Source organism: Medicago sativa, chromosome 1 (assembly GCF_051527215.1).
Source record: "Medicago sativa cultivar Bolivia chromosome 1, Bolivia_mono, whole genome shotgun sequence".
NCBI classification, from domain to species: domain Eukaryota; kingdom Viridiplantae; phylum Streptophyta; class Magnoliopsida; order Fabales; family Fabaceae; genus Medicago; species Medicago sativa.
The window spans coordinates 76,153,501-76,278,523 of NC_140749.1; the positions used below are offsets into that span (position 1 = coordinate 76,153,501).

The 125,023-nt window shown below is 34.0% G+C and overlaps 11 protein-coding genes, 1 long non-coding RNA gene, 4 other non-coding genes and 3 pseudogenes across 24 annotated transcripts; 14 read left to right on the forward strand and 5 right to left on the reverse strand.

The window, feature by feature from the left end:
- The first annotated feature begins 211 nt into the window (after positions 1-211).
- Positions 212-3,007, forward strand: LOC146957513 (beta-carotene isomerase D27). Its single transcript, XM_085736903.1, has 8 exons — positions 212-359; positions 432-521; positions 637-741; positions 1,622-1,721; positions 1,841-1,932; positions 2,027-2,107; positions 2,407-2,475; positions 2,566-3,007. The coding sequence occupies exons 1-8, from the start codon at positions 234-236 to the stop codon at positions 2,701-2,703; spliced, it is 801 nt and encodes a 266-aa protein (XP_085593029.1). The 5' UTR covers positions 212-233; the 3' UTR covers positions 2,704-3,007.
- A 1,746-nt stretch (positions 3,008-4,753) lies between these two features.
- Positions 4,754-9,830, forward strand: LOC146957514 (receptor-like serine/threonine-protein kinase ALE2). The gene is made up of 8 exons (XM_085736900.1): positions 4,754-4,963; positions 5,065-5,265; positions 5,888-6,259; positions 7,071-7,277; positions 7,774-8,145; positions 8,282-8,525; positions 8,611-8,758; positions 8,925-9,830. The coding sequence occupies exons 1-8, from the start codon at positions 4,960-4,962 to the stop codon at positions 9,300-9,302; spliced, it is 1,926 nt and encodes a 641-aa protein (XP_085593026.1). The 5' UTR covers positions 4,754-4,959; the 3' UTR covers positions 9,303-9,830.
- A 627-nt stretch (positions 9,831-10,457) lies between these two features.
- On the forward strand, positions 10,458-11,424 carry LOC146957515 (uncharacterized). The gene has a single exon (XM_085736909.1). It carries the CDS (start codon positions 10,519-10,521, stop codon positions 11,281-11,283), a length of 765 nt encoding a protein of 254 aa, XP_085593035.1. The 5' UTR covers positions 10,458-10,518; the 3' UTR covers positions 11,284-11,424.
- Positions 11,425-12,548: 1,124 nt separating this feature from the next.
- On the forward strand, positions 12,549-13,585 carry LOC146957516 (uncharacterized). Its single transcript, XM_085736913.1, has one exon. The coding sequence runs from the start codon at positions 12,669-12,671 to the stop codon at positions 13,413-13,415; it is 747 nt and encodes a 248-aa protein (XP_085593039.1). The 5' UTR covers positions 12,549-12,668; the 3' UTR covers positions 13,416-13,585.
- Positions 13,586-16,751: 3,166 nt separating this feature from the next.
- LOC146957517 (small nucleolar RNA Z43) lies at positions 16,752-16,849 on the forward strand. Its single transcript, XR_015025285.1, has one exon. It is a non-coding gene; the product is annotated as a small nucleolar RNA Z43 (small nucleolar RNA).
- A 221-nt stretch (positions 16,850-17,070) lies between these two features.
- LOC146957518 (small nucleolar RNA SNORD14) lies at positions 17,071-17,193 on the forward strand. Its single transcript, XR_015025068.1, has one exon. It is a non-coding gene; the product is annotated as a small nucleolar RNA SNORD14 (small nucleolar RNA).
- Positions 17,194-17,327: 134 nt separating this feature from the next.
- LOC146957519 (small nucleolar RNA SNORD14) lies at positions 17,328-17,450 on the forward strand. Its single transcript, XR_015025079.1, has one exon. It is a non-coding gene; the product is annotated as a small nucleolar RNA SNORD14 (small nucleolar RNA).
- Positions 17,451-17,679: 229 nt separating this feature from the next.
- LOC146957520 (small nucleolar RNA SNORD14) lies at positions 17,680-17,802 on the forward strand. Its single transcript, XR_015025089.1, has one exon. It is a non-coding gene; the product is annotated as a small nucleolar RNA SNORD14 (small nucleolar RNA).
- A 4,060-nt stretch (positions 17,803-21,862) lies between these two features.
- Positions 21,863-26,541, forward strand: CLPP5 (nuclear encoded CLP protease 5). The gene is made up of 9 exons (XM_085736918.1): positions 21,863-22,058; positions 22,713-22,832; positions 22,910-23,024; positions 23,116-23,208; positions 23,362-23,407; positions 23,539-23,611; positions 25,453-25,487; positions 25,608-25,696; positions 26,106-26,541. The coding sequence occupies exons 1-9, from the start codon at positions 21,931-21,933 to the stop codon at positions 26,328-26,330; spliced, it is 924 nt and encodes a 307-aa protein (XP_085593044.1). The 5' UTR covers positions 21,863-21,930; the 3' UTR covers positions 26,331-26,541.
- A 2,492-nt stretch (positions 26,542-29,033) lies between these two features.
- On the forward strand, positions 29,034-30,276 carry LOC146957522 (uncharacterized; annotated as a pseudogene).
- A 1,013-nt stretch (positions 30,277-31,289) lies between these two features.
- On the reverse strand, positions 31,290-33,876 carry LOC146957523 (GRAS family protein RAD1-like). Its single transcript, XM_085750655.1, has 2 exons — positions 32,895-33,876; positions 31,290-31,771 (listed from the first exon to the last, which is right to left on the reverse strand). Exons 1-2 carry the CDS (start codon positions 33,874-33,876, stop codon positions 31,290-31,292), a joined length of 1,464 nt encoding a protein of 487 aa, XP_085606781.1.
- A 2,449-nt stretch (positions 33,877-36,325) lies between these two features.
- On the forward strand, positions 36,326-46,297 carry SWN (SET domain-containing protein). 3 transcript variants are annotated; one of them, XM_085736926.1, is made up of 18 exons: positions 36,326-36,439; positions 36,637-36,685; positions 37,651-37,694; positions 37,992-38,263; positions 38,427-38,588; positions 38,920-39,004; positions 39,149-39,304; positions 39,388-39,435; positions 39,515-39,586; positions 39,966-40,459; positions 41,056-41,209; positions 42,090-42,310; positions 42,755-42,886; positions 44,544-44,631; positions 44,743-44,790; positions 44,866-44,994; positions 45,220-45,326; positions 45,727-46,297. In XM_085736926.1, the coding sequence occupies exons 1-18, from the start codon at positions 36,437-36,439 to the stop codon at positions 45,728-45,730; spliced, it is 2,268 nt and encodes a 755-aa protein (XP_085593052.1). In that variant the 5' UTR covers positions 36,326-36,436; the 3' UTR covers positions 45,731-46,297. The 3 variants fall into 3 exon arrangements, with proteins under 3 accessions (XP_085593052.1, XP_085593047.1, XP_085593049.1); XM_085736921.1 differs by having other exon boundaries at positions 45,220-45,297; XM_085736923.1 differs by lacking the exon at positions 45,220-45,326.
- A 2,287-nt stretch (positions 46,298-48,584) lies between these two features.
- LOC146957525 (uncharacterized) lies at positions 48,585-52,018 on the reverse strand. The gene is made up of 2 exons (XM_085736930.1): positions 51,517-52,018; positions 48,585-49,304 (listed from the first exon to the last, which is right to left on the reverse strand). Exons 1-2 carry the CDS (start codon positions 51,956-51,958, stop codon positions 48,763-48,765), a joined length of 984 nt encoding a protein of 327 aa, XP_085593056.1. The 5' UTR covers positions 51,959-52,018; the 3' UTR covers positions 48,585-48,762.
- A 6,824-nt stretch (positions 52,019-58,842) lies between these two features.
- LOC146957526 (cytochrome c oxidase subunit 5C-2) lies at positions 58,843-59,277 on the forward strand. Its single transcript, XM_085736936.1, has one exon. The coding sequence runs from the start codon at positions 58,895-58,897 to the stop codon at positions 59,087-59,089; it is 195 nt and encodes a 64-aa protein (XP_085593062.1). The 5' UTR covers positions 58,843-58,894; the 3' UTR covers positions 59,090-59,277.
- Positions 59,278-63,046: 3,769 nt separating this feature from the next.
- On the forward strand, positions 63,047-63,634 carry LOC146957527 (calvin cycle protein CP12-2, chloroplastic pseudogene; annotated as a pseudogene). Its single transcript, XR_015023226.1, has one exon. The product of XR_015023226.1 is annotated as a calvin cycle protein CP12-2, chloroplastic pseudogene (transcript).
- A 2,060-nt stretch (positions 63,635-65,694) lies between these two features.
- LOC146957528 (bZIP transcription factor 53 pseudogene) lies at positions 65,695-67,099 on the reverse strand (annotated as a pseudogene). Its single transcript, XR_015023227.1, has one exon. The product of XR_015023227.1 is annotated as a bZIP transcription factor 53 pseudogene (transcript).
- Positions 67,100-69,946: 2,847 nt separating this feature from the next.
- Positions 69,947-78,479, reverse strand: LOC146957529 (mediator of RNA polymerase II transcription subunit 14-like). Of its 3 annotated transcripts, XM_085736954.1 has the most exons (8): positions 78,135-78,479; positions 76,552-77,864; positions 75,824-75,921; positions 75,564-75,738; positions 74,536-75,433; positions 73,415-74,424; positions 71,764-72,812; positions 69,947-71,152 (listed from the first exon to the last, which is right to left on the reverse strand). In XM_085736954.1, the coding sequence occupies exons 2-8, from the start codon at positions 77,845-77,847 to the stop codon at positions 70,351-70,353; spliced, it is 5,328 nt and encodes a 1,775-aa protein (XP_085593080.1). In that variant the 5' UTR covers positions 77,848-77,864; positions 78,135-78,479; the 3' UTR covers positions 69,947-70,350. The 3 variants fall into 3 exon arrangements, with proteins under 3 accessions (XP_085593080.1, XP_085593071.1, XP_085593074.1); XM_085736945.1 differs by having other exon boundaries at positions 75,824-75,918; positions 76,552-78,479; XM_085736948.1 differs by having other exon boundaries at positions 76,552-78,475.
- A 1,958-nt stretch (positions 78,480-80,437) lies between these two features.
- LOC146957530 (Vps51/Vps67 family (components of vesicular transport) protein) lies at positions 80,438-89,816 on the forward strand. The gene is made up of 20 exons (XM_085736957.1): positions 80,438-80,806; positions 80,891-81,030; positions 81,229-81,283; positions 81,435-81,542; positions 81,781-81,879; positions 81,993-82,070; positions 83,885-83,962; positions 84,632-84,754; positions 85,537-85,637; positions 85,728-85,795; positions 86,700-86,773; positions 86,880-86,946; positions 87,247-87,356; positions 87,500-87,769; positions 87,884-88,000; positions 88,373-88,444; positions 88,531-88,581; positions 88,779-89,006; positions 89,112-89,288; positions 89,444-89,816. The coding sequence occupies exons 1-20, from the start codon at positions 80,624-80,626 to the stop codon at positions 89,564-89,566; spliced, it is 2,322 nt and encodes a 773-aa protein (XP_085593083.1). The 5' UTR covers positions 80,438-80,623; the 3' UTR covers positions 89,567-89,816.
- A 23,611-nt stretch (positions 89,817-113,427) lies between these two features.
- LOC146957531 (uncharacterized) lies at positions 113,428-117,151 on the reverse strand. 3 transcript variants are annotated; one of them, XR_015023221.1, is made up of 4 exons: positions 116,488-117,151; positions 115,466-116,356; positions 114,611-114,751; positions 113,428-113,698 (listed from the first exon to the last, which is right to left on the reverse strand). It is a non-coding gene; the product is annotated as an uncharacterized LOC146957531 (long non-coding RNA). The 3 variants fall into 3 exon arrangements; XR_015023220.1 differs by having other exon boundaries at positions 113,428-114,439; XR_015023219.1 differs by having other exon boundaries at positions 113,428-114,751.
- Between the last annotated feature and the right edge of the window lie 7,872 nt (positions 117,152-125,023).

The window sequence follows — 125,023 nt, forward strand, 5'->3', positions numbered from 1 at the left end:
TATTTTTAAAATTAAAAACGTAGTAATCATATGCATTAATTTATCATTCTCTAAAAAACTACTCTTTTAATTTTTTTGAAAGATTTTTCCATTTTCCCTCATATTTTTCACCCCTCAAAGTCTTCCCTTCCTCTCCCCTCCAAACTCGCAAACAAAGCCTTAGCAAACACGGAGAGTTGAAGTGAAGTGTGGTTAGTTAGTTAGTTTAGTTAAGTTGTTACAGTTAGGAAGAAATGAAGGCGCTAAGTATTGTTGTTGGCGGTGTTCCAATTCCAACGCTTTGTTCTAATGGAATTCGTAAACGTCAGTTCTGCGTTTCAGCTTCTTCTTCTTCTTCATCTTCATCAGGACCCAAAACGGTTTGCATCTTCTGCTATTGTTTTTCGTGTGCGATTATGAAATATTGTGTGTTTTGATTGAATTTGAATTAGGTGGGAGTTGCAGCAGCTTCAAAGAGTGAATACAAGCCTGGGGTTATTGATGATTTGTTCCTCAATTTGTTTCGCACCAAATTGGTTCAGGTAACCTAACAGCCCCTTCCAGTTAACTTATTTATAGCTTTTAGAAAGAAAGAAAAGAGGGATATATGAATATGATTAATGTGGTGGGTGGCTGAGTATGAAAATACTATAACAGGAAGTGGGATGGGACTCGAAGAAACCTGGATATGACGGACTAATTGAAGTTGCTAACCGTCTAATGATGAAAGGCACTACAAACTCCGATACCATAGAAGCTACGGTAATTTTCTCTTTCAGAATCTCGATAACTTGTAATAATAGTATTTCGCTTCAGAAGTGTTCCTTACAAACCAAAACCATGGTTTCAAAAGGTTTATATTCAACTGAGTTAATGCAATGCATGTTTGAATTGCATTATTTGAGCTTATAGAAAGACTTAAATTTTGTGTGACTGTTTAGGAGAAGTTATGAAGACAGATTATCAAACTGTTTATAAGGTGTTTTCAGCTTATTTTCATAAGTTCTCCAGATAGCTTATGAAAACAGCTTATATTTTATACGAAGACAATTTAATGTTATTTATCTTTTGCTATAGAAATAGCTTATGTACAAGCGCTTATCATAATAAGCACTTGTGAGCGGTGTATGTGTATCCAAACAGGGCCTTAGCAAGAGAAAGTAAAGCTTTTGGTTCAAGTTAATAAAAAAAAAAATCCTAAGATGATAAAAATGGAAACTTATTTTGTGTAGACTTTTATTTGAAAAACTGATGAGATAAGAATTTGATGTTTTTGGGGATGGATGGCAAAGATCTCCACCATTTTGGTTTTGAGAGTTTGGTATAGATCAGGTATGTTTGGGTTGGTGGCTAGAGTGGAATGGAATAAGCTAGTTATCTTTGCGAAAAAATGGACTTTACTTCATTCAATTCTATTCCGTTTTATTCCAATCCACTTCATTCAACTCTATACCACAATTCCAGACATACCGTAATACAATGTTACTTATTCTGGTCATACATGTATGTGTTTCAACTTTTCACATCACTGCAACATAAGTCATCACATTTGTGATATAGTAATTCACCTTATATGATTCTTCTAAACTTTGAATGGTCATTTGTCCAGAGCAAGTTTGTTAGCACTTATGTCTTGTTACAGGTACGAATTTTGAGGTCTTTGTTTCCTCCATTCCTTTTGGAGCTCTATAAAATGCTCATAGCTCCTATAGGTGGAGGCAAAGTTGCCGCTATAATGGTTGGTGAGTCTGATAATATTACATCTCATTTTACAATTCTTCAAGATGATGTTCCCCTGAACGTAACAAGCTAGTGAGAAACTTTTTTGAGATATCCTTAAACATTTATTTAAGTTTTGAAGCAAGGGTTACTGCACTTACTTGTCAATGGCTCATGGGACCCTGCAAAGTCAATTCTGTAGACCTATCAGATGGAACCTCATGGAATAGTGGGGTGATCACTTATACCTTTCGCTGTGTGTTTATGACTGAATAACAATATCATCTTGTATTATTGAAAGTGGTGTATGTACTATAAAATGTTGTAGGTGCATGTCGAAAGATGCAAGTATCTGGAGGAAAGCAAGTGTGTTGGTATCTGCATCAACACCTGTAAGTTTCCAACACAGGTTAGTGATTCTTCTAACTCTTATCATTTTCTCTTCATATCTGTGTCTTAAGCCGCCAGTTCTCATGGGAAGGGATATCTAGAGTTTGACCGAGGGTAACAAAATTATGGCCAGTGATTGTTTCAGTCAGGATTTGAACTCGGATTCAACCAAACGATTTGTCTTTAACTGAAATGCATTAAACATTTGAGTCCGATCCCTTGGTTTTTTCATGTTAGTATAAGAGTTAAATATATTCTGCCAGCTTTGAAGTTGTTGCATTTTATGGATGGTTCGATCTGACTCTATTTTAAATTTAGACCTTCTTCAAGGATCATATGGGAGTTCCATTACTCATGGAGCCCAACTTTGCTGATTATAGCTGTCAGGTAATAAATATTACGTATTCTCTTATGGAGTTCAAATTTATATGATGAGGTCGCTAATGTCACTATTTTCTTGACCTTTTAAATTTGCAGTTCAAATTCGGAGTTCTTCCCCCACTTCCTGAAGATGACACCGTCCTGAAGGAGCCTTGCTTGGAAGCATGTCCAAATGCTTCCCTACGAAGATTGGCTTCCAGAAACACAGGTGTGACTGCCTGCCCAAAGACATGAACATATTTTTCTTGGGCATAGAGCTTTGAGTACATTGATGAACACTTTCCACAGCCTTTTGCACATTCTAGCTCCAACTTGTCTTTGAAGATGGAACTGAAGGCTTGGGTAATGGGTCTTCCACAACGATAATTCATCTTTGATTCTCATGTTTGAAATTATTATTTAATACAGCCCATCTCTGTAAATATATTGTTAATTCGTTGGACTTTATTGTATATTATGAATGTATTCCCCGAATGAATTCATTGAAAACATTTTTAGCGATTTTTGAGTTAAGATATCGAAGGAGTTCTATGTTGAATGTCGCGTTGGATCCTAGCTACTAACATTTTACCATCCATTAGCAATTTAAGCATCAACCTTTGTCTATCCAAAACAAAAACTTGTCAATGTTGTTGTTATTATTTTCTGTCCGATTCTACTTGTAAAAGCGGTATTTGTTTCCTTTGCATGCCCATTAATTCAGATAAGCTGCTTTGATTTGTGTTGAGTAATCTCTCCCCTTCTGTGCGACGCCTGTTTATCACCGAAGGAGAAATGCATGTTAATCCTGCAGCTGAAAAGAAAATTCCAAAAGTTGGGAAAACATTCTATAGTTGTTTCCAAAGGATAGAAGGACGATGAAATAACATTGAAAAATTAAATTTCTCTTTTCTAAGAGAATGGCTTTTGAGAATTGAAAAACTAGAGGAATAAATATAATACTATAAATTTGCAAAATATATAATTTGGTGGTGATATTCATTCATTCTCGCACAAAAAAATACAATGCTATTCATTCAAAATGAATAACTGCTTTTCTTTTTATAATGACAAAGGAAAAAAGAAGAAAAAACTTACAAACAAAGCTCGACTTCGGGAATCAAGCCTCAACATTGTCTCCAACTCCGATTGGAAAGTCTGTCAAAAGGTCAAACCTGACCTTGAAGAGCGCCTGAGCTTGACCAAGAAATTAGTGCAACAATTGCCCTCTCTAAACATATGTTGAAAAGAAATGTTAGGAATAAACTCCTTTAAATAATAAAAAAAAGGTTTTGCTAACGAATTCTCTAAGGACCTTGATTAAAAAATCTTTCATTAGAAACTTTGTCTTGGAAATACAAGTGTAACATCCCAGACTGCTTTTCGGATTGCCGACTGACCCCACAAACCAACACGAGTCTTTTCAACGTGTTTAGTCCTCACTCGTACGCTTACCGAAAAACTTCCTGGTAGGTCACCCATCCAAAGACTACTCCAAGTCAAACACACTTAACTGTGGAGTTCTTATAGAATGGGCCAAACAATTCTTATAAGCCTTCCTTCAATCATGCAATCTCATACCTGCACGGCCTCAGGATCTCTCTCGTTTTGTTGTTATTCGGTTCATCTAGAAGTTGTCGGGAGCCGCTCATTGTCGTGCCTTGTGCACTGGTGACCACTCCCCGCCCTCGTCAGCCTTGGGTGTTACATGCCCACCAGCTTTCGCTTGGTTCGTCCCTGAACGACACCGTATTGGGAGAGGTCTACTCTGATACCATTTGTAACATCCCAGACTGCTTTTAGGATTGTCGACTGACCACACAAACCAACACGAGTCTTTTCAGCGTGTTTTGTCCTCACTCGCACGCTTACAGGGAAACTTCCCGGTAGGTCACCCATCCAAAGACTACTCCAAGTCAAGCACGCTTAACTGTGGAGTTCTTATAGAATGGGCTACCAAAAACAAGATGCATCTTCCACCAAAACTAATGTTACGGGAAGTATCACAACTTTCACCAATATTCAACTTAACACGTTTATAACAACTTCCATCAATATTCAACATAACACATTTATCTTGAGATGAGTCCATTTTACAATATGACGATTAATTTGATGCTAAAAGAAGTGAAATATCAAAAAAAAAATTAGGTCGTTATATTACATCTATAAAATGAAGGACATTTTGGGTTTTCCACTAAGAAGTCTTATTCAAATGTGACCACAATGGTCAAAATTTTCAAACATGATGACACTTTCACACTCTAGCAATGACACAAGACCAAACCACTAAATCCTTTTCCCCAAGACAAAACCCAGAAAAAGAAAGAATAAACACACAAGATACACACAGGGAAACTTGTAAACAGTACCAAACTCTCCCAACAATTCAACTTCCTCATGCAAGCACACACTTCACTTCCCCAATTCAAAATCCCCCCTTTTCCTTTTTGAATCCAATCCAAATTCCCTTAGATCCATCTCATCCCAAAAATCCCCCCTTTTTCTTCTATGGGTAATTATACATTTCATTACAATAACCCATCTCAATTTAATGCCTCGTTATATTATATGATATATATTTATGCTGATTCAGTATTTTCACAATTGATGCAGGTGAGTTTGAAATGGGTCAAGGTCAATGCATATTGGTGAAAAGAGTGTTTGTGTTATTATTTAGTACAGTGTTTATAGTTGAATGTGGTGCATATGATACAACACTAGAAGCTTCTCATTTATCTATTTCTCCTATGCATTCTGTTGCTGGTTCAATTCCTGCTGCTATGGCTCATCCACCATTGTCCCCTTATCTTTCCAGTAAGTCATTACACTCTTTTGCAATAAAAGTAAATCATGGGTCTGTTTACTTTCTATAAATATTTCAATTTTCATTCTCAAAAATATTAATTTGTTTTAGGGTTAAATACATATCTGCCGTGTCAGCTTCCGTTAATGGGAGTTAATTAGTGGAGATTAATTTTTGAAGGCGGAAAAGTTTATAGGGATCATTATTCAATGAAAAATTTTAGAGGGACTAAGAATGAAAATTGGTATATTTAGAAGGATCAAAAAGATATTTTATTATTTAACTGTTTATTTTAAATTGCTAACAGTAAGATGTTGGACTCCGTTGTGAGTTGTGACATAGAAAAGATGGAAGACTTCTTAGGAAGACTGCATTTTTGGAAATAATGGAAACTTTTGAAAATGCTTACCATTTTCTTTTACTATTTTTCGATTTTGTTAAAGAAAATGGTGAGAAAAATACTAAATCTTGTTTTTTGTAATCTTTTTTAGGTTTAAGTGAAAATGAAAAATCAAGAATGCTAGCAAAGGGATTTTTTTTCCTTCCCGATTTCTAATGCTGCTTTCCATTAATTAGAATATGTTGTAAATTTGTATTGCTATATGACTTGGTATGATTTTTTTATTCGACCAGATTGTTGTGAAAAAGACATGGTGTCGAAACGAGGTAGTGAAGGCTGCCATTGTGTTTATCCTGTAAAGTTAGACCTTCTTCTTTTGAATGTCTCGGAAAACCCCGACTGGAATCTTTTTCTTGATGAATTGGCCGCACAATTGGGGATGCGTGCTACACAAATTGAGCTGATAAACTTTTATGTACACAGCTTATTGACTTTGAATATATCAATGTATATCACTCCGCGAAAAGAGATCAGTTTCTCTGCCAAGGAAGCATCTAAAATAAACTCCTCCCTTTTATTTCATAAGGTTCGACTAGACAGTAGATTCGTGGGCGATTACAGGGTTCTCAATTTGACCTGGTTTAAACCTCCAACTCCTTCTAAAGGTAAATGGGTCTGAACTTCTGAAATATGTCACCACAGATTGTGATCTTTTGGTGTTCATAATATTTGAAAAGTACTTACAATGAGATCATTATTGTACAGAAAATATATAGTGAATTTTTTTCTAACTTGGTATTGAAACCTTTGTTATGTATGTAATCTTTCTGTTTTAACAACTTAGACTGCATTATTTTCATGTATATGGATTACTTGTCCATTTGTTTTGTTTCATTGTTGCTTCACTTCTAAGTGGTAAGGAAAGAAGGAAAAATATATGTTGAAGATATGGGGTCTAATCCATTATTTACTCACCATGGCTTCTTGGCTTATTCTGATTTTTCCTGCTAGCCCAAATCTTGTAATTCTGATGCTCGTGAAAATCTTATGCTGCATTGTTCTTTGTCAAATTTAAATCTGGATTTTTGACTGTACATAGCTAAATATTTATGTCATAGCAATGCTTAGAAGATTTTAGCCATCATGGATTTGCACCTTGTATACATTCACCATTACAAACATGTTACTGCCTCTCAGTCTTCCTTGTTCCCGGATTTTATATAACTCATTTAGTGAGTTATGTTTAATTTTATAGCAACACTATGAATACGGTTAGGTTTTTTGCTCATTCAAAGCTTTAGACAATTTAAGCAACTACATCTATTTTGCATAGTACCAGAGACTTTTCTGTGACTACTGATAGAAGTTGAATAGCAATCATGTGCCTCCTTCTGGGGGTGGATCCCTGGATAGTGGGTCTAAGAATAAATATCTATGCATTTATGTATTATAATGTATCTTTGCATTCTACCGCAGCTCCTACTTTTGCTACATCAAATGTGAAAACTCCTGAGAGACAAGTACCTACAGCTACATCATCGAGTACTTCAGACAAGGGAAGGCATTCAAATTTGCTTGTTATCCTTGGAATTGTTACTGGGATACTCATCATGTCCATTATCTGTGTACTTATACTTTGTTTATGCACGCTGAGGCCAAAAACAAAAAGACCTACAGAAACTGGCAAGTATTCTAGTTGTGACTGTTATTGTATTTAATTTTCATTTTTGCATTTCCATAATAGCATTCTCATGGTGAAAACTGCTATAAGTTATACACTTGGTCACCTTTCTTGATTTGGATATCATAAAGGCAGTAAGTGTAACAGTTAAATCGAGGCAAATTGGGTTCCTTTCAAAGAAAAACTACTTCATGACACAAGCAGTTTATAGGATTGAAAGTTTTCTGGACTGAAGCAAATTCATTGCTTTTATTTAGCACAAGTATTTTCAAAGAAGTTTGTAGACTAGAGAAATTTGTATTAGATTTGAATTTGAACTTGTATGATGTTTTGTGATTGATCAAGAAACTTGATTAAGCGTACAATTTTATCTATTGAATTGGGACTGGAAAATTGATGCACACTTGCACACAATATTATTTCCATTATCGTCTGTAAAACTGTATGGTATTCTATACTTCGATGCCTGCTACTGACATTTTGCTTTATTTCCTGCAGAAAAGCCAAGGATAGAACATGTAGTTTCATCTGTTGCATCACATCCCCACCCAACCAGTACACGATTTATTTCTTATGAAGATCTTAGAGAAGCAACAAATAATTTTGAACCAGCAAGTGTACTTGGAGAAGGAGGTTTTGGTAGAGTTTTTAAAGGTGTTTTGAATGATGGAACTGCTGTTGCGATTAAGAGGCTTAATAATGGAGGGCAGCAGGGTGACAAAGAGCTTTTGGTTGAGGTTGAGATGCTTAGCCGGCTGCATCACCGTAACCTTGTAAAACTAGTTGGGTACTATAGCAATCGTGACTCATCACAAAACCTACTTTGCTATGAGCTTGTCCCAAATGGAAGTTTGGAGGCCTGGCTTCATGGTATTGTAATTTCTCGAATAATGGGTTCAGTTTTTTAATCTTGAATGACCTGCTTTGTGTCTCTATTGTTACATTGATAGTTATTTTCAGAAATAATTTCATTATGCTCAATTGAAATTGGCCTTGATTTCCCTAGGTCCCTTGGGAATAAATTGCTCTCTGGATTGGGACACCAGGATGAAGATTGCACTTGATGCCGCAAGAGGACTTGCTTACCTGCATGAAGATTCACAGCCATGTGTCATACACAGAGATTTCAAGGCATCTAATATATTGCTTGAGAACAACTTTCATGCTAAAGTTGCTGATTTTGGTCTAGCTAAACTAGCACCTGAGGGCAGAGTTAATTATCTGTCTACTCGAGTTATGGGCACATTTGGGTTAGTTTCATTCTTTTCTTTCTTTCACTTTTATTTCCATTTGATTTATAGTGAAGGTTTAAGATGAAATGAAACTATTATGTAGGTATGTAGCACCTGAGTATGCTATGACTGGACACCTACTCGTTAAAAGCGATGTTTATAGCTATGGGGTTGTCTTGTTAGAATTGTTGACCGGAAGGAAACCTGTGGAAATGTCACAGCCAACTGGACAAGAGAATCTTGTAACTTGGGTTAGATTCATAACTCAACATTTCCTCATTATTCTCATTCAGTTCAAACTCTAAAGCATTTCCACCTGGTTTCTGTTGGAAATGATTGGAATATGAAACTAAATCCGTCCTTTGTAGTCTACACTTGATAGGTCATAGAAAATAATTTACCGAACTATACTTTCAGGCAAGGCCAATTCTTAGAGTTAAGGAGCAGTTAGAAGAACTTGCTGATCCAAGGCTTGGGGGAAGGTATCCAAAGGAAGATTTTTTCCGTGTTTGCACTATTGCTGCAGCCTGTGTTGCACCTGAAGCAAGTCAACGACCTACAATGGGGGAAGTGGTACAGTCACTTAAAATGGTTCAGCGCATCACAGAAAATCATGATCCTGCATTACCGTCATCCAATACAAGGCCCAACCTGAGACAGTCCTCTGCCATTTATGACTCTGATGGGACATCTTCGATGTTTTCTTCTGGTCCTTACTCTGGTCTAAGTGCGTTTGACTATGACAACACTTCTAGGACAGCTGTTTTCTCTGAAGATCTTCATGAAGGACGATGAATGTAGTTTGAAATGCAAGCTAACCACGAACCGGCAAACAATCCAAATGTTCTTACATCTTAATTTAGAGATCTGTTATTTCTCATGGCTGAAGGTGGATGGAACCATACCCCATGAGCAATGAAAGTTTATATGTGTTGTTGCTGGTTCGCTAGGAAGGGGATTCTTCTGTTGTCGTTTTCGCCATCCTCCATGGTAAACCACAGTCCTGTTCTCCCCTAAGTGACAGTAGTTCCAAGCGGATCAAATTTTATACTTCCTCATTTTATCCATATTATCATAACCAGATGTATGCCCTTGAGATTGTGAATTTGACCTGAAAGTCATGTTGGCTCCTCTTTAGGTGGTATATTATTCAGGCTCAGTAGGAAATATGTGGTCTATATTAAGGCCTAAAAATATCATACTTTAAAGAACTGTAAAATTTATTATTGATTTAAATTATTAAAAATAATTTCTATGAATACAATAATGATTTTTTTTTTTTTGAAGAATATGAATACAATAATGATGTTGATTGGTTTCAAATTTTTATCTGAATATATAATATTTTATTTTTATTTTTGTATTATTAATCGCTTATATCTTCCAATTTTTTGTTCTATATATGTTGATAAATTATCATTCTCCTTATCTCCTGATTTTGTATTACTAAATTACACAGTCTATCATGCAATGAGAGGAATGTTAATTAGAATTACAAGACTTGAATCGTAAATTTATATCTAAAAAATTTAGAAAAATTAAATAAAGGTGAATTAGTTTGTTGTATTAAATTTCAATTATAGGTCATTTAGTCTGCCAAGCCAGCCTGTCTCTTTCTATTTATGCATGTAACCTTCTATCGATCATTAACTATTTTATATTTTTTTTCAAATTTCTGTGTGTCTTTATCTCTTCAAATGAAATAAATGAAGGAAATTATAAATGGAGAAGATACTAACTGTATGTGTAATATATATTTGTATGGACGACAATTACCGTCAAGAGTACCAGCCTTTTTTTTTGTTTGTTTTGACAGAAAGAATACCAACCTTTTAGGTTGCTATTATTATGCAGAATCTAATGAGAGCCTATAATCAAAAACTGAAAAGGTGCCAAAATTTGTGTGGAAATTCTCTTTCCACCTACAACAATAAAACCCAACCCTTACGACCTCAGTTTCACCGTCTCCCGTTGTCTCTGCTCTTTGAATATTTTTTGAAGAGAAGAGACAATGGATTCCAGGTTCAATAAAAGCCTCCTTGTCATCCTATCCTTCTCTTCTCTTCTTCTATCTTCCAATGCCGTCCCATCAAGTCACATTTCCACAAGTGTCCCAGCCCCAGCCCCTTCAATCCAATATGTTGATTACATTCTCCCGAAAAGAAAACCGAACCCTGCTATTGGTCTGTTTGAGAATTCCGTCCCTCTTAAAAAACAGAACTCTGCTACTGTTTCTCCAGATGATTCCGTTTTTGAATTTGAAGATCCAAACTTGCTAGGATCCATTGCAGCAGACATTGCCAAGAATGCCGATCCTGAGATCGTAAAATTATGTGTCGACGGAGAAAGTCCAGCTCTTTGTGCTGCAACCATTTCGTCACTCTTGAAAGGTCCTTTTGATCCCCTCAAGGCACTTGAGATTGAGGTTGATTTCACCCTCAAACAAGCCAAGAGTGTAGCTGCTATCATTACCGAGTTGCTTAAAGACCCTAGCACTGACAAAAAAGCCATCAAAGCTCTTGAGATATGCCAAACACAATACAATTCAATGCTGGATGCAATCAATGAGACAGTTGAGTTACTTGGACAACACAATGTTGTTGACTCTTTTTTCAAGTTCAGTTCTGTGATATCATACAGAACTACATGTGAGGATGCTTTTGTCAAATCTCCTGGAGTTGTAATACCATTTTCTCAGGATTCACGTACTCTATTTGAATTGGGTGGTAATTGTTTGGGCATCATGAACACTTTAGTTAATAACCATAAGTTTTAAATTAATTGGTTCATGAAATGGGAGATCATGATATGGGAGGGAGGGAGAAGAAGGTGGTGACTGGTGAGGTTGTATCATTAGTAACACTATGATTTGTACCCTTTTCATATTGTTATGCAATGATACTGTTATCATAATATACATTGATGACTAGCAAACATACATGCTTTTACTATGATTAAGTTCATTAGAGACAAGTTTAACGTGGAATTGGCACGTTTGTCCTAAGACTAGATCAATATAATCAATCATTTTATCAATTGCGTGCGTTTGGATACACACCTTGAAGGAATGTTGCTTCTCCTAACCACTTCAATACAATTGCTAGGCTTAGGCTATATATAAATAGCCTAATTCTTTACCAATAAACAATAAGGAGGCTTACTACCTTTCAAAAAAAATTTAAGGAGGCTTACTAGAAAAAATTAATTTTAGATCTTTCATCATATAAATATATATTTTAGAGAGAATTTTCATATTCTCTCTGAATTCTATTTCTCTTTCACTCATTTAAGAAGATGGTTTTATGTCATTTTTTGATCTAGAATCAATCATATACAATTTTTGGTCATAAAAATCCGTATAGTTTATTATTTTCAGCTTCCTCGTTTTATCCATATTATTAACTTGATATATATGCCCTTGGGACTGAATTTGGCCTGAAAGTCATTTTGGCTCCTCTTTAGGTGGTATATAATTCAGGCTCAGTAGGAAATATGTACATTTAGGCCTAAAAATATCATGCTTTAAAGAATTATAAAATTTATTTGTTATTGATTTAAATTATTAAAAATAATTTCTATCAATATAATAATGGTGATGACTGGTTTCTAATTTTTATCTAAATATACGATTTTTTTTTCTTCTTCTTATTGGTCTCTATATCTTCCAATTTTCCGTTCTATATATGTTGATAAATTATTAGTCTCCTTATCTCCTAATTTTGCATTACTAAATTACACAGGCAAATAATGCAATGAGAGTTGAATGTTAGAATTATTTGATTTTAAAACTTCAATTATAATCCAAAAAATTCAGGGAAAAAGTAAATAAAGGTGAATTAGTCTTATTGTATTAAATTTCAATTATATGTCTCTCTCTATTTATGAATGTAACCTTGTGTAAGGTTTTATGTATGTGTACGGACGACAATTACCGACAAGAATGGCAACCTTTTAGGTTACTATTATTATGCAAAATCAATCTACAACAATAACTAATGAGAGCCTGTAATCAAAAACTGAAAAGGTGCCAAAATTTGTGTGGAAATTCTCTTTCCACCTGCAACAATAAAACTCAACCCTTATAAACAAGAGTCATGTTACAACCTAAGTTTTACGGTCTCCATTTGTCTCTGCTCTTTGAATATTTTCCGAAGAGAAGAGATGATGGATTCTAGGTTCAATAAAAGCCTCTTTATCATCCTATCCTTCTCTTCTCTTCTTATATCTTCCAATGCCGTCCCATCAACTCGCGTTGATGATTCCATTTCCACACGTGTCCCAACCCCAACCCCTTCAAGCGAAGTTATTGATTACATTGTCCCAGAGCAACCAGACTCTGGTCTCAATATGCCAGAGAATTCCGCTTCTCCAGATGATTCCGTTTTTCGATTAGAGGATCCAAACTTGCTAGGAACTGTTTCAGAAGACATTGCCAAGAATGCCGATCCTGAGATCGTAAAATTATGTGTCGATGGAGAAAGTCCATCTCTTTGTGCTGCAACTATTTCATCACTCTTGAAAGGTCCTTTTGACCCCCTCAAGGCACTTGAGATTGAGGTTGATCTCACCCTCCAACAAGCCAAGAATATAGCAGCTATCATTACAGAGTTGGTTAAAGACCCTAGTACCGACAAAAAAGCCATCAAGGCTCTTGAAATATGCCAAACACAATACAAATCAATGCTGGATGCAATCAATGAGACAGTTGAGTTACTTGGACAACACAATGTCGTGGATTCTTTTTACAAGTTCAGTTCTGTGATATCATACAAAACTACATGTGAGGATGCTTTTGTCAAATCTCCTGGAGTTCAAATGCCATTTTCTCAGGAATCAAATGCTCTATTTGATTTGGGTGGTAATTGTTTGGGCATCATGAACACTTTAGTTAATAACCACAAGATTTAAATAAATTAGTTCATGAAATGGGAGATCATGGCATGGGAGGGAGAAGGAAGGAGGTGGTGACTGGTGAGGCTATATACACTATGTTATGTGCTTTTCATATTGTTATGCAATGATGATATTATCATAATATATATTGATGACTAATATACATGCCTATACTATGATTGCAAGTTCAAGGATCTTAATTAGGGTAGAGTATGTATGTTTTGCAAAAATGGATAACGCATTCCAATTAAAATTTGGAAACAATTTAGATAAATAACATAATTTAAACATGTGGTTAATTATGTTGAGTAAAGAGTTTAATGAATATTATATGAATAACTAGCGTTTGAACCGGCACTCTGTGTCCATTTGTTTGCTTTTTTTTTTTTATTGCATTAATACAAGAACATATTATACTTATATTTTTCAATTTTCAATGAGACATACAATCTAACAAATATAGTATTAATTTTTATCTTTTTGAATGACACCTAAAATTTAACATTTTTGTATGCAAATGTGTTTAAAGGTATAGTTGAAAGTGAAAAAGTGAGCCCATAACCATGTATTTTCTTTATTTATATATAGTATAGATGACAATAGTCATTAAAAAATCATACAGAAGTGAAAAATTCATTAAATATTTACTCGATACAATTAACCACAATATTTAATTTGATTATAAGGTAGTAGTCATTTTGATCCCTAAACGTGTAACGAGTAGTCACAATAGTCCCTCATTGTATTGAAATTTCAAAATAGTTTATGATTGTGCACTTCATTAGTCAACAATTCCTGATATCAAAATAGTCTCTCAATGTTGACATTAACTTATGAGGATTGATATGACAGTAAGTATATTGAGGGATTAATATGACAATATTAACGAAACATTTCGATGTTAAAGACTATTTTGATTAACGAAATGCACAATAAGACTATTTTGAAATTTTGATACACTGTGTAATTGTTATGGCTATTTGTTACACATTCACAAACCAAATTCACTATACCCTTTGATTATTAATTAATATTAATAGGAAAAGGGAAATGTTAACCAGTGCCCCCGAGGCACTGGTTAAGGAGTTAAATATAGTAGTATCTTGCATTGAAAGTTGTGTTGTCATTGCATTAAAAGCTTAAAAAATGTTCTTTTTGACTTAAAATTTTCACGTTTGGCTTCCTTAAACAGTGCCCCGGGGGCACTGGTTAACATGATCCATAGGAAAATGCTAACAAATGCACTAATAACACTTTTTAAAAGTTTAAAATAATAAGATTGTATGAAAATATGTGCATTCAATGCATTGAAAATTGCAATGTTTAACTTTTTAAATAAATATAAAAGTTTAAAATAATAAGATTGTATGAAAATATGTGCATTCAATGCATTGAAAATTGCAATGTTTAACTTTTTAAATAAATAATTTCTTTATTTGGGATTTGGGATGAATTTGAAATGGAACATTTTAGTCTTTTAAAGAAGACTTAATAGTAGTTTTAGCCCCTTAACTTTCTCAAAGTTGCGATTTTGGGCCCCTAAGAAAAAAAAACTACAAAACCGCCTCTTAAATTTTGCACATGTGGTAGTTTTGGCCCCAAGGCCAATTTTGACTAGGTCTACGCTGACGCGACACCCTAAGTGAGGTACCACGTGTTATTTATTTTTATTTTTTTATATTTAAAATTGGCCTTGGAGGGCCAAAACTACTACAGTTGCAAAACTTAGGGGGCGGTTTTGTAGTTTTTTTTTAGGGGGCCAAATTCACAACTTCGTGGAAGTTAGGAGGCGAAAACTGCTACTAAGCCTTTAAAGAAAGAAAATTGCTTTTCTAACAATGAAAACTTCCTATTGACACAAGTAAAATACTAAAATGCCCCCAGCGGCAGTTAACAACCGTTGGATCATGCGCCGACAGTTAACTGCCGCTGGCTCCTCCAGAGGTAGTTAACTGCTGCTGGCTTTGCTACTTTTTATTATGATTTTACGCGTTTCGGTCAAAAAATCAAAATAAATCGAAACTTATTCAGAATTCCATGAAGCTTTACAGAAACCTCTATAAAAATACATATAGATGGTGTGAAAAGTTTCGTAACATTCCGAATAAGTGTCGATTTCTTTTATTTTTTTGACCAAAACGCGCAAAATCGCAATTGAAAAAATAAAAAAAAATCGACACTTATTCGGAAATTTACGAAACTTTGCACATCATCTATGTATTTTTATAGTGGTGTCTATAAAGTTTCGTAGCATTTCGACTAAGTCTCGATTTATTTTGATTTTTCGACCGAACCATGCAAAATCGCAATTTTTTTTCCAAGTGCGAGTCCGAAAAAGTGTCCTAGAGGTTGAACTTTTTCACACTTTTTTGCACTCATGTTTAGAACAAAAAAATAACATCTCCCACAAAAAAATATGAATTTTTCGACAAGGGACGCATTAAATATGAATTTTTAACGCGCCTAAAATTTAAGACACGAAAACATCAACCTAAAAATTGAATTTTGAGCTGTTTTTTTGCAGACACCTCTATAAAAATACATAAAGAGGATCTGCAAATTTTCTTAGTATTTCGACTAATCCTCAATTTATTTTGAATTTTTTACTGAAACGTGTAAAATTGCAATATTTTTCCAACTGCGCGTCCGGAAAAGTTATATAGAGGTTGAATTTTTTCATTATTTTTTGTACACATATTAAGAACGTAAAAAAAACATTTCCTGCAAAAAATTAGATTTTTCGACAACGGATGGATTAAATATGAATTTTTAATGCGCAATAACTCAAGAAACCAAAACATCAAAACGTCGACCTAGAAATTGAATTTTGATCTGGTTTTTTGCAGACAGCTATAAAAAAATATATATAGAGGGTCTGTAAAGTTTCGTAGAATTCTGAATAAGTTTCGATTTATTTTGATTTTTCGACCGAAACACGTAAAATCACAATAAAAAGCAGCAAAGCCAGCGGCAGTCCTCTGGAGGAGCTAGCGGCAGTTAACTGCCGGCGCATAACCCGATGGTAGTTAACTACTGCTGGGGGCAATTTGGTCATTTACTTGTGTCAATAGGAAGTCAAAAAAGCAATTTTCTTGAAGAAAAGCCCAACAAATCTCTCTCTTTAAAAACCTAACCCTCACATTCACAATCGTAGAATTGTTAGCCGCAAATTGGATCCTCTTAACCTAGTTAATTCCCGAATCGCTTTCTATTGTTTTTCAATCGCAATTTAAAGTTTGGTTTTTTATTCTCCATTGTTTATGTTTATTTTTAGTTTCTGGGTTGTTGTTTAATCTCTATGTTCCTTTTGTTCTAAACTTGCTTTGATTTTTTATACCTGAAACACAAATTGGACTGTGAAGATTCCTGTGATAGGTCTCGTTCGTCGTAATTGGTCTTTTTCGACCTTGCCGACCATCCTGTTATATCACCACCCATATTCTGAGTCCTTTTTTCACAATCAACAATTACTTATTTTTATTTGATAAGTATAAATTTTTGTTGATTTTCCATTCTTATTTTTGAACTTTTTATAACTTGCTTGCCAGTGTTGATTGAAAATCTTATTAATCAAGGAGAAAAATGTATTTATTTACTTATTTTACTTATGACGTAGTGCATGATTTTTATGCCAATTTTTGGATCATTTTCATGATGGTCATATGAATATTGTCTATGATGATATCTTGAAGGCTTGTTTCTCAAAACATTCGCAGTGGCCGCCTAAGAGCTTTCGCCTTCGCCAGGCTTGAGAGCTAGTGCTGTTTTTATCCTTCCTTGGATGTCTGAGACAATGTCTATTTGAATATCTTATGTTCGTTTTACACTGATTTGTCTTGTCTCTCTTGATTAGAGAAATTGTTTATTAGTTAGAACAGTTGTGTTTTTCTTTTCGTCAATTGATGTTTTGTTTATTTGATTAAAAATGACCAATGATGATAAATCTAAGGCTTGTTTCTCAAAACATTCGCAGTGGCTGCCTAAGAACTTTCGCCTTTCGCCGGGCTTGAGAGTTAATGCTGCTATTTCCTTCCTTGGATGTCTGAGGTCAAATTATTCTCTTGTAATTTTGTTGATGTGCCTTATGTGTTTTCTATTGAATGAGTCAATGAGTTAATCTAATTGTTGTTTTGATTGATATAGAAGATTTGATGTCATTGATTTGATTCCCTTTTGATTGCATAAACAATTTGTGATTCACAGTTATGATTAACTTTGATGACATGTGTTTTAAGTCTATAACTCAATGTAAAACAACCTCTCATGTTCGATTTCAATTAACCAATGATGAAAAATCTAAGGCTTGTTTCTCAAAACATTCGCAGTGGCCGCCTAATAGCTTTCGCCTTCGCCAGGCTTGAGAGCTAATGCAGTTTCATTTCTTCCTTGGATGTCTGAGGTTAATTTCTATTTGATTTTGGGTTGATTTGCAAGTCTGGTGATGTGTTCTAATTATCTAATTAGCATGTATTGCTACGAAAGTGATGGATTATATTTTCTTTTTGGTGAATTGGATCCAAATATGATCTTTGATAGAACACTATGGCGTTATTTGATCCATGTAGCCGACCCCACTTAATGGGATAAGGCTTGGTTGTTGTTGTTGTTGTTGTAATAGATGCATTGCATGTTTTATTCTTGATTTATTCTTGCAGTTTCAGGGAGGAGACATCCATCAATATTGGAAGTTGAAGAATATTTGATTTCCTTGGCTTGCAGCAATGGCTTGTGACACCATTTTCTCAACAACTAACTTGCATGCTTGTAACTAATTTGACGGTCAAACAGATTTTTATTCTAATTTAAACTTAATCAAGATGAACAAGAGAAAATGAAAATCCAATACGTGCATGTCCTTGGAACAGCCCCAAATGAACGAGGGCGAGAAGAGAAGAGATAATCACAATCTTTTCCAACAGCTTCATAAGTCATGACATTAAGCCATTAAGGAGAAGATGATTTGGAATATGAAATGAAGACATGTAAACGTTTGTTTCGTTTTGTATCTTTATGAAGACATCTTATATAGGCGGAACACTCATAAGAAAACTCATAAAAACACCATACAGACACCATTTATAAGAGGGATACCACTAACACCAATAAAAAACTAACACGTCAAAACCAAATTCAACACCCAAATCATAGCTAACTCTCCAACCTTCCTCGTGAATGACCACAAAAACAAAAGCCAATCACATGCTCACCAAGCCCCTCCAAAAGCAATCCAACCGATCAAAACCCCCGGAAACAGAACCTCATATTCTCATAACCACAACACCACTCGAACCCCATTCCTTTGGAGAAGACAACATAACAGACCCAAAAACTTGAGATTATAACCACATTTGTTTGTCGTCTATTAAACTCCACCCAAGAGTTTCTATAATGAGAAGCAAATAAGTTTCTTGAGGTTGAGATAATATTGCTAAGCTTTGTAGCAACTACATACCTTATTGTGGAAGACATTTGTTGTCGTTTTCGAACATAACACAACGTTATCAAACTGCAAATCACTTGGCATTTCCAAAACATGAAATAATCTTAGTGTTTCACCGACATCCACATGATATAAAGGAGTAAAGCATGGAGTTCTTGTCAATACAAAAGCCCCATCTTCGTAACGGAAACCCATGTCGATGCATGTTCTATTCAATTGACCTGAGAAAGAGGAATAATGTTACATTTGAGACGTCCACACTGAGGGCGTTGCCATCAATAAGAAGTTAGGGAAGAGGTTGGAGCACCATCATGAGTGTTTGCATCTGTTAATGTAGATGACTTTTCCACGGAAGTCGTCGTGGTCGTTCCAATACGAAGAATGGTAGCGCGAGGCTGATTTTGACGAGTAGAGTTAGTGGTTGTGTTTGCAAATGTCCACTCCTCCAACAAATGATAAGTTATATCAACTACTTGAGGAACTGTCTCTGTAACATCATTCCATGCTTTTGAGGTTGTGATGCTTCCATAGTCTCCAAAACAAACTACCTGGCAGCCAACTCCGGTGTGAAACGTTGTAACAACAAAAAGATCACTTTTGTTGTCGAACTAGTGTAAGTGACAACATGCTCAATGTCGTTCCACAGGCCAGCAATCCAAACTTGCATTGCAAATGGGAAAGTAAAAAACATGTGGTCCAAATCCTCGTGAGAAGAAACACAACTAACACACTCTGTAGGGTATTAAACACCTTTATCCTGTAAACAAATTCGCGTAGGCCACCAACCTTAACACATTTGTCAGACTATACGAGCTCGCGTGGACTAGCCCCATAGTAGTCGTAAGGCAGCTCCAATTCTGAAGAAGCCGTGAGCAATCATTGTCACAATTATGAACAATAGCATGATGCAAGCTTTATGTGAAGAATTCAAAATTGAGCATCACAACTCTTCTCCTTATAGACCTCAGATGAATGGTGCAGTTGAGGCCGCTAACAAGAACATCAAGAAGATTGTTCAGAAGATGGTCACTACTTACAAAGACTGGCATGAAATGCTACCTTTTGCCTTGCATGGTTACCGTACTACGGTGCGCAGTTCAACCGGGGCAACTCCTTTCTCTCTTGTGTATGGCATGGAAACAGTTCTCCCTCTGGAAGTGGAGATTCCATCTCTTCGAGTGATCATGGAAGCAAAATTAACTGAGGCTGAATGGTGTCAAAGTCGGTATGACCAGTTGAATTTGATTGAAAAGAAACGTATGGATGCTATGACTCATGGACAGTTGTATCAAGTACGAATGAAGAATGCTTTTGACAAGAAAGTCCGACCTCGAGAATTCAAGGAAGGCGAACTTGTATTGAAAAGAAGAATAAGTCAGCAACCCGACCCAAGGGGCAAGTGGACACCTAACTATGAAGGTCCTTATGTTGTCAAGAAGGCTTTCTAAACTTGCCTAATACTTCCGTTTGATTCGATAACTCAGTTTTGAGCGTTAATTCTGATATTTGCTAATAAAATGAACTATGAGTTTATAAAGATATTATAAAAAGAAAAAAAAAACTCTCCCTATAAAATTTCCACTACCAAAATTATCCAAAAAGTGTATAATTGATACACGAGACCCAATTTAAACACTAATCTAATTTTTCACACTCAAACATATTAGTAAATAAAATCTATGATTATTTTTATTTATTAACTTTTTTCATATCATCAATACTCAGTGTCGAAAAATATTATAATATACTATGATTAATCATACTTCAATTTTTTCTGTTTTTTTTTTTAAATGTATCACTAAAAAACCCGTTGGATTGTACAATTGTAACACGGGACCCATTTTAGTAACTACAACAATTGATCAGTTTTAATTAGTATTTTTTTAATATCTCTATTTAAACACCGCGACTGCCTAAGTTTCTCATCTTTCTAATATTTTTCACACTCAAACGTATTAGTAAATAAAATCTATGATTATTTTTATTTATTAGCTTTTTTCATATCATCAATACTAAAACAAACAAAAAAATTATAATATACTATGATTAATCATACTTCAATTTTTTCCGTTGTTTTTAAATGTATCAATAAAAAACCCGTTGGAGTGTACAATTGTAACACGAGACCCATTTTAGTAACTATAACGAGTTATCAGTTTTAATTAGTATTTTTAATCTTTCAAAAAAATAGTATTTTTTTAATATCTCTATTTAAACACCGCGACTGCCTAAGTTTATTAATATATTAATAAAGTATATGTGGGTGTATGAACTATATATTAATAAAAATATATATGAGTATATGTTTGTTTTAAGGGAATATATTAGTATATTCTTATTTATGAAATCTAATATATTGATAAAATATATATGAGTGTATGAACTATATATTAACAAAAATATATCTCACTGTATTTTTTTTTATGGGAATATGTTAGTGTATTTTTTTTATGGGAATATGTTAGTATATGTTTATTTATGAAATATATTTTACGATAACAATATTATATAATACATTAATTATGATTTTTCACGGGATGCATATTAGTATTTTTCACACTAAAACATATTAGTAAATAAAATCTATGATTATTTTTATTTATTATCTTTTTTAATATCGTCAATACTAAAATTTAATATATATTTGTTCATATTAAAATTTAATTATTTTGTCATTTTTTATTTCTACCGGTCAATATATACATTATTATGCTTTAAATACTTTATATATTTTTACTATAGACAAAAAAAAAAATCATTATGCCAAGCGCAACCGATACGTGACACGCGGCGGAGCCGCGGCCATACAGCGCGGCGAAGCCGTGCTACCCGTGCTGTAGCACGGGTATCTCGACTAGTTTGTGTGTGAAAATGAAACAAGTATTTCAATTTTGTTCATTTTGAAGGATTATTATATCGAAAAAGACCTCAAAGATATTCCTAAAATGAAATTTGTTGTTTTGTAATAGTTTCCTTTGAACAAGTTTCGTATTAACACTCCACTCACTCTCCTACAAACAATATTGTAGATTTGGGATTATTACAGATAACTTCTTCTTCTTCTTCTTCTTCTTCTTCCAACAAACAACAATGTCTCATTCTTCTCTTCTCACCCCCTCTTCCTCTCTTACACTCAACTCTCCTCTTCTTTCCCCCACCACCGGTTCTTCTTCTCACTCTCACAATCTTTCTCTTCCTTCGAACTCTTTGCTCTCCGGGTATGTATATTTTTCTTTCCTTGTCTTTTCTTCAATTTCAATTTTTTATAACAACCCTTGAACTTATTCCTAACCTTTTCTTTTAACTCAATTTTAATTCCTGGTAAAGTTCTTATTTTTATTTCATATCTATAATTTCGAGATTTTTTTTTCCTTCCAATTTGTGGGTATTGAGTTTTTGTTGTTTGTTTACTTGTTTCTTTGTTTTGGGTTATCAGGTTCATACAAAATTGCCCCTTTTTAAATTTTGCTAGTAGGGTTTGGGTGAAATTGAATTTTTTTGAAATTCATTCTTGTGTTGTATTGTATCAAACTGAAAAATGATGCAAATATTATGATAAATTTGAACTGGCTTATTCTTGAGACAAATGAATAATCTGGGTTGGTGTAAAAGTCTTTCAATTTTTATTAGTTTAAGCTCAAATTAACCAAGTGATTAATTAGCTCTAGTTAGGACAAATCTTTTATGAGAATTTGAGTTCAAATCGTGGTTAAAACAATTATTTGCCAGACTTTACTTACTTTCTGGTTGAACTCCAAATTACCGAGGTTTCCTCCCTCGGGGCCTGAAGGACCCCCTTCCCGTAGAATATTCTATGCTATTTTTTATATTTTACTTCTACTAAGGGAATAAAACCATGCTGTGATTTGCAGGAAATTGAGGAAATCTGTAGAATTTAGAAAGATTACCCGAAAATCTGCCGTGAAAGCTGTGTATGGTGATCAATTTTGGGGACCCGAGAGGAGTTCACGTCAGGGTATTTGGTCCATAAGGTAGATTTTTGCTTGTTAATTTGTTTAATCTGTTAACTTTAGTCTTATTTATTGACTTGATATATGTGTTCTTCTAGGGAGGATTTGGGAGTTCCGTCTTCGCCTTATTTTCCTACCTATGCACAAGGACAAGGGCCTCCCCCAATGGTGCAGGAGCGTTTCCAGAGTGTTATAAGTCAACTTTTCCAATATGTAAGGATTTTTTACTCTTGGCGTTGCTTAATGTTGAGTGTTTAGTTTATGTTTAGTCCTTCGATTATTGATAATCTATTTTGTTATTTAGAGAATAATCCGTTGTGGTGGAGCAGTTGACGATGATATGGCAAATATCATAGTTTCTCAGCTCCTTTATCTTGATGCTGTTGATCCAAACAAGGTTTGTCCGTCGTTTTTTAGTTGATCAAAGCTCGTGGTTATGTATACCTTTATCTATATAAAGTGATCCTTTGCATTTCTAGAGATGTCATCAAACACATGCATTTTGATATGGCTATGATTTTGAGTTTATCTTATCTACTATGTTGAACAGGATATTGTCATGTATGTAAATTCTCCCGGAGGATCAGTTACAGCTGGTAATAATTTTCTTATGCAACTATCTTGCACTTGTTTGTATATTTATTTTAATTACATGTAGTCTAAACATAGGCTAAGAAAATATCATTTCATTCAAAAAGTAATACACTTTCTTTGTTTTTGTTCTTAGGTATGGCAATATTTGATACAATGAGGCATATCAGACCTGATGTGTCCACTGTCTGTGTTGGATTGGCGGCTAGGTAATATTTCATTCTTCTTGTGGGTAATAATACATAATTGCTGATAAGTTACCACTCACTATCAGTAAAAGGGTAAAAGTCTATCCTAAATTTCATGTACACACAAAAAACTTATTCACTTTTTTGTTTTGCTGAGTTCTAGGAGAATTTAAGAAGATGAATTAAAACCCTCACTTGCACACTGCCTATTAAGCCTATCTTTTTTTAGATAATTATTTCTTATCTATTTGTGTTTATTTATTTAGTGTGATTGATCGCCCTCATACACACCCCTTTTGTCATTTTCTATGTTTCCTGTCGCTAGTATTCTATGAAACCCCGACATAGATAGGGGGATACAGGACATTGACACAGACACATCGATATGAACAAAATTTAAAATATAGGATACCAGGATTTGTTGAGACTTGAGATCATGAGAGGAGTAAGTCTCAACCAATCACGTGTGGTTATATGATTATATATCTTTTGGCATGATTATGTCATGCACATGCTGAATACATACCACGTGTGAGGGCAAGGGGGAAAGAAAAATATTCCAAATGAAGTGTTATTGCTAGAGACATTTAACATTTTTTTATAAGTGTTCTTATTTTCAAGTGTTAAACCATAATTGTCAGCTAAGGGTCCGTTTCATATGTAAGGTCCACCATTTGCATTAGTCACTCAGAGTGCACTATATTTAGGCTATCTGGAGTTTTGGACTAAATGGCTGTCTCATATTTTCTTTACTTATTTACAAAAATTATATATTTACCCTTAACCAAGAACTTTTGAACAAAAAGCTTAAGAGCTTCTTAGGCTACACCTTTGTTAAATATGCTGAACACAAGCGCTATGAGAGGTCCGCCATTCGCAGCTAGAAACCCAGAGTGCACTCTATTTCCAATATATGTCATACGTGTTTATGTTCTGGATTTGTGGTCTACCGTTAACCTAGTTCTTCTCAGTGGTTAAGACTTAAGACAGTCTATTTTAAGTGATACCATTAATATAAAACCTTAATTACTCTGTTGGTTTCCTTTTAATTTAGTGCTTGAAAATTCCAGTTCTCCTATTTTTTGCTTGATTTTAGTCCTCTTATTTTTAAAACAAATGTGGTTCATTAAACCAAGTGTTGTCCAACTAGTTAATTCAGCTTCTCAGTCTACGCTGATCTAATAGTTTACGGAAGTTGTGCTAACATGGCATCCGATGCATGGAGCTGTGTACCCTCTTGGTTAAGTATTTTCATCGACATCAATTGAGTTTAGTTGCATAACCAAAACATCTCTGAGCTTTGGGTTATGTACCTTCTCAATTGAGAGCTGAGTTCGACATTTCTCCGGAGCAGGGAGATGGTACTATTTAAGTTCCTTTACCTTTCTGACCAAGTATGGAGTTAGACAATTCAAGTTCATTCCCTCTTTAAATGGTGGTTGGAAGGATGAGTAGCCTCCCGACCAATCATAGCTTATTGTCTGAGTATAGCAAAACCCCCCAATGCAGATAATTTTCCATCATGTCCAACTTAACTCTTAACACATCCATCAGATATTGGACCTCAAATTAACAGATTGACTAAGCTTGTTCAATTTTAAGAATAAGCGGACTGAGACTGAGAACAAAAAACTAGAGAGACCAAAATAGCACTTCAGCTATATTTGAGGGATCAAAGTTGCAATTAAATGTAAGTTTGATACATATTTGTATCTTGACACGTCACTGGAAATGTCCAATATTTGAGTAATTTCACACTGAAAACTAATTGATAGGTGATTGTATGCTTGTAACTTTTTATTTTTTAATTTGTTGAAGAAATTTTAATTCCTGTACTTACATATTGATCTGTTCATGAGCAGTATGGGAGCTTTTCTGCTTAGTGCCGGAACCAAAGGTAATGACTCCTTTAACTTGCAATGACTGTATCCATTTTTCTTCTTTTTTAGGTCCACTTTTGCAAAAGGGAAAAATGACTATGTCTAACTTTATATTCCCGACTCTGTCATTTTTGAAGGAAAACGTTTCAGCTTGCCAAACTCAAGGATAATGATTCATCAACCGCTTGGTGGTTTTCAAGGAGGGCAAACTGACATAGATATTCAGGTATATATAGGCCCTGTTTTCTTCCCCCCCTCATTTGATGGCACAAACCTCTTGTTTCTTTTGATAAAATCATATATCTTTTTCATAGAAAATTAAAGGCTATCACAGGTAGCACTTGAAGTCCAATGAGTTATCCCTAAACCATGATAATATTAAACTCCCCACAATATTGTTCCATACTCTTACATTCCTATTTTTCCTTTCCTATACCTGTTCTATTTTTATTCCATTCCATGTCATACTTTTGGCTTTAGTTGGTTTTTGGATTGGATTTGATTAGTTGATTTTGAACACCTATACAATAAGGGATATCATCCATGTGCCAAGGAAGACATGATTGGTTAGGTTGTACAATTAATTTTTTGCATAAGCATCATAAATTCACAATTATGATTCATAATCCTCTCAGGCAAATGAAATGCTGCATCACAAGGCAAACCTGAATGGGTATCTGTCCTATCAAACTGGGCAAAGTTTAGAGAAAATTAACCAGGATACAGACCGTGATTTTTTCATGAGTGCAAAAGAAGCCAAAGAATATGGACTCATCGATGGTGTCATCATGAATCCTCTCAAAGCTCTTCAGCCTTTGGCAGCTGCAGAAGAGGGTAAAGATCGGGCTATTATTTCCTAATTTCGTAGGTATGAAAAACAAGGATGTTGTTTTTGGTTGGTTGCTTAGTATAGCTGAATTTTTCACAGATGTTGTTGATATCTGTATAACGATGTACCGAGAAATGAGGCCAAAATGATACTTAGTGATGTTGTATTGCCTCAGAGTTTATCCTGTTAAAATTCAAAAAAGCTTCCTTAACGTGGATCCTGGATTTGCGTTTTTCCTTCAAGCATTGTATTCAATACTGTGATAACTGATGATATGGTCTCATATGTTACCTCCCTTAGACATGTGATTCACTTCATATTCGACTGATGCCATACCAAATTGTGATAGACCAAAAATATAAAGGAATGACTGGGTGGTTCAGCAGAAATAAAAGAAATGTCATTTCTTAGTTTTGATAGTTGGGGTTGAAGATTCTTTCATACATTTCTTTTGTAATTTTTAATAAAAAAATTTCTGGTATTTATATATATAAAGCGATAGACATTAAATCATAAAAAATTATATTATGTTTTACATAAAAGTATATATTCAATTCATAAATTTTAGTAAAAAAATTACTTTTTTTATAGAATTTAATTTGTACCTTTTTTTTTTTGAAAGGAGAATTGATTTTGTACCTATAGTAAAATAATTTTACACATTTAAATCTTACCACTTAGATGTATGTGTATGTATTTGAGAAAATAATATAATCACATATCTATATGGTGATATCTGATTAGATGTCTATGTACAATTTACATTGGTTAGTACATCAGAAATTTTTTAGGTAACAAGTATATTTTGGATATCTACTTAAAAAAAAAAAAAAAAAGTATATTTTGGATATCAATTTTTTTTAGTTTGAACACAATTTGATCAATTTCAAATTACAAGAACTTACTACATTTGCTTTTTTCTCACTACCAAAGTCATTCCAAGTCTAAATTAATCATTGGTAGTTAATATTTAAGTATCACCTACTTCAGACAGTCACTCATCATCGTCAACTATCATCCGTTACAATTGCATCCATGAAAAAAATTAGGTAAGAGGAAGATTATTTGGATGCTTGATTATAAATCCACTTCTGAGTTAGTTTATTTAGCACCATGGGGATGTTAACATTGACAAGCATAGCTTAACATTTTTCTTTTGATTTTATATAGGTTACTTTCACTTGATGTAACCTTATTTAAGACGTGTCAAACATTAAATATAGGCACATCTCTCATTAGAAATACATATCTTGTTTGTCATATTATAGGTCCTGTTTCGTCAAACTCTATCTCTGTTGGTGATTTTTTTTTCTTTGTCAAGTAGTTCAATGAATTTAAATTCATATTTTAAGGCGGTTAAGTGAGAATCTGTTGTTCGAACTCTAACTCTTGCATACTACAATGTTGCTATCAATTGAGCTATGCTCCTGAAGACTTGGTGAAACCTCTTTTTGCCTCCAATTTATTTTGTACCGAACGGCCTGAAATATAAGTGTAGATCCTTCCTTCTTCTAACTAAACATCTAAATGAAAATCTTCCTAATCCAATTAGATTTAGGCATTAAGCTACTTCAACCGCAACTATATCTATTTATTTTATTTTTTTTATAATAACAGCTATATCTAATTTAAGCCAAAGGAAAAGGCTAGAATTTGATAATTCGTAATTATGTTAGGTAGCTTACGGCGTAAAGTACAATTCATACGACGACGTTCATATTTTTCATATACATAACAAAAGCCAAGATAACGATACCAAACATACTAGCAACAAAGGCAATATTAACAATTTGTTTTATAGCAGTATATTAAAAAGGATACATTTTGTCATGGAAAATGTACATTTTCAGCTCCGGTTGTATATGAAAAGTAAGATTATAAGCTATCACCATACAAATTACTCTTAGAAAAATACTCTATACAAATCACTGTATTAGTAAAAGTACTCTATTATAACTATATAGTTATACCAGTTAAAATCAATAACTATTTAGCGACAAAAAACATGCGCAATATGCCAAAATGATTATTATATGGCAATACAAACTGCGAGATCCGTTCAACTCAACTTTTGGGTAAGAGAAAGAAACATCTAAATTATTTGGATGAATAAGTAATCTCTCAATTCGTTAGTTGTTAAATTAATATTTATTTCTTCCTCCAAGTTTAAAACCAGAATCTAAAACTCTTCTTCATGATATTTAATTGTTTATGAGACTGAAAAAATTGTTTACAATACTTAAGATTAATTGATAGCTATCTAAATCACAAACGCTAACAGAAATTTTTACATATCATTCATCAAAGAGACCTGCGTACTAATAACATAAAGAACTCGTGCCTTTTATATACGATGCGTTATCTAATTTGTGATTAAAGAACACAACTCAGTTTCTAATGCAGACAAAATAAATTCAATGGTGTTTCGTCAACGAAGAGGGAGTCAGGGAACAGCCAAAGAGGTTTCCTCAAAATTTCAAACTGTTTCCACTCTCATCAATTAAATTTGTACCCAATTAAACACCCTCATTATTCAAACCATGCCAATATTCTTTTTTGGTACCAAACCAATGTGACAATGATAAAACTAACACAAATTGGTGGAGATTGAGCTAAATTAAATATTATTATAGATATAAAGAATCAACACCATGTCCTATAAAATGTCAACTAAGTAAACAATGGACGTGGTAACCACTTCTTAAATTTCATTTCATAAAAAATAGTTGTCAAGTCAAGTCACATACATAAAGAGACACCTTTACTTAATCTTGAACTTCCCTTAGCTTGTAAATAAAGAAGAACAACGTGTTTCTTCAATTCAACATTAATTGGTTTCATTCTACACAAAATGGATTGGCAGAAAAAATCCAAAGATTTCTTCTTCAACTATATTGCTATCTACACCCCTGCAAGGATCTTCCACCTCCTCACCATCACTATCCTCACCCTTCTCCTCCCTCTATCTTTTCTTCTCTTAGCTAGTCTCTCTGGTGCCAAATTCTACCTTCAAATCCATTCACAACAACCCTTACCTTATCTTTTCTCTTTTGCTATTCACACCTCCCCATGTATTCTCTATGTTCTTGTTTCCATTGTAAGTGTAGCTACTTTGATCAATGGTTTGATGGGAAAAATCAACCTTATGAATGATTCATCCAATTCTATTCTTCTCCAAACTCGTCTTTACATGTCATGGAAATGGATTCTTCTTTTCACTTTTCAAATATGTGTTGGTTTAGGAATTGAAGCAAGCATTGCAGCTGGAGTTTTCGACTCCGACAACGATGTTTTTGACGATGGTTCTAGTAGTTTTGGTGTTGAGAGAAGCTTCATAAGCAGAATGATATTTCTGTTGGGACTACATGAAACAACACAAATTTGGTCAAGAGTTGTTGTGAGACCAGTGGTGGATGACACTATATTTGGTGTTGGAAAAAGAGAGAGATTATGGATTGAGAAAGTGGTTGTGGCAGGTAGTTTAGGAACATTGTGGTGGTGGAAGTTGAGAATTTAGGTGTTATGGCTGAAACAAAGAAAGATGAAATGATGGAGGTGGGAATAGAAGAATTTGTTGGATGGTGGTTATATTATCTAATTGTCACAATTGGTATGGTGAGGATTGTTAAAGGTCTTATGTGGGTGTTCATGATTTCTCTATGTAGAAGAAGGGTAACACAGATTAATGAGGTGGAATTGGAACTGAGTCAGAATGATGACAAGGTGTAAATTTGACCAGTTTTGGTTTTGGAGAAGAAAAAAAAGAACTTTTTTTTTCTTTACTTGTTTCTTACTCTATCTGTTTTTTTGTCATTTTATTCTATGGTTAGGGATATTGCAATATTGTATACATTGGCAAAATTGTGATAAACCCGTGGCCAATATTGTATTGATAATGTATTATTGATCAACTTGTTGATAATCACTTCTTTAATAATGCTTATTGATCTTCTTTTTGATTTCAAGGAAAGACAAAATGGGATTGTTGATACTTTTGCTTTTTTTTTTTTTTTTTAATAATGTTACTAATATCAATAAAGAGGTTGCATTGCATGGTTTGTTTTTCTAATTGCAACACAATTACAACTGAAAATATAATATCCGTTTCATTTAACCACAATTTAAAATTTTGAGTATAAATGACTAGTTTGATTAGAATCTAAACTAACAGAATGATATTTATTTAGTGTTTAATGAATCTCGATTCCATGATTTTTTTTAAGAGTATGAATTGAAACTGGTATTTTGGAGTTTACAACACTCACAAATTGTGCATATGCACCTGCCGTACACTTTGTGGTATCTTTAACTAAAAGAAATTGAAGAGAAAGTCTTCTATGATCGCAACCTCAAATAAAAAGATTTTGACACTCACATAAAATAAAAAAAATTAAAAGAGAATAAAATTAAATGATATTAATTGATGTGACTAAATTATTTATGTTTTAATTTTTACATTTTATGTGAGTGTGCCTAAATATTTTTTATTTAGGGTTATGACCATAATAGAGTTTCTCGAAAGTGAGTATAAAGAAAATAATCTTAAAAGAAAATAATTTGCGAGTTCAATCCCAGAGAGGAAAAGAAAGTGAGTACAAAGGAGAAAACTAAAAGTTCAATCCTAACTTTGATGAGATGGATTGGGCGTTTAATTAATTTAATCAATAAAAACATGTAAGTATAAATTAATCAAGAGTTATCAACATGGTATGACACAAGTGATAGATATTTGAGTCCTTTAATTATTTGGGGGAGGGATTCGATCCATGCGTATGGATTTGGCAGAATGAATATGTCATTCTAAGTTTCGACACTTTAGAGTTTCAACAAAATCATAATGTCATAGTAATTTCGCATTCTAGCCGTCAACTTAAACCTGCATTTTCCCTAATATTCATGAAACATGGATCAAACAGCCCATTTTGGGGAATTTTAAAGGAATATATACATTGCAATTGAGTGTTTATCATTTCTTTTACATATATTTATCTCAAAGAAACTTCCAAGCTGAGACTGAATGAATTGGAGTCCCCTTCCATCCAATTATTAAACACTTACCATTTTTGTCTATAGTACAAAACTTCCCACAGTCAAACTTTTTAGTAACTAAATTAGCTTGATAAATTGAAGACTCACTGAATCCAGTTTCTACCATTCTATACCTTGCAAAGAACCTTCTCCAAACATCAATCTTCACATTCCTAACCTTCCTTTCTTCATCTTCCAAACCAACAATGTTTCTTATCCCTTCAGATAATATTGCTTCCATTATCACTCTACACTCATAATCCTCTTTTATACAAGTATCAACACAGTCAAAAAATGCTGAGTAAAAGAACAATGCTTCAACAAACCTATTCGCAAACAAGGGTGAATTATGGTTTGCTTCAAGTTCAAGTACTATCATAATAAACGGTTTCATTTTTCTTATCACCTTCATCAAATTCTCCAAGCCATCAGAATTTGATACCAAGGTTCTAAATAACGGTCGCGGTCGCGATCGCGGTCGCGTTAAGGTTGTCGCGATTTCGGCCGTAACGGACGCTGCGATACAAATAACGGTCTTCGCGGTGTGAATTAATCAAAACGTTTCACAAAACGTATTAAAACTATTTATATTATCATATAATGTATAATAACTTAGATGAACCATATTAAAAATACTCTAATCTACCTCCTCTATCATTTTATTTTTCTTTTAATCGTCAACAACATATACAAATCAAAGTTCAAAGTTCTAGCATCAAAGTCCCAATTTTTTTACTTTAATCAAAATGTTTTTTTTTATATCAAACTATTATAGACAAAAAAATAAATAATATTCCTATATTATACTACTAAAATTTAAACATCACTCAAGTTTAAGAGATAATTTAATATTTAAAATTATAAAAATAAGTATATAAAAGATACTTAATAATAATTATATAAATTATTAGATTCTTATTAGCTCTTTAAAAATTAAAAAACTATGCATAAACTTTTTTTCTTTTTTGGTATGAAGCATAAGTAAGACACGGAACTCATGAAATGCAACACACATAACAATAGCCCAAGCCCATATAATTAAAACTTATTATACCGGGTCAAATATACCCAAGTCCAAATCTTTCATATTTCATATTCATAATACATAACCCTAATCCCATATTGTTGTGCGGCTGCCTCTCTCTCATTCACTATGCCTGCACTGCTGTGTCTTCCATTCTAACTTTTGTCAGCAAAAGATCAAAGAATAAACAAGAAATAACAATGTTTCTTCTTTCAATTTTTGTATCTCTGCTATATTATGTATCTCTGCTATATTAGAAGGAAGAACATGAAATCTAGTATCTTTCTTCCTTCGACGCACGCCGATTTCTTTCCTTCTCTGTTCAAATTTCTGAATTTTTCAAGTCTGTATAACGGAGTTTCGCGGCCGTAACGGCGTTTCGCGCCCGTAACGGCGTTCCGTAACGGCCGTAACGGCGATTTTCATGTGATTTTTGTTCTGAACGTGAAAAGGACCAAAAACGGTCACGGTGGCTGCCGATACCGATTTGTAACGGCCGCAATCCCGGTACAGGTCCGTTTTTTGAAACCTTGTTTGATACCATAGTCCTAAGTGAACATGGAGAATAAATAGCAACAGCTTCATCATATTCAATTTCAAATTGATCTAACTTAATCTCCATAGCATCTTCAACAAAAACTATGTTATATAAAAAGGGTATGTTCAAGGATTCAGCAAAACTCATTAAACTTTTGCCAATTTCTTCTAACTTAGCCTTGTTAGAAAATCCAATAGCTGTGATCTTCAGAATTTCAACCGGCTTTTCCTTGCGGTCTACTAATGCTTGCATGAAACATGTACTCATCACTCCACATCCAATATTAAGATGAATCAAATGGATTTTTGTTTGTGATGCAACATGTTCCACTATAGCTTGTACACCAGCAAATTGCATTACTTGATTGAAAGGAATTTTTTGATGACATTTAACTACTATGTTAGTATCTAATTCCATTTTATCAATCAATTCCGTCTCCTTGTTTCTCTCATTTGATCTATCCAGTTTCATCTTTCCTCGTCCGGTTTCTCTGTTGATTCTCTCTTGAAGTGCTTGAGAGAAATGGAAAAGAAGTCTCTGAACTGTGCTTCCAATATTTCCACTTTCATTCATGAGATGAAAATGTGAAAGTAACATGTTTGCACGTTCAAATTGTTGACAACCTACTCTCTCAGCTGCTGCTAGAACAAACTGAGCTAGTTCAACTTGTTTATTTTCTTCGTCCGACAACAAGCTTCCAAGAACAGTTCCATAAGGAATGTAAAGATTATTATCATGCCACAGTGATGAGTTTTGGATATACTTCGTTCCTGCAAGTGTTATTATATCTTCAGTTGACAACTTTTGTGGACTTACACAAGTTTCAACATTGCTTTTGCTTTTTTGCTTATTGAACTTGCTTCCATAATTTTTCAATAGCTCAAGTGATGCTAAAGAAGATGGTGGTGGCATTTGCACCTGCTTAAGCCGTGGAATTGATATCATGGCTTGATTTTCTTGCTCTAGATCTTGTAGTAACTTCTCCATTGTTGTTATTGCTAAGAAACTGTGTTCTACGAGGAAGATTATATAGTCAAATTCTCTTGTATAACCGTCTTGGAATATATTGATATTGAAAGGTGTGAGAGAAAAAGAATGGTTCAGCATGTTTACGGTAAGGAATCTAACATTGGAGGAATCATGGGATGATATATAATTCGATGTTTTTCATAAAATGGAGCCGTAATTTCATAATTGGTTTGTCGTTGTTGAAACAAATGCGAGAGTCGAAACAAACCATGATGTCGTACATCGAATATTTTATCATATATAGGTGTTCTTAAGAAGTTCTGTCCAACGTGGCTAATTATGGCGTTGAATGAAAATGTTGGATGGAATGTTACGGATAAGACATTGGAACTCCAATTGTTCTAGATGACTAGGCGGGTGTGTGTGTGTGTGTTTTTTTAGTTTTACAAATCGTATATTTCATATTTTTGACAAAAAATCGTATATTTTATTTGTTTGCTTTCATATTTGAATTTGTATAAGCAATTATATAAGTGGTCGAATTCGCCAATAGGATGAAGTGGGTGTATTTTTCGCATCACAATCAATTGACGTTGGAATCAGCTGATGTAGAATCCACTAACAACTTATGCAAAACCGGATGATAGCTGAATCAGTTGTCGATTGACATAAGAGAATGGCTACCAAGTTTAGATAGGAATTGGATGTTGTTATTAAGTTTTATTATAGGGTCGTGATAATGTTTAATGAGTTTAAGAGGCAGCAACATTGATTTGACTAAGTCAAAAGGTTATATTACAATTTTCCTATATGTGGCATGATAAAGTAAATGGTTATGCGAAGAGAAAAGAAGATAAAATGACCTCAAAGTTGATTTGAATGACAATGCATGGTTAAACATTCACTCCCTTAAAGATAGGAAGGTGTAGAACATAGATAAATGAGAACCGAGCAATCAACCATACAAGTACAATTATGCCTTCAACTCGATCAGGCATATGAGCAAGATATTAGCTAACTAAGTCCAGAACGTGCATGAAGACTTACTGTCTTAATAATAAGGCGATGAAAGATGTGGATATCTGATATGGAAGTTTATAATTTAGTCGACAAGGTGGTTTTGGGCTGTAACTTAGCCTACAAGATAGTAACTTACACCCCTAAAATTTGCGAACAACCAAAAAATACTTTGATTTTGATTTTGAATGACATCGGATAACTTGTAAGGACAATTTTTTAATGGCAATAGATGATTTAATTAAGGTAGTGTATTGCTAGTGAGTGACATTGATTCAAGAACTAATTTGCGTAAGTGGTAAATTTAACGAGTAGTTTGACATAATATTAGATACCAGTTAGCATAAGGACCAAGCTGTTTGACAAAATTCTATGTTGAGGATGAATTTTGCATATTCGCAAATTTTAGAGGTGTAAAGGCTCGACTCTTACAAGTTGTGGGTGTGAATGGATAATTTACTAAACCATAAATTTGACTTAAAAATGCTTGTGATTAAAGTTGTGGACCTTTTTAGGAGACTAATAAAGTCCTCAAGTTGTGATTACAAGTTGTGGGGGTGAATGGATAATTTACTAAACCATAAATTTGACTTAAAAAAAAAAAAAACTTTGATACCACACTTTTATTAATCTAAAATTTAAGAAATTAGACATCTATCTATATCACCTTTTTAAGGAACCTATATGAGATTTAACACTCACACCTTAAAAGAAAAAAATACCGACACGTTAACGATTATGGTGGAAGTTGTATTGGGCGAGTTATCAACGTACCAAGCTAACTTGGTTGCTAAATGGTGGTAAATTTTGTACTATTGAGAAATAAAGTTTCCACTCATTGTGAGTGGGTAATTGAGCCACTATCATTTTTTTCACAAATAAAATACGCCGAAGATATTTTAATTTAACTTTTTGTTCTAAAAGATATGGATGATTGATCCAATTCTAATTAACTTCTAACACATCGCCCCATCAAAATATGGTTTCATAGATGTCTATCATTCTAATCCAAGCTTGAAAACAAACCATTGAAAAAGAGTGGAAATAATGTTATCAAACAAGCTTACAAGTGAGATCAAAATTTAAAAAAGTTAGAAGAAAAAAAATAAAAAATAAAAAATAGCATAGTTTGCAGTTAATTAATTTAAATAAAATTATGCAAAGTATAATAAATAAAAAGCAGGGCAACTATGATTGGCAGTTAGCACGAGACAAGTCCTTTCAGTAGTAGTACTAGTACAACAGCATTGGAAAAAATGAGGAAGCAAAAGCAATGAGCCAAGAAAGAAGGAATAATACTGTAAAAAAAAAAAGTTGAGATGACCCCACTAGAAAAAGGTCCATAATCCAAAGTGGAAAGATGCGTCCACACCCAACCCAATTTCTAAAACCGTGCGTCCACAGTTACGTTACGTTATTACTTACTACCTTGCTACACACACTTGAATTCACTTCACACCGACTCTACTCTACTCTACTCTACTATTTCTCTCTCAACTCGCTCTGAATCGTTGATCAACTCGCTCGGCTCAGCATACAAGAACAACAACAGGGAGCATCCATGGTTTCCGATTCACTCTATTCAACTCTAACTTGTTTCAATTCCTTCCAATCCCTGTCATAAACAGTCTTTCATTCTTTTATTACTTAATTCAACTATATGATTAACCATAATTTCACAAAACCTTATACTCTACTCAATTAACCTCAATTTTATATATGATCGTTTAACTGTGATATTTTGTTTTGTAATATTGGCAGGAAGAGCCGCCAAATGATGATGTGGGAACCTTGTCCAACAAGATAAATCAGTTGCAAATAGGGGTGTTCAAATAATTCAGTTAACTGCACCAAACTATGAACCAAACTGCATCCAACCCTGTTTTGGACTGAACCATTTCAAACAGTTTTGAACTGAACCACTTTTTCAAACCAGTTCCAGTGCAGTTTAAATCCGGTTCAGAACCGGTTTGAATTTAAGAACTTTTTTAAAAAAATAAAATAAAATTATCTGCAAAATGTTTAACATCCCGAGAACAAAATTAACACCACTGGTCTTCCAATCTGATATATTGCATAAATGTGAGGCAAGTTGGAATTTTATTATACTCCCTTTAACAATTAAATACTAGTAAACAACATCAATGATAAGATTATTAAAAAATTTATGAAGGTAATCCGTTTTAGAAAGAGCAGAAAGAGAAAGAGGAAGAGAACAGTTTCAGTGTTGTGTAGTTTGATTCAACAAAAACGACCTCGTTTCACGATGGATGTTCTGAACCTTTTCTTCATATAAAAACGAAACGAATCTGATTCGTTTTTTGTTACAATGGCGTCGTGGCTCAAAGTTGCTGAAGGTAACGTAATAGATCTCGCTCCTCTTTCATTCGTTTTTTGATTCACCTAATTCTAATTCATCGTTTTTTCTTCGATTCGGTTAATTTTTATTGCTTGAAGTGTTTTGGATTAGTAGTTGTTAATTTTGATTGCAATGCTTGAGCTTGATTCATTAAAAAAACAATGACTAAAATCCGGTTTGAAAACCAGTTCAAGAATAATCTGGTTCAAAAACCGGTTTAAAACTGTAAATCGGTTCGAAACTGGTTCGAAATAAATAAACTGGTTCAAAACTGTAAACCGGTTCATAACCGGTTTTAAACCGAACTGGAACTGGTTTGAAAAATAAACCAGTTTTTTTTAAAGTGGTTTTAAAAACTGAATTGTATCCATTAATGTGGTTCAGTTCCAATGCAGTTTAGAACCATGAACACCCCTAGTTGCAAAAGCAAATCCAGGCCGAGAGAATTCAATCCATTAAGGTAAGTTTGTCATTTCATTCTTCGAATTTCTGTAGTTTGTTTGCTGGCAGGATGTTCTTTGTTTTTTCATGGCTAATTCTGGAAACTGGCGTTAGCATAGTTGTTCTGATCTGTTTGGTTGGTTATATGGGTGTCACTTTCGGCAATGTCTTTTATTTAGCCGTGTTTATCGGTTGAACTTTATGTTATGACTGTTAAAGTAAACGTTAGTGTCAATTGAAAATTCAAGGTTGTGATTGCTTCTTTTTGCACACCATGCTGGATCACTTGCAATTAATCCTAATTATTTTTCTCTAGGAAAAACTTCAGAGGAACCAGAAGAAGCTGCAATGTCATACTTCAGGAATAATGTCAGCAGTATCAACCAGGGACTCTTCACAGACGGAGGAAAATACGACACGTTCAATTCTTTCCTCAAGAATGGACCGTCCTTTATGTAAATTCTATGGTTTTACCCAGGGTCCAGGAGACAGAAACCAGGGCAATCAAGACATGTCATCTGCTACAAGCATCAAGATTCCACGTATGGAAAGATTACCACCATATACATCTTGGATATTTTTGGACAGGTATTTTAACTTACAAATATTTAATTTCCTATGTTGAGTTACCCACTGCTTTATCCATTTTATAAGAGAAAATGGGATTTAAAACTTATTGATTTATTGATCAATGAGTATGCAAGTTCAATAATGTATTTTCTTCTATTTTAAAATCTTTCACACGCATCAGGAATCAGAGAATGGCTGACGATCAATCAGTTGTTGGAAGAAGACGGATCTATTATGATCAACGTGGAAGTGAGGCATTGATATGCAGTGACAGTGAGGAAGAATTAACAGAACCTGACGGTGAAAAACATGAATTTTGTGATGCTGAAGACCGTATTTTGTGGTAAGTTAGTATGAAGATGTAGAAATGCTACATTTGCGAAGAAAGATTCAACGAAACAAGACCAATCGATCTGTGTTTCAATTCTTGTGGTTAGCTTACTAGCTATATGAATCATTGATTAACATGTTTAGTTAATGAGTCATATAGATGCTCTGTTGGAGCAAACACGGCTTTTCTTGCCACGCCTTTGAGAAATAAGACTTGTATCATGAGCCATGACCACACAACTTTTAATACCAGATTTTAACTTATAAACCATGAATCCCAACTTCATTCAAACGTTCAGCATTTCTTCTTTCTAGAATTAATGTCTTGACTATTGAATTTCTAGTATGGCATTTGAGGAACACGGGTTAAATGAGGAGGTTTTGAATGTTGTTAGCAAGTATGTTGGGGGCACCAGTTTAGAAATCCAGGTAATCCAGAATAACTTGTGGGAATGACTATATGCTTGACTATTGTTAATCTTAAATAACAAAAACAATATATTGCACCATGGAGATTTCTTTATCAGAAACCATTTTCATTTCTTCGAGAAATTGCTTTCATAAAAAACACAGGAGAGGTACAAAAGTATCAGAGAAAGTAATATTGGTAGGTTGGACCAGCATCCTAAAAGCTCAGGAGAACATGACTTTCCTATGAGCATGTATCTAGAGAAAAACCTGAGTGATGCATTAGATTCCCTTGATAACCTTTTCTGTCGTCGGTGCCTGGTATGTACAAAATCATCATCTTTTTAACATTGTCATCATTGTCTTAGTGAATGCGTCTATACCTTTCTGCTTTCCTGCGGCAGATTTTTGACTGTCGACTGCATGGCTGTTCTCAACCTTTGATATATCCCGTAAGGAACAATGCCCTATGTTATTTTCAACTTAATCTATGTTACTTCATCAATAAATTTAATTTGATGTTTATTTCAGAGTGAAAAGAAGACAGTTTGGTCTGAGCCTGTAGGTGATAGAAAACCATGTGGTGATCAGTGCTACCTTCAGGTATTCTTCTTTGTTTGAGATTTGAAGTATTTTTTATATTTGAGGTGGGCGAGAATTTTTGGGAGATGAAAATGGGTTTATTCAAATTATATATTTTTTTTTACTCTTCTGCTATTTTGTTTAATGTTTTCATTGACGTTGGAACCAATATACAATATAAATGGTGGCTTTTCTATCTTCTGTTTATTAAAGTTGGAATTAATTCTACACAAATTTTTTGTATGAAGCATGTAGCTTTAACAAAACTTGTTTCCACTTTTCTGCGTGCATACTATCTTTTGCACCCAGTTACAAGTTCACTTTTTCAATGCTTCCTTCTTATATATTTGATAGGAAAGTGTGTAGAGTAAAGACTGACTACTATTTCATTTTCAAGCAGTTAAAGGTTGTTAAAAGTTTTTCAAAAGATTCAACTCCCGGGTCTTTTCGGGATAAGAAAACTACAATTGTAGAGGAGACAGATGGGATATTGTCACCATCCAGTGCAGAAGAACCTGGCAGTCAGAGTACTACACTTCCGACAAGAATTGATTGTCATGGATATATCAATTTAAATGACCCTGACTCAGAAAACTTGAGTAAACGGAAAGTCACAAATCAGTCCGACACGGCACAATGTGACTCAAGATCGCTTCCTGATTCTCAGGATTCTTGTAAAAAGCTGAAGAGAATCTCAGATGTAGTTACTGTAATTACTGATAATAGCAAGAGCTTACATTTGGATGGACCAAAAGCTGTCACAAATGAGACAGAACTTAAAAATTCGTTGAATTCAATGGAAGAACGAGTTGATGGAATTCTTGGTTTCTCAGATTGGAAACCTCTAGAGAAAGAGTTATACTTGAAGGGAGTGGAAATGTTTGGCAGAAACAGGTATGTATCTTTCTGTGTTCTCCTCACAGGATTATGTTGAGAAATGCTAGGGTGGCATCAAATTTAGTTTGAACTGTGTGTGGCGACACTTTCTTGTTTACAGTATATGTTTTATGTGTCCCATGTATCTTTCTGTGTTCACCTCACAGGATTATGTTGAGAAATGCTAGGGTGGCATCAAATTTAGTTTGAACTGTGTGTGGCGACACTTTCTTGTTTACAGTATATGTTTTATGTTTCCCATTTTGTAAATCATAAGGCAGATTGTTTTTTTTTAATTAAAGTTTTTATTACTTTTTATTTTGCTTTGTATTGGAACTAGTCCTTTATTTCTCCATAAATCCTACAATTCCATCCTCTTTTTTAGCTTCAATTTCAATTAGTCTTCTTGAATGCATGAATAATTATGGGGAAAAAAGGCAAATATGTAAACTTTGAAAACTCTTTGTAGTAAACTATCTGGAATGTGACCAATGGTTCATAAGCGAATGAAACAAAAGCATATTTCATTTTCTTGTCATAAATATTGTACTCCACGTAGAGGTCTTAATTTGCTTAAGTTTGTGCTTATGTCATGTGCAACTCATGCTCTGCAGTTGCCTCATAGCTAGGAACTTACTTTCTGGTTCGAAGACTTGCATGGAAATATCTAGTTATATGCATGATGGAGGCATGTCAATTCCCCACAGGTCTATTATTTCAGCTGGTTCAATCATGGACGACAAAGGAAAATTTGACACAGAGTGCACGGTAAGATTACAAGCTTCCCTGTTCCCATCTTTTACCCTGCATTCTCATGTCTTGTTGTCTTGAGTGTTTTTCTGTTATTTTCTTTTGGGGGTTTGGGGTGAGACTTGCTGAAGACAGAAAATAAAATTTTCCATATTTTATTATGTACGAAAAGGCCTCACTCGGTGGTATAACACATAGGGAAATTGTATGTCAATCGTCTGGTTAGGTATCAAACTTTAAAAAAGATATATTGTTATTATGCTTGGGATGGGAACAATTTTATTTAATGGAAAACTGGAAAGAGATACAGAGAAACGAGCATAATGCTCCAAGCTATGGAGGATCTCTCTTACTTCTTAGCTTAGAGAAAAGCAGAAAACAACTTGTTAACCCCATGTAAATCACTCCATCCCTTTTACATCAGATTCATCTTTTATCTTCTCAAACTAACTAACTATTACATCCCACACTTTAGTTTCTGCACTTTCCAATCAAGGCCTTCAAGAATGCACTCATAAGGCCTTGGGTTTGGGCTTTGGCTAATGCAGAGGCATTTGGGTTCTCAATCCCGTAATCTTATCTCTGATTTTAGATTTTCCGTCATTTTATATTTAGTTGCATAATAAAAAGGGTGTTGTTTGGGTTTTACATGCATAGTGACTGAGTTGTATATTTGAGCCAATGTTTCTTTTTTCTTTTTCCTTACCTCTGGTTTTTTGTAGCATTGGGAAGATTCCCTAATCCTCCTGTTTTGTACAATGAGTTCTTCAGTTTTGTTTTAACTATAGAACATTATTATATCATGGAATGTTTTTCCTCTCAACTTCTAGTAACTTATATGAGTACCCTACTCTTTACTTGCCACAAAAGTCGTTTTGAATGTGAATGTTTGGCCTAGGACCAAGACATGCCATCTAGACCGAGGTTGCTGAGAAAAAGAGGCAAAACAAGGAAGTTTAAATATTCTTGGAAGTCTGCTGGTCACCCAACAATATGGAAAAGAATTGCTGATGGCAAAAACCAATCTTGCATGCAGTATACTCCATGTGGGTGTCAATCAATGTGTGGAAAGGATTGTTCTTGTCTTAATGGTGGAACATGCTGTGAAAAATATTGTGGGTACGCAGCTTTTCATTTAATCGTGTATCTTTTGTAGCAATGTAATGAAGGCGAAAATTGCATATTTCTTAATTCTCAATGGCCGTGTGTTGGTCGTTTGAATAATATTGTTAGAAAATTAAGGTATTGACTGAATGCTTCTTTTCATGTTCGCAGAATTTCTATAAAATGCTTTTCCAACTTGATTTGTGAACTATTATCTTGACTTAGGTTTCTATAAAACAGGTTTAAAACCTGTTTAGATAAGATTTTGAACTCGTTAAACTATAAACGATCATTTATTTCAAACTGTCAAAATAATGCCATTGATTCAATACTTCTTTTCATGTTTGCGAAGTTTCTAAAAATGCTTTTCCAACGTGATTTGTGAACTATTATCCTAACTTAAGTAATGTAAGTGTTAATGAATTATGATTTAAATATAACAATTTCTCCTACCTTCAGTTGTTCGAAGAGCTGCAAGAACCGGTTCAGAGGTTGCCATTGTGCCAAGAGTCAATGTAGAAGTCGACAATGCCCATGTTTTGCTGCTGGGCGTGAATGTGATCCAGATGTCTGCCGAAACTGTTGGGTTAGGTAATGTACCAAATTTTTTTACTTCAAACCTGATGTTATGCCTCTTCGGGTTTTGAATTACATGTCATGATTCTATTACATCACCTGATTTAGGAATTCATTATTCATTAGTAATATTTTTACCCCAATAATTGGAGAGCATCTACTGCTTGTTTAGATATATCATGCCAAACCTGTGGTTTTTCTTATCTTGCTGACCTCATTGAAGATTGCTGCTCACATTGCCCATTAGCCTATCTTTTTCTTTTAAGATTATTTTTCATATTTTTTTATTATTGCAATAATTTATTTCCATATTTAATTAAAATTTGGAGTCTTCTATTCACTATTAGTACAAATAATGATCAACATTTAATCTTTTTTGTATCATCAAATCATAAATATCAATATATCAAATTATATTCATAATTAAACCCACTTGGGTTGGTCTGAAGATGTTGGCTTGGGACCTTGGAGTGTGCTCCTCTCAAGGTCTCTGGTTCGATTCTCCCCAGTGTCAATTTCGGTGGGCTAGTTCGGCTTCTTCAAAAAAAAAAAAAAAAATTATATTCGTAATTCAGAGTCTTAGCATTTACCTTCCCTCTTTATCTAAAACCCTGTAACTTCAATATGTTATCAATCTATCAGAGCGATATCCTCTTCCCTGACCTGTCTTGTAACTATTTTTGTATAGAATTCCACAAAGTATGAAACTCTATTCAGAGTAGGAGCTTAAATCATATTATTAACCATACTCAAATTCCAACCATTTTTCTCTTTCCTACATTATGTCTATCATCTTTTTGGCGTGTCTTGAAGCGCTCTTCCTCCTCCATATCATCATTTCGACATGTTTTGAAGCTCTCCTCTGCCATCTTATCCTTCCGGCGTGTTTAGATCTTCTCCTCCACCTTGTAGTCTTTCTGGTTTGTTCAGAATCTCCACAGTTGTGTGATCTTTTTTGGCTTGGTTTCTTTCAATGACTGTTTTGATCTTAATTTCGGTTTTGCATAGGTTTTGTCTCGGTTGTGGCATGACACCAGTTTTCTTTTAGATATGGTTTGACATTGGTTTTATTCTGGTTGCAGTCTGACTTCAATTTTGTCTCTATTGCAGTTTAGCAAGACTTTTTCCTCCAATTGCAGTATGGCCCTAGCTTTTGTCCCAACTGCAATTTGTCTTGATTCATGTTCCATACGTGATCCGACTCTAGCTACTTTTAATATCAAATTACATTGCTAGTTTTATTTTCCCTTTCAAATAGCATATTTATAACAAGCTTAGTAAGCTTTTATATTGACGAGTGTTAGAATATATAAAAATATTTTATATTATCTTTGATAATATCTTTCATTTTTCGAAAGTATCTTGATATATTCTTAGGATTAGTTTATTTCCCTAATCGATTAGGATATGTAGTCTTGTATCAGCATAGATAAAGATTAGTGTTTACTCCTTTTGTATCAAATCATAACTATTGAAATATCAAATTATATTCATAGTTTAAAGTCTATTTTTTTCTCTTCCTTCCTTAACCATGAAACAATAATCTCCACTTCACCTTTATCTTGTAGTTGACACCACTTTTGTCTAACTTTTACGATTTACTTGGACTTTGGATTCCACTATCCTTCTTAAATCATTGCAATTGCCTATAAACATCACACTCTTTGTACAGCTGTGGGGATGGTACACTGGGAGAGCCACATCGGCGTGGAGAAGGTCAATGCGGCAATATGAGACTTCTTTTAAGGCAACAACAGAGGGTTAGTAGTTCTGAGTTGATTTAAAATTATCTGTACGCCATTGCCGTAAATCAAAGTGATGAGTACCTAATGCATGTGATTTGTCTCTCATTGTTTTTATTTTTATGTCAGATTATCTTGGGGAAGTCTGATGTTTCTGGATGGGGAGCCTTCTTAAAGGTTATGATTAATGGATTTCTTTGTTTTCTAATAATGTTAGCTTGTTCTGCTAACTAACTGATGATTACATTTCAGAATCCTGTTAACAAAAATGATTACCTAGGAGAGTACACGGGTGAACTGATCTCACACAGAGAAGCTGATAAGCGTGGGAAAATATATGATCGTGCGAATTCATCTTTCCTTTTCGATTTGAATGAGCAGGTATGTGTCTCACGTGATCTGCATTCACTTAACTTGAGTTGCTCTTGATTCGTCATTGACTTGAGTCCCTTGTATTTTATATGAGTGTGATCATACACTGTTTCGCTGTATTTCCGTTGGGTTTTGTCAATCTATATCCTCACATTTCTTTCTTGGCAACCTATAACATTTGGATTTCAAACTGATTATTTTAGAATTTAAATCTGCTTTCTGTTTCTTCACCAGTATGTTCTTGATGCTTATCGTAAAGGAGACAAGTTGAAATTTGCAAACCACTCATCAAACCCCAACTGCTATGCAAAGGTGAATCCAGAAAATCAGATTGTTGGGAGGTTTAAAACTTGTACCCCATGTACTTTGTGAAAACATTTTCTATTTTCATTTCCTAAAATATGTGTTAGTTTACCTTGTTAACAAGGAGAAAATAGACTTTTAAAGTGAGTGATTGCGACAGAGGGAAGATAAAATGTTAGCTAAAGATGAAGCATTTAAGGAAATGATGAAAATAGCTATTTTGACGTTTTCCTTGTTTATGGAAATGCAAAATAATTTTTCGCTTTAGGAGTCTCTTTTCCCATTGTTAACAAGTAAAGCTAACACAAATTTAAAAAAAATATATAAAAAAAAGAAAATGTTTTCGCAAAGTAAACAGGTCCTTACATTTTGGACTTTGTAGCTTGAACATGATCTTTGAATTATCACAATGATTGCCCTCTTGCACTGCTGCTATAGGTAATGTTGGTTGCTGGAGATCATCGAGTTGGCATATTCGCCAAGGAACACATTGATGCCGGTGAGGAGCTCTTCTATGATTATTGCTATGGTCCAGATCAAGCACCTCCATGGGCTCGTAAACCTGAGGGTTCCAAGAGAGACGAATCAGCAATTCCACAAGGTAGAGCAAAGAAACACCAATCCCATTGATGAGCCATGGCCAATGTCCAGCTTGTACAAACTTGAGGCTTCTACCAGTATATTCTCAACAGAGACAAACTCGTGACATCTCATGGGAAAAACTTGAGCAACTGCCACTGAAAAGGAAACTGATAATTGATTTGTAGATGCTAATATGCCTTAAATTATGGGTAGGGTACAGTGAGATAATAAAATGGGCAAGAGATGAAGCACATCAATGTTGAGAGCAATAAGCTAGAAATTAGCCTAGCAGTTGGTATCCTGAGTATAAAAATTTCCTTTTGGATGCCCAGCACATTATTCTACAAACATGTTTGCTTATTTGGCATAATTTTTCATAAGATAAATATTCCTAATAGAGAAATAGATATATCTTTCTTTGAGGGAATTCCACTCTCACCCTCCTACATGAGTCAATTTTGCTCATTGCTGATAGATAGAGTAGTGATATGAATTGGATCAAGGACTTCCTACTAAGGAGTGTGCAAATTTTGAAACTAGAGTACTAGACTGGGGGATTAATTCCGAATTACCAATTATACCAAAACTTGTGCGAACAGCTACAATACAAAAGAAAATCAGCACTGATTTCCCAATTTGTCATTGGAACTTTGAACTCTCTTTTTGTGAGAATAAGAGGGATATGTCTTGTGTCATTAAAATTTAAAATACGTCACACCATTTGTTTTAGTTTAGGAATTTGAACAAGAAACCAAAACTTCGATTTTAAAAGGGAAGACCAATTCTACGAACAAGTAAAAATAGGGACAAAAAATGTAATTAAACCTTGTACATATTATTTAAATTGAGTTCCATGTTCCTAGTTTGGGTAGTGTAGATAATTAGGAATAGGGCAAATTATACCAACTTACCCTGAGGTTTTATCAAATAACACAAACACCCCCTTTAGTTTTCAAAAAACACTAACCTCCCCTCACTCTCACACTGTTATGCTCTGTTAAATAAATTAAAAAACGCTAAAATTTTAGGTTCACTTTCTATATCTACTTTCAAATTGTTAATTGAAAGACATCTCTAATCTAGACGTTGATAATGAAGAGGTAACAGGCGAAGGGAATGCCTTCAATATACATGCGGTTGCAGCTGAGGACTGTCTTAGGGGACAGAAATTGTGAGTTGTTTGGATTCAAAAGCTGACAAGGTATAAGGTTGAAGGACATAACACGTTAATAGATAAAGAGGATAATTTAGGGGTTTTGATGTTGGAAATTGGAAAATGGAAGAAAAGGAGATATCCACTTCCACTATTCTTTCTTTAATAAGTTATGGAGGAGATCTAGTAAGTCCACAGTATGAAACACCACTCCAAACATAATATAAATTGCAAATTCAAGGTAAAAATGTATCCTGAAATTGCCAATGAATACTCACAGGTGTTTTTACTCATTTTTAATCACATCACCGCTCCAAACATAACAATATAAATTGCAAATTCAAGGTAAAAATGTATCCTGAAATTGCCAATGAATACTCACAGGTGTTTTTACTCATTTTTAATCACATGAATGTGTCTTTATTTGTAATGAGGCTTTGAAATATTACCTATATAAACGAGGATGTAGAAAATTGAAAGACATGGCAGACTGCCTATAATTAATTGGGGAAGAAGATGTTTCAGTAGAGTAAAAAAGAGTAGTGATACTAGCAGAGCTACTTGGAAATTGAGCAGTTAGACATGAAACAAACGGCGTTAAGAGATAGGGGGTATTGGTTGGTTTGATTGAAAAACAAGGGAGGTTAATGTTCACTTAAAAACTAGAGGGGAGGTATGTGTTATTCATGGAAACCTCAAGGGTGGTAAATGCAATTTGCTCATCATTTATATGAATTAATTATTTACATGTCATTAATTAAAATTCAAAAATAAATAATATTTTAACTTTAAACTGAGTTCTTTGTAAAATCTTTTTTTAGGGAGTTCCTTATAAAATTTTGATTATCATATTGTATGTCACGTCCATTAAAATATGACACATCGTTATTTTTTTAGTTCAAACAAAATTTGAGGGACGGGTTAAAATTGGGAGATTTTTAAATAAAAAACTAACATCCAATTGCAATATTAAGTACAGTAATAAATAAAAAGAATTTTAAAAAATGTGCACTTAGCTAAAGTAACAAATAAAAAACTAACATCCAATTGCAATATTAACTATCAAAATTATTAAGAGAAGGTATCATTATATTGAGTGTGTTCTTTTATGATAAAATTTAATGATTTAATTCATATGCATCATCAATGTAAAGATTGAATATCGTTAATCAATTGTAATCTTTAGATCATTTTAACATTTGACCTTTTTTAGCAAATAAACGTTTGACTTATATCATAACAACGTTTAAAGTAGTACACGTTATTGGTTGTGATGTTTTACAATGTACATGAAAATTAAAGTCGATCTAATTTGATATTGTGATTTGATTATTTCAATTATTAATTTGTTGTCTTTTTTGTTGTCCAAATGAAACCCTACGATCAGATTGATTGAGCAAAAAGGAGAACAAGAGAGTAATGAAAAAGATAAATATGGGAGAGACTATTAATGTAGTAATATGTGAAGAGTGTGGAAAAGACTTATAATCAAAGGGAATGGGAGGTAGTAGATTATTTCACGATGAAAGAAAACATGCTATCCTACCATTGACATTGAGCATTATACCGACAGAGAAAAACAAGGACTGCAGCATTTATGAACTGACAGTTACACCAAATTTCTACCAGAGTTTATCTTTCTAGATAGTATCAATAAATGCTACGAAACCAAACATAAAAAACCAAAGGAACACCAAATTTTAACCAAATCTGTTTAGGTTTATGGAAAGTGCTACGAATTAAAACACTGCCTCAACAATAGCATGCTTCTTTTTAGGGTATCCAATTCCAACCATATGGTTTAGGTACACTTTCCCATCCTTCACAGTAGCTGATGTAGCCAAACGATGTTTAGGCCCTGAGAATTTTGCAACAACTGAAGCTGTATTCCATCCATCTAAACTCTCCACTAATCTCCCTGAAGGATTTCCAGCAACCACAACCTTATTAGGAGACAATAACTCTAATCCATCTCCAAAATAAAGTGGCCCTCCAATAACCTTAATTATCTTCACTTCCTCTCCCTGTGTTAAATCAATCTTGAACAAATTACCACTAAAAGTGTGAATTACTATTAAGAATCCATCTGGGTGGTAAACAATTCCATTAAGGCCAACCAATGTTTTGTGCCATTCTTTTGGAGTGAATAGTGGGTTTCTAATGATTGATATAAGATTCCCATCAACCCCAACTTTCCATATTTTACTTGCTTTTACATCAGTAACATATGCATTGCCTTCTGCATCAACTGCAACATCGTCTGCAAAGGCTTTCTCATCACCTGCATTGAATGGGGAACCAATATTAAATAATTGAGTCAAAAATTGGATAGAGTTGTTGCAACTTTCAATTCACCAGCTAGCACATTTCAATATAGTAGCAAATTTAATAATCCCAACAATATCACCATAAATTAGAAATTAATATTGTCTTTCCTTTGTCTTTAACCTTCTAGAGTTCAACCAATAGGTAGTACCTCTGGTCCTATATATAAAGTTTGGTCAACAGAAGAAGTTTGGTCAACAGAAGAAGCACTCCCTCTGATCACATTTATAAGCAACTTTTCCTTTTAGATTCATTAAATATCGGTGATCACATTTATAAACAACTTTTCCTTTTAGATTCATTAAATAACGGTTGTATCTGAATTGTATTATAATTCAGATACATCAGTTATTTAATGAATTTGAAAAAACAGAAGTTGTTTATAAATATGATCGGAGGAAGTAGATTTATTTAGTCTAAATTAAGCTAAATATATCAACTTCTATTGACTCAACTTTTTCATATATATAAAACAACGGAATAGTAAATAAAGTCTAAATAAGGATTGTTTTAGTCATAATTCAACTCAAATCTTCGAAACCATATTTTTTTAACTGTTCCAATTGTTTTCACATTTTACTATACAATTGATTAATTGTCTTTTCCACTACAATGGTGCTTGAAACGAAAAAGTTATCGAGTATTGAAATGTGAAAACTGAGCAATTAAGGTTGATTGTCAAAATTTGGTGAGCAACTCAACATCTAGATATGAGGTAGAACGTGTCTACCTACAGAGCTTTCATGAATCGAAAGGAAACATAATCCATCGATAAAAACAAAGAGAACAATAAACGTGCAGGTCATGCATGGTGTGCATATTATATGGGTCATGTTAACTTGTGCCTTAAGAGCACAAGTTAACATTTCCCATCTTATATTGAATTATTAAAAATTGTGAATAAAAGACACAGCAAACGTCTATCCTTTGTCGATGCCGTTCTTCATATCGCTGGCCTTTACTACGCTCCAAACATAACAAAGCAACCATATGCATGTACAATATTAAATTTCAAATAACTAAGAATAGATTAAGTAGCCAGTATCCCATGGTGCAAGTGATTGGTGCATAGAGTGTGTCAACGTTGTGTTGTATTGTATATCTTGGACATTGAGCTCGATTCCAACAGATAAAAAAATACTTGGTACTCATTTACTTTTTTTTTTTTGGAAAGTAATTTTGTATTTTTCTAGTTAACTCTTGTTATGTTGTAGGATAGGAGTTTAACATCTTTTATCGGACTCAACCATGTAGCTTGGTCCATGTTAGTCTTCACGTTTTCAACATTACTTAGATTATATATTAAATACTTACATGATAAAATAGTATATTAGTTCTATACTAGATCTACAAATGAAATTGTTACCAAAAAAAAAAAGATCTACAAATGAAATTAAAACGTTGAATAGTTAATTTATTTTTTATCTCCATGTAAAACAATAATCACCTCAGGAAACTTACACACACTTTAAAGTTCCAAGTTTGAATACAGATGAATGTTCAATCTAACAATATTAGCATCAATAATGTTATTTATCCTGAATTTAATTTCACCGATATATCACGACACGTATTTGATCAATTGAGCTATTTACTCTTAAGAGATTTGAATTAGTTATTTATTTTGGTAAGAAGTTGAATATATTATTTTTATATTTCCTAACATAAAATTATTAATATACTCTCCCTATCTTAAATTATAAGTCTTTTTTTTGGGTTGAACTCCAAACCTTACATATATTATGCATTGTCATTGTTCTTATCAACTGAGCTAAGTTTACGGGAAAAATTATAAGCCATTTGACAATTCTAAACATATTAATAAATATAATTAATTTCTCTTTAAAAAAATTAATAAATGTTGTTGATTTTATACGAGAAAGAGAAAATAATGAAATGAAAATAAGAGAGGGTAAGAGTTAAACTAGTACAAATACATAAGATGACATTGAATGATTGGATGATATAGCTAGATACCAATACCAACTAAACTCTCCTTTACATCAAGTTTTTTATATAAATTGGGACGGAAGAGTAATTAACAAATATATTTCCCTAAAAACATGAATATATTCGGATGTTTTTTAAACTAGAGAAAAATATCTAATCGAATCAAATAACATAAAAAAATGAAAAAGAACATGAACATGAAGAACAAAAATACTTACTAGGACCAGAAAGTTGAGTAAGAAAGAGGCGCTTCCACGTAGAAAGATCATAAGCAACAAGCGCACTATAACGATTTCCTCTAACATCAGCGTTTACAACCAGAATCCGATTCCTACTCCGGTCAATCGTCATCCCCAACGACGCATTTCCGGCCAACTCCGTTTCTTTCAGAACAGTCACTTCTTCCAATACTGTTCCCTCTGGTGATTCTTTTTCCGGTACGGAAATTTGACCGATTCCACCTTCGAAAAAAGAGTTTATGAAACGGTGGTTATCTGAATCCCACTTTGCACATTCTCTGAAAAAGCCTTTGCTGTGATAGTGATAGACGTGAGTTGAGGGTTGAGTTCGTTCAAGAGAGATGATTATGCCGATGGGTATGGCTGTGAAGAGGAAGAGAATGGCGAGGAATTTTGGAGAACACAGACATGAACAAGCCATGAGAGAGAGAGAGAGAGAGAGAGAGAGAGAGAGTGTTTTGGGTTTGTGAAAAAGGAAGAGAAAATTGGAAATGGGTTTTAGATCCTCTTATTAGGTGGCAATGGGTATGGAGTAAATGGACCCCACTACCCATACATGTTTGAAAGTCGTGATACCCTTGTGAGCATGTTCCTCGTGTGACATTTAGATCTATTTTCAACAAAAAAACACATTTAATTTAAATAAAATTATTTTATACATATATGTCATTTAATAAATATGAAAATACATTAATTATCGTATTCATTGATCGATATGTAAAATAATTTTTTTTACAGAAGATAAAATTAAGAAGAAGAAAAAATTTGTACACAACATTAGTCTTTCAATGTATCAAAATTTTAAAACAGTCTATAATTGTACACAACGGTAGTTAAAACGGTATCTTACATTAAAATGTTTCGTTAATAATTGTCATATTAGTCCATCACTGTACTTACTTATTATCATATCAATCTCTATAAATATTACATATTGTCATAATAGTCTCTTGTATGAAAATAATTAATGTCAACATTTAATAACTACTTTAACGTCGAAGACCGTTTTGACTAACGAAGTGCACAAGCAGTGACTATTTTAAAATTTTGATATATTGTAGAATTACTGTGACTAGTCGTTATACAATTAGAGACTAGAATAACTATACATGTTTAAATTTTAAGATTATGTGTGTGATTTAGCGAATAAAACTATTCAATTGTTTTTAATATAAAAAAATTATAATAGAATAAACCTGCCTTATTACATTTATTTTAGTTTTTTATGACAAAAATTTTAAGATTATGTATGTACATGCAAAACTTGGAAAAATATTAGAGTAGTGCTAGCAACACTCTCTTTTCAACACTCTCCCAAACACTCACTTCATTATTGGTTTAAATCAAGGTAAGTCTCAGACATTGGAAATGGGTTCCACTTAAAGTGGTGGGACATACACTAGCTTCATCCAATAAGAGAGTGAGTGTTAGATAGAATGTTGAAAAGAAAGTGTCCCTAGCATTATTCAAAATATTAATACAAAATTTCGGGTTGAATTGTTTATTTGATTTCCATAATAATGTTTGGAATAATATTAAATAAATTTATATTTTATTTTGGATTCAATTAATGACTACTATTTAAATTTCATAAAACGTTATTTATACTTCTTAATCGTATAGAAATATACTTCTTCTTTTTATAAAATATAGAAATATACATATAAATGGTTTGATCCAATGCATGTCTACGTTATCTTGCATATATTATGCATTGTCTTTAACAACTGAGTTAAGCTCACAGAGACAATTCGCAAGGTAGTTATTATTACTAAAAATGTTCTGAAATATAATTGTCCGGAAGGGGAGTTTACTTGTGTATGTTTGGGTGGAGGAATTTGAAGAATTGTGTCTAAATTTTTATATTTATTTATTTAAGATTTTTTAAAAAATAAGTATAAAATAACAGTTTATTTGCTTTAAAAAAACATTTATAGTTTATTTAACCTACTAAATACAAACAAATCATCTTTTCTCCTTGTCCCCGTAATTATTAATTCAAGCGTACATTAAAGGTTAAATATATTTTTAGTTACTAAAAAATATGTATCGTATAAATTTAGTTTAAGCAATTTTTGTCTATGTTTGATTTTCCACTTATTTCTTGTTTTCAAATATGACCCGTTTTTGTTTCTACTCAATGAGCTATGGGTGTAAATGGATCGGGTAAATTTAATGAACTTAAAAAAAAAATTAACTTAACTGAAGTGTATGTGTTTATTTCTCGCAAAAATCAATATGTGAAGCACCCATTCCCGCAAAAATGAAACACTAACCCGTAACTCCCAGAACACTATATACGAAAAGAGACCGAGAGAAGGGGGACTTGGCAAACCAACAAAAAAAATGTATGAAAGTTGTCCATAGAAGGTTGCGCAACTAGCGATGATGGTGATCTACATCAAAAGCTGATAAAATTGGTCTTGCAAAATCTATACAAATCTACTTTATGAATGTCTTCCTTCTTCCCTTGGATGATATTGAAAATTTCATGCAATCCCTTTTTGGGGCGACAAATCTAATAATAATAGTAAAGGCATTAGATGGATGTCTTGGGATCGCATGGAGGAATGGGTTTTTGCAATTTGAATGTCATCCGTGAGTTGGTAACCATATAGTCCATAATGTCAATTATTAATAGACCTTACGGCATTTATCCAAAGTTGACGGTAGTTAAACTAACTTTTATCCAAAGGTGGTGGTGCATCCAAAGGTTAAACTTTGGTGTGGTGTGGTGTGGATAGGGGCTAGAAATTGTGTCCTGGTTCGAGCTCGCTTGAGTAGCAAATGTGTTGCGGTCGGTACCCAGTATTTGTGGCGTGAGGAGCAATCAGAGACTATTTATCAAATATTTGGTTACTAGCTCATGTGTGATGCAATTCGAGCTTGTGACGGTTTTAAGGAGGTCATATTCTGTCTTTTTGAGATTTTTTTTCATCATCAGAGAATAATAAAGAGTATTTGGAAGTGCAAAAGTGCAACAACATGGGAAATCAAACGGATAGACCAGCTGATATTGTTCATTGCAGCAGAATGTTGTTGGAGCAGTTGCTAAAAGCTTGTGATACATGTTTGCAATACGTTCTATGGAAGAGTGTGAGGGATGTGCCTTGGAAAAACCCACCTCATTCTAGAGTTGTTGATCGAACGGAGCATGGCAACATTCTTATTAAGTGTAGATTTATTTTAACTTCTCGTTTTAACAATCTTATGTGAAGTTTTCACCTTTATTATGATGATATTCCAGCATGTATTATCTTTTAATTTTCAATGAGATGGATTAGTCATTTATCGTGTGTCTGTCAAATGGACCCTTTATTTTATTTTTTTACCATTAAAATAGACCTACTTGATACACCACATTCAATTCCATTGTGTAAGAAATAAATAAAGGAATGAAACTCGAGTACACTACCGCGAGGAACACGTTACACGCAGTAGGAGGGGAACCAACCAAAGTACTAACAAATTTTCATTTCCTGAGTCTATTAACTCCATTGTTTATTAGTATTACACAGCACAAAGGAAATAATATATATACACCGTTCTCTGTACGACATTGCAATTACAGATAACTTAAAAATAAGCACAGTCACTTGCAAAACGTAGGACATTTATATCTTTAAAACAATGAAGCAAAAGAAATGACAATCTCCTGATTCTTCTTAGCATAAAATAAAATGACAACAATTATGTTTGGAGCTAACCAAGTGCTCCACATAAATAAAAACTAGTTTCCAAAACAAAACTAAAAACTCAGTTTAAAAAGTTTAGTGACATCATATACATCCTGATATTTAGCTTTTTAATCAAACTTTATTTTTAAAAAAAATTATATTTAATTAAACATTTTTCCAACCATAATTTATTTAGTTGAAGAGAGAATTTAAAAATTGTTATGCAATTATTGATACAAGTGACAAGACGAACATTAAGGTGTCCAGTTTTTCCGCTTTTATTGATAAAAGTAATAAAAAGTTGCAAGATTGAGACGCTTAAAGTAATTTAAAGAAGGGTTATATGTGTTTTTGTTCCATATAAATATTTGGTTAAACATATTTTTGTTCCCTACAAATATATCAATTTTTTCTTTTAGTCCCTATTTCAATCACCACTTTTGGTCCTTATTTTTAAGTCAAATCATGTATAGACTTTGTATTTTTTAATGAAATTGTTTAGAATATTGTAAAAATCTTCCCCAAAAAAATTAGAATTTTTTAACAAAACATGAATTTTTAAGCGCAAAAATATAAAAATTCATATTTAATTCGTGTTTTATTAAAAAAAAATCTAATTTTTTTGGAGAAATTCTTATAATATTATCATGTTCCTGCAAAATTTTATTCAAAAATATAAATTGTCCATGAGATTACTTAAAATGAGGGACCAAAAGTTAAGATTGAAAACTTTTGGGGGACTTAAAATCGAAGAAAAATTTTAAGGGAGTAAAACGAAAAGTTTACACATTTATAGAGATCAAAGATATATTTAACCCTAAATATATCATTTTTTGTTTTAGCCTTCTTAAGTTTTTCTTTGACTTTTGTGCCCTAAGCCTTTGTGTTGGGAGTTTGTAAGGAACGACTTTTGGGGGTGGGAAAAATAGGGAGAAAAGAAAAAATATTTCACATTTTTTTAAAAATATTTTTTTAGAATGATAAATTAATGTTTATGATTAATATATTTTTAATTTTAAAAATATTATAACAACATAGATTAAATTTGAAGAATTCATATAAACACCCCCAAAATCCTCCTTCAATACAATTTTTTTAGTTTCCTCAAATGAGGAAGATTATTATGAAAAAAATGAACCCTCAAAGTCATTCCCTTTCATCGTTTTTTATTTCTTCTACTTGCTCCTTACTTTTTTATTAAACCCTCTCCTTCAATCCCCGTCAAACTCGCAAACAAAGCCTTAAGATTATTATAACATAGATTAAATTTGAAGAACTCATATAAACCTCCATAACCCCCAAAACCTCATCCAATACAATTTTTGAGTTCCCCAAATGAGAAGGATGTTGTATTATGAAAAAAATATGAATTCCTCAAAGCCCTCTCCTCGAGTTGTCATCTATTTTTTTCCACTTGTTCCTTCCTTTTTTTTTTTCTTTTTCCAAAACCCTTCTTCCCTTCCAAACTTGCAGACAAAGCCCAGACGTTTTCCATCACCATTTGTTGTTTATACTTTTAAGTCTAGTACTTTATAGAATTCTCTCTTGCAAAAATTTAATTTTTTTTAACAATGGATGAATTAAATATGAATTTTTTACGTTTTTGGAGCTTAAAAATTCATACTTAAACCATGTTTTTGTTAAAAAAAAATCTATTTTTTTAGAGATTTCCATTGGGTACGTTTGTTATAGCTTTTTTCAAAATAAATTTTGGTAGTGTAATGTGATTTTGTTATAATTTTTTTAACAAAGAAATTTTCAAGGAAAGCTTCAAATGAAAAATTCGTTTGAATAGTTTATCTTAAAATGTCATTCTAAGTATTTCATCATTTGGTTATAATTTTTTTTATACTAAAATTTTGAAAAAATCTCTAAAAAAAAGCTATTTCAAATAGCTTTTCATAAAAATCATTTTTGAAAGATGTCATTTTGAAAAAAAATATGTGATTTTTACTATGTAAAATCTCGAACAATGAATATTTAAGTTAGTGAATGTCAAAATCTTTTTTTTAACTTATATCAAATAAGTTTGAAATAACTTTTACTATTTTTGAGTAGATTTAAAAAAAATCCATTTTTAAAAATACAAAGGAAAATCCATTTTGTTAGAATCTAAAACAAACGGGCCCAATATTATAATCATTCCTTCAAAAATATGAATGGTATATATGACCTGACTCAAAAGTATGGATCTAAGATATTGAGAAAATACTTTTAGAGTACTAAAAGTCGAAGAAACATTTTAGAGATATTAAAATAAAAAATTGAAATATTTATAAAGACCAAAAGTATATTTAACTCTTTCGAGTATTAGACATAACTTTGTTAAAGAAAAAAGTATTAAACATAACTTTGGGCAACCTTCAAAAATAAATATGAGAGAAAGAGGGTGTATTAATAATATATGTAGTGCGAATAGAAGAAGTTTAGAGCAAACCTATCTTAGTTGGGGCTCACGAGAATCTTCGGCCTGTATTTTGCATACTAGCTGGATTGCTGCTTCCGAAATCCTTTCGACAGCTTCGTCTTCGCGTGTGCCTCTCTCTCTCTCTCTCTCTCTCTCTCTCTCTGGTGAGTTCTCTTCTCTCTCCTTTTCCATCTTACGATCTTCAAACCCTAGCTTCCTAATACCATTTTTATTGTTCATTATCTTGATTTCTTTGATTTAATTGCAATTTTGTGAAGAAAAAAAAAATATTAATTAGGGTCAGATTCGAATTGAATTTTTCTTTTTGAATAGTGAAATTTAATTTTTAATTACAAAACATTGAATACTTGACCCATTCATGATTTATATCTAGCTTCAAATGTCTTGTCAGATCAAGTTATAGACAAGTATCATGGTCGAATCTGGTGATAAAGTAGTCTTAGAAATGTTTTACTCTCACGTGTTTATAGGGAAACAATTTATGTGTTAGTTTTCTGTGGGTTGTGTGTGCTAAGTGCGTCTTATGATTACATTGAATTATGTCATTTTCTAAGATTATTATGTCTGAGTCTGTGCTTGATAGCTTAAGGTTATGCGCAGTTCTTAAGAAAATGATTCAGTGAACCAATTTCTGTTATAAAATAAGCTCATTCTCTGAAGTATCCTTATTAGTAGTAGTTAGTTAGTAGGCTAGATACAATATATAAGTGTATATGAGTGGAAAAATTTAATCAATGCTTCATTGGCATTTTAAAATGACAAATAACATGACACAAACAAATATTCCAATCATGACATTTAATATGAGATGAAAGAGTATACAGACATTATACTGCATGCTTTTCAGAATGCGCAGAGGTATCTTTATTGCTCAGTTTCATTTCTATGGATGAGTAGTTGTTTTAAAATTGTTTGTCTACATTGAGAATGCAACCTGTAGCATGTTTTATTTGTTTGGTGGGCTAACAAGATCTGCTAAGGGTTTGCTGAACTGATTGGTAAATGAATTCACAGCGGCAATGACTCCCTTGTGTTTTCTACCTTTTTTTATTTAAGAAAATGTTTGAAAAAATGGAATGTCACTTCTCCTGTCTTTCCCTTTGCTTTATGTTTCCTTCATTCTCTTGTGTCCAACGGACGCACTGTCAGATCAGATTCGTTATTTAGATTGTTCAGTCTATCTTGAACTCTATTCAATTTTTCTATATTTGTTTGTAACTTGCAGTAATTACAACCTTCAAGACAGAAGAAAATGTCTGGTCCTAGGATTGCTCACGCTACCTTGAAGGGTCCAAGTGTCGTCAAGGAGATAATAATTGGAATCACACTTGGTTTAGCTGCTGGTGGTGTCTGGAAGATGCATCATTGGAATGAACAGAGAAAAACCAGGACCTTTTACGATTTACTAGAAAAGGGTGAGATTAGTGTTGTTGTAGATGAAGAGTAAAAATGATGTTTTGCTATGTGCCTATGCTTTCCTTCTATAGGCTCTTTTGTTTGTTTCTATATTCCAATTGGCTCGTGTAAATGAGCCGAGCTACTTACACATTGAAAATAATAAGTTCTTCTCTGATTTTGGACTATGTTGTCTTGTAGAAATTTCATGAAGCAATGTTATATTACTTGTTTGTGTTATTTCAGTATTATTGATATTGGTAGCTTGTTTTTTACAATTAGATCAACTCCTCTTGAAGGCCACAGGCTGTCACGATGTGACATCATAAATGAGTCGTCTTTGTGTGTCCGAATAATGGGGATTATATATATATATATATATATATATATATATATATATCTTTGTATTAGTATGGATGAGTGTGTATTATTAGGTTGGGCTTGTTGTAGTATTAAAATTAATATGCGTATTAGGTCAGCATGCTATATCACCACTTGGCTAGTATTAAGAGTTTTGTTGCTGAAATATAATCTTTGGTAACCTTTACATCTAATCCATAAATTTCAAACTACACAACTTTGCAAGTGCAGAGTTTAGTGCTAGGAGGAAAAAATACTGGTGAACACTGCCTGGAATATTTGAACAGGCATATGTTCGCTCGGGATGGTGGCATTGGTCCCCGGGATTAATCGGTCCTTTGGTTGTATACCTCACCTAGGATGTATCAAATGTGGTGGTCTATCCTCCTGATATTTGAATTTTAGCTGTAAATTTCTCTGTATATTTATGTTGTCAAGCTTTTCTTTTCTTTTAAAATAGAAAAAGCAATTGGCTGATGGGGATGGAAAATATATAGCAGAAGAAGGTTACCTAAATTTTTATGATATTCGTCCAGCTACTTCTGAGACAATATTCCAATGCTTTGTTTTGGTGTTGAGGAATAAGAGATATAAATGATATTCGTCCAGCTACTTCTGAGACAATATTCCAATGCTTTGTTTTGGTGTTGAGGAATAAGAGATATAATATAGTTATTCCTACCCCTTCACCAAACGGTTAGGTTTATAGGTGGGAGTTTAACCACCTTTTTTCACTCAAGTCTCAACTCCCAAACAAAACCTTTGAATATTTCTTTCCTGTCTTTGAAAATTCTCTAAGGCTTTTTTTGGTAGTTAGGAGGGGTGGGAAATATAGAAAAATGGAGAAATCTTCCACATTTTTTGTAGTGTATTTTTTTAAAGAATAATATTACTAATGATCTCTGTAAGCATACCTCGTGTGGGGTGTATTGCATTATATATGTAGGGGTCAGATTGGGAATCTTGTATACACCATTTATTCAACCTTAAGGGGGTGGATAATCTAGCCTTTAGGATACTTGACCAAAAAAAAGGTTGTTGCTTATGATTAATATATTTTTAATGTTAAGAATATTATAATAATAACATAGGCTTAATTGATCCCTTAGTCCCTTAACTTAATTCTTTTTTTCAAAATGGTCCCATAACTCTAAAACGTCTCAATTTGGTCCCTTATCTTTATTTCCGTCAATCAAGTTAGTCCTTTCCGTTAGTTTTTTTGCTAAAACCGTTAAGTCTTGCCACATGTCACTTAGGATTGGTGATCAAGGGTTGGATTTGAAAAGCACACAAAATTTACAATGGACTCGCAACATATGATCATTTATAATCTTTCCCTATTTGTCTTGAATTTTCTAAAATTAAAAATCACCAACAATCTTCATCTTCTTCCTTCTTCATCCCCATAACACATAATCTCTTGCTAGAAATTCATCAAATCACCAGAAGTTCATCAACCCAAATATAATCAATAATTATAACAAACCCAGTATTTGAATTCTTTTAAGTCTCGAGAAATCCCTAAAATAAGTAGTCTTAAAAAAATCAAACCTTTGATATGAAAACCAAAAGATTTGGGATCTGAAAGAAATCAAATGACAACAATACCAATAACAAACTCATAATTCCTGTAACAATCGCATAATCAAATGACAGCACAAGAAACAAATCTTCCACTTTGATTATAAGCAACAAATTGTTGATAGAGCCCAAACTACTAATTCCACACATAAAACCCTTTAGTAGAGGCATTGATCATAAAAAACTGATAACTTTTTAGGACTAAACATTGGTGTTTTCGTTCCAAACAGACCAAGGTTAGGGAGAAGGGAAATTGAAATTAATGGTATGGTAACCATACAGAAATCAAATTAATGGCAAACATTCTGGTGTTTTCGTTCCAAACAAACTGGTGTTTTCGTTTCAATTGATAATTTTGAGAGAAGAGATCTGGTTAGAGAGAGAGTGAGGGAGAAATGTTTTATTGAATTATACAATTTTACTTTAATTTTGTTATGTTTATGTGCTGCTGAATTTTTATTTTGGGTATGAAGTAGAGATATGAAGAGGGAAGAAGATGAAGATTGTTGGTGATTTTTAATTTTAGGAAATTCAAGACAAACAGGGAAAGATTATAAATGATCATATGTTGTGAGTCTATTGTAAATTTTGTGTGCTTTTTAAATCCAACCCTTGATCACCAATCCTAAGTGACACGTGACAAGACTTAACGGTTTTAGCAAAAAAACTAACGGAAAGGACTAACTTTATTTACGGAAATAAAGATAAGGGACCAAATTGAGACGTTTTAGAGTTATGTGACCATTTTGAAAAAAAGAATTAAGTTAAGGGACTAAGGGATCAATTAAGCCTAATAACATATGTTGAATATGAGGAATTCATATAAACCCTCCAAAATCTTCATCCAATACAATTTTTAGTTCCCCAATTTAAGAAGATTTTGTATTTCGAAGAAAAATGAACCTCCAAATCTTTTCCTCTTGAAGTCCTTTATTTCTTCCACTTAGATCCTTGCTTATTTCCTAAGCCCCTCCCCTCCAAAATCGCTCACAAAGCTTCGAGCGCTCCTTCACTCATTTTCCTTGTGACCTCTCTCACTTAAGTTTGATTTACTGTTTTGGGAATGGAATATTTTTGCAACCTCTATAGCAGGAAAGGTCAGGGTAATCATTGGACGCCTTATGTCTGCTAACCCTGCAATTTGCTTATTTATCCACCAATTTATAACCTAGACATTATTATGGGTGGTATTTTCTTGCTAGGAATACAATGAAGTACAAAAATTGTTTCCCATTAGTTTAAGTTTTTTTAAAAAGTTGCTGTCAATTTTGGACATGACTTTATTCTCTACATTTGTGTATTTAACGAGGTTACATGGGATTGAGTTGAGGCTTTCAATCCGTTGTTCTTAGTTTGAATGTGTTGAAAGTTTGTGAAAGGATTGTTCTTAGTTTGGTTATTTGATGACCCTTTTTGGTTCTGTTGGTGAACTATCAATTACCTTTTTAGAATAAGGTTTTGTAATTGCCTAGAATCACATAAGCTACTTTCTACCACCAAAGTCTAATAACAACCGTGAAGTCATCATGAATGTTTTTTCATGTGGATTAGTTATCAAGGGATGCATCTCTCGGGCCAATAACTTTTGCTTTGTTGCCCAATGTTTACACATTGAAGTTAACGAAATAGATACGCAACAATTTGAGATGATATATTTTGTTTGTATTGTTTTGTCAAAAAAAAAAATATTTCGTTTGTATTGTATTATTCTATGGCAAATATCAGAACATCTGGTTGGCTAAAATAAGAGACCGTATTGATAGACGGCTGATATTTTCACTTCCAAACAAACATTTTTCTTCAAGACTACCAAAATATCAAGATTTATTATGACTAATATCCAAAATATTCAAGAATATTTGCATGATTAAATTCAAGTGATCGCTAGAAAGGTTTCCAACAAAAATGAAATTTCTCTTGAAATAATTAATTAGAAAGTAATAAAAATAATATCTTAAGATGGGTCCAACGTGGAAGATAACAAGAGGTTGTGAAAAGATAAGAAGTATGCGTCCAGAAATATTCACTTACATTGGTTATATATCCCGCCATTACATTCCCTAACCCCATTAAATTAAACCTCATCTTTATCACAACAACAAAAAGAACCAATAGCTGCAGTTATGGCAGCAACAATGGCTGGTGTGAGTCTTTCAAGCCCTAGAGTTATTTTCAAGGGACCAGAGTCTCTTCAAAAGTCTCAGGCCATCAGGTCTGGACCGGTGTTCATGCTCAACCAAAGATGGACCGGTGCAGTCAGTTCCGGTAGGATGGTAAGCATTCGACCGGTGCAAGCATCACCGGACATAACCGGGAAGGTGGAAGAGAGCATAAAGAGTGCAGAAGAGGCGTGTGCAGGAGACGCCGCTAGCGGTGAATGTGTGGCGGCGTGGGATGAGGTTGAGGAACTGAGTGCGGCGGCAAGCCATGCAAGGGATAAGAAAAAGACGTCGGACCCTCTCGAGGAATACTGCAAGGACAATCCGGAGGCTAATGAGTGTCGTACCTATGAAGACTGATAATACTATATGATCAAGTCTCCCTTTTGATATCATTTCTGTTGTGTATTAATTAATTTTCATTTAAGCATGATTAAAATAATCGATATATACCATCTTTACAAGTAAAAAAAAAACTAGTCATTATTCTAGCTTCATCCTATTACTTTTGTTTATAAATAGCTGTTTTTATCTATATAAAATTTCTAGATATGGCTATCCGTTTGTTTGCAAAATTAACTTGCAAGTACAACTATATTCAAATGGTTTTATGGGGTGGTTAGATACACGTTACTAGCGGCGAAGCTAGCTATGTTTCCACGAGGGGGCCAAATCTAAATAAATGAAATAAAATATAATTTTACTGTTATTGGCAATTTTTATTGTTAACTAAACTTTCTTTGGATTTGTTTAAGAGATCATAAGTGTCAAAATAATAGGAAATATATCTATTAAATAAGTGAATATATTTTGGTTTTCCTATTTTTACTGATTTTGACAAATAAACTTTTTTGTGGTAGTTAAATATATATTATTGGGTCCCTCAAAAAAATATATATTATTGGGGTAGCTGATATCAAAATATACTAACTTAGTCAAAGAAAAAAATATTTGTTGGGGTAGCCAAAACTACCCCTTGGCAACAAATAGCTTCGCCCCTGCAGGTTAGTTAAATATGTTGTGTCCAAAATATAAACAAACTAGTACATGTATTTATTTTAAATTTAGACAAAATATATGCACATTTCTACTTATATTTAATATCAGAGTCCTAGAGATAGTATTTAATAAGCAATTACGTCCCTGTTAAAAATAAATATGTGTCCCGTGAGCATAGCTCAGTTGGTAGGACAATGCATTATTATATGCAGGAGCCGGGGTTCGAACCCCGTACACCCTACTTATTCACCTTATAAGGTAATTCTAACCACTAGACTATCTAACAAAAAAAATAATAAATATGTTATTTGTGCAATTCTTCATGCATACGTGGATAAAAATTGTCTCTTAGAAGCCACAGGTATACTTTTATAACAAATTTACAAGTGGATTAAAAAAACAAAATTGAAGGAACAAGTGGATTAAAATTGTCTTTTGTTAAAAATGTTGTCTAAGCAGACATGTATATTTTGAACTAATGTGGATAGGTAGGTTGAAAAAGAAATTTCTTTTGTGAATAGTCAATCACCTTCTTAAAATTATAAGTCGACTTGAATATCTTCTTAGAATTTGTGAAATAGCAATTAAAAAAATCTGTAGAAATTTCTTTTATGCAATATTTATGATATTTGTTTTATGAATAACTTTAAAAAATTTACCTACCATTTCATTAAAAAAAATAGTTATTTTTTCATGTTGATGAGTCTGCTAAATACGATTTAGATTTCCTGTTGTAATTACGTGACACGGTTACAATTTTCACTTGTTTGATTAAAATCAACATATGATATTGTTTTACGGTATAAACTGAGTTTGATATCTAAACTGTCGAATCTCATATCAACGATCATGAACTATTACAACGTACAAACTCTACAGCAAAGAATCTAGATCCATAACAATTTAGAGGAAAAAGATTAGTAGATAAGCAAAAATTCATTGGCATCTAGAGAGAGAAATAAAACTAAACTCATTAAAATCATTAAACTAGACTCATTAAAAGTAACCAAATTAAAAGTAACTCAACCGAATTCAAAACAATAATTTAAATCCCTAAAATCTCAAATCTCTAATCTCAAATCCCTACTAAAACTCATTAAACTAAACTTTTAATAGAAACTAGTATCCAAAAAAAAAATCATTAAAATCACGTGGGATCCAAATATTCCTTGGTAATATTCCTTGGTATATTCCTGTTCCACCACAACCTACGCTTCAACCTTGTACACAATAAATTCCTTAAAAAAAAAAAAAAAACCTTGTACACAATAAATCACGATGTCCATTACATCGACCAATACAAAAATCGCTTATAAATTTACCAAAAAAAGTATTTGTTTACATAAGAAGATCAAAATCTCACAAGAATCATTTTAATGTCGGATTGGTTGGGCTACAAACCCACGTCGAGCAAAATCTCGTTAAGTTGTTTGTTCCAAATGTGATTTTATAAACTGTCATATAAGTTATTTGTCCAAATTTTGATGATCAAACTCATTATACAAACTTACTTAGAACAACCACAATCCGAATTAGATATTTGTTCATACAAGCCGTATTCACACTAATGAAAACAATGTCTTTAACATTCACACTAATAATAACTTTTTTATATAAATAAAAAAGTGCATTACATAACAATCTTCACTAAACTAAACCAACACAAGAACAAAGTCTCTTATTTATTCAATGACATGAAATAAAACACACATAACTAAATTAACAAAAACAAACAACAGAAACATAATTAAACTACTTAATAAACAAGATTTGAGATCAACGGAGCATCATTTCATGTGATGCCATAGAATAATTTGGATAAGGTATGAACCAAGGTTTGAGAAGAGGATCATCAATCAAAGGCACATCATCGACAGAGAAACTATTAGCCTCTTCAGCAGCAGCAGCATCTATAACAGAATTCAAAAACCGAAACTGAGCCTCCAATTCTTTTGTCTGCGCTCTGATAACATCATTAGCAGCTTCCATCTTCACATACGCTTCCTCCGTCGCCTTAATACTCCGCGCGAGACGGTCATTCTCTATTTTCAATCTACCGGCTTCTCCGGTCAGATCTTCAACCTGTTGTTGCTTCCTCAGTCTGGATCGTCTCGCGGATTCACGGTTTGACAGCATTCTCTTGCGTTTTCGTTCGTCGATTTGTAGATCCATACCGTCTGAACCTCCTGAACCTGAACCTGAACCTGAACTTACAGGACGTTGAATCGAAGCCATTGATTTTCGGATTTCGGATTTGAATTCGTAGATTTGTCAAAATTGGTGAAAATAGGATTATGTTTATGCAGATCTAGTTGTTTGTTAAAAAAAAAAAATTCAGAAAAAAATGAAAAGAGATTAAAGAGATTAACGAGATTACAGAGATGAAATGAAATTCATGAGAAAACGTAGAACCAGTAAAGAAAGGCGACGGAGAAAGAATGACGAAGACGGATACGACGGAGAAGGTTTGCCAACGTCATAGAAATAGCGTAAACATTGAAGTTTTTTGCAATCAAATCAGAAAAAAGCTTAGATCGAAAAACAGAGAGACGGAGTTTTGAGAGAAAATAGAAGAGATTGAAGAAAAGTTGAGAAAAGAGGTTAGAATTAGGATTCAAGGATTAGGGTTTGGTGAAAAGTTTAGGCGAAGAAGGTTTTGACGGGATAAGAGAGGTAGGTTTTATAGAGAAAAAAGATTGAGGGGTGGGTATGGAAAACGTGCCATGGTGTAACTGGATTAGGAATATTTTATGTTATTTTAATATTCTAAACTTTTTTACGTACTTTATCTCTTTTTTCAACAAACATGCTTATCTTGATAAATCTATAACCACGTTATTGATTGGTTAATATTTTAATTGAAAAATTAAAAAAAGGCTTTTGAAAGTTGAAAAATCAATTTTCGAAGGCTTGATTTGTGATTCATAGCGCGTCACAGCTGGCGGCAGAGTGACGACTAGTGAAAGACAGCTTTTTCCTTAGCAACTTTTCCTTTTAGTATTTTACTTTTTTCCCTCTTTTGCAGAGTGTTTGAAAGTGGTATAATTTTATTTAGTGTTAAATAAGTTTTGATATTAAATTTCTTTGATTTTTTTTTTTCAGTTATGTTTAATACATTATACAGTTTATTTTTGCATAGTTTTAGAATTTTTAATTTTTTTAAAATTGATTAATTTTTATACATTCTTAAAAATTTAATTCCCTCAAAAAAAATTAAAAAACTTATAAGGATCAAAAACATATTTAACCATATTTTTTTTAAAAAAATTCTACAAGAGTGTCAGTTAAATAATTAAAAAAGTGGCAGTAAAGTTAGCTCAATTGTTTATACCCAATTGATATATAAAACCTTTTAAGAAAAAAAAAAAAAAAGGTTGGTTCAATTGTCAATATTGATATTGTAAAGTTGTACCCTTTCATTAGGTTTCAAACTTAAAATCTTGTGAGTTTTCTAAGAAGTGTGTATCACTTCTCCCACAGACAAATAAAATTAAATTAAAGAAATCATTTTGCATAGTAAATGAAACTCCCTCCGTTCCTTTTTAAGTGTCACTTTTGGAGAAATTTTTTGTTCCTATTTAACTTTCACTTTCAAAGTTCAATGCAACAATAAATGTTGTTTTACCAACATTACCCTTAGTTATTTATTGTGGAGAGAGAAATATATGAAATAAGATATTAAATGACTAAGGCTATTATAGTAAAAGTATAGATTATTGTATAAGAAAAAGTAACATTTATTGAGTGTTTTGGTTTGTGTAAAATGTTAAAAAGTGACACTTAAAAAGGAACGGAGGTAGTAATGTTTAACTGTGTGCTTTTATTGAAAAGAAGCAAAATGAAAAGAGGAAGATAAGGAGGTTTGAATTTTATAGGAATTCACATTTTTTTTCCCCAATGTAGATAATGTTTGTGTAGTCAAGGGGGAACAATGATGTGAACACTTACAATGTGAACACTTCTCTATTGGACAAAAGAGAGCATATTGAGAAACTTCATAGAACTTGCATTCTTCTTCGCAAAGTTCAGGTATTAAAGCAATTGGTCACATCTTTGTTCACTGTATATTTATGTTTCCACTTTCCACAAATCAAATGTGATGCAACTTGGACTTTTGCTGAATGAAGCGAACAATGAAATAACTTAATCAATGTTCGTCTGTTCCTCATGTTGAATAATTTGTTTATATCTTTATCATGCACGTTAGTTGTAAGTTTTTACAAGTGTTTATTGATGTGACCAACACTTTTCCTGTCGAAGAGTAGTTTATATATGATCTTCCTGATCGACTGATGCAGTCAGGTTTTACACCGGAGCAATGCCGATTTTTAAGGTTGCTTTTTCCTTATATGGTTTCTAATTCAATCCTTTGATTATTACTTTTACACGCAACATATCAATCTAGGTCTCAGATGAAATATCTTGGTTATATCCTCTCTCTATCAGGCATATGGAGATTCATCATTCAAGGATTGTAAGCAAGCATCTAAAGAAGCAATATCTAATGTATGTAATAAAAAACTTGCAGGGATTGAGTTAGACCTAATCCCAGATTTTAAGAGAAGCATGAAAAAATTTACTCCTTACTAGGATTTTGTTTATAGAAGTTGGATAGTTATGTTCCTCTCCTCGAACATATGTGTATTCCCCCATAAATCTGCTATCACAAACATATTATGTTTTTTCCTTATCTTTGTAGCTTCCTTTTCCTATTCTCTTTAAACTGCCAAACATTTGTGTACTCCTGGGATTTCTTGAAATGTCTTGGAAGGTTAGTCCTTCAGTTACCTTGAAATATCTTTAGTTCCAATTATTTCAATTAAGAACTTAAGATGTTGACGTGGGTAAGGGATACATATTTTTTCACTTATTTTTTAATTGTTAACACTTTTCTCACATACTTCATGAGCACACACTATTTCTCTGGTCGGTATTCATTGTCTAAGTCACATTTTTTCCTAAGGAAACCTTATCTGCCATGTTGAATCAAATGTATTGTTGTTTCATGCATTTTTCTTTACTTTTTCCTTTCTCAACTAAACCTGTTAAATCTATTCCCCTTTGAATGATAACTAATAAGATTGTGATAATAGCTCATAAGGTGTAATCACTCCTTTCTTATCTCATCACAGGGATGGTACTGTGCCCGTCTGATTTATTCAAAAGTACCTGATGAAGAAACTTAATCTTGCTAGCGAAGCTGAGGTGAGCTCATTCTAATAACTGAACAATTTCTATACTCCCCTATCTCATTTTCCTTCCTTTAGAACCAACAAAACTGAAGCAGATTGAGTCTGAGCTTAAAAATAAAGCAGATTCCACAGATGAGGAGCCATCTGAGAAATCTAATGCTGCGAGCGAAGAGGAGAGACGCAAGATACTGAGGTGTCTAGTTCTAAGGAGAGTGTATGACATTTGTAATTGATGTGATATGATAAGTAGGTATCAAATTTTCACCATTACAATATATATTAAAAAAAAAAAAAATTCTCTAACCAATATCTATTAATTTATCAGTTATTCTCTTTAACATGAGAATGCATCTTACGTGAAAGTGTACAATTTTTTTAAGGAGAACTTGAACTGTTTTTTTTCTTCCCCTCATTGTTGCTTTGTTGAATTTTTTGGTGGAGGAGAGGGAAAATGATGATTAGTTACTACAATGGCTACGAATGAATAATTGCTGGAAAGTAAAGTGAAGGCAATAATATCTGTAGCGAAAATAAACAGAAAGATACAAATTTTTGTTGAATGAAATTAATGGTTTGCTGTTCCTTCGAATGAGAGTAAGGTTCAAGTGCAAGTTGGGGTATAGAAGTCGAGCATAACAAATTTCTTTAACTAATCTCTTCATTTGAGATGTCATGTTTACAAGATCCACCAACATTATAACAGCAACAAAAAAATCCACCAACCAGAAGTTAAAACTTACATGCTACACTCTCAGCAAAACATTGTACAACCTATGTCGAATCTTATGATCCGAGAACCATCAAATGCTCATTTTAAATTTGTCAGTAATCTAAAATTGGTGCCCTCAAATCTAAGCTCAAATTTCAAATGCCAATCTTACAAGTTCTATCAAAATCATTTGTAATCACCAGTGCTTCTACTCCATTATTACAGCATGGTTTCCATACCATACTAAACTATGTATATTGACAGCACTAACCCAACATATCTACATATATAATCACTGCAAAAATTACCAAAATCATGTTGCTCCAGAGCTGGCCGTGGCCCCACTACCATCTCTAAGCCCTTGAATGCACATATGCAAATTTCTTTGCACACTATCTGCAACTAGTTTCAACCTACCTTGACTTACATCGGCTGCTGAGCTCGCACTAACCTCCACTGTCCGTGCCACCCTCTGTTTGCATTTCTCCCAATCATCAACACGCGACCAACATGCCCTATCGCCATGGCTACCACTCATGCCAAGAAAGGATACATTAAGACTTTCACCAAATGAATATCTCAAGCTTACTGAAACACAGTAAGGCAACCAGGCAGCACCACCAGCAGCATTGACATGCGGGATGTGAGCAGAATCAAGAATGACAGTAAGTGCAAAATCAACATAATTATGCAGACGATCATAATGGATGTTGCTTCTAAATGCAGACGAGCTCTTTGAGTTCTCGTCCGCGTTCAACCCAGCATGATTTTCAAGACATAATTCAATTCGTGGTTTTTGAGCTGAAACAACATCTCCAACTTGTGCCTGAGATAATCCCTTCTTCCAAGCAATTAGTTTCAAGAATTCTCTCAAAACCGGTATAGGTAAGGTGAGCATGGTTATGAACGAAGCAACACGTGAAGCATCGTAGGGCTCAGATGCCACTCGACGGCTGAAGTAGTCACATATTTCACTTATTTCAGATGAACTTAGTTCCTCTGGGGCAGGATTGGAGTTTTGTTGCTGCTGTTGTTGTTGGTGGTGAAAGCGTTTTACACTTAACACCTGCAGAAGAAGCTGAACTCTGTGGACACTAACAGAAAATACATATCCCCTGCAGATAGATGAAAAGACAGCATTCCTATTTAGAGTCTGATAACTGGAATACGAGGGACACTGAATCAACTTAAAAAGACAAACACTCCAACAGCTGGTAGGCAAGAGGGATGCTGAATCAACTGAAAACTGGACATGTTGTAATCAAAACTAAGGAACAAGATTGAACTTGTAATAATAAAGGATCAAAATTATTATTTTTAGCCAACTAGAACTAACAAGTCATATAAAGTATCAATATGTATCATGTTCAAACTACAGTTAAAAAAAAAATGATCAAAAGGCATTTTATTTTATATCCGTACCCAAAATTCAAATACTGTTACAAGAATTTAACAGCCAAGTGAATAAGGCAATGAATCATGTAATCACATAAGAAACAATTTGAAAAGATATCAGATGGAAAAGATTGGCAGACAACCCAGTATCAATAATAAGATTGATGATTTTATTTCACTCATCTTCCCTTCTTTTAGTAGGAAAGGGAAAAGAGAAAATATAAGTCCCTCTATCAAAAAATATAAAAGAGATGTTTAAAGAAGTTTATGTGTGTGTGTGAGTGAGGGGGGAAGGGGATAATCACATTGAGAGAGGTACAAAAAGACTTACCCAACAAAAAAACGCAATGCAGGCTGCTCAGGGTCCATGTTCAAAAGGGCACCTTCATTGTCCTTCAAGATGGATCCTAGGATTTCTTTCAAAAGATCTGGTAATTGGGCGAATAGCCATAGCACTCCAAGATACTTGAGAATGCCTCTCAAAACCTTTTTGAGGGCAACAAGAGGAACCCAACCACCTCCATAACCTCCATCGTCACCGAGGCCGATAATGGCAGTGTTCAACCCGCCTTTGACATGAGACGGGACAACTGTTCCAGGTGGCCTTCGAAGAGGTACTGCTGATGTCGTCAAAGCTAAGGTTGAAGAGCCTGCTAAAGCGTTTCCCATACCGTTTAAACTAGCTACTTGGTTTCCTGTCCTAGACACTGCGGCAGAGTTTATTCTGTTACCGTTTGCAGCCATCGACTGGGTCCCTGAATTTGGACTGTTTGAACTTGTCAGCCCACCTGCCTGTTGTCCAGTAAAACTGGGATCTAATCCATTCAATTCCTGGGCCACATGTTCCATGATAAAAGGCCGAAACTGAGGGCATGGTAATGACCCTCCAGAAGGACGACCCTCTTTAGGAGGTGTGGCAGGTTGCAACCACACCTGATCTCCTGCAAAGCAACGTATGTCAACTGCAAACTGTTTCCGGTACATAATTCGTATCCAGTAAGGACCACGGAGCACAACAGAGATGTCAAAGGGCAATAGTGAACTTGGAACAATGCCTGGGCCACCACGGCCAGCAGCAGCTAACATTGAAAGAGTTTGGTTAGCGATACCACTAGCATTAGACACGGTAGTATTTGCTCCAAGACCAGAAGCAGGGTGACCAACATTAGCAGTTGAACTTGAACTGCCAAGAAGAAGTCCTTGCGATGATATAAAACCGGCCTGTTTGGGGAAAGAAGATAAAGCGGCTGCGACACCTGGAACAGGACCAGCTCTTGCTAGCCTGGTCGCCGCTGCGAGAGCATGCAATGGTCCTGCAGTCAGCCGAATGCAATCCAGAAGCAATGAAACTTCAGCTCCATTTATGAAGTCTTCTAGAAACTGTACAGAATACAAGCAATGTAGTAAATATATAGGCCTGGGATTTTTTTGGGATTGGTCAGTAATCACATTGGACAATATTTCATAAATCTATTATATACAAAAGACAACTTTCCATAAAGTTACTGCTTTCTTATTACTATATTAGTTATTACCACTGAAATATCACAAATCAAATTGCATCAAGCTGATATCAGCCAACATAACCATAAAAAACTGATGCACAGCACATTCTAGTTTATACTACATAAACAGGTCAACAGTTTCCATGGTAGTTTACTTAAAGGTAGTATACATACATATGCAGAGTAAGCATGAAATGGGCGAAGCACAGTCAAAGGAGAACAATACCTTGCAGGATTGTGGATATTGAATCTGATGAAAGGGGGGAAACACAAGAAAAATAGCGTAGGGTGGGTTGGGATGGAGGGAACAATAATGACGGGTTATTGTAGCATTCATAAATTCTTATAATTTCACATAATCTGAAGCATGACAGAAGAATATGAGTATCTATTACTGGCCCAAGGAATGCAGATTTTTGGGGGAAACTGGGGAGAACAACAATCAAATAGCAATCAGTTGAAGCAAAATTAACAAACCTTGGTACGAGGCCAAAGTTGATCAGGAGATACATGCATTGTGCAACCCTCTTTACCGAATTCCCACTCAACAACAAAACGAGCAAGGACACCTGAACTAAAGCTAAACCACAAGCTCATCAGTCCAACTGCCTCAATTCTAAATGCGCTTCTCATCTGTAGTTTGTCTGCAGTATCTGAAGCGGTCTTGACACCAGATATTTTGACATCGGAATTTGTATGGAACTCTTCTGACTTCTCATCTGCCCTTATACCAAGCAATTTCCGGATACCAATGGAAAATGTTCTTGCATTGGCAAGTCTTTGGATATCAGCCACTAATTTCTTTATGCTATCTTCCTCAACAGATTGATAACTCAAAACAACACCAACTGGATCATAACGTATATGTGAATCTATATCAGATGTATAAGCAATTCGAACACCAGAACCCCATGGTGTGTTACTGCTCCCTTTCTGAAGCTCCCATAAATCCCTGAAATGCTGATCATCGATTTTAACATCCCAATACATACAACCAGGTCTGCCAAGCCGCAGAAATATATGTTGCCATGAATCACCTCTGGCAAAAGGAAGTCGAAACCAAATGTTAAAGGATTCCCTTCGTAAATACACTTCTTCAACATATGATATCTCTAATGCATCCATCTGGCTGGTTAGCCTAGCATGCTTAATGCATAGTGAACAATGCCTGACCACATGAAGAAGAGCCGCTACATAAATGCTAGAAGGAGCATTTCCCTTATTTGCTTCTGCAATTAAACTTCTATAACTGCACTCTTCAGCTCTAGGAATCATTTCTGGGGTTATACTGCCTTGTGGCAAAGCCAATTGAGAGCCACATGGATCTGAAATCTTTCTTCTTTTGCAGATTCCTTGATTTTTGACAAAACCTTGAAGAGATGGAATCAAATTCAACATATCTGATGCCGTTCGCTTACGAGATTTTTTATCATGTTCGGAGATAACATCTTCTCTAGTGCTAAAATTAACTGTGTCCGGTCCCTGGGCTGCAAACAGTCAATTTGCTAGTCGTATATGGTTTAAAGAAAGGTAGAAGAATGTAACAGCATGGATATACTCAACACAATATAGATCAAGACACAAAGAAAGTATCTTACATACGGGAGTTGTAGCACATGAACTAGATCCAGCAGTCCTGAACGATTCAACCAGCGGTCCATTAGGTCTGGAACTAGGTGAGGACATTTGAGAGCTAATCGGCCGGGGAGGAGATAATAGAGATGAACGACTTCCAGATAAAGCATCATTAGCAGTATCTTCATCCATTGCAGTAGAGGAACTAATGTCAACTGAATGCGGAGATTTAACAGAAGCCAAATCCTGTTCAGACTTTGAGGCAGGTAGCTTTTTCCCAACAGCGCTCCTTCCTTGTCCAGTGAGAAGTGAGCCAACAGAACTGGATTGAACTGGACCCTTCACACCGCCTGATGAGAACAAGGAACCATTATATTGGATATTTCCAGCCTTTGGGAGAGAACCATAATGAGAAGGAAGTGATGTATTCAACGGTGAAGAAATATTTTGAACAGGGAATGGTGGCACAGAAGACCCTTTCTCAAGTCCAAAAACATCATCAACTAGTGATGAAAAACCTGATGCATTATGGCCTCTAGCAATGTGTATGGAATTCTGAAGGCGGATATCAGAATAAACCCCAAGCCCAGACATTTGATTTGGACAGGCAGCATTGGGCAAAATGGAATGTAACTTTTCCCAGTCCACCAGGCTTAAATTCATTTCATCTTCAAGCACCTGCATCTGTGCTATATCAATTTTCTTGAACCGCACCACCTGATTAAGGTCACCAAATATATTGTCTTTTCCAGATGGATCTGGTTCAGTCTCTAACAACTTAAACAAGGGTTGAAAATTTTTATCAAGTTGCATAAGAAGGAAGTAAGAACTTCCACAGTCTGGAAATCCCATCATCAGCATAGTTGAACCATTAAAAAAGGTTTTGGGTGTTTTGACTGTGTTCAATCCATGCTCATAAACCTGCAAGGGTGGCCCATAATCCATAAGTCTCAGGGAAGCCGGTGATCTTAATAAAAGTAAGCTCAAAGACAGTCCAAACTGATTTAGAGATTTTTCTTTGAAAAATAAATGGAGTAACAGGAAAATATACCTCAAGGCCCAAAACCCTTCCAATAGATGCAAATAAGTGCAACATACTTTTGCTTCTCAAGCTTAGGAAGACCTCAGCTGCAGTCATAGATCCCTGATTTAAAGCTTCTTCGCATTCTAACAAGGCAGAAGAAACAACTATATTTTGTGATGATTGAAGAAGGAATCGGCCATTCCTGAATTTAAAACAAGGAAATTGGAAAATGCCTAGATTAAAATGCAAGAGATTAGGGAAAGAAACAAGTGAGTGAAATAAAGTACCTGATACTAATTCCAAGAGTAAAAAAAGAAGAGCCATAAGCATGCACACGCAGTACCTCGTGCCCCTCAGAATCCTTATTGCATCTCTTATCATTCTTCTACAGACAGAACATATCTTTATTTTAATAAAACCCATCAAGATTAAATAAAGAAGGTATGCACAAGATTACCCATGGAAAATCCATAAGGTGCGATGAGTGAAAACATAAAATAGCAACAGCAGTTATAGCATGGCATAAATTAATGGTCAAGTGGTGAACAATATTGCACTGAAAAACACATACATATCAACAAAGTAAACCCCAAACCATTGGCTGATAATGCAGAAATAAGATTAGTATAATTTTAGCCAGAACTTGTAAAACCTGCTTTCTTTAAGCCACACAGAAAGCAAGGAAAAAATGTTTTTTGAGCTGAGAACTTCCACAGATAAAAAAAAATATACCAGATTCACAATTTACAAAACTACAAATATTTCCTTCATGAGCAATTATGAAGCAAAGTAATTGCAGTGCTAGTATGCAATAATGCTAAACAAGAAAGAAAATAACAATAATACGAACGTTCAGAATTAGAACTCTCGTAGAGTTCTATGAAACGGAAAGAATGTGAAGTTAAATCCGAAAAACTGTGACAACAAACAAGGACATTAAATAAACCTCAAAAGAGTCATATAACAGAAAGCCTAATGCAAAATTACCACTTTGAAATTTCTTCATAAATCTAACCTGCTTATGTTCAATATCAGGTTCACCCATACGAGACTGGAGCACAACGTCATCTGCTGTTCTAAAGACCTGAACATTTTTTAACAGTTCTGCTTTAATTTCCAGCAACCGGGTATATCTATTGCAACAAATAGCTCTTAACAGCAGCCTCTCAACATCAATACAATTCTGGTCTAAGAGAAACTCTGCCTCCTTGCCGGTTAACGGATCTATGACAAAGATACTGTGGGTGCATTTTATCTGAAGGTCTGATCCAGGTTCAATTTTTATAAATGGGCAAGCACCTGAATCAGCCACACCAGCATTTTTATCAAAATCTAACCAATATATAATTTTCAACCCCGGAGTTCGTAGACCAGATGAATCAGATTCCCCATCAGGGTTCTGCACAGAGCTTGAACTTGCCCCGTGACCAGTTGCACCATCAGATATGAGCTCAAACCGAATTGCATCTTTCCATCTTCCTTGTCGAAGGAATTGTGCTTGCCTTATTACTGTGTCCATGACAAGTGCAACACACAGCTCATGAAGAACCGAGTACAATATTGAAAACGGGTTTTCAGCTGCTGCCATTCTTCTCTCTAGATCATCTCCAAGCACATGTCGCCGCAGTTCTTCCAATTTCACAGGCTTATTTTTTTCACCAACAAGCAGCTCCAAATGCAATATTCTCCACAAGGACATGTGTCCTCGGTACCCAAGTGTCAATAAAACCTGAAACTCTCCATCGACCCTAACCATTGCAGTACCATCAGAAACCCTTATATCAGAAATTTCTTTGGGAAGAGAAACTTCAAGCAATTTGGACCGAACAAGCATGTCCAACTTCTTCAAAGCAGGTTTTTGCTTATCTTGAGTCAAAGCATACTGAGAACCAACATCTTCTATACACTTTGGCAAACACTCATAACTCCCCGTGAGAAGAATTTCAATGGCGGATGGAATATCATAAACCGGAGCACGAGCTTGCTGAAGGCCCTCGTGCATGAAAAACAATGAATCCGCAGCCTGAGTAAAACACACGTCGTGATTGGAAACTGTGGAAGACAATTGCTGACAATGTTGTATTAAAGGAAGCTGTTGACACCATTTGGATAGGACATTGAGACGGATCATACGTTGTTTAGTCTTGGTGAGAAATTTGAGCATGCTAATCTTCTTATCGGTATCGGTTAATTCAGTGGAGCTGCTGCATTTATGAACAAGGTCTTTAAGCGAATTGTATGAATCCTGAGCAGCACGAGTAACGAGGGTGGATAACTCCACTGTCTGTTGGCCTAACTCCGACGTAGCCATTGATTTGGATTGTTGATCTGTTAATTTGAGCATGCTAAACTTTTAGATAGATTTTTCCATCATTTTAACAAACACCTTGTAAGTGCACCTATGAAACAAGAATGTAAAACATAGCCTGTTTTTGCAGTGGTGAAACTGAGACTAGTTAAAACAAGCATTAAGATGCAAAAGAGCAAATAATAATAAGGGAATGTTAATCTCATGTATCAACGTGTTCAATGTAAGAAAAGCAATTTCAACATTGAAGTGTGATTAACAGAGTGAGAATTAGAAAATAACAAACTCACGAAATGAACGAACTCAGAATCAGCGAACAAACATTTTAACGATAGTGAAGTTGCGGTTGAGAGAATCGAAATTGTGAGAGAACGAGAGAATCAATGGGTATGAGAATGAAATTTGTGCCGGTTTTGACAATGACAACAAATAGCGGGATTCGTGGAGTTTTTTTTTTTTACTAAATTCAGATTAACTCGATGGTTTGTTTATTTGAAAAAAATAAAAGACTCGCGTCTTCTGTAATACTCTCTCTCTCTCTCTCTCTCTCTCTCTCCCTCCCATAACAAGAAAAATAGTTTTGAGAGGGTTGCTATGTTGAATTGGAGCGATGGAAATTGAAAATAACATTAATTAGAGTTGTAATTAAAAAAAAATATTAATATTGAATTGAAAAATGAAATAAATCAATTATGTTGGTTTTTTTTTTTTTTTTTGCAAATAGCATTTTGGAATATAGAGAGTACTCATTTATCATGACATAACAAATTAAATTTGTATTTAATGCACGGAGGATTTTACCTTTTAAAATGTCACTCGTGTCGTTTTGAGACCAAACACATGGCTAAATACACGACCTTTCTTTAGGGTGTGTTTGTTTCAAGTTTATCAAATTTATTCCTAGGAATAACATTCCTTGGAATATAAAGATGGGAATTTTATTCCTAGGTATTTAGAAAAAATATGTTTGGTTAACTAAATAATATTCCTAGGAACCATAAAAATAGGGACTATAATAGGTAACTATTTATGAATTTATTCCCATCTCCATGGGAACTTTATTCCCACCCTTTTCCTTGGGGAAATTTTTCTATTCCCAGGAACATTTTATACCCGGGAATAAAATTTAGTAAACTTGTAACAAACATAGGCATATATATTCCTATCATTTTATTCCCGGGAATCAATAAATATAACTTGAAACAAACACACCCTTAGGTATGATAAAGAAATTGCAATTTTGTTAGTTGTTAAACATGTTTTATACTACCTCCGTCCCTAATTATAGGGCCCTTTTGAAAAAATAACGGGAATTAAGATAGTGGATATTTGTATTAAATATGTTTGTAATTACTATTGTTTTTACAATTTTATCCTTTAAGAGAGAGGGTTGGTTTATGTTTTCAACATGTTATTTATTGCTGATTGAAGAAAAAGATGTATAGTAAATAGGGGCATGTATGTAAAAAAATAATTAATGTAGTTGGAAATAGCAAAGGGGTCTTATAAAAAGGGACAAAAAAAATTCTCAAAAGGGTCTTATAATTAGGGATGGAGGTAGTACTCATTATTATATGTTGATGTTGATACAGACTTTGATATCACAACACTTTGAGGGAGTCAAGGCAAAAATTATCGAAATGCTTACAGGTGGATTAACACTCGCGTGCTATGTAGTTTGCTCAAAGGAATAGTTTAGCTGTCACAAATCCTTATATAGCGCGCCTAGAACGCGTCATAAAAATTGACTGTTTCTTACACCCTTACGAGACGCACCATTCATAGGCTCTCCCCTGATGACCCTACAAAAAGTGTCTCAACATTACATATAGTTTCTTGATCGTGTGTTATCAGTCCAAGACTTGTGCCAGGTTGTCGTGATTGGAGGATGAGTTACTTGATACATGAGGTGGTATTTTATCATTTCACATACATACGCTCTGCCTCCACTGAAGGTAAAGACTTCGAGGTCACCTAGGCACGAGCCACTTGATGATATTGTTGTTGATCAAGGGGACGTGTAACAGTTGGACATGACCACACAATGAAGCTGCATTCGAGATTATGTCAGAGGGATAATGGATTGTAGCCATGTGAAGCAAGGAAGTCAAACTTGGCTAGGTTTTAAGCATACATGGATGAGGTCTGAAGGATTGGTTCATTTCCGAAAGTAGGGGGTGTTGGTGGCAGGGTTGGAGTAGTGTTGTTTATGTATTGTAACATTTTGATAATTTGTGTTTTCAATTTATGTTTGGACTTTGTGTTGTAACCTTTGGATATTGGTGCTACTTTTTTTAATTTATGTTTAATTTGTAGTGTTCCATATGCTTCCAATAAACTTTTGTTTGTAATTTGTTTTGATGCATGTTAAACTCAATTTGGATTCGTAGAAAAAAAAAGGCATTAACCAATAAACACCCTCTACTTCTTCAAAAAAATAATAAGCACACTCTATTCTTGTGCCGATACAATTTAGATTATATGTTTCGAATATGTATTATACGAGTCTGAATTGTAATTGGTCTTTAAAACTAGTCAATCGGGGAGTTGACAATTTCAGGTATATAATTAGGGTGGAAAAAGAAATTAATTCATTCTAACTAAAAACACCGGGCAAACTTCAAAAACGAGCCCATTTTCACATCACAAGAAAAGAAAAAAAAAAAAAAAACATCGTCTTCCCCAAATCTCAAAAACCAGTTTAGCTTTTCAATTCACCATTTCACAGATCATAGCAAGAGAAATCAAATTCGCTTAACACATCTCAACAGAGTTCAAAATGGGTACATCAGATGAAGTACAATTAGACGATAAAGCAAAGAGAATGCGCGATCTGCTTTCCAGTTTCTACTCTCCAGACCCTTCCAATTCCTCCAACTCCGCGATCACTTCCCCTAAATACGCTTCTCTCGATGACATTAACTCCTCCGAATTCGATCCCGATCAATACATGAACATTCTGGTAACACTAGTTTCATTGCATTTCATTGAATTTTTGTTAAATTGATTTGAATTGATTGGTTGATTAATATTGATTATCATGAAGGTTTATAAATCGAATTTGGAAGGTTTACTTCAACGACATGTTGAAATGGCAGCTGAAATTAAGAATCTTGATACTGATTTGCAAATGCTTGTTTATGAGAATTACAATAAGTTCATCAGCGCTACGGATACTATAAAGAGGTATGTAGACACCGACATTTCTGATCGAAGGTGTGTCCGGTGTGTGTCTGACACTGACACATGCGATTACATTTCAAATAATTATCTGCGTGTTAGTGTTATGTTCGGTGTCTGTCAGTCCTTCATAGCTATTTTTCTCTTGCTTTATTTAGAGTGTGTTTTGTGAAAGAACCGTTGTATTTGGGTTTTGTTGAACAGGATGAAAAGTAACATTTCAGGGATGGAGACTAATATGGAACAGCTTCTCGACAAGGTAACTGTAGCATTAGATTTATGGAATTCAATTTCATTCTGACTTTGTGTGTGTGTTTGCGAACGCGCGCTTTTTTATTGAAAATAAGTGAAATGAAAAAAGGAAGATAAGGGTTGAATTTGATAGGATTCACATTTTTCTTGCAACGTAGATAATGTCTGTTCAGTCAAGGAGTGACAACGTGAACACTTCTCTATTTGACAAAAGGGAGCATATTGAGAAACTGCATAGGACTTGTAATCTTCTTCGCAAAGTTCAGGTATCAAAGCAATTGTCCATGTCATTGTTCATTGTATGTTTGTGTTTCCACATATTAAATGCGATGCAAGTTGGATTTTTGCTGAATGGACCTAACAATGAAAAACTTATTCTTTTAGTGTGGCCCCTGTGTTGAATAATCTTTCTACATTTTTATAATGCATGATAGTTTTACCTTTTAACAAGTGTTTCTGTGATATGATATGACTGACACACTTTTTACCCTTGTCGAAGAGTAGTTTATATATGATCTTCCTGATAGACTTGGCAAGTGCATCAAGTCAGAGGCGTATGCAGACGCAGTCAGGTTTTACACCGGAGCAATGCCGATTTTTAAGGTTGCTTTTTCCTTATATGGTTTCTAATTCAATCCTTTGATTATTACTTTTACACGCAACATATCAATCTAGGTCTCAGATGAAATATCTTGGTTATATCCTCTTTCTATCAGGCATATGGAGATTCATCATTCAAGGACTGTAAGCAAGCATCTGAAGAAGCGATAGCTAATGTAATAAAAAACTTGCAGGTATACTTCTATCATCTTATCATGCTCTTTAGAAATGGGTTTATCAGTCAACATTTCAAGCCAGGGGAAATATGGATTATTTAGCTTCCAAGTTATTATTTGGCTCTATTCTATCTCATTTGCATGTAGAATAGCCATATCAGCTCATAACATGGTATGAGACCCTTGGCGGATAGCCATATGCTATCTTATTTAGTTATCAAATTCATAGTAAAACTTATAAAACCTTATAAACCAGTTTTCCCAACATGGGCAAAACTTATAAACAATTATGAAGCTCATTGACTCTGATGTGGACATTGTAAAACACTAGCATAAAATATAGGGCACTAAGACATACACACAGAATGAAATATATATATATATATATATATATATATATATATATATATATATATATATATATATATATATATAGAGAGAGAGAGAGAGAGAGAGAGAGCATATCTAGTGAGAAAGCCTATACGTGAGTGAGAGGGTCAATTATCAGCCCTTGGATTAAAATTAATGGTTGAGATTAAAACACTAAATTAACATAATCGTGTAACTTATTTGCACACGACCCCTCACAACTGTTCAAGTCTATAGTCACTCATGCCTTTTCATCTTTCCACCAGTAACTATCACCATGGAAAATACCAACAAGCACCAGCTACTACCATGCCACCGTCTTTCATAATATCTATAATTTTAGTAGAAATAGTTGACAATTACATGTTCATCTACATAAGGGAATTATTTTTTTTGAATGGCACATAAGTGAATATTTTTTGTCTTTTGATTGCAACTTTGCATTGATGTTACAGGTACAAGGAAAGATTGATTTTTTTTTTTTTAATTCTTTTTGACTAATTTACTTACCTCCTGTAATCGAAACCTGCAAAACATGTAAAAAATTCCCAATTCATGTAATTCAATTCAATCCAACACATTGAGAGAAGGGGGAAAACAAACGAAAATCAATTTCAATCCAATACACAAACATAATGTTTTTTACAGCAAACCCGTTGGTCTTTGATTTGAGATTTTAATGCTCAAGGAAGAGTAGAAGTAGCATCGACAACCATGATTGTAGAAGATAAGGAGCTGCAGTTCACAAAGGGTGAAGGGAGAAAACGGTGTGTAAGAGGAAAACAGGGGAGATTAAGTGTCATGTGACTCACTTAACTCACTTAGTAAGATGATTTAATCTCAACCATGAATTTATTCCAAGGGCTGATAATCGACCCTCTCACTCTCGCATAAGAATAGGCTTTCTCAGTAGATACACTCCCTATATATATACGACCCATACAAAAAGAATACTAAGACTAAGAAGGTTCATTCAATAATGTAACCAACCCTTATAGAAATAATCCCAAAATAAGATGAACCGTGTCTCTTAAAACTACTAGGGATCATTTTATGACTTTACATTTCAATGAATAAAGGTTGTGTTTCATTTATTTTAATTGATCTCAATTTGTTAATATTTTTACATTTAATATAAGTTGATTTTTTTTTAAAAAACTTTATTTCTTTAATGATAGAAGTGTCCTACCGAGAGGAGGTGTCGGCTCAATCCCTTGGTCTGTCTGCAAGCTATGTCTGAGCTAAAAAAAATAGTTTTTTAATTGGGCATTATTAAGGGGTGTCATACACTTGTTCAATGCATGTTCAAGGGGTGTTTGGGATGTCACCCAACACTGCAGTTTGGAGAGGTGTCCTTGCTTTATAGGATGACAGTCAACTTAAAATCAATGTTATGCTAAAATCAAATAGTTAGTTTATTATCATTGGTATTGTGATCTGACTTTTTTCTTCTCTCTAACCAGGGGAAGCTATTCTCAGATTCTGAATCAATACAAGTGAGAGCAGAGGCTGCTGTGCTCCTTAAGCAGTTGGATTTTCCGGTTTGTACTGTTTTTTATTTATTTATGGAATTTCATTTTGTACTAGCTAGTAAATATTTCTGAATGTTTAATTTTAAAAAGCCAGCCTTATGATGTGAAATACTTCTTTTTATTGCTCTGTATGGTTAGTTTTGGGTCCTTCGTGTGCCCTCCTTTTAATAGAGAGAAGAGAATGAACATTGTTTCTTTTGGGCTTTGTTTGCGAGTTTGGAGGGGAAGGGAGGGGAAGGCTTGGGAAAAAAGGAATGAGCAAGTGGAAGAAATAGAGGAAAATGGGAGGGGAGGGTTTTGGGGGGTTAACATTTCTTCATAATACTAAACCCTCCTCATTTGGGGGAACTTAAAAATTGTATTGGAGGAGGGTTTTGGGGGGTTTTGGAGGGTTTATATGAATTCTTCAAATTTAATCTATGTTGTTATATTATTTTAAAAATTAAAAATATAGTAATAATATGCATTAATTTATCAATCTCTAAAAACCTACCCTTTTAAAAAATTTGAAAGATTTCTCCATTTTCCCTCATATTTTCCACCCCTCAAAGCCTTTCCTTCCCCTCCCCTCCAAACTCGCAAACAAAGCCTTGGTGTTATTGATTTAGTTCATATGATAGTAAGTTTTCTGTTTTTATTTTCTTTTTTCCTGAGAGGAAGTTTTCTATTTGTTGGCAGGTGAACAATTTGAAGACAAAATTACTTGAGAAATTAGAACAATCCATTACAGACATTCAGCTGAGCCCCGAGGAAATAAACAATGGTTCAGGAGACCTTTCTCCTTCAGCATCTTCTCACAAGGTAACTAGTAGCGCAGCAGTATGTCTTGTTTAATGTCCTCCTCCCTTGTCCCTTTAAGATGTTGACAGCAAACAGCATTAAAATATGTATTTTCATACATCATTTTTGTTATCATTTCTGTTGAAATTTGGGGCCTAACTCGTCCTTACAAAACTGGCTTGTAAGGTGAGGAGTGCCTCCTCTTTATAAACTCTTCTCAAGAGTGCTATCTATCCGATGTGGGACTAAATCCACCCCCTCAAAGCCAACACAATGAAGGTGTTGGAGGCTGCAATTAAGGCTAACCAAAGGTCGCAATTTAGGCGACTAGGGGCGGACCGCAATTAAGGCGGAATTTCCAACAATTTCAATCAAGATGGTGATGATTCTGTGAAGTAATGTACGGCTCTGATCTGAACAATTCTGGATGCCTATCTTAGGTTGGGTCATCCTTATAGAAGATAGATCATTCCACTCTATGAGAAGATGATTTGTGGTTCTTAAACTGTTGAGGTTCATATGATGAACTTGAAAATTGCTGACTTGGCTAATAACAGGAAATTTAAAAGATAGTGTCACTGAGTACAGTAGTTATGTGATTGTGTCTAATTATCTGCAACAAAATGGATGATATGGGAATATTTATAATTATAGGATGACTATTCTGAATTCTGATTCTATCCAAAATTCCTTTCTTTTTACACATAACTTAATTCACCTTCACTAGTACAGATTTTTTATTTGATATCTAATATTACGAGACTGATACATCAAAATTGTTTCTCTTCCATTTCCTATTATAGGCAGCAACTCATGAATTTATGGAGGCTGTCCGTGCTCTTCTAGTGATATTTCCGGATTCAGAAAAGCAGTTGATCAAATTTGCTCAAGATTTGGTTACCAAGTTAGTATTTTTATCTACCATAGGAAGCCATTTTATCTATTGCTGGTAAAAAAGTATATGTATCATGCTTACTTTTTCAATGTTTGCCAGGAATTTTGCAACTGCGGAGGAGTACGTGAAGACACGGATTCACCCAGAAGATTTACTCGGTGTTCTTCGTAAGGAGTAAATCTTTGCTACTTTCCCAATTTCTGGACATATGCTTGATTTCTTATGCTTGTTTGCTTTTTAGTTTAATTTAGTTCCACATTAAGTAGATGTGGCACAGTGATCTTTGAATCCTATGTCTGTTATATAATATGCAAGTTTTGTTTATATGAAAAATAATCTTACTTTTTGTCCAATTTAACTTTGGCAGATCTTTTTTTTTAAGAAAAAGCCTAAGACTTTAGTTAATATTTTTTTGTTTTAATATCACGCAATCTAAATCAATTTCTTATAGGCCTGGATGTGTTGAAAGTGGCCTATACTTTCCATGAATGCACCACCCTGTTCTCCTGATTATATGCATCCATTTGGTTTTTGCTTGTCTTTCTGGATGTCTTTATTGCAATGTGGTGTTTGTTTAATATGTGTCTTTGATGATTTATTAGAACTATAAAAAAATATCATCATTATCCCCATTTATTGCTGTTATATACGCACCATTTATGCTAAACTGGGATTTTTCTTTAAATATTTAATGCATTGAAATAATTACTCAACTATTAATGAATGTGTTTCTTGAAATATTTCAAAATTTTAATCAGTACACTTCCTTTTAAACATCTTGGCAACAATTTATCAAACTCGTTTTTCAATGATAAAATACAAAATTATCATCTGAAAATGTGATGCCTGGACAAAAGATAATTTAATTTGCCCTGTCTGATACAGTTGAAATATTTTAACTTCTTTTAGTGATTTTTTCTTTGATAGATTTATTCATGGGTAAGTTTTCAATATTTTGTTGCCAAGCCATTTTTTCCTTGAACTTATAACTCTTGTTGTGTATTATTTCGTTGTTAAAATCAAATTTCCTTCTGTGGCTTTGACTATGATATATTTGAATGATATTTACAGGAGTTGTCTGGGATGATGTACTCCTGATAGATGAAGTCTTACCAGAAGCAGCTCTCTCTAACCATTCTCTTGAGGTTATTCATTGATGCCATTGGCTCAAATTTGATTCTGACCTTAGCTGTAGTTTTCAAATTCCTCCTATTGTTAGAAAATATATTTTCATCCTCTGAATATTTGTAGGCTGCAAATGTTGTTGTCAAGTTGTATGTTAGAAGTGCATTTTCTCATCTTCTGCAAGACATTTCAGGTTTGTTCTATGATTAAGAAAGCTGCCAGTATTTGCTTTTAGCTTTAAGTTTGAAATATTTACTGTACCACGCCATAGGAGAATTACAAAATGTTGAAACTGGAAAACTGGGTTTGTTGATTTATACCAAGCTGACAACTTGTTTTCGAAAATGACCGAAATCACAAAATGCTATTGATTATGTTGTCACTAATTCTCGTTTGACGTTTAACACGTAATCACATGATTTCTCTTGGAAAAATCTGGTGGAAAGTAGTATTTCTAAATTATAACGATGCTGAGTTAGCTTCTGTTTGATAGATTCTTTCTTACAAGTCCTGAAAAAGGATGGAGCAGAGCAGTACTCCCTAGAAGCTGTTCTTGATTCCAGTACAAAAGCAGTTCTGCAAGGAGGCATGAACGTCTTGCTGGTAAGCACTCTGTAAGCTCAGACTAGTCTAATTGATTTATGCGTAATCATGTAAGCATGTGCATGCATGTAATGCTATTGTTTAAACTTTTTGTTATTTCTCTTTAATTGTGTTTCATTTACATTTTATCTCTCTCCCTTCAGGGCTTCCGCAAAATTTTAGATGATGACTCTGGGATCTTAGTTAGACAAAGAGAGTTATTTGTTGATTTGGTTCAAGAAGGATTTCAAACTTTTTTTAAGCAACTTGAAGATCAGTTCCTCCTATTTTCAGGAAGAAATAATTCCTCAGCTATTCAAGTACATGGTTTGGCAGAAGGAGTTATCGATGAAAAAGCTTTTCCTGGCCTTGTCCTAGTGCTGGCACAATTGTCGGCTTTTATTGAACAAACTGTCGTCCCAAAAATCACTGAGGCAAGGATCCACTTGTAGACTTGGATTTGATTTCTGAAAGTGGATAAATTTGTGTGGTTATTTTTCCTTCCATATCCTCACTGCATTCCTCATAAGTTTCCTTGTAATCTTCAGGAAATAGCTGCTTCCTTTTCTGGTGGTAGTGTTAGAGGCTATGAATCTAGACCTGCATTTGTTCCGGGAGAAATCTGTAGAAAATTCCGGTCAGCTGGTGAAAAATTCCTGCACCTGGTATGCTTTCAAGTTCATATTTTCCTTTCAATGGAATTGCAGTTCATGTTATAACTCTCTGTATATAGTACTAGATGTGCTTGCTAGTAACCGAAGTTCATAGTCAATAGAAATGGAAATAAAGGTTTAATTCATTATTAAATGGGTAGTGAAAGGATGGTAGGGAAGAACAATTTAGCTGAAATGTTCACAAGTGTAATTTCTCTTAAGGTACTCGTCTAGCTTGATTTCCAAAGGAACTAGCAAGCTTCACTTCTCTGTTTTTTGTTTTGCAGTGCTCTTCCTTGAATGCTTTGGTTTTGGTTTTGGATGATATTTAATCTCATTTGACTGTTTACACATCATTTACATACACTGTTTTATTCTTTTCAGTACATAAATATGAGAACCCAGAGGATTTCACTTATCCTGAAGAAGAGGTTTACAACACCGAATTGGGTTAAGGTCAGCCTGTTATATGCTCTTCTTAAAAACAGATTGGTGATTATCTTTGAAAGAGCAGTCTAAAGATTATTATTTATTTTATACAGCATAAGGAGCCGAGAGAAGTGCACATGTTTGTTGATTTTTTTCTTCAAGAGGTTGGTATATCTGTGTTTTCGTATCAACCGCTCTGTTTTCTTTCATTAATTATCAGTCTTGCTAATGTTACATATTTGAAATTGAAATACAATGCACGGACATGAAGTCTTGAATATCTTTACTTGAAGATCATAGTATGATATTTAATTGCTGTAAACTGGAGGATAATTTTGACATATCTTATTTTCTGTTCCAGCTTGAAGTTATACATAATGAAGTGAAGCAGATTTTGCCTCAAGGTATACGTAAGCACCGCAGGACTGATAGTAACGGAAGCAGTGTTTCATCAAGAAGCAATCCCTTGCGGGAGGAGAAGTTGGGTAGGTCAAATACTCAAAGGGCAAGGAGCCAGCTTCTGGAAACACATCTAGCAAAACTGTTTAAGCAAAAAGTTGAAATTTTCACAAAAATAGAATATACACAGGTATTGAGTGGCATCATATTGGTGATTTGAATTTGAACATATTCGTGATTTAAATATAAACAATTGGTTGCAAGCCATCATATCATTTTTGCCGACAAACTGCAGGAGTCTGTTGTTACTACAATAGTGAAATTCTGCCTGAAAAGTGTACAAGAATTTGTCCGTCTCCAAACTTTTAATCGAAGTGGATTCCAACAAATTCAACTGGATATCCAGTTCCTAAGGACCCCTATAAGGGAAATAGTTGAAGATGAAGCTGCGGTTGACTTCTTGCTTGATGAGGTTGGGAGAAACAGTGTTTCTGTGGTTTTAATTTTTCAAATTGATGTTATAGTTTTACTGATTTTTTTGTTGCAACCTCATCCCTCCCTAGCTTCTCCTTGTCTTCTCTATGCATCTCCTAATGGCTATTTGATTTTTATATTCTTTGGGCACAGGTGATTGTCGCTACTGCAGAGCGGTGTCTTGATCCAATTCCATTGGAGCCTCCTATACTGGACAAACTTGTACAAGCAAAGTTGGCTAAAACCAAGGAACAAAACACAACAATCTCTTCATAAAATTTTTTGGGTTCATGTGACCTTCCCGACCTGCTGATATAAATACACGTTTAATGTTAAGAACATAAAAAAAGAGCTAAGGATGCCTTTGTTGTATTCGTCATCTTTCGTAGAATTAGTGATGGTTTGGCAATTGATTGTTAACTTGGTTACTTTTCTGTTCAATTTGTAAATCCTTGTAACTTGTAACATATATCACATTGCATATTATTATTTTTTTAGACAGTATGGAAACTAGATAGTTTCATCCGATCTTGTGTCGAGACTTAAGTTCATTGACTAGCAGAAAATCTGCCTTTTGTCCAATGTTAAGAAATTTAGAGTTCGGAGAATCGGAAACAAGAGTCTTAAGGCTTTAGATGAGAAAAAGGTTCACATAGAAACATTTTGATAGATAAGAAATGGGTACATACTAGTTCTTATTTATAGTCTTCTATGACATTAACTAAAGTGGTGAACTAACCATAACCACCTAACTATAGTGGTCAACTCTTTTCAACAAAGAAAAAAACTATAGTGTTAACTAATTATAACCACCTAACTAACACCTAACAAATTTTAAATTACACCGGCGTAATGTTACACCGTTCAATATAATTTTGTTAGATACATATTTTTTTTTAATTTGACCGTTAAATTGTAAGTTAATAGCATACAAATCTAAAATCATTCGAGGTTCGTCAAGGTCAATGATGTTCAATAAAAACACATAGACTATTATTTTCATTTTTTTGTGAAACGACCAAAATGGAATATTCAAAATCCAACGACAAATCCTACCCAACACAAAGAGTGCAAAGATAGAACTCAAGATTCTATAAACAATTACATAACCACACCAAAAACAATAGAGGAACCACACAAAAAAAATAGTTATGTAACAAAACACAAGCACATATCAAATGATTTTAGATTTGTATAAATTTTTACATAGGTGATTTATATGATATAAACTTACAATCTAACAGTCAAATTTTAAATAAAAAAAATGTATAGAACTGAACAATATAGTGCGGTGTGACATTTATAAAATCATATTTCAAATTCTGTTAGATACCGTTATCATTCCATAAACTTTTTTTTTACATCATAAAACTTTAAGAAAAAAAACTACCTTAAATTCTGTAGATTAAATAAATACAATTGGACAATTTTCTCTTACATTCATATATAAATTAGTAATTGAATAATCATTTATTGTCATTATACTATATCATTTATTTTTTATCAATAATGTACCAATTGCATAAGTTAAGCTCAAATATAATGATATGTATCAATTGAATGTAAACAATCTAGTATGATGATGTTTAAAACATTAATTAGGATAATCAAATGAAGATGCCGCGTCTCGCGTGTACGATAAACATTTATGCAAATTAAAGGTGATAATAGGTTATGTCGAACTTGGCTTTACATAATTTAAGCTTGATCTGACCAAATTTTTAGGGTCTAAGTATGTCTTGTGGCTTGTCATAATATTATTTTTTAGGTATGAGCTTGTCATTTGGATTGACATGTTTACCTAAATAGACTTCTAAAAAAGCCTAAGTCTTCCTATTTAAAATAAAACAGAAAATCAGGTCTAGTATGGATCCACTTAGTGATAGGATCCACCACTTATTTTTTTTGCCTATCTCTCTCCAAATTGCAACAAATGGAAAAAGTTATAAATGGAGAGGATCTTGACCCGCTGTAAACATAGCTATGGAAAGTGATAAAGAATGGAGGTGAGAGAACCCTTATTTATAGTTGCAAATTTCTTGGCCAATAAGTTCATGAACATTAATTAGGTGCATTTATGATCAATTAGTTAATTGTTGTGACTCTTTGTAAATGTAATCACTTATAAGATAAAAAAAACTAAGTAAAAAAATGCTAAAAACCTGTCAAATAAAATCATAAAAATAGCACAAAAAAATTCTAAAAATCAAATAAAACTAATGCAAATTTTTTTGGATTTTTCTGAGAATATGAAAAATTAAAAAAAATTAAAAATGGGTGTAAACGATGGAATTTTGGATATTGAGGGGCGGAGTCCCGTAAGAAGTCCCTTCTACGGGAGTCATGGTCCTTGAATTTTTTCTGATTTTCTGGGGAAGTTTCGGAACAATCCGATCAAGTAGCCCGAAAACCCGATTTTTGACTAAGAACAGGTAACAATGACCCAAAAACAGAAGGATGAGAGTTAGAAAGATTAATATTGTCCCTAAAATGACTATCCATGTTACAAACATGTTTAGAATTTGTGCTGATACAGTTCGGATTATATAATCCGAACTGTTTTACCTTGAAAAAGGGTGTTTAGGGGGTTTTCGGATTATGTAATCCGGAAACATCATGTAACGCGTCCTATTTTTTGAAGTTTCTGGATTACAAAATCCGGAAAAATCCGTAACTCCATTTTTCACCCTATAACAAAGGAAAACACTATTACAGATTATGAAATCCGGAAACCTCGAGGGCATTTTCGGAAGAAAAAAAAACGCAGGGCGCGCGAGAATCCTATAAGGTGGGAAAAATAATACTCATATTACACCATGTTGTTACTCTGATAGTAAAGGTTTTGCTTATGTCCCCTTCAAATATTTTATTTTCTTCCGGCTATTTATTTTACAAATACTGATATCTAATACACAAAATTTATCTATAAATAATAATTACTAATAAAAAATAGAATTTGAACATTGAATTTTAAAATTAGAGTCAACTTAATATTTAATATAATATATCAATTAAAATGATAACATTAACTAGAGTCAAAGTCTGATTATTTTTATTTGTTTAAAAACATTACTAGAACTTTAGTCAAAACTAAATATTATTGATGAAATTTAACATACAAAAATTCATATTTTAATTATTAATAAGAAATAGGTAAAATTGTAGTAGTAGTCATTTATAACACTAGATATAGCTGACCCGTGCGCCGCACAGGTCATATTGTAACTAATTATGTGCAATATGATATATCATAGTAAAAGATTGTTCTAAACTAAGTCACGTGATGGACATTGATCCTACTTGGGTTGACTGGTGGCGTTGACTTTGTATCTTAAATACTCCTCGTCATAGGTCTCGTGTTTGATACTCTCCGGTGACAATTTAGGTAAGTTAGTTTAACTTCTTAATAACATTGATCCATATGAATATTAATATGGTGCGTCATTCTTTTCAAAAATCATACATAAACATAAGTTTTTATAAATTACGAAATACTTCGTTGAAGACAACATTTGACGATATATTGTAAGTTCTGTTTCGGCATCTTTGATGCCTTTTGTTATTAATTGCTTTTTTTAGAGAGAAAAAGAAAACTTCACCATAACATTCGTATATATGTTGATTCTTCTTCTACCATTGCTCGTATTTAAGAAGCCTACTTCTTTCTAACAGTTTGCATCTTTCCGATAAGAGCATTTGATAAAGGTTTAGGCATGCTCAGTAGCTTGACTGAAAGCCATATGGCAGTATGCATGCAAACATATTGGCATTTCCTAAGTTTTTGCAAATTAATATCGAAGCACACATACTGAAGCACAATCAATATACTATAATAGGTGTGCACCTGCTAAGCATGCAAAATTTCTTCATATAAATCATACCTACTTAATCTTCTTGAAATCAATAGGCGTGTAAGTTTTTTTTTTTTTTTAGTGTTAGTCCCTAAGCCATATTGTTAGTTCGTAAGTCTTTGCAATTAAGTTTCCTGCAAGCTAAATATTACTCCTACAACATGCTGTACTACAGATGAAGGCATGCATGTTGATAGACGGCTAATGAGAATTCCAAAGTGACTGCACGCTATTATTATAATAATAGGCGTGCAAATCAGAATCACAATGTTAGCTTAGTTATTGAAGATTGAATCTTATACTATTTCTTTGTTTTTTTAGTTATTATACCGGACTTCCAGCTATTATAAGAAGGCTCGAAAGGGATTGAGAATGATTTGGCAAGCGGCTATTTGGGTGATTTGGAGAGCAAGGAATGAGCGCATCTTCAATGCGGTGGAGACTCAGTGGGAAGAGGTGGTGGATGAGATTAAGGTATTGTCTTGGAGGTGGTTGTTGGGGAGATTTAAGGTCCCGGCTTGTTTGTTTTATGAGTGGGAGTGGAGCCCTCGAGATTGTTTGTTGAGATAATTGGAGTCGGATGATGCCAGCAGTTTTTTAGCCCTGCCTGCGGTGTGAATTTGCTGTCATATCTGTTTTTGCCTGCTGTTTTTTTTTTTTTTCCTTTTGCTGGTAGTAGGTTTTTCTGGCTGAAGGCTGCCTACTGGTCGCTGTGTTCATTCGCTGCCAGTCGCAATTTGGCTCCTGGTTTTCCTGTGTGAAGATGGCTGTGCAGGTCCGCTTGTGGGTTGTCTGTTAGGGTGTGTTGTGGGGGTTTTGATGCCTGCTGGGCGTGAATCAAATTGGTGAGGCAGGGGTATACATTTATTCTTGGATCTTGGTTTTTGTTCCTTTTGGGGTCTCTGTAGGCGGCTCTTTGTTGGTGTATACCTTAGCCTCACTATTTTGGTGTTGTTTGGTCTGTTCATTTGTAGGCTGTTTTTTATAGTTCCTTGCCGCGAGTTGTTGGTGCTTCTCTCACCCTCTCGACGATGAATAAATTTTGTTGATTCAAAAAAAAAAAAAAATACCGGACTTCCAGCATTACATATCCTGTTTTTGTGCATTACAGGAAAAATTCACGTCTTAGTAAGAATGGAGATAAATTGAGATCACAAATATTAAGTAAGCCTCTAATTCATACAAATTTATACAATATTAACGTATATGAAAGTAATCAATGTGGCATCATGAAATAAACATTGGTGGTAAACAAAATATAGAATTACTTCATTGATAATTGATAACATCTATCAAGTCCATAAAAGACTTGATGGAAATGAGTCATTACAACAGTCCTGTTTACCAGAAACTTCATTGGATGCCAAATTGACTAATGCCAAAAAAACACACAGGGATCCCATAAAAATCATGTAGTGTTTGCCAACCTTTTTAGTTAAAAAATACGATTGTTGTGCTTTTCAACCGAAATTTCGAACTCATTATATTTTGGATCGATCAACTTGGCATACCGATTAATTGTTTTTCTTTAGTGTCCGATCCAAGCATTTAGCCAACATGACAGCACCCTTAAAAATTTCAACCGAAATTTCGAACTCATTATATTTTGGATCAATCAACTTGGCATACCGATTAATTGTTTGTCTTCAGCGTCCGATCCAAGCATTTAGCCAACATGACAGCACCCTTAAAAAAATTCCAAAAATATCAACAAATATGAAAAACATCGTATAGCATACTCTTAAGAATTTAAAGGATGTTTCTTCAAAAAAAAAAAGAATTTAAATGATGTAAGTCACCAAAATAATTTACCAATGACTTATAATATAGCAAAAAGATTCAAGTCACCAGAAATTCAATTAGCACACTTTATTTCATATGGTACAAAAATTTAAGAAAAGTAAAATGCCCATCGCATCAAACTAACGCATACTTTGTTATATACTTGGTTCTATATATGTACAACAGCAGAAGCTAACAACAACAATGACATTTGAAACTTAATAGAAAGCAATGTTAAATAAAAAGGATTTAAGAACAAACACCTCAAGATGATCATATCATCACTTAAAAATTATAAATCCATGTTTATTTACGATGCAAACACATTGTGATAAAACTCATACACAACACGAAAACTACAGCATTTGAAGAATTATTGTATAAGGCAACTGGACATGATGAGTTTATACTTACTTCTTCATCATTGTACTCAGCATAATACAGTACTTGATCCACAACTTGTTAACCAACTTTTCTAACTCATGACTGGAAGAATCTGTGATTACACGAAAGAACCTCAACCACCGTCAAAATCCTCCCTACCCGCTCCAGCAAATCTGCAATCCCTTAAAGTCGTATCAGATTCAATCATATAACTGATATAGCAAAACCGCACAAAAATCTGCAACTAGTATATGATTATTTGTGAGGAATTGTCACCTTCCACCAGCGACTTCGCTCCATCTGATAACACATTCAATAATTCTGGTACACCATCACTCGATCTGAAACACTTCCTCTTTGTTATGTTTCCGTTACCGTACGTTTTTTGCGATGCCTGAAAATTGAAGTGGAAAAGCATAAAACCAACATGAATTTTTGCAGCAACTTTATTTCAAAACATAAGCAACATTAAAATGAAGGAGGGGAGAGCAAAGGCTGATAACAATCTAAAAGATGAACGAAAATGATAGAGGGAGAGACAACTCACTGTGGAAATAGAAAATGATGTAATGTGTTTGTTGTGACGATACAATGTCGTAGACGGTGGCGGGGGACTCGACGACAGCAAGGGTGGTGCCGAAACCGAGAGAGATGAGAGGAGAAAGACCCGGAAGAAATTGAAACTTTCTTCATATATGTCTATGCTTCGTTGACAGAGGGAGAGAGCGAGTGAGAGAGATAGGTGTATTGGAATGTCTATGCTTTCTCAATAAAAACAGTGTTAAACAACCACAACAGCATCCCACACAAAAACAAAAACACAACCCAAACAATCCTTAACCAAACACGGATGTGTGAGTGTGACAGAGGACGAACCTGATTATAGAGTCGTACCGATGACGAATCCAGAGAACCTGGTGAAAGGAAAGATACACGACAAACCAACACAAAAGAAGGAGGAACAGACAAAAGCGACACGATGTTGAGAAACCACCGTAGCTGCCGCCGGCTAACAACGGGTTACTATACACAGAAGTCGTAGCCTGAAGAGAAACATAGAGGTCAAACATTACCATCGTTTCTTTGGTAGATGAGAAACACAGAGGTTGCCTTGAAAAATAGTAGCGAAACATAATTGCAATTGGCTCCTTGGAAAATAGAGGCTGCCTTGGAAAGGTATTAAAACTGATTGGTTTGCATGGGGAATTATAAAAAACTGAACTAAATAGGAAAATAGGAAAAATACCTTTCCAAGGCTCAGTTTTTTATAATACCTTTCCATGCAAACCAATCCAAGGCAAATACATTTCCAAGGCTCGGTTTTTTATAATAGGAAAATAGGAAAAATACCTTTCCAAGGCTCAGTGTTTTATAATACCTTTCCAACATGGGGAATTATAAAAATACCTTTCCAAGGTATTAAAACTGTCCATGACTTTACAACAAACACTCCTATCACTAAGGCTCAGTTAATGCTCACGGAAAATAGGAAAAATAACATATTGCAATGTAAAATGTAAAATTCAAATTCAAACCTAAGGAGGGAAATATTTTTAGGGTTGATTAGCAATTAATGAGATGTGATTAGAGGGAAAAAATTAGGTTTGGTGATAAGCAAGACCTAATAAGCTTTAAGAGTAAGTGATTTTAGTTCTTTAACTTTTTTCCTCGAAATTTGTCATTTATGTTATAAAACAATAGCAATGTTGATTTTTTAAAAAAGTTTTGAAAAAAAAAAATGTCTATGTAGCAGTTAAGTTGCTTACATGTATTTTCTGACTAGTTAATTCATTTTTTAATCATATTTATTTATTTAACCTTATGTCAATATTATAAACAAAAATAATTTTTTAGGTTCATTCAATAAATGATGTATTCAATCATTATTATCTATAGATAATAATAAAGCAAGCTTAATATTATGGTAAGTGTGACATTTGCCACCTAACCAGAGTGTATGTCTTTTCTAATCTTTCTATTACTAGTAAGCTTTCATATATTTATTTCTTTAATTTTTTTATCTTAATTGTGATTAATTTTTTTTTTAAAATTGTTTGGAACTTGGAATGGCTATTATTCTACTTTTGTATTCAATGTCTTTGGCCTCTTCAAGAATGTTCAACTCTCCTAATCAACCATGTCATCCTTTCGTCTGTTCTCTTATGCAAGCTAACCTTTGAAACTCTAATTTCTAGGGACTCCAATTCTTGCCTATCACATTTTCATTCCCCCAATATATTTTGCCTCATCAATGTTTCGCTCCCACGTCAACATCAACTGCAGTATTCTTTTTTCTTTTAGGAACTCCAATTTTTGTTTCCCTAGCTAGCTTGTAAATTAATCTTGGAACAAGACAGTACCTCGAATGGCTATTGTGCTTTCCAATATTATATTTTTCTTTTCTTCTTCCCCTTTCTATTTCTATTTCTATTTGTCTCTTGAATTAGTTACTCTTGGACTTCTTTTTATGACTAACTCTTTTTTCACTTTCTTACTTCTCTGTTGCAGATTTGTGCCCATGCAAGTTTGTGAGCAGGGACTGACGAGGAGATAGATAGATCTACAAAGCTAGACCAGATTCATTTGGGTTTCTTATTTGTTTTATTAGACATTGTTATTGTTGGTGTTGGATATTAATGCAAGTTTTCTTTATTGTATAGATATTGTTACTATTATGACAGATTATATATGTTGTGAACATCTACAATGGTCGACAAGATAAATAAACAATTTAAAGTGCTGAGAGTGAGAAAGCTATCGTGCTCTATAATGCCAATGTTTATTCTGTAGGTATGCATGTTTTTGTCAGTTTTAGTGATAATTCTTTGGAGGTGGCTCCTTTAATTTATATCTTCCAATTTCTATTTTTTGTTTGGTAGAATTAATGTTTAATTAGGTTACTGTATGTTACTTGATGTCACAACTTTATTAAAATGAGCTAATCTTTATGAGTTGTTTAAGTGTGAAAGATTTGTAGTAGAGGATGATCTTGCATGACAAAATAGCCAATTTCCGATTTCATATTTGGATGATTTGAATGAATTTTAAAACTATTAACTTTCATATTTGGACGATTTCATGTACTATCATTTATCCTTCTTTCGTCTTATTTTTGGTTGGGTGGCCTTCTTTGAACTGCATTTCTTGCCGATCGACTATTCTCTCGGCATTGTGGTGAAGTTTTTACGTAAGTTCTGGCAAATGCACTATATCAGTACCTCTTTAAAGAGTTATCCACGGAGAATTGTTGATGTTCTTGAAGGGTCTACATTGTGAAGAAAGTAACGATTACATTTTTTTTTTTTTTGGCAAAGAAGCTTAAATGTGTTAGTTAAACGAAGCCTGTTGTATTTAAGGCTTGAATTATGATGTATATTGGATGATGAGTGTTTCTAAAATATAACTTTTTTCTGCTTTTTTCAAAAATGTATATTGGATGATGAATGCTTGTAAAATATAACATTTTTCTGCATTTTTCAAAATAGATAACTTATGTTCATAGTTGGTTTGCTTATTATGGAGTATGTTTATAGGATATGATTTGGCTATCTATTGGTATAAAACTACAATTGATTTTTGTCTCCATTAATTGTCTGTATTAAAAGTACATTTGGGCTTGCTATTTCCTAGCTAACTTTGATGCGGACAAAAAAGAGTACAAATGAAAGTGCTATTTTAGTGATGAGAAATGATATTTGAACATCCATTTAGTGACAACTTTTGCAACAACTTTATCTCTCATATTCACATTATTTTTTACTTTATCTCTCTATTGTTATGGTTTTCGTGCCAATACCACTTTTTTCTTTGTAAAATATGGTTGTCAAATAAGTTGTCACCAAATTGATTGTTCAAATAACACTCCTCTTTAGTGATGTGTTTATAACATGTGTCAAAGTTGTCCGTCATATTTGTTTTTTAAATACAAAGGTGTCGTTCATTTTATGATTTTTTATAGAGGAAAATCAGGTTCAAATCTATGGTTAAAGTCAGCAGTCTAACGTGAATTTTTTTTGAGGTGCCAATTTTATTTTTATTTTTTTAAATGAGGTGCCAATTTTATGTATTGCCTATAATTGTTAAACCATTGGCTTTAACAACATGACATTCGAACTTTTAAATTGTTTTTATTATTCTTAATATTAGGCACATGTTGTGCTATGAGTATTAGAATGAATTTTAAAAATCTTTTTTTTGTGTGTGTGTATAGTATGAAGGTGAGAAAAACACAAGAAGGGGGGTTGAATTGTGTTTTGAAAAATTCTTCGTTTCTCTAAATAACTGAATACACTGATCAGAAGCTAAGTGAGACAGCTTCTGAAGTGATGATCAGAATCTAAATGCAGCGGAATAAAACAGAGAGAGAGAAGAAGAACGACACAAAGCAATTATACTGGTTCCTTCCACAATCCGGAAGTAGTCCAGTCCCCCTTGCACTTCCAAGGAGATTTCACTATGAGTAATATCTGATTACAAATGCTCAAGCACACAAGCAAGAGACTTCCAATGCTCAAGCACACAAGCAAGAGACTTCCTTTGCTCAAAAACACAATCAAGAGACTTCCTGCTCAAGCACAACTGCAAGAGACTTCCTAACTAAACAAAATTACACAGAAAATTGTTTAAGGTTGAACACTTGATATACAATCAGAGGTGCTCACAATACAAATCAGATACAGACTCAATGGACTTAAGAATTTCTAAGATATGACTTTGAGACACAGAAATTCTAAGTGAATGCAGAACAATTTCAGCAGAGGTTTGGTACTTGTGAAAATCTTGTGAGTCTTTCGTTCAGCGTTCTTGCATTACCAATTCTCTAGGTCTTCACTCCTTTATATAGAGGTGTGAAAGAGACGTTGTGAAATTGCCAGCACACCAAAGAGTCGTTGTTGAAGCTTGATCTTTCACCAATGATCTTTTGCCTGATTTGGTTGTTGTCCTATGAAGAACAAATTTGAAATCCATTCCTTATCCAAAGGAACATCTATGCAGGCGAGACCGTATTCTGGAGCTGTTTTCTTGTCTTGAAGTGCAGACACAAAACAGAGTAGTGGAGAACGTGGTTGTACAAATCGTACAAAGTACAATGTCAACGCTTTCGTCCAAATTGCAAACACACACCTTCAAACACCTTTGAAATGACCGTTGCAAGCTCCACTAATCCTTTGTTTGTGTTTTCGAATCCAATAGACAGCTTTTGCATTGATGATTCTTCAATTCTTGATTCTTTGCAAATCCAGTTGATATTCAGCTTCTGGTGAAATGGCTTCTGATGAGGCAGCTTCTGATGATGCAGCTTCTGATGATGCAGCTTCTGATGATGCAGCTTCTGATGATGTGACTTCTGGACCTCTTGTCTTCAGGAGCACTATTCTTCAGGAGCGCTATTTCTTCAGGAGCAGCTTGACTTCAGGAGCGCTTTTTCTTCAGGAGCAAGTTGCCTTCAGGAGCGTCCAAGCTTCAAATTTTTGTTGTTTCCATAGCTCTTTATTTGCTCATTCAGAACCAATGATGATGTAACTTTATAATTATGGTCCTGTACACTTGAACAAATATTAGCTAATCCAATTTACAATTTTTAATACCTTGTTATCATCAAAACTCTTTAAGGTTTATTGTTAAACACATTTTGTTCCAACAATCTCCCCCTTTTTGATGATGACAAACAAAAGTATTTAAAATTGATCAATTGTTGTTAATCTAATTAACAAGTTGACTTTGGGGTTCTGAGGTTTGTAAGCTCAGAATCTGAGGTTTGTAAGCTCAAACTCCCCCTGAGTCTGATAGTCTTTAAGGTGAGGTTTGTAAGCTCCCCCTAAGTTCTATCCAGGTTAATTAAATTCATTTTGCGCGCAATAATTATTATCAGAGCTTAAAAGCAAAATTGAATCATTGAAAGAATTTACTTATAGATAAGAAGAATGGTTCAATTAACTTTACTTGAATTTTGATACTCCTTCGTTCATTCATAGCTTATACCAATAAGGTAAAAAGATAGAAGTTTTTCAAAAATTTCAAATGCCATTAATGGGGCTCAGAGCCTTTAAATACTTGTCACATATACTCCCCCTTTTGTCATTATCAAAAAAAAATTAAAATAAATCTAAGCACAAAAGACAAAAAGATATGAGAAAAACTCAAACGTGAGAGAGTATACTAAGCAATGAACTAAATAAATCAGAGCAAAAATCATGTATATTCAATTGTCAGAAGCAGCTAAACAGTCAGAATCAGTAAGCATTCAGAAGCAAAGAGAATTAAAACAGAATGGTTTCAGAAGCAAGGACTAGGAATTCAAAACAAACAACAAACAAAAAGAAAAACACAAGGGTGTGCAACTAAGTGTTGGTTTGATGTTGTTTCTTCATCTCCTCCATTTCTTCAATCTTCTTCTGCAACAGTTCTTCAAGCTGTTGTTGCCTCTGGAGAAGAGCCTGTTCCCTTTCCTTAGCTTCTTGCTGCTGCTGTGCCATCTGTTTCTTCAGAAGCTTACACAACCTTGCTTCTCTGGTCAAGTAATCCGTTTCTAAGAAGAAAGGCTGGTTTGCCAGGAGCAGTGTAGAACTTCTTACTCTGAGACTCTGATTCAGATGCTCCATTAACTTCCTGACAGAAGCTTCCTTGCTTCTGATGCACTTAGCCCTTAAGCTTTCAATTAGCTCAGTTGCCCGGTTCTGAAGTGATGCCCAGGAGTCTTCATATGCACTTGTGAGATCAATTGTCCTTCGTTGATCCACAAGATTAAGCAATTGACTAAGGATTGTCAGAAGCTCAGAATTGATATATCCAGATTCCAGGATGTTTGTGGGTGGATGTTCAAGGATTTCAAGATCAGAATCACTGATTTCTAAGTCTTGAATAGGGTTAGGAACTGGAATGGTAAGGTGTGTTTGTGTGTTAGAAGATGAGGGCTGGTCAGAATCAATGTGTGTGGTGGAGGTTGAGGCTTGAACATTGACTAGAGAGATGTCAACATCCATGGGAGTTGGTTCAGGAGAGTGTTCAGGTAAAGGTTGAAATTCAGTTTCAGATGGTGGTTGTTGTGGTGAAGTTGATGTTTGAGTGTTGAGTTGGGGGTCAATGGTAGCTGTTGGTGATTGTGGGGGTGTTGTGGGTTTTTGTGGTTCAGGTGTTTGTTGATGGGGGTTTTCTGAAACAACGTTTTCAGAAGCAGCTGCTTCTGGAGTTGCTTCAGAGGCTTTTTCTGAGGTGGACTCAACATTTTCAGGAGGAATCATGTTGAGAGGTTGAATGCAAAGGGGTTGAGGGTTAAGGCGAAAGATAGAATCAATGACTCTTTCTCTCTGCACAGCCAGTTCAGCTAACTTCTCATTAACTATGTGGCCAACTGGTTCATAAGAAGTTGACGAAGAGGGCTTATCGTTGGTTTTGGTTGATGTTGATTGGCTTTTTACTGGTTTTTGAAAAAGTTGAGCTAAGGGTACATCATCATCAGAATCATCAGAATCTGATAATGATGCGGATGCGGAATCTGAAGATATATTAATTACCTTTTCTGGTTCAGGATCAGAATCCTCTTTAGCAGATTCACTGGACACCTGCAACAGTTGCTTGGCTTCTGAAACTACAGACTCTCGTAGCTCAGCAGCAATTTCCAGAACTTTTTCAGCGGCTGCTTTCTTCTCTTGTAACTCTTTTAACTTCAAATCAGAAGCAGCTTGAGCTCTTAAGGTGATATGAGGAAAATCCTTGGTTCTCCTCAAGGCTGGCTTTCTCTTCCTCTTTGGTATAGCAGGTTGATCAAGAGGAATGTCAACACCCATGATCATCCTGAAGTCCATGTCTTCAATGGCTTCTTCAATAGAAGGTACTGATGAACTACCAATTTTGAGCTTGTCAGCAGCAACTTTTGCCTTTTTAGTAGTTTGTTCAACCTCTAGATATTGCTCTGCAGTCATCTTCCTTTTTGACTTTCTGCCTCTGGCTCGTGGCAGAGCACCACCATACATTTCCTCTGGAATATCTTCCAATCTGATTCTCTCATTGGTTGCCTCAAAATGTTCCTTGATATAGTACAATTGCACTTCAATGGGATCCTTCTTGCAGATGGGTGGAAAGTCCTTCATAAGATCAGACATAACAAGTGATTCACTTAAATCAGTTTGAAGTTTGGTGACTTCACTGATTAGCTTCATATTCAATAGAGTATGAGCATTAATGAATTTTCCAGTTTTTGTGTCAAGTAGCTGATCTGTGAAGCCTTGAGATTGACTGAGACTGTTCAAGATACCTCCTTGATAGAATATCTCTGAGAGGAGTCTTCCATAAGGAACCCAGGGTTTATCCAGTAGCTGACTCTGCTTCAAACATTCTACCAAGTACTTGAACACGTATTTGGGCACATTCACCTTTTCCTTCTTGATGAAGTGCTGGAGAAGGACCTTCTGAGCTAGATTTGGTTTCACACAGTCACCACTTGGAAACAGGGTCTCATTCTGAATCTTCAGAAGCATCTTGGTTTCCATGCTCAATTCAGCATATTTCTTCTCCTTCTCAGAATTGTAAATCACCAAGTTGGCTTGCTTTTTCCAAATGCGTTTTTCAGCAGCATCTGAAAGATCAATTCCAGAGTAGTATCCAGAGGCTGCAGCCTTGAGAACATACTCTATGTGCCATTGTGCAATTCTTATTGGAATACCACAGATGCTGGATCTGATTTCATCTTCAACAAATGGCGCAAGACCCATTTCTTCTCTTGTTTTCCCTTCTAATTCAGGATACATTAGCACCATTTGACTTTCCTCAGATAAGGATGCCGCTTTGTTGTAAAATTTTGCTCTTACCCAGAAGTGTCTAACCAGAGCTTCATATGTTGGTCCATTCAACATTCTGAAATAATCCATGAGTCCTTGCTCTTCATAGTAGCTTCTGATAGAACACCTATGAAAATTCAGAGAATCAAAGTCCACTGGATTCTCTATCTGAACTTGCAAATCCCATTCTTCCAATTTCATGCTTCTTCCTCTGTAGTCATATTCAGGGACCATTCTTGAAGTAGATACTGAATCTTTTCGTTGCGAGCTTGATGATGCCATTTGATGATTGACGAAGATTTGAAGAAGATGAAGATTTTTAGGGTTCTAAGGTTGAGAGAATGCGCTTACTTCGCAAACGGTTTGAGAGCAAATGTGTTTGTTGTGAGTGAGTAGTGTGTGAATTGACAAAGTGTTAAAAGTAAAACGATTGCAATTCAAAAGAGACAAACAAACATAACATTAATGACAAAATTGGGGGCGCGTGAAAAGTACTTTCAAAGCTTTTAAATCATCATTGCCCTTTTAGTTATACACCAACACATACAGGCCACGTAAGAAGTTCACAGAGTAACTACCAAGTTAGTGGGCCAGAAGTTACTTTAACAAGTAACTCCCAACGTTTCCACTTATTCAACTATTCAGAAGCAACAAATCCAGCTTCTGGACTTCAGATGCTGATGTCATCATCAGAAGCGAGTTTTCCTCAGAACCTCAATAAAGAGCTTCTGATGGACTACTGCTTCTGAACTAACTTCAGAACCTAAAATCCTATTCAGGAGCAAGCAAACATTTAATCAGACACGAAGTGCATGTTCAAATTTTTCTTTATAAAATCAAATCTTTCAACTGTTAAAGGCTTAGTAAATATATCAGCCCATTGATTTTCAGTATCAATGAATTGTATATCTAAAGTTCCTTTTTGAACATAATCTCTGATAAAATGGTGTTTGATTTCAATGTGCTTAGCTCTTGAATGCAAAATTGGATTTTTAGACAAACAAATAGCAGCAGTATTATCACAATAAATGGGAATACTGTTAGCAGTTATCTGATAATCTTCCAACTGATGTTTCATCCAAAGTAGTTGTGTACAACAACTTGCAGCTGAAATGTATTCTGCTTCTGCTGTAGACATAGCAATAGTTGTTTGTCTTTTGCTAGCCCAGGATATAAGATTATCACCCAGAAATTGACAATTGCCACTGGTTGATTTTCTTTCAATCCTATCACCAGCATAATCAGCATCACAGAATCCAATTAGCTTATAATCTAAGGATTTCCTATAAAGGAGTCCAAGATTAGTTGTTCCCTTCAAATACCTGAAGATTCTCTTGACAGCAGTCATATGAGATTCTCTAGGATCTGATTGGAATCTTGCACACAAGCATACACTGAATAAAATATCTGGCCTAGATGCAGTGAGGTATAACAAAGAACCAATCATACCTCTATACAGCTTCTGATCTACTTTAGCTCCTTCATCTTCTTTGCTCAGGTTGCACGTAGGATGCATTGGAGTGTTCATCACTTTACAATCTTCAAGTTTGAACTTCTTCAGAAGCTCCTTTGTGTACTTTGATTGATGAACATAGACTCCATCTTTGCATTGATTGATTTGAATGCCAAGGAAGAACTTCAGCTCTCCCATCATGCTCATTTCAAATTCATCCTGCATTAACTCAGAAAATTCCTTGCAAAGAGATGCATTAGTAGAACCAAATATTATATCATCAACATATATTTGCACAACAAGAATATCTTTCCCAAGGGTCCTTCTGAAGAGTGTAGTGTCAACCTGTCCTCTCTTAAAATCATTTTTGATTAAGAAATTACTTAGTCTATCATACCAAGCTCTGGGAGCTTGTTTCAAGCCATATAGTGATTTCTTCAGTTTAAAAACATGGTCAGGATATTTAATATCCTCAAATCCAGGAGGTTGCTTAACATACACTTCTTCTTCTATGACACCATTGAGAAATGCACTCTTGACATCCATCTGATATAATATTATGCCATGATTAACTGCATAGGAAAGAAGTAACCTGATTGCTTCCAATCTTGCAACTGGAGCAAACGTTTCAGTGTAATCAATGCCTTCTTGTTGACTATACCCTTGTGCAACAAGTCTGGCTTTGTTTCTTGTTACTTCACCTTGCTCATTCAGCTTGTTTCTGAATACCCATTTTGTTCCAATAATGTTCTTGTGCTGAGGTTTGGGTACCAGATCCCACACATCATTTCTTTGAAATTGATTCAACTCTTCTTGCATAGCTAGGATCCATCCATCATCTGAAAGTGCTTCATCAACTGTTGTAGGTTCAATCATTGAGATTAGTCCAATCATTGACTCTTCTTGTCTGAAATGTGATCTTGTTCTTCTTGGACTATCTTTGTTTCCAATGATTAGCTCCTCAGGATGTGAAGACTTGTGTTTGAATGTGTTTCTGGGAGGATCTTCTTGATGTGAGCCATCTTGTGCTTCATCAGAAGCAGTTTCATCTTGCGCTTCTGATGTGGGTTCAGCTTCTGGACTATCTTCAGACTCAGCTATCTGATCAGGTTCTGGAGTAGCTTCAGGAACCTGTATCTCTGCAAAACTTTCACCCTGCTTTGAAGTTTTATCTTCAAGCTCCTTGTCATCAAATTTAACGTGCATAGATTCTTCAACACAGAGTGTTTCTGAATTATACACTCTGTATGCCTTTGACCTTTCAGAGTAACCTAAAAAGATTCCTCTTTGGGCCTTGGCATCAAATTTCTTTAGGTAGAGCTTGTTGTTCAGAATGTAACAAGTACATCCAAATTGATGAAAGTAAGAGATACTGGGTTTTCTTCCTTTAAAGAGTTCATATGCTGTTTTCTCCAAAATAGGTCTAATATAGATCCTGTTTTGAACATAGCATGCTGTATTCACTGCTTCTGCCCAAAAATGTTTTGGTAAATTGTTTTCATGAATCATGGTTCTGGCCATTTCTTGTAAAGTTCTATTCTTTCTCTCTACAACTCCATTTTGTTGTGGTGTTCTAGGAGAAGAGAATTCATGGAAAATTCCATGTTTTTCACAAAAAGCTTCAAATGGCTCATTTTCAAATTCTCCACCATGATCACTTCTGACTTTCAAAATTTTTGATTCTTTTTCAGATTGAATTTGAGTGCAGAAGCTACTGAATACATCACACGCAACATCTTTACTCTTTATGAATTTCACCCAAGTCCATCTGCTGTAATCATCAACAATGACTAATCCATATCTACTTCCATATAAGGATGCAGTACTCACTGGTCCAAATAAATCAATATGGAGTAATTCTAAAGGTCTTGAGGTTGAGACAATGTCTTTGGTTTTAAAAGATGATTTCACAATTTTCCCTCTCTGACATGCACCACAAAGTGCATCTGAATGATAGTCAATGTCTGGTAGCCCTTTCACAAGTTGTAACTTACTAAGCTTAGAGATTAACCTCCAGTTAGCATGTCCCAACCTTCTGTGCCACATCCATTTCTTATCATTCACTGATAGTAGGCAGATCACCTTCTGATCAGCCAGTTCAGAAAAATTGATTTTATAGACATTGTCAACTCTCTTTCCCTTGAACACAATGGATTTGTCTTTCTTGTTGATTACTGTACAGTTGGGTTTTTCAAAAAGCACATCATAACCATTATCACAAAATTGACTTATGCTCAAAAGGTTATGTTCAAGACCATCTACCAACCATACATTATTAATTGAGGTAGAGGAATTACCAATAGTTCCTGTACCTATGATCCTGCCTGACTGGTTGCCTCCAAATTTCACATTTCCTCCCTCTTTCATTGTTAGGCTGAGGAACATGGACTTGTCTCCTGTCATGTGTCTTGAGCAACCGCTGTCTAGGTACCATGATCTTTGCTTTGGCACTGCTCTTAGACATACCTGCATTATTGACATTTTTAGATTTAGGTACCCATTGTTCTATGGGTCCTGGAAGGTTAGTACTTAAGGCTTTACTCTTCACTTCTTGTACCTTGTGCTGTGAGTTGGGTTGCTTCTGATTAGCCATCACCTTAGGTTTTGGTACTTCAGAAGCAGTAACTGTCTTCTTCTGAAACTTAGACTTCAGAACCCCAGATTTTGGTTTCACCAGACTCTGAGGAATAGGTTCTGATCTTTTCAGGATCCTAACCTTTGAAGTTTTGGAATCAGATTTGATCATAGCCTTTGACTTAGAGTTCTTTGGCTTTGAAGTAATCTTAGCCTTAGAACTAGAAGCTTCAGGTTCTGATTGAACAACAGTTTCCAACTCAGCCCCTTCTGGTACAAAGAATGTTTTCAGACCTTCCTTGATGCATTCACAACAAGACTTTAGATTGGTTTTCTCCAGTTTCACTTCTGGAAAGCCAATTCCTCTGCCATTGTTCTTGTAAATGCTATAAATCATAGAAGCCACTCTGCTTCTGTCAATGCCAGATATAATGAAGTCTTCAAGAGCAATTTCATGATTACTTAAAGGTTTTTCATTACACTTTTCTTGTAGCTTCTGACATAAGAACCTGAGCTGGTCTTCATATGTTTTACACATGAAGTCAAAGCCCCTAAGTCCCTGTTCAGAAGCTTTCAGATCCAATAGAGTTGATTTTTGCTGTTGTACCAAATCAGCATATTTTTCTTTTAAATCCTTCAACTCATTGGTTCTTACTTCAAAATGTGTAAGAAGTTCTTTAAGTGACTCAACAAGTTCATCTCTGGGAATTTTGGAATATACCTCATTTTCATCTTCTGAGTCTGAATCTGATCCAGCTTCTGAAGTTGCTGTTGCTACCAACCCAACAGCTACCTTTGCATCTTCATCAGCTTCCTCTTTATCAGATCCAGATTCACTACCCAAATCATCCCAGGTCGCCATTAAACTCTGCTTAATCTGCTTCTTGAGTTTGCTTGGTTTGAAGGTAGACCTCTTTGACTTGTCCTTTGACTTTTCTCTTTGAAGATCAGGGCATTCAGCAATGAAGTGACCTGGCTTCTTACAGTTGAAGCATCCCTTCTGATCTTCTTTCCTTGAGCTTCTGGAGTTACCCCTTCTGGAGAGAAACTTTCTGTTCTTCTTGGCCAGATATTGAAGTCTGTTTGAGAGCATGGCCATTTCAGCAGCATCTGGTTCAGAGTCTGAACTTGACTGTTCTTCCTCTTCAGATTCAACCACTTTGAGAGCTTTTGATGACTTGCCTTTGGATGGAAGAGCTATTGATTTACTCTTCTTAGTAGACTCATGTTCATTAAGACTTAACTCATGAACTTTGAGAGAACTAACAAGATCTTCGACACTTAAAGTGTTTAAATCTTTAGCTTCCTCAATGGCAGTCACTTTTGGTCTCCATCTGGCAGGTAAGCTTCTGAGTATCTTGCTTACATGATCAGAAGCAACATAGCTCTTCTTTAGAATCTGTAGACCAGAAACTAAGGTTTGAAACCTTGAGTACATCTCCTCAATAGTTTCATCATCCTTCATTTTGAATAACTCATACTGATGTACAAGCAGGAGAGCCTTTGCTTCTTTGACCTTCTTGCTCCCTTCATAATTTGAACAGAGAGAAGCAAACATAGCTTTAGCAGTGGATTTGTCACTCATCTTCATGTATTCTGCTTTGGGTATGGCAGTGACAAGAGCTCCTCTGATAATATGATGCTTCTTGTAAAGTTTCCTCAGTTCTGGAGTATGTTTCTTTCTATCCACAGCAGCTCCTTCTTCATCAAGGACTAAACCACCAACGCCGTCTTCCAGAATATCCCACAATTCTTCATCTAGGCTCATGATGTAACTGTAAAAATTGGTCTTCCACCAAGAGAACTCTTCAGCATCTCCATTGAACTTTGGAACTTTTCCAACACTGGTTTTCTTACTATCACTATAATCATGTGAGACATTTTTATAGCTAGTATCACCATCAGGAGGAGGAGTAGTCATGTTTTTCTCAGATCTTTGACTGTTGCACGGTTAAGTGATACACAACAGACCAAGGCTCTAGATACCAATTGAAGGTGAGAAAAACACAAGAAGGGGGGTTGAATTGTGTTTTGAAAAATTCTTCGTTTCTCTAAATAACTGAATACACTGATCAGAAGCTAAGTGAGACAGCTTCTGAAGTGATGATCAGAATCTAAATGCAGCGGAATAAAACAGAGAGAGAGAAGAAGAACGACACAAAGCAATTATACTGGTTCCTTCCACAATCCGGAAGTAGTCCAGTCCCCCTTGCACTTCCAAGGAGATTTCACTATGAGTAATATCTGATTACAAATGCTCAAGCACACAAGCAAGAGACTTCCAATGCTCAAGCACACAAGCAAGAGACTTCCTTTGCTCAAGAACACAATCAAGAGACTTCCTGCTCAAGCACAACTGCAAGAGACTTCCTAACTAAACAAAATTACACAGAAAATTGTTTAAGGTTGAACACTTGATATACAATCAGAGGTGCTCACAATACAAATCAGATACAGACTCAATGGACTTAAGAATTTCTAAGATATGACTTTGAGACACAGAAATTCTAAGTGAATGCAGAACAATTTCAGCAGAGGTTTGGTACTTGTGAAAATCTTGTGAGTCTTTCGTTCAGCGTTCTTGCATTACCAATTCTCTAGGTCTTCACTCCTTTATATAGAGGTGTGAAAGAGACGTTGTGAAATTGCCAGCACACCAAAGAGTCGTTGTTGAAGCTTGATCTTTCACCAATGATCTTTTGCCTGATTTGGTTGTTGTCCTATGAAGAACAAATTTGAAATCCATTCCTTATCCAAAGGAACATCTATGCAGGCGAGACCGTATTCTGGAGCTGTTTTCTTGTCTTGAAGTGCAGACACAAAACAGAGTAGTGGAGAACGTGGTTGTACAAATCGTACAAAGTACAATGTCAACGCTTTCGTCCAAATTGCAAACACACACCTTCAAACACCTTTGAAATGACCGTTGCAAGCTCCACTAATCCTTTGTTTGTGTTTTCGAATCCAATAGACAGCTTTTGCATTGATGATTCTTCAATTCTTGATTCTTTGCAAATCCAGTTGATATTCAGCTTCTGGTGAAATGGCTTCTGATGAGGCAGCTTCTGATGATGCAGCTTCTGATGATGCAGCTTCTGATGATGCAGCTTCTGATGATGTGACTTCTGGACCTCTTGTCTTCAGGAGCACTATTCTTCAGGAGCGCTATTTCTTCAGGAGCAGCTTGACTTCAGGAGCGCTTTTTCTTCAGGAGCAAGTTGCCTTCAGGAGCGTCCAAGCTTCAAATTTTTGTTGTTTCCATAGCTCTTTATTTGCTCATTCAGAACCAATGATGATGTAACTTTATAATTATGGTCCTGTACACTTGAACAAATATTAGCTAATCCAATTTACAATTTTTAATACCTTGTTATCATCAAAACTCTTTAAGGTTTATTGTTAAACACATTTTGTTCCAACAATCTCCCCCTTTTTGATGATGACAAACAAAAGTATTTAAAATTGATCAATTGTTGTTAATCTAATTAACAAGTTGACTTTGGGGTTCTGAGGTTTGTAAGCTCAGAATCTGAGGTTTGTAAGCTCAAACTCCCCCTGAGTCTGATAGTCTTTAAGGTGAGGTTTGTAAGCTCCCCCTAAGTTCTATCCAGGTTAATTAAATTCATTTTGCGCGCAATAATTATTATCAGAGCTTAAAAGCAAAATTGAATCATTGAAAGAATTTACTTATAGATAAGAAGAATGGTTCAATTAACTTTACTTGAATTTTGATACTCCTTCGTTCATTCATAGCTTATACCAATAAGGTAAAAAGATAGAAGTTTTTCAAAAATTTCAAATGCCATTAATGGGGCTCAGAGCCTTTAAATACTTGTCACATATACTCCCCCTTTTGTCATTATCAAAAAAAAATTAAAATAAATCTAAGCACAAAAGACAAAAAGATATGAGAAAAACTCAAACGTGAGAGAGTATACTAAGCAATGAACTAAATAAATCAGAGCAAAAATCATGTATATTCAATTGTCAGAAGCAGCTAAACAGTCAGAATCAGTAAGCATTCAGAAGCAAAGAGAATTAAAACAGAATGGTTTCAGAAGCAAGGACTAGGAATTCAAAACAAACAACAAACAAAAAGAAAAACACAAGGGTGTGCAACTAAGTGTTGGTTTGATGTTGTTTCTTCATCTCCTCCATTTCTTCAATCTTCTTCTGCAACAGTTCTTCAAGCTGTTGTTGCCTCTGGAGAAGAGCCTGTTCCCTTTCCTTAGCTTCTTGCTGCTGCTGTGCCACTTGAACAAATATTAGCTAATCCAATTTACAATTTTATGGTCCTGTACACTTGAACAAATATTAGCTAATCCAATTTACAATTTTTAATACCTTGTTATCATCAAAACTCTTTAAGGTTTATTGTTAAACACATTTTGTTCCAACATAGTATACTCATTTATGTCATATTTAAATAAATTCAAGATAGGGGGCATTAAGTAATTTATTTTTAATTGCATTCAAAAACAATTTTCCCGTGCTATGCACGGGTATACAGATTAGTAGAATAATAGATACGTCATTTATTTAGTGAACCTAAAAAATTGATATTTGTTGATAATAGTGATCGGAGGGTGTGATCTTTTGTATTAACTAGACTCTTGACCCGTGCTATCGCACGGGTCCTACCGAGCAGAAGTTAAACGAATAAGTCTCTACATTATTAACACATAGTAACAAATAGAAGTCATATGTCATAAGTTAAAATTTAAACATATTCACTTGTACAACAATGATAACATATAAATAATAAGGTATTCTAATCATTAATTGAGTTAAACTTTAATCATCATACATTACAAAATACTTTATGATAAACAACATTTGAGATCGTAGTGGTATTGTCGCCCTCTTCATCAGTTATTAGTGGTAATCAAAGGAAGCAGATTGGTTGAAGGATGTTCATGAAAGGCCATGTTTAATGCATTTGAGGTGTAGTGGGTGGTTAGCAGTTTAGAACCGAAATTTAATGCTGACTTAGGAGGAAAAATTCGGAGTGTTTAGGGCTAACTGCGAGCATGGCGAGTTAAATTTTATAATAAATAAAGGATTAGTTGAATGAAATTCAACATAATCATATTTAAGTGCTTTACTTTAAAAAAAAAAAAACTTAAACGACTTGGTATCAGTTTTTTTAATTGCAAGCAAAAACTATTCTTATTAATTATGATCAAATTGAAGTTAGAAATAAAATCAATTTAATATTTCTTATCAATAAACTAATTTCACTTACAGAACTCATCTTTTGGTTGTTTGGTGGTAGAAGCTTTGGTGCTATAATGACACTTTATGAACCCAAAGAGCTGAACACACAAAATTCTTATGCAGTCTTAACAATCATTCATTGTTGTGGTATTGTAGAATGTGTATCTTTCTTAATTTTTCCAAAATTCTAATACCATATTTACTACACCACTGCCATTTACATCTGTATATATAAATCTAATACTACATTACTACACCAGTGTCATTTACATCTGTATATACAATGTCAAAATAGAAAAAACACATTAAGTTGCACTTGAGATTAGCTCCACCTTGAGTTCTATAGCAGCAATGTCACTTTCATCTTGTTCTACAATTTTCAATTTGAACAACAAAATGGATAGAGGATTGGATTAGTTGTTTTTTGCGATCATATTTTCCTAACTACCAATTAAAATGGAGTTTAGCAAAAGTAAAATAAAGGATTTTTATAGATTGAAAGTGAACAAAGAAAATAGTGGGAATCTCAAACTGGAGGCAAAAAAAAAATAAACTGAAATTTGTAACCTCTACAGGAAGCCTATAATTTCAAAGGTTCAGACTACAAATTGGTTTGCATAATACATTGAAAAGGCTGCAAAAATGAATGATAAATAAACATCATACGAAACCCATAAGCATCATGAAAAATATAATAGAGGGGATAAATGACCATTTTAAGATCATGCATCTAAGATAGAGGAGAACAATCAAGAAGATGACAGAAGCAAATGAGAGGCGTGGAGCTGAAGAAGATATGTGAGAAAATGATTTACTGAGAAAATGAAGAAAATCAACTGAGCATGGCACTCATTAATCTTTTCCTCTTTGGTTGTCAAACAGAGGGAAAAAAAAGGAAGGAAATAAGAACAAAAACAGATTACAAAAGCTGTAAAAAATTGAAAAAATAAATTAGTGATTGACATGAACAGAAAAGTGCACACAAAAAATTAAGAGAATCAACTTCAAGAGAATGAAAACAAAAGAGGCTAATAGAGATAAAAAAAAAACTCAATGCCGTAGCTTTAAGCCTTGATCCTCACATCCATTGCAACATGGCACATGATGCAATCTAAAACCCAAAGTAGAAATTAATCAAAATCCAAAATCAAAATAGAATTCAAATAGTATAAAATTGCCAACAAAATGGAACCGTCAGTCAAAATTGCCAATCAAAATCGATATCAGATTTAGAAAGAACAAATTGAATAAGAAATTGAGAAAGAACAAACATATTACATACCTATGTCGTCACTCTTCAGATGACGGTGGCCAAAAGTGGAGAATATGAGGATTTAGAAACTTGGGTGAATGACACTGTTGTGTTCAAGTGTAAAAGAGACTAAGGTGACTTAGGGAAGAGATATGCAGGGCGCTTCTTCACCTGTGGAGTAAAACATGTTTCCAATGAGGTATGATATGCAGCTCGGATTTTCTTTAATTAAGTAAGATGTATAATTATGATTTAGTTATAAATTGAATTACATAGAGCATCTGCAACATTTCAATTCCTACAGAAAAGCCCTCGCTCGCAACATTTAGCTTCTACAGAAAAGCCCTCACTCATTTAGTTTCCACAATTAGGAACTGCAACATTTAGTTTAATCATAAATCCCTCACATTTCTGCAACATTTATGCTTTTTTTGTTTCAGCTATGATTTAGTAATAAATTGAATTACAATCAGAAATGTTGCAGATGCTCTATGTAATCATAATCATAATCATAAACTGAATTGTGATTTTCCAAAGTGTGGAGTAAATCATAATTGCTAAATATTGCAAATGGTCTATGTATTATTATTAGAAAATATGCAAAATGTGAATTGTTAATTCACAATGTGTAGAAACTCATCTATATATAGATTCGTGTATGCATGTACTCTATACATAATGATAACCTTAGCATATATAAACTAACACGTGTAATTAGAAATCAAATGGCAATAAGCCTTGCAACTATACCTTCAAATAAATCAACAAAATAAAGCACAGTCGAAAAATCTATGTGACATTGAATGTATAGAGTTCTCAATGTGACATTGAATTTTGCAGAGCTTTATTTTCTTTAGGAGCAGAACATCTACGAAATTTACATACCTCAAATATAATCACTCTCTGTGACTCAGCCGAATCACCTATCCATATGACAATTCTCCTTATGACGCGACTAAATTGTCGACACCATACATCAGCTCTTTTGGTAGCCTTGCTAAATGGACTGAACAATATTCAACACCATAAAGGTATTTTGAAGCAACTCTTAATGAGGCAGTGAAGATAGATAGTAGTTCTTTATAGAGCAGTTAAGTTATGCAAAAATTAAAGTCAGAAATAAAATAAAATAAAATGTCTAAAGAAATGCATATGAATTAAAGTTGATAAGCTCAGGAAGAATTCACACAAACCAAAGAAAATAAACTCAAATTTTACTTAATCAAAATGTGTCCTTCATTCAAGACCAACAAATTTCAACCCCAAATTTTGATTGGGCAAGGGAAAATAAACTTTAATTTTTACTCAATCAAAATTCAAACTATGATTCAATTTGTAATACAATAAGTATTATAATCTTTGGAGAACCATGTGATTAAAATTAAACTACATAGACAAAAAAGAAAAGGCCTCGCAATCTTTAAATTCTATTTGAAAGAAAGCATGTCTCATTCCACATTTAAATTTAAACCATATGCATTTGGACATTATGGAATTTTTACATTGTCATACACTAATATTTTTTAAGAAGCACAAATTTTACCTCTGCAAGTTGACTTCAGGGATTGACCTGCCATTAACTGTTCTCGGTAATGGATAGATCCCGACATTCTAGTAGACTTGAAATTTATCTATTACACATGGTCATGGTTTTCCTTTTTATTGTATGAGTGAGAGAGACAAAAGAGAAGAACTTTACCTCTAATTGTGCATTTCTACTACCAAACGAAGCCATGACATACTATACTATTAAAGCTTGGTTCAACTTAACACTACCTGCAAGGAGAATAATGAAATAAATTTAAAAAGCTCAAATATCCTAATTACTTAAAAAACCTAAATCAATTTTTCTATGGTCTTTGATGAAAAAACAAAATGATAAAACAACTATAGAAAGATAGATTTACCAATAATCAATCGATGTAGATGTCGGAAGCCTTTTTCTCTGATTCTACCTACACCTTCACACGTAAACTTCAACGGCGCAACACAACACAATAACCAGGTAGAACAAAAACAAAATACTAAAAACCCTAAAATTAGAAATGGTGAAAGGAAGAAGAAATCAAACCAATAACAATCACCATAGGAGAAAGTAGTGATAAATGTTCAATCTAGAGGTGACACCGTCAAAGAGGCGTTCAATTTCGCTTGAAAGTGAATCATACACAGAAAAAGTGAGAAATGGGAGGATAGGGGCGATTGTTGCAAAGAGGAGATGGTGGAAAGGGTGTGGCTGATTTCGTGGAGGTGAAGAAGGGATTCACTGTGAGAGAGAGATAGAGAGCCGAGAGGTGAAGAGAGAATTTGGGGGAGTGGATGGAGTGATGTTCTGTTTCCCGAGTAAGTGTATCGATTGAATGCTTGTTAGGAAGATGAAAAGAGTTTGAATCATAGTGTAAAAACAAAGATTCTGATTGGTTTATCTATGAACGAAAGGTCATCAGATCAAAGGCTGAGATTTAGGGTGTCGTTGGCAGTTGAGATTAGCATTAATTAGGGATTAGGGAGGGAAAAACAGAAGTGATTAGGGCAACACTGCCAGCTCATCAAGTCTGGCTTTAATAATAAAGGATACGCCTATTAATTTTATATTTAGTCTTTTGATGCCTTTTAATTTTTTATGGATGAAAATTTCTACCAAACCCATAAAAGGGAGACTAGAAAAATTGAAGATTTTTTGTAAAGAAAAATAAATAAACCGAGCTTTAATTGCAAGTAGAAGAAGATGTTACAGCCACGTAATTAATCACATGCATAGTGTTGGCATGCACATAGCAGAAAATTATAATTAAGGTTAACAATGCTAACATTTTGTAACATAAGGAAAAAAAAAGTTAAATTAAAGGACTTATAAAGTGTTGGTTAAAATTAAGTTAAATGACTAATAGTGTAATTTTGTCTAAAAAATATATTTTGTTTATGCATTTTAGAATTAGTCAGAGTCAATGTAATATTTGATCTCGTGGATGAAGAGAAATCTCGGTTTTATATAAAAATTAATATTAGAAAATATATATTATCTAAAAAACTCATATTCTCATTGTAATTTGAAGATTCTTTGTTTTACAACCTTGATGTCATATGACTGTGTAATTTAGCATACATGGTGCGCTGACTGTATAATTAATTTTATTTGTATCTCTTGACTAGAATATGTGGACGATGACTCATAATTTTTGATACGTATGGACCAAAATTCCCCTAATGAAGCCAGTACATTCTGAATTTGCATTGTCTCGTCGGAAAACTCGTCGCCGACAAGAAACGTGGTCGGATCTGAATTGTTCGGAACTTCATATTGAACGACATTGTTTTGTTTTTTTATCTTTAACAATGTTGTTTTCGATCCAGCAAGAAATTCAGTTGGATCCAGATCGTTCTCAATTTTTTTTCCTTTTTATTTTACTTAATCCATTGATCTTATTTTTTTTCTTCTTTTGAATTTTTAGTTCTTCTTTCTTCTATCTTCTATATTTTGGATGTTCTTATGAATTTGTCATGAATTTGATTCACGCGTCTGAGTTTCATGAATTTTGGATACACCGTCTTCACGATTCAGATGCTGGATTTATGTCTTAACTATGTTGATCATTTGAGATTTCAAATTTATTGTTGGAGTTTGCTTCTGAGCCAAAGCTTGTAGTTAGGAAATTGAAGGAATGGAGAGGATTTCAATCAGCATAATACATAAAGGAATTTTTAGGTTATTTGTGTATATTGCATAAGTAAATTGTCAATTAAAACCAAACCTCACAGATATCCAAATCAAATCCTCAAATCATATTCTAGGTTTTTTTTAAGGATTTTAGATTTCAATCATCACAATGTATAATGGAATGGAAATAAATTTATCGGGTTATTTGTGTATATTGTATTGTTCTATCGACTATAGGTTGTATCGTGATAAGATTGGATTTTAATTTCACATCTTCAAAGATATAACACCATCTATCAACATCAACAATACCAATCAGAAATTGTCATATGAAGAAGCTGGGATTGGTTCAAGAAAGACGAAGATGGAGATGGATTTTAAGAGAAGGAAGAAGAACGGTGTTTTAATTTAATTGTTTAATATTTTTAATTATTTAATTTAAGCGTTAAATAAAAAAAAACTCAGTTGGAATAAAAGAAGAATTAAAAAAAAACAAAGTCAGGTGTCACCTCATCAAATTTGTACAGTCAGATGCATGAAGGCTTAAATCGAAAGAATATTTAAATTACAAGAGGGGATCTCCAATTTTTTTTTTTTTTTTACAAGGGATAAACCAAAATCCGTCCAAATTGCAGGGGTAAACACCTTTTTTTGAGGGATGCAGGGGTAAACACCTATTAACCATATATTAATCAATCTCTAAGTATATGCATTTTAATTATTATTATTATTATTATTATTATTATTATTATTATTATTATTATTATTATTATTATTATTATTATTATTATTGTAGTCAATGTGTTATCTATGAGATGCTACTCAGTGTTGATAGTTTTGGTGTAACTTAAAAGGAAAAAAGATTAAATTACCTTGAAGATAATTATAAAATAATCATTATTGTTACAATAATTAATAATAATCAAAGCTTTCCACTTTATTCTAGAAAATAAACAAATTTTTACAAGATTACTTGATATACAATGTCAAATATTACCTGGATTATAATAATTACTCCCTCCGTTCCTTTCTAAGTGTCTTTTTAGAAAATTAACACCAAAATAGCGATGTGTATTTTTGCACATTTTCTTCCTATTATACCCTCATTTAAATCCACTAATAAATTCCTATTTTTTGCACACACTTTATCTTTTCAATAAATTTAATATGTTATCTTTCTCTCGTAACAAACAATTGTCAATTATTATCTTTTTCTCCAACAAATTCCTCTTTTTTTGTGCACTCTCTCTCTCTCTCTCTCTCTCTCTCTCTCTCTCTCTCTCTCTCTCTCTCATAACAAACAATTGTCAATTTTCTAAATATTTTGCACATCTTTTTAATTATTTTAAATCAATATAAAAATTATTCCAACTTCACATTAATGAAAAGTCAAAGAAAAAATTAATTTTCTTCCAACTCCTTTAATTAAAGTTAAGGCTTCAACTATGACTTCAACCAATACTAGAGTCACAATTAAATTTTTTAACAATTGCTATTCATCTTAATTATAGAATCTTAACTCTTCTTGGAACCCTTGTTTGGAACAAAAATTTGTTTAAATTTGAAGATAACAAGAAACAAATTTTGTTTAAAAAAAACAAACAAACTTTGTTTAAAAAAAATAAACTTTAGTTTTCCAAATAGATAGCATTAATTAATTTTATTGAAAAAGATAAAAGTAATTGATAAAGGGTTTAATTGACAAATCATACCCTTAAAATACCAAAAAGACAGTTAAATAGGAACGAAAAATTCACCCTAAAAAGACACTTAAAAAGGAACAGAGGGAGTATAAAATATATAAGTTCAACTCCAACCTTAGATGATATGAAAAATTATACGATTCACTTGAAGATGACTGAACAGACTAATTGATGAGAAAGTAATACAAAGAATGTTATTGAAACTTAATCTATGAGAAACTGTTGAATGATGCTATTGAAAGAAAAATAAAATGAAAAATATGACATACAATTGACCAAGGATTGGAGTGTCCATCTTTGAATTGTGAGAATCATATATAGTTGCATTTGACACGTGGATTCAACTGCAACAATTTAAAGATGACCACTCAAACCCTAGGTTAACAATTTCTTTCCACTTTATTCTAGAAAATAAATAAATTTTTACAAGATTACTTGATATACAATGTCAAATATTACCTGGATTATAATAATTATAAAATATATAAGTTCAACTCCAACCTTAGATGATATGAAAAATTATACGATTCACTTGAAGATGACTGAATAGACTAATTGATGAGAAAGTAATACAAAGAATGTTATTGAAACTTAATCTATGAGAAACTGTTGAATGATGCTATTGAAAGAAAAATAAAATGAAAAATATGACATATGGTTGACCAAGGATTGGAGTGTCCATCTTTGAATTGTGAGAATCATATATAGTTGCATTTGACACTTGAATTCAACTGCAACAATTCAAAGACGACCACTCAAACCCTAGGTTAACAATTTATCATGTATATTTTTCTTTTCTTTCAAAAGCATCATTCAACAAATTTTCATATTCATCATTTAACAATCTTTGGATTTTGATAATATTTTGTGAATATGTTTAGAGAGAGAAGCTCTGGTTTTTTATAGCCTAGAGAGAGAACTAACTAAATGAATGAAGAATGAGAGTGGGAGAATCCTTATTTATAATTGCAAATTTCTTAGCCATTAAGTTAAAAAAAAAAATATATTATCATGACTTCCACGTGTAAACATAAAAATTAAGGTGTTCATATGACTTTGTTTACTTAACTTTTAAGAAAAATAATGTACATTCACCTTCTTTTTTTTTTACCAAATGGCAACTATATGTTTTATCTTAATTCACTTTTTTAAATGATATTTCTTTTGAATTTTTGCTTTTTTCTTACTCCATCATATATTTTTGCTACGAGTTTCTTGATCCGTTTTTTATGACGTATGTACAAGGACGTATCTTGGATTAATTTTTTGGCGTGGCTAAAATAATAGTGTCAAAAAAACTTATCCAATAAAATTAAAATTATGCATTATTTCACCAAAAATAATAGTTTTAGTAGTTTTATTTGTGCTAGTTTTATTACCCGGAATTCATTTGTAACCCTAACGATTGCTGATCGAAACAAAACGAGCTGTCAGTCTCCTCAAACACTTTATTCTTCCTATTGCTCTGAAAAAATGTCCATCATTCACCTGTTCTAATAGACATCCTTCGTATGTAAAACATTTTTGAGAAAAATTTAGTGTCTATGGCCACACTATACCATGTATTGGATCCTTCCAAGTGTATGTATGTCGTCCCTTTCATGTTGAGCAGTTAAAACTTGGTCGGAGGTGGACCCTCAACATAGTTGTTGCTATCACCTTCGTGATTGTTCTTTCTGAAAAGTAAATAAAGAAAAGAATGGCAGGGATATTATCTATCTATTAGTCAATTTGTTGCCTAGTTGTGTTGGTTACCGAGGTTGTTTGTTTCTGTTTCCACTATTGGTCATGTTTGGTCTCCTTCTAGGGCGATATATTATTTATCTCTAAACATTATGTTTATTTTATTTTAAGTGAACTAATAGGCGCCTTCTTAGAGGCTCCGTCTACGGTGGGAGACCTAAATAGGTCTCCTACGGTAGGAGACATGGTTGTTTTTTTTTTTTTTTTTGGTAAAATGAATATGAACCATTAGATAAAGGTTAATCAACCTTCAGATCAAAATGCTTACTATACACTCCCAACACCCAATTACCTTCTTTTATTTTAAATTACTCTTTTCTTTCCTCTCTCGCCCCAGCAATAACCTTGCTGATGTTGTTGTTGCCACTTCATTCTTTCCCTTTGTCTTTCCAACACTGTTATGTCGGAGGAGCAACTCTCGGTTGCTAGATTAGCCGAAGTGCAACATTTTTTTTGTTGAGAAATTCAAACAGAGCAACATGTTGATCACTGTTATTATGCTTAAATAATAATAACAATTATGTAACTAATAGTGATTGTGATAGAGTTAGTGTGTGGTGATTAGTTTAGTTTCTTGTTGAATTGAAACAGTGGATGGATGAATGATATGTGATTCAGTTTTGTGGAGGAAAGAAGAATACTCTAGCTTCTTGGTCAATGCACGTACCTAATACACGAACCTCCATTTTCCTTCTCTTTCCTCAAACACTCAGTATTTGAGCAAGTTCTTCTAACACCCAATTATTTTCTGGGTTTGTAAATTTCCCACAAAATCAAAATATAGAAAACAACAATAGATTTGTTGTCACTACTGTTAGTTACCTATGTTGTTAGCAAGCAAATTAAAGCAAAATTAAAATCTACCATTATTTATTTTTTTTAAATCTGCAATTTATGTTTATGTCACAGATTGGCTTTAAAATTGAATCTTCAAGCACCACCCAAATTTACTTTAAAATCATAGATTGAAGGTTTATTTGATAGATTTTGCTCCATTAAAGTTGTATGTGTTGTTGCAGAAAAGAAAGAAGGAAGATGGAAGATGGAGCTAGAGAGAAAAGAGAAGAGTAATTTAGAATAAAAGAAAATAATTGGGTGTTGGAGGTGTATAGTAAGCATTTTGATCCAAAAGTTAATTAACCTTTATCCAATGGTTCATATTCATTATGCTAAAAAAAAAAAAAAATCATGTCTCCTACCGTAGGAGACCTATTCAGGTCTCCCACCGGAGACAGAGCCCTTCTTAGAGCTTCCACACCCGTTTGGACAGTTGCTTGATACCAAAAGGTGTTCGTCATGTGATATTTCTTTTTGTAATGAATGGTAGAGTATGGGTGTTCACGTTGTGGTTGGGTCAGTTTTAAGGCAAATAGTCTTTTAGTCCAAAATAAAAAGCAGGCGCAGATCAGTTCAGTTTGGATGTGATTGAAACACATGCGACTTACTTTGGATCAATTTGTGGATATCCAGTATATAACAAGCGATTTTTATTTTATTTTTATAATATTAATATTACAGATACACAGTAAAATAATATGTTAACGCAAAATATATTATAAAAATTAACATTTCAGAAGAAAAAAATATTTATTGTGTTTGAATATATGAAGTTGCTCTAGCCGGTAACGATGGATGGATGCAACAGTGACTGTGCGGTGCTTCGGCATAGTGGCGGTGTGGTCTTCCCGGTGGAACGAAGGGTGCCTGCAGGCATGTTAGCACTCTAACGCTCAAATCAGTGTAAGAAATGAAGTTGCAAGTGTGTGGGAAATTAATCGTACCTTGAGGGTGATGCGGAATCACCCTTATATAGGAGGAGGAGGTGCTAACAACTTATGTGAAATGCTGCGTCTCATCAGGGACCGTTGGAGGGCACATGTACGATGCAGAGAGTGCGGTGGTACACACTGTTGTTGACTTGGTCTTAAGGGTTTTGTCCACGTGTTGTCACAAGATTGACCTTCTGGTCGGTCCATAACATAAATATCATATATTGCATTAATCAATTGCTTGTTGAATTTTAGTCTTATATACTGCATTAATTTAATTTACGTATTCGTTGATGGTCTGCACATTTTTGTTAGGTAAACTAAGGTATCTCTCGGACACATATTTGAATATTAATCATTCAATGTAACTAAGATCTATTTATAGTTTTTTTTTTTTGTTTTAAGTTAGCTCCATTTGAAGAGTTATCATCTCTTAAAATGTGTTTTTCTCTATGCATCAATTATAGATCAAACACCTGGATCAAATGATTAAAAGATCAAAGCATCTACCACTTATATAATACTGTGTTGATACTCCAGTAGTAATGTTTGAACTTTTGTACTAGCCTTAATAAATTTTAATTTTACTTTTTTTTTCTTACTATTTTATTGTATATTGATATTGAAAACAAAACATTTATTTATAATTAATAATTGTTAAAAAATGGAATTTGAATTTATGAATTTTAAAATCAGAGTTAACTTAATATTTGATACGATATATTATTATTATGATAACAATTATTATGTCAAAGTTTTTAATATTACTAATAAAAATTGAAAATACAAAAATGTATATCTTTTAAACATTATATTTTTAGAATTAATTAGAGTCAAAGTAATATTTAATAGGCTTAATAGCAATTTTATCCCCCAAACTTTTCCAAAGTTGCGATTTTGGTCCTCTAAGAAAAAAACTACAAAACCGCCCCCTAAGTTTTGCACATGTGGCAGATTTGACCCCAAGGCCAATTTTAACTTGGTCTACGCTGACGTGGCACCCTAAGTGAGGTGCCACGTGTTATTTATTTATTTTTTTAGCCTTGGGGGACAAAACTGCTACAGTTGCAAAACTTAAGGGATGGTTTTGTAGTTTTTTTCTTAGGGGGCCAAAATCACAACTTCGTGAAAGTTAGGGGGCGAAAACTGCTATTAAACCTATCTAATATTGTGGCGATGAGTATACCATTTTTAAAAAGAAAAAGTAATATATGATATTAGAATGCATGTCTACGTAGACACGTGTATTAGTGAGAAATGTTAGGAACGACCTTTATAACACTCGCTCTTTTGCTTGAGTCTTACCAATTTATGTGAGAGTCATTTTTAAAGTGTAGTACCCACACATATTTTATCCAATAATATATCAAGTGTTATAAAGAGAGTGTTCCCAACACTCCGCTATATTATTATTTGAATGTATGCTTTTATTACATACTTTTATTCTATGAGACGTTGACTCAACTCGGTGCAAAAGTTTAGTGTCGCAACTTCAAAGAACGAAGCTAACTTCAAAGACCGAAGCTTAAACCACAAGAAAGACAATTATAATATAATAATTATTGTCACA

Excerpts from the sequence above, each read along its gene's own strand:
- LOC146957513 (XM_085736903.1), top strand. The coding sequence starts at position 234 with ATGAAGGCGCTAAGTATTGTTGTTGGCGGTGTTCCAATTCCAACGCTT. Across the intron at positions 742-1,621 it reads CCGATACCATAGAAGCTACG|GTACGAATTTTGAGGTCTTT; the intron begins GTAATTTTCTCT and ends GTCTTGTTACAG. Across the intron at positions 2,108-2,406 it reads CCTGTAAGTTTCCAACACAG|ACCTTCTTCAAGGATCATAT; the intron begins GTTAGTGATTCT and ends TTTTAAATTTAG.
- LOC146957514 (XM_085736900.1), top strand. Across the intron at positions 5,266-5,887 it reads ATTGTCCCCTTATCTTTCCA|ATTGTTGTGAAAAAGACATG; the intron begins GTAAGTCATTAC and ends TTATTCGACCAG. Across the intron at positions 8,759-8,924 it reads AAGAGAATCTTGTAACTTGG|GCAAGGCCAATTCTTAGAGT; the intron begins GTTAGATTCATA and ends CTATACTTTCAG.
- LOC146957515 (XM_085736909.1), top strand. The coding sequence starts at position 10,519 with ATGGATTCCAGGTTCAATAAAAGCCTCCTTGTCATCCTATCCTTCTCT.
- LOC146957516 (XM_085736913.1), top strand. The coding sequence starts at position 12,669 with ATGATGGATTCTAGGTTCAATAAAAGCCTCTTTATCATCCTATCCTTC.
- CLPP5 (XM_085736918.1), top strand. The coding sequence starts at position 21,931 with ATGTCTCATTCTTCTCTTCTCACCCCCTCTTCCTCTCTTACACTCAAC. Across the intron at positions 22,059-22,712 it reads TCGAACTCTTTGCTCTCCGG|GAAATTGAGGAAATCTGTAG; the intron begins GTATGTATATTT and ends TGTGATTTGCAG. Across the intron at positions 23,408-23,538 it reads CGGAGGATCAGTTACAGCTG|GTATGGCAATATTTGATACA; the intron begins GTAATAATTTTC and ends TTTTGTTCTTAG.
- LOC146957523 (XM_085750655.1), bottom strand. The coding sequence starts at position 33,876 with ATGGAGAAGTTACTACAAGATCTAGAGCAAGAAAATCAAGCCATGATA. Across the intron at positions 31,772-32,894 it reads TCCATGTTCACTTAGGACTA|TGGTATCAAATTCTGATGGC; the intron begins TGGTATCAAACA and ends TATTTAGAACCT.
- SWN (XM_085736921.1), top strand. Across the intron at positions 38,589-38,919 it reads GCTGAAGACCGTATTTTGTG|TATGGCATTTGAGGAACACG; the intron begins GTAAGTTAGTAT and ends TTGAATTTCTAG. Across the intron at positions 42,887-44,543 it reads TGCCGAAACTGTTGGGTTAG|CTGTGGGGATGGTACACTGG; the intron begins GTAATGTACCAA and ends CTCTTTGTACAG.
- LOC146957525 (XM_085736930.1), bottom strand. The coding sequence starts at position 51,958 with ATGGCTTGTTCATGTCTGTGTTCTCCAAAATTCCTCGCCATTCTCTTC. Across the intron at positions 49,305-51,516 it reads TACTCAACTTTCTGGTCCTA|GTGATGAGAAAGCCTTTGCA; the intron begins GTAAGTATTTTT and ends CATTCAATGCAG.
- LOC146957526 (XM_085736936.1), top strand. The coding sequence starts at position 58,895 with ATGTCTGGTCCTAGGATTGCTCACGCTACCTTGAAGGGTCCAAGTGTC.
- LOC146957529 (XM_085736948.1), bottom strand. The coding sequence starts at position 77,880 with ATGCTCAAATTAACAGATCAACAATCCAAATCAATGGCTACGTCGGAG. Across the intron at positions 74,425-74,535 it reads ATGTGCTACAACTCCCGTAT|CCCAGGGACCGGACACAGTT; the intron begins GTAAGATACTTT and ends GACTGTTTGCAG. Across the intron at positions 72,813-73,414 it reads AACTTTGGCCTCGTACCAAG|TTTCTAGAAGACTTCATAAA; the intron begins GTTTGTTAATTT and ends TATTCTGTACAG.
- LOC146957530 (XM_085736957.1), top strand. The coding sequence starts at position 80,624 with ATGGGTACATCAGATGAAGTACAATTAGACGATAAAGCAAAGAGAATG. Across the intron at positions 80,807-80,890 it reads ATCAATACATGAACATTCTG|GTTTATAAATCGAATTTGGA; the intron begins GTAACACTAGTT and ends ATTATCATGAAG. Across the intron at positions 86,774-86,879 it reads TCTCTAACCATTCTCTTGAG|GCTGCAAATGTTGTTGTCAA; the intron begins GTTATTCATTGA and ends GAATATTTGTAG.